Genomic DNA, 124,178 nt, shown 5'->3' on the forward strand with positions numbered 1-124,178 from the left:
ACCGAGCATTATAAAACCTGCTTCATACATTTTCATATTGATCAATCTGCTCTGGTGTGTTCCTGCTGCTTTGCATCAATGTGCACTAAACCGGTGAATACTCATTTGACTTTTAATGGTTAATGTGGGTCCAACTCATCACAAAATTGCTATTCAATTAAATTAGCTTTTATGAAAAGTAGGAGATGTTTTGTCATTTGTGGCAGGCATGCCAGGATTTTTATGCAAATGCAACAATCTGATGGTTACCCAACCCTTGTACTGTCTCATTACCTGACAGTTTTGAATCTTTTACATTCCCACGTAGGCTCAAATCCCAGAATCTCCATGTGTGGCCTTATCACAGCTGAGCAGCTGCTGTGCAGAAGGAACCTCCAAATCCCATACTGTATGAATATGTCATAAATCTGAGGCTGGACTTTCCAAAAAGTTTCAGTGTGCTTGGTAGGTGATAGAGATAAACTGCAGGAGGGAGCTAGAGTTTCAGTGTTAATTAGTCAGATGGGAACAGAACAAGTGCTTGTTAAGTGTGCATCTAGGGAGTAAAAAAGAAATAATGGGAATCGCATACAGACAAGTGCTTATCATGTATGGATTCCTTTAAATATTTTCCTATGGAAAATAAGAGTTGTATTTTGTTTCCCACAAAAGTCCAGGTGAAAATGTTCGCTAGTCTCTAATTTGGTCTGCGTAATAATGATCTTCACATCCCTCCTTTGTTCCTCTTCACTCCCTCTGTCTCTTTCCTACAGACTTCGGTCTTCAGTATAATCTGTCTAAATGTACTCACTTCTCACAGTGCAGCTCTAATATGCATGTATCTGAATGCTTTCTCTCATGTCTCATCTCACAAAAAGAATGCTCTAAAGAGGATATACTATAAAGTATATGACAGCTGGAAAAGCTGGGGGTGCCATCTACTTTGAAATAACAAGGCACTACAAACCCTCTAATCACGTGGCATCTTAAACGTGGGTGGTGGAGAGTCAAGAACAAAATAGTGACAAGCAGCACTTCTAAAGTTCAAGTTACATATAAGGATTTTAAAGACTCAAGGCTGTCATGTTTGTAAGAACACTGAGGAACTTTTCAAATATTCATGTTTGAAAGAAAAGATTCATAGAAAGAGCATTCAGTAGGATTATGGCAGCTATATAATTTGCCTCATGATGGCAATAGTATGAATTGTTATATATTTACAGTGCTGATGCGCTGTTCTTTGTGATGAACTTGTGTAAGTTCCTGAAAAGCACACCATGTATCTCAGATATTGTGCAAATTTATGCGCAAACGTCTGACGGACTTATATTTGATTAACGGCATACCATGCTTTTTATTTGACTGGTACAGTTGCCAAAGCCATTGCTAATCTCTCTCCACAAACGCTAAATTCCACATGAAAAAATATTCTGCAGAAACACTGAAAATGGCAGAGAACTGATCACATCAAAAAGCCCATTTCCCATGCAGGAGGAGAGCAGTGGGCTTTTCTCTCATGACTTAGACTTGACAGATGTTCCAACTTGCTGTACAAATTTTCCCCCGGGACCACCACGGTCTAGCAGGATAGATTTTCTCCAGTCTTAAGAAACAATTTGCAGCGTTTTTTTGTCCCTGGAAGCCAAATGTATTTCACATTCCCATGTTACTGCTTATGGTTATATTTCAGATTTTATTTTTTTTTGCATTCTTTACTGATCTACACTGACAAGGACAGGATCTTTCTTTCTCCAGCCCAGTGGGCACTGAGAGGCTCTTTTTCTTGCTTGAGGGAAGGTCAGTGTGTTTTTAGAGCCCCACATTCAAGTGCTTATTCACAACAAGATAAACAGTAAGATGAATAATGAATGGATGAGTGCATATATGAATATGAACTAAACAACCATTTCGCCTCTATCACCTTATTCACACTTAAGCTAGCTGCAAGAGGTGTGGAGTTGGAGCAAATGAGGAGGAACATTTGAGACTATTACCGAGCCAACAACAAGCATACAAATGACAGTATACCTTTATGTAATGACTAAAGCCCAAGGACTTGTGAACGTTTATCTCATCAGCATTTTGGCCATGATTATAATGACTGTCTCTTTGGATTCTTATGGTTATGATTCTTATAGTCAAAATAACCATAATAGTACCAAATTTTACAATATTATATACATGCAGTATGCACTATCCAGAACGTGCTCCAAATGAAAAATACTGTGAAATTACTTTTCAGGCTCTATCGATTTTTGTTGTGCTTAAAATTGTCTCAGAGTTCAAAAATAACTATGATGTGCAAAATCGTCTGAAAGTTGCTCGATACATATAAATTAGCTTTTTTTGGCTTTATTGACAGTAACCAGGAGATATTTGGAGAGAGAGAGAGAGAGAGAGAGAGAGAGAGAGAGAGAGAGAGAGAGAGAGAGAGAGAGAGAGAGAGGCATGTAACAATGGTCTACGAAGTCCTTGTATGCAGGGTGATGTAAAAATTAATAATTACAATGATTACAATTAGTGACTGCTAGTGCATTAAATATCTGCATTAATGTGTAAACAATTAATTTGTTACAAATGATCAGTCATAAGATTTTTTTTGTTGTAAATTCTTAAAATTATTGATTAGTTTTGCAACTCTCGTAAATTAAATCTGTCTTTATCCTAAAAGCAGTTGCCTAACAAACGTGGTGGAGTTATTAAACGTTTTCTTCCTGACATGAAAACTACTGACAATCTCTGTTGCCTTCTGGGTTAGAATTTTGACATTTCTCCCAGTTTCATCAGTTTGTCTTTATATCCGCACAGATGACAAGATTATATGATCTGTGTCATGTAGCCTACACATGAGCAATACTCAAATAAGCTATTTTTCTTCAGGGAAATATTACCTTTATCAAATCTTGCAAAGAACGGTCCTGACTGGTGAAACTCAGTGATTGCACTGTATGTAATCTCTCGCGTCTGTGTAATTCAGTTCATGTTCCAGTCTCCGCCTCCCTGTGAATGTCAGCTGTACTGCCCACTGGCAATAAGGGTGAGGTAACAAGCCCTCAAAATCCTCCAATATGTGCAGAGTTGGGCGGTAGCACTCTTACGCAGGCTATCAAGTGTCTGAAGTTAAAACTCCTGCGCGCTTTTCTCTCTGAGCATGTCTGGGGACCGAACGGACAGATGCATGGGAATCACAGTCGAGGCATTCAGCTGACTCCCAACACTTAAGGGATTTTTACGTTTAGTTGAAACGACCGAAACATTTTTCAACATCACCTTGGCAGAGTGACTGTTTTCGGATGGTTTGGATCACATCCGTTGCCAAGATGTTCCACAGACTTCTCCTGTGTTTATCAGTAACAGGTATTGTTTTCGCGCAGCCTGACAGCTCTGGATTATTTTACGCACTGAGATCTGAACTGTCAGAAGATGCAATCTTGGTGGCCAACAACGGAATACGTGTGCCTTTCGGGAGATCCGTCTTCATCGATCCCATCAATGATTTGGTGATTCAGACGCAGCCGGGGGACCGGTGCAGCATCACCGTCTTGGATAATGATCCGCTCTCACAAAGACCGGGTCATCTCTCTCCCAAAAAGTTTCCGTGTGATTTCGGTCCCAATGACGTGACATATTCCCACTACGGGTCCAGGAGTCCAGCTAAAGACAGAGTAAGGCTGCAGCTCAGGTATGACGCGCAAACCGAAACCGTTATTATCCCGTTTATGATGGAGGTTGAGGTAGTTTTTACGCAGCTAGAGTTACTCACCAAAAACATGCCTCTCACTGTTGATAATCTCAAAGGGATCAGTAACCCCATCGATAAGAAGATTTTAGAGTTCACATATGACAGAGACTCTTATAAATGCGAGGTCACATCCTTATCGAGCGGCAGCGCGCTGCCTAGATATGGAAGACTCATTGACGGGGGTAAACTTTCCAAAATGATGGACTGCGATGAATTCACACAAGCTGACATCCGCTATGAGCACACGTTTGAGCGCAAGTCACCCAACAGGGATTATGTTCCCATGGTTGTGGAGCTGCATGATAGGGAAGGCAACCTAGTGAAACAGGAGTATTTCCATCTCATGATTCGCATCAAAGAGGGAGAAGAGAATACTCCCCCTAAGCCCAGTTTTGTGTCCATGATGATGATGGAAGTCAGTCAGTTTGTCATGACTGCCCTCACCCCTGATATGCTCGCTGCTGAGGATGCAGAGTCAAACCCAGATGAACTTATTTTCAATATCACCTCTCCCTTATCTTATGAGGAAGGCTATATAGTCAGCACTGATGATAGAAATCTCCCCATCACATCCTTCTACCAGAGAGATTTGCGTGATCTGAAAATAGCTTATAAGCCCCCCTCCCTGGACTCAGACACTGAGAGGATTTTCCAGCTTGAGTTTGAGGTGGTAGACACAGACGGGGCCATCTCTGACCCCTTTGCTTTCATGATTGTTGTGAAACCGATGAACTCTTTGGCCCCAGTTGTGACACGTAACACTGGTCAGCTGCTGTACGAGGGTCAGTCCAGACCTCTCTTTAGCGCTCACAACTTGGAGATCAGCGATGAAGACAACCTGGACATTGTCACCTTAACAGTGGTGGACGGCCTGCGCCACGGAGACCTCATGGTGCTGGGTTCTCACAGGAAATTCTTCACACCTGCTGACCTTGCAACAGGGGTAGTTGTGTATCAGCATGATGGGAGTGAAACATACAGCGACAACATTGTCTTCAAGATGACGGATGGGATAAACGAAGTAGAATTCCTCTTTCCCATTACGATCGTTCCCACTGATGACGAGCCACCGATTATAAATGCCAACACTGGCCTTGTGCTATTTAAAAACCAGATGATGCCTATATCTCCCCTCATGCTCAGCGCTGCTGATATAGACTCTGAGGACTCAACTATTAAATTCACCATCGTCCCCCCCTTTTCCACAATTGGCACTGTGCTTCTAAGGCAGTCAGACGCCCCAGAGGACCCCTCCTCTTGGAAGTTCAATGCTGAGGATGAAGTGTATGAGAAGGAGGTGACAGAGTGGCTGCAGAAAGATATCACTGACGGGAAGTTGTTTTACAAGCATATAGGCCCCCACAACACAGACACTGTCATGGATCAGTTTGTGTTCACAGTTCAGGATGACAATGATCCCCCTAATGAGTCAGGAGAGAGTGTGTTTATAATTCGGGTTTTACCTATAGATGATGTACCCCCTGAGCTGTTCCCCGGCACCACCCTGCAAATGACTGTTCAGGAGTACAAGCTCACACACTTTAGCAAAGAATTTCTGCGCTACACTGACTTGGACTCTGAGGACCGTGACCTCAAATACACAGTTATTCAGCCTCCGACAGATACTGATGAAAATAACCCAGTTGTGTTTGGTTCTTTGGTTCTGACAGACAGCCCCGACACTGAAGTCACTGAGTTCACACAAGCTCAAATTAATCATCACAAGATCTCCTACGGCCCCCCAGACGTTGAGCTTGGAATCACAGCCCATGTTGTACAGTTTCGTTATACTGTTGAAGACACAGCTGGGAACAGCGTAGAGGGGGCTTTCACTATCTACCTCCAACCCGTCAACAACAAACCCCCACAGATTACTAACACAGGCTTCACAGTGTTTGAACGTGGCATGCACATCATCACTATCGCTGAGCTTGATGCCACAGACCCCGACACAATGAGTAAACAGATTACCTTTACTCTTAGCCAGCCTCCTAAACATGGCCAGATACAGGCAGCATTCACTGACCTAGAGAAAAAAGGGGTTTTCAGACTTGAGGATATCTCAGAGGGGAAGATATCATATATTCATGGAGGGGAGGAGACGATGAGCGATGAATTTCAGCTGGATGTCAGTGATGGGATTCATGTTGTAACCGTGACGGTCAAAGTCAATGTAAAGCCTGTCGATGATGAAACTCCAACTGTCAGTCTGCCTGCGGGAACGATTGGGTCTTATATAGATGTGCTGGAAAATGGAGCCACAGAAATCACAACTAATGTAATTCAAGGCCATGATGATGACACTGATGACCTCCAGCTGACCTTTATTGTAGAAGATCCTCCAGTTATGGGTGAAATCTTGGTTAAAGGAGTGCCTGCCACTAGGTTTACACAGGCTGATATCATTAACGGTGTGGTTGTGTATGCACACACAGGTGGTGAGATAGGTCTCAATTCTCTGCAGGACGGTTTCAATTTGACTCTGACAGACATGTCTGATGATTGGACAGTAGGTGGCAATAAGGTCAACGGAGTCCACGTTCAAGTCACTATCCTCCCTGTTGACAGCCAGGCCCCAGAGGTCGGAGTTGGGATTCAATTCAGTGTCATTGAAGGGGAGAAATACGCCATCGGCCCTCAGCACTTGAATGCTGACGATAATGACACTCCAACAGATGATATCCTTTGCACCATCATTGTCCAACCCTCCGCCGGCTATGTGGAAAATATATCACCTGCCCCAGGCTCAGAAAAGTCCAGGTCAGGGACAGCAATCAGTGCTTTTACAATCAGAGACATCAGGGAGGGAAATATCTACTATGTGCAGAGTATTCACAAAGGGGTAGAGCCAGTGGAGGACAGGTTCACATTTAGGTGCTCTGATGGCATAAATTTCTCAGAGAACCATTTTTTTCCAATTGTTATCATCCCTACAAACGATGAAAAGCCGGAGATTTATTTGAGGGAGATAGTCGTGATGGAGGGGATGAACATTGTCATTGACACTCCGATTCTGAACGGGGCTGATGCCGATATCCCACCTGAGGAGCTGATGTTCATAATTTCCAAACCTCCTAAACACGGTGCCATTTTAAACCAGCTATCTACAGGATCTGTTTTGGTGACTAATTTCACTTTAGAACAGATTAGGGAGGCATCAAGTATTATTTATGAGCATGATGACTCAGAGACAACAGAGGACAGCTTTGATGTCACTCTGACGGATGGAAAGTACTCAGTGCAGAAAACAGCCGTGGTTATGATCATTGCTGTTGATGACGAGACCCCCAGAATGCTAATCAATGATGGCCTGGAGGTAGAAATCGGAGAGACCAAAGACATCAACAACAAAATACTAAAAGCAACAGATTTAGATTCAGATGATAGTACGCTCACATATATTATCCGGTTTGGGCCCGGTCAGGGTCTCCTGCAGAGGAAAACCCCACCCGGGTCTCTAGAGAACATCACAGTAGGCATGAATTTCACACAAGCTGAAATTGATGCAGGGCTTATACAATACACACACAACGGACAAGAGGGCATCCGGGACTTGGTCAAATTTGATGTCACGGATGGACTTAATCCACTAATTGATCGTTACTTCTACATCACTGTGGGCAGTATTGACATGGTCTTCCCTGATGTAGTCAGTAAAGGCGTGTCTCTGAAAGAAGGTGGCCGTGTGACTTTGACCACAGATCTTCTCAGCACCACTGACCTCAACAGCCCTGATGAGAACTTGGTCTTCACCATCACAAGGGCACCTGTTAGGGGCCACTTGGAGTGTACAGATACTCCTGGCATGCCCATTGTGTCGTTTACTCAACTCCAACTCGCCGGCAGTAAGATCTACTACATCCACACCTCGGATGATGAGTTGAAAATGGACAGTTTTGAGTTTGAAGTTACTGACGGTTACAATCCTATTTTCAGAACATTCAGAATCTCTATTGTGGATGTTGACAATAAGAAACCTGTTGTGACTGTAAATGGTCTAATTGTCACAGAAGGTCACAATAAGCTGATTACACCATTCGAACTCACTGCTGAGGACCAAGACACAGCCGAGAAGCTGCTGAAATTCACCGTCACCCAGCTGCCTGTTCATGGTAAACTCCTCTACAACCAGTCCAGGCCCGTCACCAGCTTCACCAAACAAGACCTCAATGAAAACCTCATCAGCTACAAACACGACGGAACTGAATCATCAGAGGACTCCTTTTCCTTTACGGTCACTGATGGCACACACACTGACTTTTATGTTTTCCCTGACACTGTTTTTGAGACTCGGCACCCTCAAACCATGAAGATCACCATTGTGGCAATTGACAACGGTGTCCCCCAGATTTTGGTGAATAAAGGTGCCCCCACTTTGAAGATTTTGGCCACAGGTCACCTGGGATTCCCCATCAGCTCCAAAGTGCTGAGAGCAGAAGACAGAGACAGCAGCCCGGCCTCCCTGGTGTTCCACATCACTACCCAGCCCAAACATGGCTACATCGTTAACCTTGGACAAGGAAACAACTCCATCAACACATTTAGTCAAGGTAAGCCCTGAACAAAACTCGCACCAGTATTATAATGCATTATCTTTGCATGAATATTGCATGTGGATGGCATAATCAACTGACAATGATTTTGTCAAGCACTGTTCAGTGGCAGAGTGATGGTGGACTCCAGAAAAAAAACCCCAAAAAACAGTTATGATTTTAAAATGTAGTCTGGCTTAATCACTAAATCAATTACCTCAAAGGTTATTCCACTCCATAATATAACATAATTTTCATTATTAGTTTGCAAAATGACAGGAGTGTCAATCTGACAGTAAAAAAAATCCTTCTCCCCACTCAGACATCTTTTAAAATTTTAAAAACAGTGTCATCAAGTCATCATTTTTTGTAATCAAATAATTATCAGCCCTTAATGTTCAATGTGATACTCTTTAACTTCAGAAAATCAGAAAGTTAGAGAATGTTTAAGTTAAAAATCCTTGCAAATCTGTAAGTTTTGATTCATTTTTCACACGGCCTACAAAAGATTTTAATTTATGGGGTAATAATTATTCATGTGTGACCAGTACTGGCTTGGGAATTTCAATAGTTAATTTATGGGCCTGATTTAGATGTGCCTTGCTCATCAAATCATAATTAGCTGACCAAAGTAGAGGCTGATGTTTCACGCAAATGGCTTGTAGACGGTTAGAGATGAATAACTTATTATTTCTGCATCTCCGGGGAAACGTTCACATCTGATGTTCTCTACAATGGCTTGTTAAATGAAGCAGGACAGAAGTAGACGATCATGTAAAAAGGTCAGTGCAGACCTTTTAGTGACAGAATGGCATTTGAGCTGCAGCTCATTCTGATGTTTGACCAGGTCAGTTCGATTGCAGAGAATTTATTGCAGCTTGTGCGTCTTAAAAAATTAAACTCCCAACAAAATACATTTATTATAAACCACCAACATACGTAGCGAGTTATACAACCTGAACTATAAATATGTAAACATGTATGCCATGTCTGCATGCCTGTTTGTTGATATTGCAGACAGAATCAGGACAACAATGCCACTGATTGAGGTCCAAAGTGATGCAATCAATGCAGTATTTCATATCATGCTGAGGCAATTATACAAATACATAAGAAAATTCACCCGCTCATGCCACAGCTTAGCACAAGCACAGACAGGGTCTAAGAGAGAGTGAAAAAGAGCTCTTCACTCTGCAGGCGATGGGCACTTTTGACAACTACTGTGCGGCTGCAGTCTTTAAAAGAAAAAAGGGCACAGATCAGACATGAGTGCAGTGAGAAAGAGAAGCAAAGGGGCAGAAGAGGGGACAGAGAGAGCAAGTAAAGTGGAAGAGAGTGCAAAGGAGGCAGGGGAAACGGATGGAATGACGAAGTTGTAGGTTGCATGAGAGAAATAAGGAATGAGGGAAGGGGTGTGAGAGAGAAAGAGAGAGAGAGAGAGAGTGTGTAACCAGCCTTGTCAGAAGAATCAGTCAGGTGAAAGAGACAATCCCTCGCTCTTTATTTACTCATCCTATTTCCAGGGCACATCCCAGGAGACATTCTCTTTAAATATTTGATGAACAGTGTGCCCCTGGTTCACCGTGTTGACTTTATATTTGCAAGGTCCTCAAGTTCAAGGCCGCACAGCAATACTTGCGTCGTCCTCCTCTTGCTTTGTCTACACGATCAGACCACTACTCGCTAAAAATGAACTAATTCAAAAGCAGAACAATGCTCTTACAAAAATCTTAAAATATATATTTGTTTAATGGAAAATGGTAATACATTTTTGTCCAAGCCTCCATGTGTGAAAGGAAGAAGGAGAGGGAGCATTGACAGGAAGCCACCTAAGAGGTTTAAGACGCGTCCCAGTCAGGAGTCAGGGGTTTATACTTTTATGAACCTCCTTCCTCTGACATCTATTATTGAGGGAGGTAGTTTGCAGGGGCCAAGCCCTTTCACAGTCTTGATGATTTTGCCGCACTGTAACAGACGTTTCTGGAGAATTGTGGAAAAAATGCAGACCGAGCCCTGTAATTCAGAGATGTTAGCAAAACAGCTGTGGAAGCGTAGGTGCCCCGCCGCAATCCTGTTTTTAACATTCTTAGCCTCGTCTGTCATTAAAAAGATCCATTGTCACCTGGTTTTCAGAGGTGTTGACACAGAGAGCTGGCAGGTTTAGAATTTAAACATTTTCTGTTGGTTTAGTCTGAGCTGTCTCGAATTTTAGGTTGTGGCCTTATCGTCCTGGATTACGGATGCATGACTTTCAGAATGCTTTCTCTGGTAGAAAATTGTTCATGCTGAGTGCTGATAAGGAACTGAATCAGTGTGATACAAGAGACCTGCTGTTACTGTAGCTGATATGGTGCTGAAGCGGGACAGATTCCATCTTTGAACAATTATTTGACAGAGAGAGTGTTTGAACAAGCCATAAAGCCATATTACAACTTCAAAGTGCATTTGAGGCTATTTCTGTTGCCAGCGTGAAACTTCACATGAAGTTTTTTTTTTAATCTTAAAATGCAAATTGTCTCATAAATATATTTTTTTAATCTTGACAAGGGCAAATCTCTTCAATATACAGTTTATAATTTAGCTATCACCTTGCTTTAAGTGAAATTTTCATCACGCATCATTTCACATTGACATGACAGTGTAATCCTTCACTTTTAAATAGAGAGGGCACTGGAAATCATTTGCTCTCTGCAAAACATATCAAAACATTTATTGCCATTTCCTTGTCATCTTGATTTTGTGGTTGTTTTCCTTTGTTGGCTTGAGGTGTTTTTTTCACTTTTTTCACTTCCATATTTTTGACTTTTTTTACACTAAACTAAAGTTACTCTCCTGTTACAGCTGATATTGATGACCTGAACATCTGTTATGTGTTGTCGAATGAAGAAAATGCTACATCTGATCTCTTCCACTTCTCTGTTGAGGATAACGGTAAGATAGCACCTTTCTATCTTTATATTTACATTTAGATTTTAGGTTTTGTTTTTTTTTTCCTTTGTGCACAGAGACTTTACACTGATTGAGCAGAAAGGGTCCTGAATGTGTTGCCAAATGACATTTTAACAAAATGTTGATAGATGCAAGTGAAGATCAAACTTGCCACTTTTTGGCTGGACCGGCCACAGACCAGCCCTATAACCATGGTTGTCTGTGAGTGAGTGAGTGAGTGAGTGAGTGAGTGAGTGAGTGAGTGAGTGAGTGAGTGAGTGATGAAGTTACACCATTGGTCGGCCAGCTGAGTGTTAGAGTTTTATTGGCTGTTGCTCTTTCAAAACGAATTGGCACGAGATGATGGAAGCGGAGACCTGCAGCACAACGCAGAGCGACTGTGTTTCCTGCTCTGAGCTCTGACGCTCTCAGCTCTGGTGTTAAATGCAGCTGAACTGCTGTTTAAACAGACGCATACCAGCATCTCTACCGTCTCCTCCTCTACCATCCAGTGGGTTCGATTCTCCAGCTGGCAGCAGCTGGCAGAAGAGACGCTCTGTGGTGCGTTTGCGATTTTATAATTGACTAACACCAGGACGCAAACTTTTTATTTCTCTGATGTTTTCACATCACAAACGATGAACAACAGTATTAAAACACGAGACTTGCAGGTAAAACATGCAACTCATGTAGGCTGTTATATCAGTTTAGTGTGGGGAGGCTGCTCTGCCGGTGCACTTGATTTGGCTGTAACTGCGGTAACTGGGCAGAGATAAGGCTGCTGAATTTGCACCCAAAATATTGTCGAAACTTTCATTTATAATTTTCACTGCAGCCTCCATAATTCTCAACCAGGAAAGGGTTAGGGACATGAGGCAGAGTGCACAGTTCAAGTACCCCAAATAACCATCACTCTGACAAAACACACAATGCAGTGTGAAAAACGAGACATATGCAGAGTGAAACAGATGAAAGAGCAGGGTGAGTTCACAGATAATTAGAATAGTTAGAATTAGAGTGAAAATAAGTTCTCTTTCAAATAAAACATCCCAAGATATGAGTATAAAGTATTGTTCTTCCAACTGCATTCATAACCTTTTTTCTGACTCAAACAAAGCTTAGCCATGTCATTTGATGTTCTCCTTCAGTAAACTTTACCAGCAAATATTACTGGGACCACTACAGAAAATTGCAGATGAACATTTAATATCCAGGAATTCACATTATAGACACTACCACTGACTGTCCCTGTAACAAATTGGCCACAATTTCACACATTGACCAAACACATCCAGCCATATACTAGTAAGTTGGTTATTGTATGGTTTCTCTAACCTTTAGACCCACCAGTTTATCATCACTCTGGGTGAACACAGACTGTCTCCTCCTCTCTCTGGGTTTCCAGGTACATAGTTGTCAGGGTTCATAGAATAACTCATTGTTCATGACTCACAACTCATAATTGTGATTGAAACCACTCAAATCAAGCATTGTATTCCAGCTGATAGCACTGAATTCGAGCTGAATTTTGTAAATTGTTCCTGGCAGATTTAACAAACAGTTCGGTGAAGCGTATTTTTGTTGAATCTGTTGTTTTCATTCTGTATCAGTGGGCTAAATGGGAGCCATCCCTTTGTCAGCTTCAGATGCATGAGGTGACTGGTGCTTGTGCTGACTTCATTTGTGACTTCAAGTGATCTGCTATTCAGAGCTGCTGCAACTGTGGGTCAATTTCTGAAAAATGTACATATGCCATGGTCTTCTGTCTATAACTGTACACTACAAATTATGCTACATCCTATTAGCTTACTAGTGAACTGACAAGGCTTCCAGGTTTATCAAAGATAGAAAACTGCTTTTGTGGTGCCAAGATTAACAAATGTCATTTTCACAGTTCAATGATTTAATGAGACAGACTGCTTGTATAATTTGTGAATATGGCTGTAGGATATGTCATACAGTATTACTGCATACTATTCTGATTTTGCAGGCTTTCCGTTGGCATAGAGAAAGAAATTTGATCAATATGTATTAGAAATACAAGCTACATAATACAAAATAAATAAACCTTGAGATGATCAGCCTGAAATGTACTTATTTAAGTGTTTCAACTGTTTGCCTCTAGAGGGTTAGAAGGGTAACTCTCATATATAGAGCAGTAAGCGCTTTCGGTTTATAAATAAAAACCTGCTTTCATTTTTATGTATAAAATCAGAATAAATATTCCTCTGTTTTGTTGTGACCAGCTAGAGATGCATAATAACTCATTCACAGCCTGATTTATGCAAATGCACATTCAATGCGGTACATTATGCTCTATATGTGTGCTTGAAACATGTGTGTAAAATTAGCATCCATTTAGTAAGGCAGCAGCTAATTAAGCAATCAGGTACTGGGAGTCTCATATAGGACATTTTGTGAGAGTGAAGGAGAGCTTTAGAGGTAGTTGCATCTATCCAAGTTCAACAAGCTCAGGGAAGAAATCTAAAATTAGTAATACTGAACCCAAATGATCACTATTGAAGTAACAACATTTACTAAGGCTGCAATCAAATTCAGACTGACAAAATTGTTTGGGTATTTATATTGATGGGCCCTAAGAACAAAATATTATACAGTAAAAGCTCTATCATAAGGGGAAATGTACTCCAAATGAAGAAATGCTATAAATACCTAAACATACACAAAAAAATTATATTGTTTCTTACTGGGTCTTGTTTCCTTAAGTGATATGTCCTTAGGGCCACTGTAACCCCCAAAAGTATTGATTATGATGAGTATTTATAGAAAGATTTGTAAAAGTTTCAAGTTTAAGTGTAATGACCACAAAGGCACAACTCCAGGTCCACACTTGACATGTTGTAAAACTGTTGGATAATGAGTTTAGCTGTTATTGGCTTCTGCTCTTTTTCTCTCTAGTCAATATAACTAATTGATCAGTGCCTACCCTTTTTTCTGCTGTCACCGAGATACAAAATACAGGTTAATTAAAATTTCTCAACTCCAACGCAGCCTTATTATACATGTGCAAATGTGTACCCACACATTTGTAAATTGTGTGAAAATGACTAACTCCTTAAATTACTCCTCCTTTCATCCTTAAATGTACAGTAAAGGAGGTGCACTTGGTTTATAACAGCACACGTGTTTAGGTGCAGAAGGTGCAACAGACCGTCTGTTCATTTTCCTCCTGTATGTTTAGATTTGATGGTGCTGCATTAAAAACCAAACAGAACAATTTGTGTAGAGCCTTGTAATCTTCCCATTATCAGGGTATCTGAATTTGATGAAGTTGTTGAGAAATTCTCATATTCACATTCAGAAATGTCAAGTGTCGATTTAAAAGACAGTGTCAAGATTATGAGCCACTGGCTGAGTGTATTTGGATATATCAGAATGGGATATAACATTCGTGTTTAGATGACGATTTTTCTCCTCCAGTTTCACACTACTATTTGTCCTCACCGCCAACATCCAAATTTAAATGTTCTTTCCACAATACACAAGAAGCAAACCATTCTACTGCGCACTTTTCATCTAAAAACATGAACTAATGGTTTTGTGAATTAGCCCTAGATCCATTTTTCAGAGGTGTTTTTAATCATGTAGTACTTATGCACTTAGAAGAAAGTGCTAATGCGAAAGTGCTAATGCACAGAAGAATAACACTTCCTTTATGCACATGAAAGGAGAAACATTGACTAATTGATCGTCCATGCTCCTGTAAAGTTCTTAGATTTTTTTTCTTTTTCTCTGCTCTTGGCAACAGTCTGGCTTAAATAAAAAAGACTCAAGGCTTTTCAAAGGAGCTCTCTACTTCAAGTACAGGAGTATTATCAATCCTTAAGTTTACTGGATCCATTTGGGCTTCCTTCCCTCTCGGGAGAGTAGGTGTTTCTGCAAACTGATTCCAGACCTAAAATGTGTAAAGCAACGGGAATAAATATTTAAAAACAGTTAGTTAACATTGTTGTTGCACTACAGTGAATTTCAGCAGCAGGTACAACAAAGTGCAGAACATCCCTCTCAGTAGTTCCTCCCCAAAAGTCACTAAAATCAACTCAAGTCTCTATTTTTTAGGAAGTGAGCATTATCTTCTCATAACACATGAATGTACATGTATTTGGATCCACCTATATACAATGATGTGTGAAAACAATAATTTACATGTGCCACGGTATACACTCACAGAAACAATCCCACACATGCATGCACAGCAGAGCGCAGAGGGGTAGCCGTAGGGCTACGGGGCGGTCGGGCCTCCAGCACAAAGAGGTGTTTGATATTTAAGAGCCCAGGCAGCATTGTGGGTAATGAGAGCCCTGGGCGTCTGAGTTGGGCAGAGCTCCGAGGCAGCCACTGGTAATTACATGGCCCTATTACAGGCTCATCTACAGGGGAATAGTGGCAGGAAACACCTTCTGTCACAGGTTAAGACCAGCTGGGATCACTATAGTTAAATGTAATTGGCTGGAACACGGCTTGTTTCCCAGGCTTCTCTTTGGCTGTGAGAAGTTCAGATAGTTTTGGTGGAACAGCAGAAAACAACACAAATTTCAGTGGAGCAAATTTGAAGATCATAATTCTTGAACATCATTTTTGAAAAACTGAGCTGCAACTAATAATTATTTTCATTACTGATCGACCTGCTGATAATTTTCACGATTACTCTACTAATTATTAGGTCTATAAAATGTCATAAAATAGGGGAAAATGACCATTAGTTTCCTGAATTCCAAGGTGGCGTCTTCAAATGTCTTATTTTGTCCAACCAAAAGTCGAAAACCCAAAGATAATCAGTTTATCATCACACAAACACGCAAAACAAACAAAGAACAGCATTAATTGACCAATTGTTTCATTGTTACTAATAAGATGGTTTCTCACTTAACTCTAGTGACATGTAGCTATATACTTTGGATATTATTTGTCGAGGTTTTGAGATATCTGTGAGAATTCTGCCACCAACATAATACAATGGAGATGAATGGAATATAATTTCCGGTACTCACAACACTGAAATTAATTTTGTCTATCCATACTGTTAGCAATACCCTTGCTGTTGATAATTTTCATTAGAATAAATTTCTACCAAAGAAACAGCCCCATGAAATGTTGCTGTTGAATTTTTTTGATGTTTTTTTTTTGTTTGTTTTTGCTGTTCCATTAACTTCCATTGTATTTGGGTAGCACCTCTAAAAAGTATATGTCAAAACCTGAATTTTCATGTTGCATTTGAGGTGTAGTTACAAAGTAGCACATGTTTCATACATTCTCACACTTTTCTGAGCATGCTTAACTTTATACCTGCTGAATAAGACCAGTGTGTCCTCTTAACTTCTCTCCTCATCCCCTCTTTCCTCTGAATGTTGCTCCCTCCACTGCAAACGGGATTGATCGTTACAATAGAATCCTTTCATCCTATCCTCACCCCTCCCTCACCCACGAGCAGCCCCTACATACCACTCCTTTATCTAGAGTTTCAACGATATATCCCTTTAAAACACCCCCTGCAGCCTCTATATCCCCGTTTCATCCACGTTTCACTGCACACAGTACACATTACATGCTTGTCTTGGTCTTCACAAATGTCTTTAATATAAAAAAATACTTTGTGTACCACTTTTCCCTTGTTACCGTTAGAAGACTAATTATAACCACTGACTACTGCAAGGGCAGTAGTTCTTTATCTTCAGCTTTGTTTGTGTATGTGTGATTGGGTGTAGATCTGTGGTGCCACTGTGACTTTTTTCTCCTCTTTTCAAAAGGCCCTTTTTTCATAAAAGCAGTCACACAACACTTCAGATGAAATGACCTCGTCTGATTGTCCTCTTCTCTATCAAATGACAAGTGTCGCAAATTATTTATGTACATACAGAGATTCTTTCTAATGGATGAAAGAAATCAGTTTCTGAAAAAGAAATAAAGGAGCCAATTTAAAATGCTACTTTAATGACTTTTAAAGTCTTTAACATATGAAAACTTAATAGTAGAATGATGTTCTGATTATCAGAACGTCTGATTATTTCTTGGCTCAGAAATATGAAGTCATCCATGAATATACTGAATGTAAATGGGATCTTTTGTTTCAGATTTCTGGATTTCTTTGAATTTCTGGAAGTGAAATAGCTGTATTGAACTCAATTCCAAAGTTGAAACACGTTAGTTGTATTGTTGTTTTTGTTAGTCCACTTTCAGTATACCTCACCTGCTTTGGAGACTGAGTTTAAACTTGACAGAACCTATAAAGCAAACAATGTCAGGCTTAAAATGGCTGTAACCGTGGCCACAAATTGAGCAGGTTAATCCATTAAACTTTTGTTAACCTGTCCAGCTACGTTTACTGATGGGGGAAGAATTGTAAGGTAATACATTAGCATGTAGCTCAGACTGACACACGCTCACATCCCCTGGCTTTAGACGAGGATTCTCTTCATCTGTCTGCATTCAGGAATTTACTGTCACTCACTTCTCCCAGGGCCCAACTCTCTTATCTTTATCCTCTTCATCTCTCCCCTCTCACAGTCAGTCTTGGATCTTGCTGGATGTGTTTTATTCATTGTCCTTTTTTTTTTTACTCCACTCAACATATGCGTTCATTATATATTTCGCTCTTTAGTATTATTTTTGTCTGCCTCTCAGTCAGTCAATGTCCTCTTTTCTCGTCGAGGTGCAGTTGTAATATTTTGCCCCCTCTGTCTGGCAGAGTTTAATCTCAAAGTATGTTGTGGTCTATTGTGTGACTGTCTTAGGTGTCAGGATTTGGTGTTACTGGCACACTCTTGCTGTCTTTTCCCGCTGTCTGTCTCCGCCTGCGGTGTTTGTCTGTCAGCGCTGGTGCTGATGGATCTCTGTTGCAGGATTACAGCACATTCGCTCACAATGATCTGCATCTCATTACAGCATTGAAATGTGAGCATGAGACTTGTTGAGAGATGTGAAGGGATTTTTCATCATGACAATCATCATTGATTCTGCATTTCTCTTTGCTTGACAGCCAGTGCGCCACATGTAAACACACAAGTATGACCAAACATCCTCTAATCTCAAGAATAAACAAAAAAACTGAATCTTTTTCAACATTTATTTTGCCACTTGTGACTTTTGACAGTTTTGACTATCTGAATACATGGTTCCCAGTTATCAGCGTAGGATATCTTTTGCTTTCCTGTTACCTTTTGTTCACACCATTACCTCACTCTTTTTTATTTAGCAGCTTTTTCTCCATCTAATTTTCACCCCATCCTTCTTCCTTTTTAGATGGCATGCAGTGCATAACTACTTTATATCCACATCTCTTCATATTACAGAAATCTTCTTTGGAGTATGATTTTCTCTATATAAAATAAAACTGTAGGAAATCTTAATTCTCATTCTTTGTTTTACCGTGTTTACATGTGCTGTCCCTACCGTCTCTGTTTACTGCTATTTCATTTTTTAATGGATCTTTAATTTATGTTTAAATCATATAAACATTACAACATAGAGTGATACTTCATTTGCATTCTCTGTCAACATTGCAATATGAAAGCACACAGCACTGGGGAAACGTTATGAACTGTTAACTCGCTTTATTATTCATATTTTCAAACCCTCTAATAAAAACCACACATCTAAAAAAAAGTAAACATTGGGAAAGCGGCCGAGGTAAAAATGAAAGTTTTTCTGGCAAAATAAAATTTAGTTTTACGGAGGCGGAGGAGATACGGGAGGGAAATTAGAGCAGAGAAAAAGTGGGAAGGAGGAACCAGAGATTTCAGTAGCTGGTTTATCAGACAGAGTTTGCTCTCAGGAGTGCCAGGAACCATCCTGAGATACATTAGACCCATCCCTCTGTTAAATATTATATTGGTGGCATGGGGAGACTTGCGCTTAAGCTGGAGTGATAGGCGTGCTGGAGTTCTGCCTCTGTGATGAGCACAAAGAAATCCTGCAGGAGAACAAATGCTTTTAGGTGTCATCATTCATCCGACACTCACATAGTCACACACGCGCTTAAACACAGATACAGACATATTATGTACACACACATGCACTGCTGTACAGCTATTCAGACACACAAGTACACCTAAAGGAAGCCACAATTTCTTTGTCCCCGAGCCTTCTCATTTTAAGCTTTAAGCGATGCCCAGGGTCGTATATGGCTGTCTTTGCAGACATCAGTGAAAAAGCTCACGGTTATTAAGTGTATCACAAGAACTTCAAAGGAGTGAAGATTCTTTGCCCCTGATGTCAGTTTCTTAAGGTTTCATGTGCAAGGTCGCTTAAGGTGTTTCTGCACCACAGTCATGCCTGATGGCAATTCAATATCGGAAGGAAACAATGTGTTCTTCTGTCGCACGCAACTTTTACCTCTTTATTGTCGGTGGGGGGGATAATGTATGTGCACTTCACTTCCTCTGTTGCCCACAGGCACACTTTGGCGCACACATCACGTACACTGTATATAATACTGCGAGTTATAAACAGCATCACCAGGTTTGTCCTTGCATTTGGTTTGAAGTCCTGTGAAGTGATTGATCAAGCGCTGTGACTACTGGACATAATTACCTACACACGTGCAAAGCAGCAGTCCAGACAGTCAAAATGTACTTGATCCCGGTAAATTAACAACATAGAAACCTCACACACTTTGGCTTTAATTTGCCTTTGGGTCTAGCAGTATTTTAAGTACTTGTGTATGCCCAGGGCCATGAATTCCTGGTCAGCCAGCCTATATCTCACCACACCTCAGGAGATATCCACTATCATGCTGATTGCCTCGGGCGAAGAATAGATGTAGTGGGACGTACACACACACACACACACACACGCACACACAACACAAACACACATACACGCTGGATTATGGTGCTGCTAAAAGACCTGTAAAATGACCTGCTTTCAGTCTGATATATGCATGTCCAAACACACCTAGTACAAGCAGTGGATTGCAGAACCCAGCATGATCTTCTTGATCCTTTTTACCACTAGCTGCACACAAGCCAAACCTCTCTCTCAACTTAAGCACAGTGGCTGCCACACATCTCTCAGGGAACACAATTGCTTCCATCCACCTCTTAAAGTGAACTACAAGGTATTAAAACATCCAGAGGGGATGTGAGGTGTCTGTATTTTGTCAGCCATCAAAATGTATATAGAGTGACACTCCTGTCAGAGTGATGGTTCGTGGGCTTCTATTACTACTGCAATATTACTGGTGGCCTATTTTAGCAGAAAGAGTGTTACAGAGCTTCATATGCTACATTCTTTGTGAAAAGGAACACATTGCCAACTGGAAGAAATAGCAGATTTTGCGTTAACGTCCAAGTTCCATGTTTCTGGAAAGTTTTCCATGGTGAGAGAGATCATTGTTTGTTGGTTGCATATAGCTGTTTGGTTGCCAGTTGCACTGGGAGTTGGGGACTTATACACAAAAGAGTACAGAAGGCAGATGGAGACGTAACAGTGAGGGAAGGGCCACACAGCCAGCAGCAGAATAGATGTACTGAGCAACAGACGGCATTGTCTTGCTGTGAAAAATTTCCTTTGATTTTGGGTGTGAAGTCTCAGATATGCACGCTTAGTCTCAATTTTTTTAAATTAGAAAATAAAGTAAGTAAATGTCTACATTTATGTATGTGGTAACAATGATTCTTATCTAAATGCCATTTTAATGTGCTGTGTTGGATGTTAAGATGTTACAGTGAATGATCCAGCAGTCTTGGTTATCAAAAGCACAAATGGTCCAGCACAAGAGAGCTGATCGCATAGTCCACACTTCCCTCCCCCCACATTCACACATCCTTCACACATCCCCAAAACCTGTGAATGATAGTTCCTCCTTTATGTGTGTGTGTGTTATTGTACATATTAATGTGAGTTATGTTTATTGGATGAGCATGAAGTCTGTGTTAGAAAAGAGGTTCCTTTGAAAAAGCATTTGAATGTGTTTCTGAAGATTTAATGTTGCAGGTTGCAGGATGAGCAGTAAATCCATATTTGCTATGTCTAGTGGTTGGCATTGACAGACTAAGAGAGTAAAGTGGACACTGTTCACTTAGTGACATTTAGTAACCTATAATCATACTGTAGCAGAGTGTCAAATGCCATTAAAGTGGTTGTAATGGTGATTTGGTGTTAAGAAAAGCCTGAGGTGTCATATGAATGAACAGAAGAAATACTAATAGCGTCTAACATTATTCAATTCAATTCAATTCAGTTTTATTTATATAGCACCAAATCACAGCAAAAAGTCATCTCAGGGCACTTTTCACACAGAGCAGGTCTAGACCATGCTCTTTTATTTACAGAGAGAGAGACCCAACAATTCCCCCATGAGCAAGCACTTGGCGACAGCAGTAAGGAAAAGCTCCCCTTTAACGGGAAGAAACCTCAAGCAGAACCCAGCTCTAGGAGGGTGGCCATCTGCTTTGACCGGTTGGGTTATGACAGCTACAATTTGTTTTGATGTCAATCTGTGTTTCATTAGTTGTGATGCCCAACACTGCAGATGTTTAGAGATCTTTCTTGCTGTCTTACCCCGTTATTCAACATTTCTTTTTCTCTAAACTCATTTCAGATCAATCAATCAGATCAAGAATTCAATGAAAATGAATGAATGAAAAATTACTCACAGCTCCACTCTGACTTAAAAACTAATGTCTCTTGACTTCACATAGCCTCAAGTTTTATGACTTGAAAGACTCAATCCTCTTCATAAGCTCAAAGTGTGAGAATCTTGGCTGATGCCAGCGGCATATTCAGAAACAGAGCAGATACTTAGGCCTAGATGAAGGTCAGTAGCACTTGTTTTGATGTGCTATTGAATGAATGATTGTAGCTTTATGGGGTGCTACTTTTAGAGGTCAAGGACCTGTCTTTGGAGAGAGAAGGTTTGAGAGAAAAGAAAGGCATGGCTTACTGTGGGATGAGAGTTTTTGCACTGATACCCTTTGTATGAAAAGACATTATTTAATAGGAAATAAAAGCCGCACTAACTCAGCCTTCATCTTACATGATCTGTAATTTCACTGCTGCATTCAATTTTAATTGTACACCTAGTATTAGTTGTGCCTGTATGTCTCTGTGAAGCCTACCCAAGAATAAGTTTGGAAAAGTTATAAACAAACAATTTCAAGTATTAGTGCTGTATAATCATTTTTTTGTCAATTTAAGGCAGAGGAGCTCTGAAACAAGCTGAAAGACATTATTGCCTAATAAAGTTTTTATGGCTAACATCTTAGCAAACAATTTCCTATCTACATCCAACAGACAAATTTAGCATTCATTTAGAGTCATGAATTCATTTGTGGCTCACAACAATGAGCCTAAAAAGTTGAGAGTACAATTCTCATTGATTCATCACTGCAAGCAACCCTTTCACATTACATGTAGCCATTTGCTTTAATAATATCAAACAAAAAGCTCTCATGATGTATGTGTATTTGATAACATAACTATTAATCTTGCTATTAACATTTTGAAACAGCATTAAAGTGGTGAAGAAATATTATTTAAAAATCTAAACTCAAGATAAACTTAAGATAATAGTAACTAATAATAATGATAAAGATATTTAAATGCCAAAACTATTCTTACTCAAAAAAGTCTTCATCATCTTTTTTCACACCAATGTGATCAGTAAATGTAATTTATGACTGAGGACCTACCAATCATGTTATTTAAAGTTTGACCATGTAGTTGAGACTATTGGCTATCTGGGTCAGGTTGTGATGATGTGCTGCACGCTGATCACTAACTGAACATATCAGGTACATCTGAAGGGAAAGGCAAAAACCAGCAGCTGTAACCAACTCAGCGTCACAATTCACACACTTAGTAAGAGCATTGTATAGAGCTAGGATAGTAACAGAAACATTCTTACTGTGCATTAAGGTTACGTGCCTTTTGATTTCAAGCCTTTGTGATTATGAAATTATCTGGTCTGACCGGACAGCTGTCAGTGATTATTCTTTCATAGATCAGTAGAACAGAAGCATCAAAGTTTTTCTCTGCAGATTTCTCAGTGATCCTTTACATTTGCTATACAGAAACTATAATCCCTAATTGGTTCAAAAACCCCTTGTGGTGAGTTTTTGTTGGGAAAGCCTTTGAAAGAGGGTGTAAAGTGAATTTAGTTCTATTGAGGATGATTTCAAAGCTGCTTTTTTGTATAGTCAGCACATGTGAGAGGTCTTTTATCCTTCCAAAAGGCTGGAGGAATGAGACAGTCTGAAGCCCACTGACTCAGATCCCTATTGTCTGTGCACAGCTCCTCACCTCCAGTGGGAGGTCACACAGAAGGACTGCACACACACAAACATGCAGACACACATATGCACACACTAAGATTTCAGGCAGCTTATGATGCATTTACTATCGGGAAGCTGGGATGAAAGTCAAGGTTGCAGCAAAGTAGAATTGTAGAGTTGTGTGTGTTTGCATGGGTGTATGTGTGCGATTTTGTATTTACACCTACTAAGTGAGGCCTGAACTTGGCCTACAGGCTTTCGGAGGGATACGTGAGCTCTGATTATATTAGCTGTCTCCTCACCCCAGCATGTTGTAGCTATGTCTGCCAAGTCGGAAAGTGCTGAACTTTTCACCTCTGCTGAGTTTTAGCACCATGTTGACATTTCATGTCAGAGCTTTATTCGAAAAGGGTACTCCACTGATTTAGGATTGCACTCCTGGAACGCTGCGGGACTCATGATGGACAGTTTAAAAAAAAAATCGATGCAGCAGAAGCAAAGATGTTGTATTTTTTATTCCACACCTTCTTCCTCCTCCAAAACCTGGCCTATATTACCCACAATGCAACAAACATTAGTTTGGTCAAAGATTCAGGTGTGTTAAATGCTAGTAGCTGCTGTAGCCTCAAGCTGCTATAGCCTCAAGCAGAATTGAGGCGCAGGCTACAAGGGTCTAGTAACCTCACTTCTTTCCAACTCCACACCCACAGATTTTTTCAAACTTGTAGTCTTCAACCCCAACTGACAGCTGTGCAAAACCAGCAGCTGTCTCTGGAGCCACAGAATGCTTTATACAACTTTTTCCAAATACGCAGTAGCACTCACTAAGATCTGTAAACCTGACTTTTATGTTTAAAATCTGTGTACTTCCCATAAACAGAATGCTAGCTGATCTGTACAGTATGTGTACTAGTTGTGGAGGTGGAGAGCAGCATCTCCACAATTTATGATGCTATTTACAATACTTTATTGATTGAGATGGAAAGGAAAATGCTTTCATTTCATCTTTTATCAGAGTCAGAATGCAGGATTACTCACCTATTTTTTACATGAGGATGTTTGAACTACTATACGGCCCCGCTGCCATTTAAGACCTCCATGATGGTGGAGGTGAAGTGCTATGCTGTATGTGTTTTGAACAGCCTTACAGCTTCAGCCTTTAAGAGGCATGACTGACTTGAAAGAACAAACAGCTTTGAAACTGTCTTCAGTACAACTAAATGAGATATCCTTTCTGACAGCCTACACTTAACGTTTGCACAAACAATCCTTCACCTCTGCCAGCTCAAACACACACACAGACATTTAGTTTAGTGTTCACAGGAATTCCGCGCATAGTTAGGTATTGTTCATCACCACAAAAGCAGAAGAAAAAACCTTTCTCCACTCCATTTATTTCACTTTTACAGTGTTTTCTCATTATTTCCATTCATCATTGCAGAACTGGATCCTTTTCCCCTGCAGTAGGTGGGTAAATTAGCCACACAAGGCAGCATCCTTCCTGTCCGCTTGTTGAAGTGACATCTATTAAATTGCTCTATTATTCTAACACTAGCACAACTACTCTGCAAACCCTTCCTTAATTATGTTGATTGGCTGGCATGTTCAAATCCTCAGGATGATGTGCTATTTTTGTACAAGTGAGTAGAAAAGAAAAAACAATCAATGAAGGAAAATTAGAATTTGATTATAAAGCGAGTGTACATGAAAAGATTGACTGTTAGTTATGGAAAGGTATGAAATTGTGTGATTTCTTTTTTTTATGAATCTGTAACTAGTCTGCAGCAGATGTGTTGTGAATATTTGGACTGCACATTGAAAATAATTAAAACATTGAATTATTTTTCTTCATTTCAGTTTTGCAGTAATTGCCCACTTGGGTCACAGAAAGAAAGAAAAAATGTAGACACACACCCACCGCAGTAACATATTTCCACAGATATCCTAGATAATAAACAGTATGTCTACACTAATAGGGTTTTAAAAAAGAGCAACACATTCAGTCAATTCATGTCGATGAATACTAAACTACTGGTGACTGTTTTTTTTAATTAAACAATATTAACAACAAAAACAGGCTGAAAAAACACATTTGGTGTAAATATTAACAAAACACCTTGATGTTCTTGTATATTTTGTCCAGGTGGGAACAAGCTGAAGGGACAGCAGTTCCGTCTAGACTGGTCCTGGATCTCTTTGGAGAAAGAGTACTACGTGGTGGATGAGGAGGACAAGTTCCTGGAGGTGGTCCTCAGACGGAGAGGCTACCTGGGAGAGACGTCTTTCATTGGTTAGTCTGCTTGCCTGTCTACTTTTCTCTCTACCTTTGTGTTTCATGACATGTTTTGTGTTTTTAGCCACTCTAGCGGTGTAGCAAGGCTCTGGGGATGGTAATGTGTGTTTGTTGGTGTGTTAATTCAGTTTCAATTGAATGAAAATTGTTTGCCTGGTGCATAAGCCAAAAAGGTTTCTTGCTTCCATGTTATGCGGCCCACTGAATATGTGCAGTAGTGTTTCTCTTGCTGGCCCTGCCTGCAAGTTCCTGCTCAGACCATTGAGTTTTGATTGGGATGACTCACAGATTTTAAAATTGCTTTTCTAGGCTCAAGGAAAGATTTACAAATATAAAACTTTCATGGATTAAAAATGAATTATATAAAGAGTAATAATTGACCTTATTTGCAGTTCGGGCTGTCCTGTCAACAGTTTTACTGACGTCTCTTTTATAATGGTGGTCTATGGAGAAAATGCTTTTTGGGAATGCTTGCAATACCACCAGTGGCCACAAGGAAACACTGGCAGCAAGACTGAGCAGCAGCACTGTATCCAGTACTCTTAAAGGGGACCTATTATGCTTTTCCTTATTTTCAGTCATATATATAATATTACATTGTCAGATGTTCATATTAAATGTGGCCAAAGTGTCAAATAATGAAGTAAATATATGTAGAAGTTATCCCTGTGAGCAAAAAGTTCAGGTGTCAGACTGCTCTGAATGCTCGGTTTCCAACATTTTTTCTACTTTCAGCCCGAGCTGATATCAGCTTGTGACGGATATCTTTATATAGTCATCTGCTCCATTCACAGTTCGTGAGTACACTGCTCCATTCCGCTAACAGCCAGGACTCGAGTCAAGCTGTGAGTGTTTTTCCATCAAACAGCACAACAAAGTAAAATAAGTGGGAGGTGTGAAGGTTGGGCTATTTCTGGTTGTACTATTCCTCCCTGCATTATTTCTAACTGATCCACTGAACAAAGAGCTCAAAATATCTCCATATGTGACCGGTTTTTAGCGCCGCTAACAAAGCTCTGCTAATTAGATGAGGAACATGTTTAATTTCCTGTACATTCTTCACAATAAAAGTCTCCCATTATTTAGTCATTTAAAAGCTTTTAAATTGAAGCAGGAAATATTGGGTTTTCATTAGCAGTAACTCAACACGACCCCTTGGCAGGCTTCCAGAAAGCTGGCCAATTAGAACAGAGTGGGCTCATGGGCAGGGGGGCTAAAGAGACAGGAGCTAAAACTGCCTGTCAAGTGACAAAAAGCTGAACTGAGGGGCTGCATAAAGGGCCATTATAAGACAAATAAGGGTTTTTTGAACTGTGCATCATGCAAAGCTACTCTAGTGGAGTCCCAAAATAAAAATATAGAGCTGGAAATGAGCATAATAGGCCCCCTTTAATACATCCATGGTTTAGGCGCACCCTCACAGAGACTTGCTGTCAGACTGACAATGTCTCACCATCTCCTTTTATGTAGCATTGCTTTAGATACTTTCATTACTTTACATTATTGTTGATAAAAAATTTTCATCATTCTATGTTGCTTATTTCTGTGTGTAACAAGCATAAAAGAAAAGGTGCACAGAAAATGCTATTGAATTCAAGACATGATGCAGCCCAAACCATATTTTTTCAATTTTTTTGCCATGGTTGTTAGCACAATTTTGTCATTTGCTTCACTGCAGAGCTTTATGTACCTCACCTGGAGTGCTGCTCACGAATACACATACGGACCAAAGATAATCTCAGACAGTCAAAGCCAAAAAGTAATTGCAACAATTCCTTTCTACACACACCATAACCAGATTTATCCCCTAAGCCAAGGTAATTTTGTTTGGCCTTGAGCCATTTTAGAGTTTGCAAAAATACATTTTTTGTTATGTGTTTGAGGAGGCTAGATGATATAGCTACCATTGTGGTGCCCTGGTGCACAGACGTAACTCTTTATTTACCAGCACAAATAGGAAAACAATGTGAAGAAAAGTATTTTTGCTGCAACGTTGCTTGTGAAGCAGTATGACATTTCCAAGTGTTTGTTAGCACATGTGGTTTAATTCTCAGAATTTTATATCCAGTGAGGACATAAATTAGACATGTAGTAGGCTTACTTGTAAAAAAAAAAAATCATTGCATTGGCCAGGTGGATATTACAAAGTTAAAATCAACTAAGAAAACACTGAGTTTGTAGTTTAGTAGTTTGCAGGGTTGCAGTGTGTAGATGCAAAGGGAGATGAAGCATCGATTTTTGTCAAGTTGGTTTTTGAAAGTGGTTTTGGTGTGTTAGGGCCCTAACGTGGAGGGAAAAAGAAAGAGTAGGGAAGAGATTGAGATGACATTAAGATTAGAGACAATACAAAGTTGCACTTGTTCTTGGTAAAACTAACAGAGAAAAAAAATATGAACATCCAAAAAACTCTTCAACAAGTGCTGGATGGATCCTCTTCAGATCTGAACAAACAAAACGACATGTTGCACAGCAAAAATAAAATAAATTATGTGAATAAATGACACTGTGGGAGCAGAAAACAGCAGTTTCTACTGTTTCCCATTGGAAAAGTGGCCAATTTTCTGAGAAGAAGAAATTGCCATTGCCATTACCTTTTGTTCCAAATTAAACCTATTTTGCTCTTAAAATTTACCTCATTGTCAACACAGGGTAGGTGTTCGCCTACCTTAGGTTGCAAATGAATGGCTACTCTTCGCCTATTAGCCATAATAGGTTGTAAAATGTCTCATCACAGCAGTTAACAATGACACCAGGAACATTTCGCCCCTGTCAAGAAGACTGACAATAAGTGAATCATCAGCAAATTTGAAGATCCCCTCTCGTACTGCACATAAAAATGATGCTTTGACAAATTTGTGTCTGACATTGTTTTTCCACAAAAAAGTTCAATTACCTAGTTAAAATGATTCCCTCTCCCTCATTGAAAAACCCACACAGAATCTCTGAATATGCAAATACTTCGAGTTTCTACATCACACTCGTGTAAGTTACATACTGCACCATGATTGGACTCCCAAACTAGCTGTGATGTGACAGATGATGATGCCTTAATCTCAGATTTGAGGTGAACACAGAGAAACTTTCCCTCTACAACAGATGAATGTGAAAACAGCCTTCTAGTGTCAAACTCTGCACTTAGATCATTCTGCACAGTCACAACAATAAGAAAAAAGCTGCAACACAAGAAATTAGCCAGCTACACAAGAATCAATGCCAGAGTTTTTAATAAGCTGTTTGACCTGTCAGATGGAGGTGATATGAAGTTGCAAACTACAGTCCAGCATGTTTTTGTGCGTATGTCTGAGTGTTCGTGCAGGTTCTGAGGTTAAAAGGATGATGATGATGATGTCCCCGAACACTCTCTTAGCCCTGACTTAGCCATGCCCTGTCATGCTTCACTTCGTTCACGCTGAGAGAAGCAGCAGCTGTAAGCAGCTTTTACTCTCTCCCGCCTCTCATCATCATACTGATCCCTGTTAATCGTCAGGTCAGGTTTTAGCATCACAGTGTAGCAGTTTATGTAAGCTTCAAGACTTATCTACCTGTGTGTGTAAGGGTGTGTGTGTGCGAGCGTACGGGTGTATGTGCAATTTCTCACGGGAAGGTTTTGAATGTATCTCTTGGGCACACATGAAAGCTTGCATTCTGACTCATCTCTTTGCACAGTTGGTGTGTGAGCACCTGGTTCTCTCTGACCACATACACAACACATGCACACACACTCACTTTTAAGCCCTCTTTTTGAATGAACGCCTAATGCTGTATGTTGATGTGGTTTTTGGTCATTTTTATGCATGGTTTGAAGGAAGATTAAAGAGAAGCAATATTTACTTGTAACCTTATGGGGAAAGAAGTACAAACCTGAGTCGCTCTGACAACACTATTTTTCTCTCATTACCCAAATCCACAATATATAATGTGCATCTATATATTTCTATATAGGTATATGTCTGTTTATATGCCCAGCACAGACCTGTTCAGGCTATGATAATGAAACATGGTCCAATTTAGGGCAACACAGGGTGAAAAACAGAAATGGATCAAAGTCTAATAACTTTCATAGATTTCAATTTGCTGGGCAGGTGAACAGAAAAATTGAGCGAAAGAACCAATAAACACAGTGGCGATATACGAGGAGCGCCATACAATATAATGCAATACAATACAATACCGCCACAGTAATTGTGCCTTTGATTTATGTTTGGCATCAATTGAGTCATTTTAAGGCTGTAGTTTGTGTCACTGTTAAGCAATTATGCCCTTGATAGTTCTCTCCTTGCCACAGCACATAATCTGCACTGTGTTTGGAGGATGCAATCATCTGGTCTCTTCACTTCATAAATTGCTTCATTTTGATTTTGTATTGGAGACTGTCAGACACAATATTACAGATAATATTCAAGTAATTTGATTAGTCAATCAACAAAAAATGTATTTGTTTAAGCAATTTCAATTTTTTTTGAGCTAAAATTTAAAAAAATTCACTGGTTCAAATGTCCCAAATGTGAATATTTTTTCTTGGGGCTTTGGACTATGGTCAGAAAACATTTTGAAGAGTAACTATTTGCTCTGGGAATTTAGGGTGGACATTTTTCACTATTTTCTGATATTTTACAGACCAAATGAATAATCGATTCTTGTTCTTCTTCGTCCAGTTGCTCTCATTAGGGGTCACCGCAATGGATCATCCGTTTCCATCTCTTCCTGTCCTCTGCATCTTCCTCTGTCGCACCACCAGACAACTGCATGTCCTCCCTCATCTTATCCATAAAGCTCCTATTTGTCCTTCCTCTTTTTCTCTTGCCTGGCAGCTCCATATTCAGCATCCTTCTCCCAATATAACCAGCATCTGTCCTCTGCACATGTCCAAACCAACTCAATCTCACCTCTCTCGCTTTGTCTCCAAACCGTCCAACCTGAGCTGTCCCTCTAATGTACTCATTCCTAATCCTGACCATCCTCGTCACTCCCAATGGAAATCCTAGTGTCTTCAACTCATCTGGTCTCACTACCCTCTTGTAAATCTTCCCTTTCACTCTTGCTGGTGCCCTTCTGTCTCAGATCACTCCTGACACTCTTCTCCACCCACCCCGTCCTGCCTGCACTGTCTTCCACACTCCCTGTTACTTTGAACAGTCGGCCTCAAGTATTTAAACTCATCTACCTTCGCCACCTCTACTCCTTGCATTCTCACCATTCACCTATACTCCCTCCCTCACACATGTATTCTGTCTTGCTCTTTCTGACTTTCATTCCTCTTCTCCAGGCTCTCCTCAACCTGCTCCCTACTATCACTACAGATCACAATGTCATCCGCGAACATTATAGTCCACAGAGACTCCCGCCTGATCTGGTCTGTCAACCTGTACATCACCATTGCAAACAAGAAGGGGCTCAGAGCTGATCCTTGGTGTAATCCCACATCCACCTTGAACCCATCCATCACTCCAACCGCACACCTTACCGCTGTTACACTGCCTTCATACATGTCCTGCATCACTCAAACATACTTCTCTGCCACTCTCGACTTCTTCATGCAATACTACACCTCCTCTCTCGGCACTCTGTTGTATGCTTTCTATAGATCCACAATGCAACTCCCTCTGACCTTTTCTATACTTCTCCATCAACATTCTCAAAGCAAACATTGCATCGGTAGTGCTTTTTCCTGGCATGAAACCATACTGCTGTTATAATCATCATAACAATCATTAACTAATCATCACCTTTCTTAACCTAGCTTCTGCTACTCTTTCCCATAACTTAATGCTGTGACTGATCAACTTTATACCTCTGTAGTTAATACAGCTCTGCACATCACCCTTATTCTCGAAAATCGGTACCATTACACTCATTCTCCACTCCTCCACATCCTCTCACTTTCCAAGATTGTGTCAAACAATCCAACCTCTCATACCACTTGCCATATGCCTTTTCCTTAGACTTCACCACCTCAATCTTCACCTTACGCCACATCTCCTTGTACTCCTATCTACTTTCTTCATCTCTCTGGCTATCACACTTCCTTCACCAACCTCTTCCTCCGTATACTTTCCTGTATTTCCTCATTCCACCACCAAGTCTCCTTGTCTTCCTTCCTCCGTCCAGATGACACACCAAGTACCTTCCTAGCTGTCTCCCTCACCACTTCTGCAGTAGTTGCCCAGCCATTCCAGCAACTCTTCATTACCACCCAGCTCCTGTCTTAACTCTTCCCTGAACTCCACACAACAGTCTTCCTTCTTCAACTTCTGCCTTTTGATCCTTGGCTCTGCCTTTACTCTCTTCCTCTTCTTGATCTCCATAGTCATCCTACAGACCACCATCTGATACTGCCTAGCTACAATCTCTCCTGCCACCACCTTACAGTCTCCAGTCTCTTTCAGAATCTACCTCCTGCATAAGACATAGTCCACCTATGTGCACCTTTCTCCACTCTTATACGTCACCCTGTGCTCCTCCCTCTTCTCGAAATACATATTCAGCACAGCCATTTCCATCTTTTTCGCAGAATCCACCACCATCTGTCCTTCCACATTCATCCCCTTGACACCATACCTACCCATCACCTCCTCATCACCTGTATTCCCTTCACCAACATACCCATTGAAGTCTGCTCCAATCACCATTCTCTCCTCCTTGGGTTCACTATCCACAACTACATCCTACTCACTCCAGAATTTTTCTTTCACTTCCTTCTCACATCCAACTTGCGGGGCATGAATAATCGATTAAATGAGAAAATAATCAATAGATTAAGTAATTTAACTTTGAAGAAACAGAATGAAAGCTACAAAGGCAACTTCCAAACTCACAAAAAAAAAATTAAAAAATCATGCGCCAATCTTTGATTAACACCTGAAGCAAAAAACAGTGACAACAATGATGTTGTTGATTAGTGCAGTCAGAAAGTATTATGTCAGGGACACCTTTTTAGTTGTGTGCACCCTGTACTCCATCACATAACTATAAGTGTCAACAATAAGTGTCAGCTTTATTTGAGTGTTTTTACACCCACATGAGATACTCAGTGCAGGGACTGCAACCCTTTACTACCTCCATATTTTGGGTAACAGAAAATAGTTGTCAAAGTCATCACATACTGTACAATATTTGGTTGCAAATCCTTTTGCAGTCAGTGACACGGATATCAGCAGACACTTGGCATCTTCCTTGGTGATGCTCTTCCAGCCCTATAGTGCAGCCAGATTTTCTGTCGTCAGTCTGGTCCTCAGCAGTGGAGCACAGCATCAGCTGGAATGAGGTCAGGTGAATGATTTGGCCAGGTGAAAACATTCCACTGTTTGGCCATGAAACCTCTTTGGTTGCCTTGTTTATTGGCTTTTTTATGTCCTGCTGCATTGTCCTAAAATTGGCTGACTATGTATGAAAAAGGCTACAAGTCCTACACTGTTCAGTCAATATTGATATGAAACACCATCAAAGCCCAAAGTCAACCTAACCTCATAATCATTGTTTAATTTCAAATTGAATATGCTGAAGTTGAACCAAAACGATTAAAAACATCAGTTTCCTAATACCTTCTGACTCTACTGTATGTGCATAGTGTTTGTGTGTGTGTGTGTGTCACAACAAAAACTGAGCTGCAGATGAGAAGATAAATAATGATAGAAAAGAAAAATCTAGTAACTATAAAAAGAAAAGAAAAACCGGTAAAGGAAAGGAAAAACATAGACAGACAGAGCGATAATGTTAGTAGCTTGCTGCAGTGCAAGGGGTTAGCTGATTAAAGTCGATGTGGTGCCAGGAGAAGGTGGACGACAGCTGTTACACAAACTCCATCACAACAGGAAGTACAGGTAGAGAGGATCTGTGAAGGAGGAATGCAGAGATCGAGGATCAAGGTTCAAAGATGCCCCTGCAAAGCACAGCTCAGGCAGAATGGGGATGGACCAGAGCACAGGGATCAGATAGGTTCCCTACCGTTTTCAAACCTCACTTTCTCACTTCTCATGAAAGAACAAATCTCCTCAACAACAAGCCTTAAGATATCAACCTTCAACTTAATTCTTCATGGGCATGCACCCTCTTCCTCACCTGCTGCGTCTACTTCTAATTGAGTTCTATCACTTTGTCCTGTCCCCCAGTGGTACCGTCCCACTGACTTGTCAACCCACTTAACCTGTCTCACCTTCTTTCCTTTTTTCATCCATAATCCTGTCTCACTTCAGCTCACTGTGAAGAGCATTTGGTCCTTTTTGCTCCTAACCTGCTTTTCCTCATCAAAGACACCACCTCTCTTCTTCCTGCTCCTTCACTGCTTTATTGCCCTGGGTGGGTGCCACAGGCTGTCTTTCCTCCTCCCACTCTCCATTTGTGTATCTCCCTTCTCCTCTCCTTTCTGTTTCACTTCAGCGCGGCACTCACTCGCTGTTTGTTGTCACTCTGTCTTTATTTTCTCACTTCTTGGTGTGCACCTTGTATACATTGCGGTGTGTCTCTGCTGGTTTCTCTCCATCTTTGTTTTTGTTTTGTCACATCTTCTTGCTCTGTTCACTTCACGAAACCCGCCACTCTCAAGTCCTGATCCTCTCCACGCCTCTCCTTTTCTTTCCTCCTCTTCCTGTCTTCTTTGCTGTGTGAGTAATATAGGAACCCTATGGGGAAACAAGATGGCATTGAATTCTCATTTTTCTTTTCTACTCCTTCCATAAATCAAAGCTCATTCCTTTAAGACTTCTTTCTTTGTGCACCATCCTTCTCAGCTGCGTCCATACTCTGAGAGATAAATGGAGGATTGTTAACAAGATGCGCTTTTGCCAGGTTAATGTCATCTCCTGTGGGCTGTAGTCTAGCCTCTTTATTGTTGCCATTGCAGAGTGAATAGAGAGAGTTGATTTTTTTTCACCAGGAGATATTAGAAAGTGTTGCCCCCTGAATGTCTTCTCTAAAGATCCCCACTTCAGCTGCCTTGATGTGAAATGACCTTTATAGTATAATGAGCATGAAGGCACTTGCACTCATAAATTCTATGATGAATTGTATATTTTACACTCATCCAAACTCAGCTTACTGCAGTGTTTGCTTTCAACAGTGAAATAAACTACAATACTAAACAGAAAGAAGAAAAGATTCCAGCTATAAACAGAATATGTGTGTGTTTGTGTGCAGCCCTTTGTATGTGTGTGTGTTTGTGTGTGTGTTGTGGAGACACAAACACAAGGGACTGTAGCTTTGAGGAAAATAAAGATCAAAAGCCCTCGGGTGGGTATATAGCCACCTGCTGAGAAGAAACCCCAGAGCGACCCGAGGCAAGGCGTGTCTCTTCTCTCCAGGGAGTCCAATAAGGGTGGCACAATGAGGCTCCACCCATTTAAGATCAACACTTCTTCTCTCCTCTAGGCAGGTGTGTGTGTATGTGGGTTTTTATTTGATGTGAATCAACTGATCATCAGGGTAGACAGATGAGACAGAAATCAGTGGTTATAAGACACTTTCCTTGTCTTTTGGTCATGCTTTATGTTACTGGTCTTTTCATTTTTAGGACATTTTACAGAATGGTGGTGCAATTTGTTAGAAATTATAAGAAAAAACAGAAAAAAAGTGTTAGGTTGGCATAGTTGGTAAGTACTCAGTCAGTATATTTGACTTAATAGTTGTTAATTTGCAAAAAAATCTTAATAAATCAGACTCTTAACAGTTCTTTGAATGACAGAAAATATTTAGTTTTCAGTGTGTAGTTTTGTATGTCAACCTACATATTAGCATATTAGATACCTCCTTAAAAACTCTGTAATGAGAGCATTTCTCATGTACTACCAAATAACATAACCATTTCAAAGAAAATGTCCTAAGAATAAACAGTAAAAGCTACTTTCAGGTAATTATTGAAAAAATGTCCTGGAAATTAGTAGGAAAGTAAAGGATCAGTAAAATTAGGTGTTACTGACATTGTTGATAGATGCTTAGTCATTATTTTTTAAGAAACAGTCGGATATGCTAATTCATTGTTTGACACTGGAAGGAGATTAGTTTCTGTCTAGTAAACAATTGTTAAAAGTGTTATTTATTAAGGATTTTTGCAAATGAACAGCTACACATGAACCCAAATATGAGTGGACACTCACCAACTAAACACTTTTTTATATTTTTCTCATAATGTGTAACAAATTGCACCCCCTTCCTGTAAAATATCCTAAAATTTGACCATTAAATACCTGCAAATTACTCAGACAATTTCCAGGAAATTAGTATAGAATGAAGGGACCTGTAAATTAAAGCATTACCAAGATTTTCATTATATTAACCCCATTTTTTTCAACAATAGCCATTCAAAGTATTTGCATTCTGTAATTGCCACTATATATAGTAGTCTTCGGAGTCTGCCTTTCTCACACTAGATTCAATACCCATGCACAAAGGATTCACAGGAAATGATTCATGCACATACTGGACATGGATCATTTCCTTAGCAAAAGACCAAACCGAGTGCATGCACACATTTCATGTAATGCAGAAGACAACCAATCATGACTTCAGTATCACTGTGTCAGACAACATCTAAAGAGATACATGTGTTGCATTCCTGACAGAGTAGCTGCTCTTGATACACATCATATTGAATGAAAGTTTGGGATCTGTATTATCAAAATGTACTTTATATGCCGCTGTGGCCAGTAACTATAGGTGTCACCCAATCAACCAGGATCAAAATCATCAGGATGATATTTAGTTGTCATAAAGCTGTGATTAGGGCTGCAACTAACAATTGTTTTCATTATGGATTAATTTGTTGATTATTTTCCTAATTAATCAATTAGTTGTTCAGCAGGAAAATGGTGAAAAATGTCAATCGCTGTTTCCCAGAGCCCAAGCTGACGCCCTCAAATGTCTTGTTTTGTCCCATCCAACAGTCCACAAACCAAAGATATTCAGTTTACTCTCATAGAAGACTAAAGAAACCAGAAAATATTCACATTTAAGAAGCTGGAATCAGAGAATTTAGACTTTTTTCCTAAAAAATGACTCCAAAAAATGAATCAATTATTAAAATATTTGGTGATTACTTTTATAATTGGCAACTAATCGATCAATCAACTAATCGTTGCAGCTTTAGCTGCAACTCACTGTTTATAGGTTGAGAGTTAAGATAATTACATTATTACTCATGACTGGACTATAAATATCAACAGCATACCTGTATTTATATATAAGTCTCCCTCAGAGGTTTTTGTCCTGCTTACAGCACAGCCAAAAGATGGCAATATTTCTTGGTTAGTGTGTCTTTCCAACCAAAACAAAACTTATATCCACAGCAAGATATCCAAACAATTTCTGCACAAATTGCCATGAAACTTGCTCTTGATAGTCATGGTGCTGAACAAATGTTTTGGTGACCCTGCTGGTCTATCTGCCACCACCACAATCAAACAGAAATGTTCTTCTCTGAGAACTATCACAATTGAATGGCAGATTGCCATTGGTACATTTATGCTTCCCAGAGGATGAATTGTTTTCATCTTAACTGATGAAGGTCCTTGGACTGTGACAAAACCTCTTTAACCCTATTTCATGTGATAAGCATGATGTGGATTTAAGCTTACAAATGCACAGTATTGGTGGCATTTTCATTACACCCTCAGATGCTCTTCTACTCTAATACAATCAGTTTTGATGAACAGTGCTGATATTTTATGATGAAGTATTGTGATTTACATTTCGGATGTACCCACAGCTTTGTACAACCCTTACCTAAGTCGTCACAAGAAAACCTGACCCAGGTTTGGCTGATATGGTCTCACAGCAGTGAACAAGCAAACCAAGAGCTGTCCTGACTGAACTTCCATTAGTCATGTCTCGGATTTCTCAGAAAAACTTCCACTGCCTCCAGAGAAGTACATTTTTCATGTTGTGTTTATGCAGCGGCAGTGAGCAACAGCGGCAGCATTAGTTTTTCCTGCTGTTAAAAAGCAGAGAAACAGTGGAGGCTGAGAAATAATAATACCTTGGTGTTACGTGCAGGGTGGTTGACAAAAATATATTGAAAGAGGTTGCTATATTTTATTTGCAGCTGATCTTTTGATCCAGCCAAATGCAAGATAAGGCAGCATTGCATTAGAGTAAAATTTGGTTTCTTTGGACTTCTAACTGTGCTGTTGTTGAATATTGGTCAACTAGGAAGATGTTTTTGCTGTGGTCAAAGCCAGACAGTGAATTGGACCAGTCAGTCCGGCATCACCAACATAGCAATTAAAGGAACCCAGAAATGCAAAGCATAACACCAAAAACTAATTTGATTATGAATTTCCACTCTAGTCTGGGTGTTGTGAATGAATACAGTCACTGAAGGTCCTTACAGCTACAGTTACATGCATGAGTGTGACTGTGTTTGTATTCCTGCATGAGTGTGATTATTTTCAGCTTAAATTTTGCACATATTACTCACCTCTCAGATCTTACTGCGTGTATGATCTAATGTATCCAGTCTCATCTGCATGTGCTTGTCACTTGTTTTTTTCTCAGTTTGTTTGTGCAGTTTTTTGAGGGTCTGGACAAAAAAAAGGAAACAAATCCTTTGTATTTTCAGGCACATGCATCAGCCCAGCATTACTCTGCTTGTCTTGTTCTTATGAGGCATTGTGAGTTTAGACAAAGGAACATGAATAGCCTATTTCCATATGTAATACATTATATGGCTTATGCCACCTGGGCGTCCTTGATGTGTGTTTGATGTGAAACCCAGTGGTACAAGTAAGCTCTCCTGCTTTGAAGGTGTATCGATGAGCATGAATGTTAGATGGATCGTGAAGTGGATTCACATGAAAGACCTATTATGAATGGAATAGGAGATATTTGAAGAGAAAAGGATGTGACACACACGCACACACACACAGACACATAACCCTTGGGAAACAGCCATGGTAGGTAATCCATCTCAGTAAGGTGGAATATGCTTATTTAAACGCCTCAGTTACAAATTCATTTTCACACATTCCTGAGGCTCTGTAAGTGATCAGTGAAGAAAAATAGACGCAACACTCTTTTTCTCACCACTCTCTGAACAACATTAAAGGGTGTGAATATCTAATCTGTTTTTTATCTGTTTCTCTCTCTTGCCTGTCACCCTTTCATGTTCGCTTTCTTTGTTTCGTCTCCACTTCTACCTGTCTGTCTGTTTTTTTTTTTTTAATTCATCTGGCCTGTCCTGTTTTTCTTTTTCTACACTTTTATCGCTGTTTGTATATCTCAGGCATTGGAACCCAGGATGGCAGTGCAAAGAAGGATGAGGATTTCAAGGGTAAGTCCCAGAGGCAGGTCCAGTTCAACCCGGGACAGACAAGCGCCATATGGAGGGTTCGGATCCTGACTGACGGGAAGTACGAGCAGGCGGAGACCTTCCAGATTTTGCTATCGGAGCCGGTGATGGGAGTGCTGGAGTTCCCTGCCGCAGCAACAGTTGAGATCCTGGATCCCAATGATGGTCAGTACTGATCATGCATACATTGTAGTGTGCGCTCAGCATGCACATGGATATTTTTAGGATTAATATTCTTGATATTCATGTGGTGACAATATGATATTTCTATCCACAGCTACATCACAACAGACTATAAAAGCTGTAATTTATTTTATTTTTTGCACATTTAGTCTGAATATTTTCATCTTGGAGGTAACACAGAATACTAAAATGACTCTCAAGATACTGAATACACATACCGTATAAAGATGCAAATTAAGTCAAACAAATATATTCAATATTTTCTTTATTACTGTACAAATTTAAATCAAAATCAGACCCCACAGACAGACGGTATGGAGGATTGATTTGAGTTGATAAGAGAAGTGTTTGCTTCTCCCACCTGAACAGACAAATATGATTGCAGAACCAGTGAAGTTTCCACCACACAAAATCCCATATTCCTCTTACAACTCAATGAGAAATACACAACCCTTTGCCGTGTATCACATTTGCTGTGTGAAGACATAACACACACAGAATGAAGAATCGTCAATATAAACATTGTCTGCTGTAGATACAGAGCCATGTCAAATCTGCCCTCAGGCAAGGAGGAGAAATATAGTTTTGACATGATAGCTAGTAGAGATTTGTTATAGCCATGAAGTTTGTTTTTTCCATTGCTGTTGTGTTTTTATACTCACTGGTGGTACAGAGTGCAGTTACATACTTTCTAAAATCCAACAATAGAAAAAACAGTATAATTATAGTTCATTTTTTGTCCATTTTCATCGGGCTGAATCAGAGGTCCTCCTAAAGTACTGATATTGCTGTTTACCAGTGAACATTGATTGAACTCTAATGGCTATGTTCGGAAAGTGCCTCACTTATACTCACAAAACTTCAGTCCTTCTCTCTTAAATAGTTTTTGATCTGTCACCCTCCTAGTTCTTTGTGTCTATGTCTGTAAATTGAATAATGAAATATTGAGTAGTGCAACAAAGTGCCTGCTCCGTGCCATCAAGGCTAGATTACTCTTCTGCAACTTTCACATTTTTTATGTATTGCTCCTTCCCTCAGTACAACTTTTAAGTAATTATAGATGTGCAACAAAGATGGAAACACTGAAACTTCCATTATGGCGACACACAATAGCTGCTCCCATCACACTATCTCCCTCATTTTGTCTTCTCATTCTCTGTCTTTCACTATCTCTTGTCTTGACCCCCCCCCCCCCCCACCACCCTTCACATTCTCCCTCCTCAGTCTATCCTCCCCTGTGGGTTAATTATGCTGTGTGTGGAGGGCAGGGGTTGGTTTGTTTTCTGTTATCTCCGGGGATAGTCTAATGTGACAGAGATGTGCCACTCTGTACTCTAATGGGCCAGTGAAGCTTTAGCTATGCCTGTGGCGTTAGCTGTACTCCAGCTTCTTTCTCTAATGATGAAAACTGGCTTTGTCTGGTCTTCTGGTTAGCCTGGAGATTCGCTCCCTAGAGGATATGTCAGCTTGGCTAATATCAGCTTTAGAGGAGGAGAGAGGATCACTAAGCTTTACCCAAAAGTGTTTCAAAATTAAGGAAAGCATAACAAGCTGAATTTGTTCTCATAGCATAGGCAGTCTCTGTTTGTCTGTGCAAATGCCTAGAGCTATTCAATATTGTTTTCTTTCTCTTATAGCTGTAAGAATGCATACTCTCTCTATAAGCTTGTCGCTACTTTGATTAATAATGAGGAGTGGGTTTGTCCTATAGCGTGTTTGCATCCAGTCTCAAGGCTTCAGCAGATACAGACCCTAGCTTTCCTCCTGCAAAACTTTAGGACTTTCTTTCATATATAATCCATGCACAGTGCTGACTAAAGATGAAGGTGGCAGCCTGCTGTTTGACTGTGTGCTGCAAGCAGTGTCAGAATCTAGCCATAGTCAGGAATATCTTTCTTGCTTCCTCTACAGAAAGGACACTATGTATCAGTGGGGCTGTTATCATTGTTTGCACATAATAAATAAACATCTTCACACACTCAAACAGTAACTCTTCAATTTTGGAGCAGTTACCGAGGTCATTCAACTAAATTATAAAGTTTTCCTCCCTTGTAATTTTTTTGTCTGGAACCGTAAGGCCAGTTGTAGTCAAGCACACTCTTGTGTAATTATACAAGCTTTGTCTCAGTTAGGATATAAAATCTCTGAGTAATGTAAGGCAAATTAAATGAGGACCTCCTGTTTCTGAGGTTGCTGTTGCTTTGAACTGTGATTAGAGAAACAGGTTAAAAGGTGCCATTAACTGTAAGTCTGTAGAGGCTGTTTTGTTTTACATTTACAGCTACATTTTAGAAATACTGTATATCTGATGGGAATAACCAGCAATACGAACTGGTGCTGTGTAAATTGCGTAACTACTACAACAACAACCAGATAGTAGAAACAAAGAAAATATCCTTGCATCCATAGAATATTCATGATAATATCAATAATGGAGACGTTCTAGGCTTAGAAACAAAAGCCAGAGTTTTTTGTGTGTTTTGTTTTCTTTTGGAAAGACAATAGATAGATCAGCTTGCAGTAGACACTATTTTAACACCCTCTGTAAAAGCATGTTTTTTTTTCTCCCCATGAATGTTTTAAAATGACCATCTGGGATACCGAGACAAATCCACCGCATTGGTGGGCCGGTGGACCGTCAAAAAAATACATTAAGTTTTTACCAGCCTTGTCTGTCTCTTTACCGGCCCTCTCTTAGTGCCTGTCATTTGGGGTGTGCATGAGGCCATTTCCGACCAAGTTATATACTGTACATATGTAATCAACCCTCACTGACCCGAGCACCCCTCCACCCCCACCCACAGAGGCTGGTCCAGAGGATAAGTCCAGGACTGAATTTCTTTCCCAGCACACCCCTGGTGAAGTGTGAGGTGAAATGTTAAAGAACTGTGAGGAGATGAGGTGTGCAGTATATGTGTGGAGAGAGAGAAGAAAATCAAGGTACAGTGAGCGGTGTGTGTGTCCGTGTGTGTGTGTGAGTGTAATAGGTAAGCGGTGGACCCTAATCCCCTGCTATGAATTCCTGTACCCCCCTGGGGAGTGACAGATTGTGGACAGCGACAGAGAGGAGAAATGGAGGAGAGGGGAGAAGATTGAGAGGAGAGGGAACGATTTAGTGAGAGTTACTGTAGGAGAAGAGAGATGTTTGATCCCCTGCTGTGCGCAAGATTGTTTTATGTTGATGACTCCATCCCAAGGAGTCATCTCAGGTGTTGATCTCTTTTTGTAGGCTGGGTGTTGAATCAAACTTCCAAATCTCTTTTGCACACTCCAGTTCTTGCCATTTTAATGCAACTTTTTTGTAGCACAAGCGAGCCACGGGTGTCTTGCAGTTCCCATCATTCACTCACTCATTCATCCACTCACTCAAAGAGAGAGGGGGAGGGTGAACAAAGTCACAGGGAGATCTGGGACGAGCTGAAACTCAGTCCGCTCTGTTAGTATTTTTATTGGTCCCTGTGCGTCTGTGGAAAATAGCTCCAACATTTATTGTTTCTATAATGTCAGTAAGTTCTTCGTTTTGATAGATGATGCTTTCACTGGCTCTGAGTCTCTCTCTCAATCACAAATTCCTCTCATAGACGGAGAGAGGAGTAGAGAAAAAAAATAAGAGAAATGGTTCGTCTGACCCCTCTGTGTATAGAGGAGTCGATGTTCGAAACTCCCAACTGATACATTCTGTTGGATGAACTGAGAGGCTTGCATATGTAATTGTCTGCAACACACCGGGCAGTAAGAAAAACTTCCAGAGGGGTCTCTTTGAAGAGCACCTCTGGTTGCATCAAACCGAAAACTGTGATGGAAAGTTATTTTTGAATATGAATAAGCACACCGCAGGACCACCACTTCAATAGATCTGAATAAAAATATTAAAAAAGTCAGCTGCACCTCACTAATGCTGAGCCAGAACAAAAGCCTGTTTCAGTCCTTGATGCCCTAATGTACTGTGGGTTTTTGCAGATTGTTATACATATCATTACCCTTTTCTTTTTTCCTCTGACTCCCTCCGCTCTTCTCTCTTCTCCTCCAAACAGAGTCGACTGTGTTCTTCCCTGAGCAGATCCACTCAGTGGAGGAGGATGTTGGGGAGCTTTTCATTCCAGTGCACCGCAGTGGAGACATCAGCCAGGAACTCATGGTGGTCTGCTACACTCAGCAGGGTATGCACTAGCCTTTTTTCACCTCATCTAACCCATTTACCCTCAGTGTATGCTGTCTGCCTGTCTGCCTGCCTGCTGGCTTTGCTTGTCAAACTGATCATATCAGATGGTGGGTGTTGTCGCTTAAGGACTCAGTGGATAATTTTTGACAACTTAAATTCACTTACATAATTTAAAAAATGAGGTACAAATGACAACAGTAACTCTGATTTAATTTTCGTTTAGGGATTCTGCATTTATTAAAAGAACTGCCAATCGATTTGAGAATGAAAAGGTTTCAGTCTGATTTTTGGTAGAGCCTAGCCTTTTGTTTACATTTGGATCACAGATTGTGCATTTAAAGCTGGTATCTATATTGTTTTAATGGAATGTTAATGTCTTCATGTGTATGGTAGAGTTTGAGGTGCACCTGTCGCACCTATCCTGCTAGACAGTGCCAGTGAAGTCTGTTGGCACACAGGAAGAGATGCAATTCGCACCGCATTTGCATTTTCACAGATCTCATCTGGCAGCATAACCTCAGTAGTATCACACTTGGCTGTTAGCCTGGTTCCAAGTTTTGCGGTAGTTAATTCAAATCAAAGAAATGCTTCCAAACAACCTTGACTCTATTTGTGATCGTTCTTTCAATGACTTACTTCCAGCTGGTGATGTGTGAAAAGTTACATATTTCAGCTTGTACCTTCTCCCCACGCAGTTAAATTCATGAATGGATAATGCACACACTGATTAGCCTAATGAAGGCACTATTGTTGAATGTCAAAATGCTGTAGTGGCCACACCACAGCTTTTCATTTTAACAAAACCTTAGGGGTTGGTCTATTTCCCATTGTGCTCTTTCATTAAAAACTAATACACTGACCTGATGGGCTTGCTATAATGGAAGATCAAACTTTCACAAGTTATAATGGCTACATTAACAGTCTGAATTTCATTCAACTGAAAGAAAAAAAATGCGTCTTATTACTGATTGTCACAAAAGTTTGTTAACTTGATGTGCTCACCCCCTTATGAATTTTCTTCACACCCCTTTTCACATCAAATTCAGCTTAATATGAATATGTATATATGAAAATTACTACTTCAAATGCAGTAGATCTATTATAGGAAAAGCTCAAGTCTTCTGATGTCTTTCACAAATACAATGTTTTAAATATGTACTTTCAATCATTTAGATCTCGTCATTTTTCCCCAAACTCCTGCCACTGTCTTCACCTTTCCTTTGCTGGTTTCTCTAAAGGCTCTGCCTCAGGGACGATTCCCACCACCGTGCTGTCTTACTCTGACTACATCTCACGCCCAGAGGAGCACAGCAGCATCCTTCGTTTCGACAAGGGTGAGAGGGAGAAGCAGTGTCGCGTGGTTATCATCGATGACTCTCTGTACGAGGGAGAAGAGAATTTCAACGTCACTCTGTCACTGCCTGTCGGGGGGCGTCTGGGAATGCACTACCCCACTGCGAAAGTCAACATCTTGGAAGATATGGATGATGGTAAGACATGATGATGCTGCACTGATATAGTATGTACAGTATATGTCTGTCTGTCAGTGAGTTGGTCATTAGACTAGTTCATTTCTGTACTTACTTACTTCCCCTGTATTTCTATTTCCAGTGGTCTTACTGTGAAAGTTTTAATAACTTTATAGAGAAAAGTTTTAAATTAAATGAAGCTTTGGTTAAACACTTTTCCCCTTGAATGTGATGTATCCAAATCACACGGATGAAAGGTCTTAGTGAACTTTGCAAAAGGCTTTTTGTCACCAAAGAGAAGCAGAGAAAATGCAATTTATTTCAGGTTTTTGTAGAACTTTAAGGTTAAACAACACTTGCATGTACACACATGTAACCGCAAAGTGTGAATTAACAGTGCAAGAAGTTGTGGTGTTTGTGAATTGTCATTGGAGTCTCAACATTGCAAAAGTTCCCTTAATTAAGCTTGTTTAAAAACATACTGGGTGTTGAGTCATGCAGGAAAAGCAGTGCTGGGAACACCCTGACATAGACCCTGTGTATCCACAGCAGACAGATGGAATCAAACTCCTCTCTTGCTATCATTCAGACAGTTTTTAATTACAGTTGAGACTCGCACAGGAGTCCAGTGGGACTTCATTATCACACATGTCCCTGGTCTGCTTTAATCGTGTTACAGCATCATATGGACAGAGGAGATTGCATTTTCTGAAAGGTAGGGAAATATGTAGAGGATTTATCTTGAGACATAAAAGCCTGCTGGGAAATACCTATTCCAGTCTACAGGCATTCTCCATCATCTCACTATATTGCATTGATTCACTTTAGAGAGACTGAATATCAGTTCTACTCTGCTCAAGATTTTTTTTTTTTGTGAAATGCCATGCTATAGATTGTTACAGTAAAAGTCATGTTTTTTTCTTAGACATGAAGGAGCAGTTGTGTAACAGATTTGGGTCAAATACCAGCAGTGTTTGAGTTTACATCATAGAGATTATGTACTTTAAATAGTGTCAAGGAAGTTATGAGTCATAGAATATCTTCTTCCCTATCCTTATGTACACCGTGGCTCTCATTGTACATGCTTGTATATATCAAACCCACCCACCCATCTTGCATTAAGTAGACAAGCGCACCCCATGCACCACGTTGCCCTGGTTTATTGCTAGTAAAATACTAGTATGACTTGAAGCACCGCAGTGCTAGCCAACATTTTAAAATGTGCTCTGAGGAAGATGTATCAACAAATAAATAAGATTGAAAGTCTAATTGAGCTACATCCAGTACAGCTCAGTGTAAATAATTTGCATTCACTGGCCACAATGCTCCAGATGTATAAACATGGCCATGGCTGTTCTCTGAATTTATGTTTTGGTCCTTTTCGTTCTAGTGTTTTCTTATCTTGTTATGTAAATTTATCTCATTAGTTTGCAATATTCTGTGGTAGAAAAAGAGCATCTACATTTACTGTATCTGCCATCCAGAATAACTCTTGAGGATCTGATTGTCATCAGTAGTACAATACAATACAATATTTTGTAGCATGTGGGGCCACAATTATCTTGCAGAGCCTAATGGAAATGTCAGGGTGTGTGTCCATCATCAGATTAAGATGAAATCTTAGAAGAATGTAGTCTTATTTCACAGACATTTGACATTTTCTTGTCAATACTCACAGTCTAGCTATTTGATGGCACTTTCATTTAGTCATTTTTAAAATAGTTTCTGTCAGAAAGAATAGTGTCAGCGAAGACGTGAAGTCATTCTATTGCCAGACTACAGGCAAGGATATATAAAACAATGACGAGAACTCAATTAGGGATACAAATAATTGTGCCAAATTAAATATATGTATATATATGTGTGTGGAGGCATCTGGGGGCAGGAACATGACACCCTCCCTGATTGTTACTAAATTGTCAGAAGACTTCAGTTGTGGCGCTGAGTTCAAAGTAATGGAAATGTGTTTGTGAAAGCCTGACTCCGGTGAGAGATGATGTGTCATTTTTAGCCTCCCAGAGGATAAAACACCGTCTGACAGTGCTCTAATACCTGCGCCCAGGCAGTCAAGCTGCAGCCTCCTTCACTTACGTACAACTTCAACTCACCAAGGAAAATAGCAAAACAAGAGTCGTGACGTTCTGTGTTTATTTGCGTGCGTGGCTACCTGCGTCTACTGTGCATGCGTGAATATGTGTCTACGTGTCCGCGCGCACCGAGTTAGACCTCAAATTGTGCATCAAAGGTAAGTGGTGAGAAATGCACTTGAAAAACTCTAAGTGTGACTGCTAGTGCTCTCTAGCCCCATTTTTCCTTCCCCCAGGTCAAAGTCAAGTTCAGTCTGCTGTTCTCCTTCCATATTTTTCTCCACTACCACCACTCTCTCTCCCCATCTCATGCACGCACACACACACACACACACACACACACACACACACACACACACACACACACACACACACACACTCTTTCTGTCTCTTTTGCTGAAAAAAAGGCCCAGGGGTGCCTGCTAGATTTAGTACTTTATCAGATTAAACTCTACAGTACCTGTCTCCCTGAGCGTCGCGCTCTGCATGGCTGCACACTCTGACTCAAAGTGAGTGTTGTCATTTCCTTGTACCCTGCCAAGGAGAGAGGACATTCAGGCACTCGCGGTCGGGTGCATATGGCCACAGCTGAGTTTGTAGAATTGTAGATTAGCTCAGAGTATTTCTTGGAAACCTATCCCCTCATTTCAATATTAAGACAGAATTTACTTTTGGTTACACTCTGGAAGCAGCAGAATTGCTCACTTGTTCGTACATTATGCACTCGCTGTAGATAAAAAGTGGTGTTATTATCCACTGCGGGAGTGAGATTGACTAAGAACAAGAGGGATTTTGTTTCAGCTGTTGTCATTATAGGGCAACACACAACCATCTTTAGTCACCACTCTTAAACAGAATATTTGTATTGTTAAATTTTCTGTCATATATGTATCCCATCTTCCGCATATCCTTAATTAGCATGCAAGCAGGACATTTTGGCAAATCCCATATCTCCCATTTTCTTCATTTTCTTCCTTAATTTTGCCTCCTGCCACATACAGTATACAAATGCATTTAAAAACGAAAAGGAAAGAAATGGTGAAATTGTCAACAGCTTGCACATTAGCATCTAGTGAAACTAAAACAAGAAACAAATTAATCAAAAAAAGAGGCAAAAATGATATCATCACATCTTAGATAAGAGGTTCCTAACTTTCCTGTCCTGTGACTGTATAAAGTGTCTTGAACCACTGTCTTAGATGATGGTTAAGTTGTGTCCACATTTCTCTTCCCATATAGTGTGCTGCACCACTTCTACATGTCTTTGTTTTTTCCCCCCCAAATCTTAGCAATAAGTAGCATTGCTTGTAATATACACATCAAAAAACATATACTCTTTAGCTTGTCTACTGTCAAATGAAGATATAGGGGTATAAGTGAATGAGAAGCACCTTAAGTCCCAGGCAAACATATAAAGACAAAATTTCTACAAGATGTCACGACAACAGTCACCAACTTCCGAAGCAAGGGGCCCTTCTAAACAGCTGAGAATGCTCTATAAACTGTACTTAAAGGTGCAGTGACACACAAATGGCTATGGACACACCACACATAGTAATTATCACAATTTGGCTTTACACCTTCCCCAGTCCTCACACACACTTCAGAGTGCTAAACCACGGGCGTAGCCCCAGAGGGGAGAGAGGATGCAGTTCTCACTCATCAGTCATCACTCAACTCCCTCTCAACGTGTTGAGAATTTGTCGTCCCCGGGCGCAGTCGGGAAGTGTGAATGCAGACATGTATATTAACAGCGGTTTCCTCTCTGATCATAGAAGGAATGTGTGCCAGATTGCTTACATACTGCTTACAGATGTGCTACAGTGCGTTTCCGCCACTATTGTTGAGGCATGTATTATTCTAACAATAATAATCATCCAAAAAAAAATCTTTACAGCCCCTGCATTGTTTACCAGCATATTTGGTCCGATGTTTTTTCACGTTTTTCCCACCTACACAATCTGTAATTTTCCTTGTACTCTGCCATTGTGCAAATACAGAAATTCTATTAGCATTACAAACCAGCGCTACATCTGTTCAGTGAAGACGAGTGTGTAGGAGGGAAAGGTATGAGAGAAAGACAGAGGCAATTAGTAAACGAGTCTTTAGACGCAGAGAGAGAGAGGGCGCAGGCTGCACTTGATGTGTGATACTCACTGGATGTTGTTGCCCTGGGCTGTCACTTAGTCTGTCGAGTTGAGAGTCAAAATGTAACTGCAGTAAAGTTCCTCAGTCCCTTAGTTAAATATGCTGTGCTTAGCTTCTGTCATCTGGCCCAGTTAAAATATATAAATAAAATATGAAAGTTCATATATCAGTTAAGTAATATTCAGGAAAAAAAAAAGTGTTTGATCATGACAAAAAAAGAAAATATGCATGCTATTTTTGGATTATATGGCAGAATATAAGAAAGGAGTCGAGTGAGAGAGAATAGCAAACAGAGGAACTTTTATTCCTGTCAGTTTTTTTTGACTTGACAGGGGGGTTTGTGAAAGATGAAGCTGTCAAACACATTGGACTGTCTTGCCTTTGCTGCCTGAGGAAACAATGCCAGTTCAAACAAGCCTTTGAGCTGTCTAGGGGGCCGCTTTCTCTCTGTGTCTCACCATCTCACTATACAACATTCAGAGAAAGACACACACATACACACACACACACGCACACACACACAGAGGCCTTGTTTTTCAGTGCTAACTGCATCTTTTTTTTGTTGGAAGTACTTAGTGGTTTCTGTCAGAAGAATGGTAACAATGAGGTGGGATGAAAGGCCAGGAGAGGTTGAAAGGTCATGCTTCCCTGCAGTTTAACTTCAGACTAATGGGCTGTCGCTGTTTGACCCCAGCTGCTGACATGTCTAATGTTACCTCAGGTGCATGCATAAGGAGAAAAGACAAGTAGCATTAAGACTTAAGAATAAGTAAAGTAACAAGGTCGCAAATACAAACTCTGCTACGAAGGCGGTCACTATATGATGTTGAATGCCATTAAATTTGTCAGCTACAGGCATCAATTAGCACTTTGATATGAGGTTTATTGAGATAACTAGAGCACTAAAAAGACAAAATCATCTGCACCAAATGCGCACTGATCAAAAGAGTCTGGAAATTCATGGCAGGATGTCAAACACAGTAAAACTGCATCAGTGAAGACAGACAGGGATCACAACAGGGAATTATGAACCTGTAACGTAGAATACACAAGATTGACTCTTGATTACTGTCTCTTTCGTTTTTTATTTTCTTTGCTCTCTAGCTCCAGTGTTTTACTTTGGAGAGGTGGAGTATCACGTGGATGAGAGTGATGGATATGTGGAGGTCAAAGTGTGGAGGACAGGAACTGATCTTTCTAAAACTGGCACTGTCACCGTTCGCTCTCGCAAGGCCGAGCCTGTCTCTGCAGAAGGTAAGCTCCCTGTCATAGAGTCAAGTGTTGCTTGCGACTGAATTTACCAATAAGATCATTTGTCTGCTTCCTGTATGTTAACTCCATTGTCATTTCTTCCAACCCATCATCTCACTCTGTTCTTCCTCCAGCCGGTATTGACTATGTGGGCATCAGTCGTAACCTGGACTTTGCTCCGGGCGTCAGCATGCAGACGTTTAGGGTCACTATTCTGGATGATCTGGGACAGCCGGAGCTGGAGGGGACTGAGAGCTTTGACCTGGTCCTACGCATGGCAGTGAATGGTATCCTGGGAGAACCTGGGAAGGCTACAGTCTTCATCAATGACTCTGTGTCTGACTGTAAGTGATTTGTTTTACTGTATGTATATTTTTTCTCACCTACAGTATTTATTTTTTTCTTTACTGTTAATGTGAAGCATATTTAATTGCATATTTTTCTATGAAATGTGCTGTGTGTATATGTTTTATTGTTATTAGTGAGTAGAATTGCACCAATTCAAACCTTTATAACCAATGTTCAGTCAGAAAAGAGCTTGTCATGACAGCTATGTTATTTGATTTGATGTTTAAAATCAGTTTAATCTATTGATTTCAGCCCAGACAGAATGAGAAACATGATTACTGCCTTTGTCATAAATGATGTTTGAACTCGGTGGTTGTCTGACAGTGCCTAAGGTCCAGTTCCGTGAGCCAGTGTACTTTGGAGAGGAGCATGACGGTCGCATCACAGCCACAGTGTACCGCAGTGGTGACATCAGACACAAATCCACTGTTCGCTGTTACACCCGTCAGGGAGCTGCACAGGTTGTCTCAGACTTTGACGAGCGACCTAATACAGATGCATCCATCATCACTTTCTTACCAGGTACTTCAGTAATCACACAAATACATCACACTTATTTTCTCTCTTTTTTTTAATCAACTTGTATCTTGATAGCTGACACCCTTTTAATTAAATAAACAGCTCCCCCAGGTGTTTTCAGGTTTTTTTGTCGCCTTTTTTTTTTCCAAAATCAACAGTACTTTGCAAGTTTAACTATGCCTAACACATTACCCACTGCGCTGTAATTTTTAGTATTATTTTTTATAAAATATGTACACACAGCTTCCAAAACCTCTGAAGGAACAGAATAAAGGGGAGAACAGTTATATAAATAAGGTGTTACATGCTGCAAAAAGAATTATTGTAGATGTCATTCTATCCTTTCTTCTACCTCAAAAATTTTTTGACATGTCCCGTCATCACCATCTCACTGTACACTCTAGGCGAGGCGGAGAAGCCTTGTATTCTGTCACTGGTTGATGACACGCTGTATGAGGAAGGAGAAGAGCTGCGGTTGGTCTTAGGGAACCCGAAAAGCGACTCACAGTTTGGTGCATCAGTGGGAGCTCTGAATGAGACCCTGGTGAAAATCAAGGACACAGCTGACAGTAAGTGAGATGAAGAGGGCTGACACAGAAGTGGAGATAAATCAGGAATGCAGCTGATGGTTATATAAAAATCAGTTAATCCAGTTTTATTTATCTGAATTATTGTAAAGATTAGAGTTATGAATCTGAAACATAAATGCCTAGTATAAATGAATGTTTTTAATATATAATTGTTGTTTAATTGATAATTCAAGGTTTATTTCCATAATCAAACAATGGGCCAGCATTTGATTATATTTTCCTCCCTTTTGGTGCTCCGTAGAGCCCATCATCCGCTTTTTGGAAACCAAGTTCAGTGTTAGTGAACCCAAGGAGTCCGGCGCCGTGGCAACTGTAAAGATCCCCGTAGTTCGAGTGGGTGACACATCAAAGGTGTCTGTTGTTCGCGTTCACACCAAAGACGGCTCAGCAGTTTCAGGAGAGGACTACTACCCTGTGTCTCAAGGTAATCCTTACACACATCCTTTTATGGCTATGATAGTAAAAGCAGTATTGTGGTGTTTTAATAGTAAACAAACTTGATTTTCTTTACAGCAATATTTCTCACCAAAATGGGCAGCAGAGACTTTTCAGATCAAGCTATAATTAAACAGCAAACCCACGCACCTCTAACATGCCTTTAACAAAAAATGATGCACACTTCATGTTCACAAGAGTTAAGTAACTGATTTAGATCATCCAAAAATCTAAAACACACCGGCACGGTTAGCAAAAGTAAATGTAATTTGTACTAAATAGGCTAAAACATTAAAAACCACTATTACAGCAGTTTATGGCCTAACATGCATCTCCTCCCCCATAAAACAGCTCCTATGCCTTTTATTGTGTGTCAACACCTTCATTGTTTTCATTGGCTTGCGACCTTCATCTATTTTTATCATGCTGTTACAACATCTGATGCAAATACAGGCACCCACCCATCAAGACATTACTCTACAGCACCAGTAGTGGTCAAAAACTTCCCAGGATACAAAATACTATTTTCATTGGCCTGCAGATATGTTTCGAAAAGATTTTTTTTATGAATTTCCTGCACCTAATAAGACAATTTTTGACAAGTGTGAAACAAGGCTCCCTATAGGAATGTTGAATTAATAAATTTGGGCATAGGGATTTATTTGGGCAAGGGTCATTGATTTCTAATTTCATCCCAAATGGCGGAAAGGTAATTTCAGCAAAAGTCCAGTGGAGGGTCATGTAATTCTTAATTGAATTTCAACAGTCTTCATGCTTTGTCAGCAGGGTGAAACCTTCCTTCCTATCCACTCAGCATTGAGAACAGTGAATGTGTCCTAATCAAGGCTTGAAATATTTATGAATACATTCAGTCTATTCAAATCATACCTGCCTACCCACTGTTCAAATAGTGCAAGTATCCCCAGCAGTTTTTGAATCACGCAGTGTTGAATTTCCCATTTTGCACAATATTTCCTCAGCACAGCACATTTCTAATGCAAAGCTGTTACTTACTGTACCTCAAAAGGAGATGGACTACCTTTGGCACTATGCAAATAGAAACCTTCGATGCTTTTTAGCTAAGTGTATATTCCTCTGAAGCAATAAAACATGAACTAGGCTAACCTGTGAGGCTTTCATTTTTATGGAAAACTAAATTCAGAAAACTTGGCCTTGATGTCTCTTGACTATTTTTATCTCCACAGAAAAATCAACAACAAAAGTTACTCACGTTGCCTGTGCTATTGAAGTTTGTGCTGTATTGTGTGAATTGTTTACAATAAATCAGCTACATTTTAAACTGATTTTCCTGATATGTGTGTATTTGTATCCGTGTGTGTGTTTGTGTGTGCCCAGACATCGAGTTCAAACAGGGGGACAAGGAACATGTGGTGGAGGTGGAGGTGCTATATGATGGGGTCAGAGAGATGAGAGAAGCCTTTACTCTCCACCTGAAGCCTGATGAAAACATGGTGGCTGAAACTCAGGTCAGGAATGTTTTCATACCCAGCCATCACACACCACTCAAACAAAATCGAGACTGACAGTTATGGAATTTCAGCTTGATGAAAAAGTAAAGAGATGAAAAACTTTTTATCTTTTCTGATTTGACCCACATTTATCCAGGTCAGTCCCGCTGAGATCAGGGATTTCTTTGACAAGGGTGTCCTGGTCCAGACAACAGCACCACTTTACTGTAGTTGCAGCTGGAAAAGCAGTGAAAACATTTTACAATAAATAATAGATTATCCTAGAAAAAAAAGAAAAGAAGCAGAGAAAGAGAAATGAGAGAAGGGTAAAAAGAAAAACCCTGAATCAGCCATGGCTGTGAGATCATCATCTTCCTGTACATCCAGTTCTGTGATGAGTTTCATTATAACATTGATAGTAATTCATGATGTCTTGATTGACAAACAGCACTGTGTCTGCAGTTGTCATTCACCTCTGACTTCTTTTTCTGAAACAGGTAACTAAAGTGATAGTTTACATCGAGGAGACCAACAGCATGGCTGACGTCACCTTCCCCTCTCTGCCTCATGTGGTGTCGCTGCTTTATTACGATGATGTTACCAGGACACCAGATAATCTCCACCCACCAGCCGGCTACCCCGTCATCTGTGTCACAGTGAGTCAAGCTGAAATCAACTGAAATATAGGATAGAATAGAAATTAGCCTAATTGCTCGAATTGCACAGAAACAGTACACTCTAGCAACAGACTACTTGACAGACGACCATTAAATTTATAGGCTTTTTCTGTAATGAGGTAGCGGGACCTAATCAGGACCCACATCCTGTGGGAGTGGAGGGCAAATTGTTATCCCTCAGGAGCAATACTTTTCTTCAGCCAAAGTTAAACTGTCCTTCCGGAGTTCCCTAGCCTGTCCTCAAAAGACATTTTACACCATTTAGTAGGCCACAGTCCTCGTGCTTTCATCCACAGGAGAATCACTTCCACTCTTGAATACAGGCTGAGTGAGACACTTAAATGGATTTTTGTGATGTGTTAAGCCACTTGCTTCTCAGGTGACTGCTGTGGGTGCATAGGGCTCTCCGTGTGAGTATGTGTGTTTCTCTGCATTGTGGTCAGCTACGTAGGAAGTTCCCCAGGGAGATAAAATGAAGTAGTCTTGTCAAAAACTGTTGAGTGCTGTACCAGGAGATGCAGTGTCAACGGATTTAAAATGATATCCACACAAAGGCTTCAAAGCTTACCTCTCTTTCTAACTATAAAAAAGCTATTTTAAGAACACAAATATGAAAACACACTGAAACATCTGGATTTCCTTGGCAACAATTACTTACTCATTTGTATTCTGTTCCTCTCTCTCCTTTTGTCCTCCGGCATCTGCTGTATCTTTTCCCATCTCTCTGCTGTCCCTAACCACCCGCCTACTCCTGCTACATTTCTTATCCATCCTTTAGGCTTGCGACACAAAATATCCAGACTATGACAAGACAGGCTCTATCTGTGTCAGCGAGCACATCAACAACACCTTGACCCGATACCGCTGGCTCATCAGTGCCCCAGCTGGCCCTGATGGCGTCACCAGTCCCATGAGGGAGGTGGACTTTGACACCTTCTTTACATCCTCCAAGATGATAACATTGGACTCAGTCTACTTCCAGGCAGGGTCCAGGGTTCAGTGTGCCGCTAGGGCCGTTAATTCTAACGGGGATGAGGGTTTAGAGCTCAGCAGCCCCATCGTCACTGTCAGCCAGCAGGAAGGTAAGGACAGAACAATGAGCATCCATCTCCATGTCTTATGTTGCCACTCTTTTAAAGGGGGGATTAAACAGAGATTTGGCCCCATGTTGCTAAGAGATTAAAAAGGGTTTTGTTTACCAAGCATTATGAATATATAGGAATAGAGCTTTTGAATGAACAGTCCTTAACAGATGCTACTGCAACTGCATAAAAGAAAAAACCCCCACCAAAATCACTTGAAAACAAGTATTGACAATACAGCTTTTCTGATCCCATTTTCATTTTGTTGTTGAGTTGTGATTTTTTTCAGCTATTTAAGAACTCCAATGATTAATTAAAGATTAAAGAAATGTAATGTCAGGCCCTCAGACGGAAATACAAAGAAACCTTTGGAGACCATTTTGCAAATAATAAAATGAAAAATTCATTGTAGAGACGTTTTTGCTGCTTATAACAGCCACAATAAACTAGAATCCATTGTTAAAAGCTAATGCTTTGAGTCAGAGGGTCGGAGCTCTCACTCTTTTCTCAGATGATAAAAAAAATACAACCTCTCTCTTTTGCTATTGCTATCATTTATGCTGTACTCACTCCACCCACACATCCTGAATATAATGCAAGTTCATGCATACTCTCTCCAGGTGGTTGCAAGGTATTCTTCACAATTTGGAAATCATTACCTGATGCTGTAATAGATCAGGCAGATTATGAGAAATATGTCTATCACAGCACATTACAGTAGCTATTTTAACAGTGTTTTTTTTCACAGAAGTAATCACCTGTAGACACAATCATAGCAATTCAGTTTGTCCTTGTCCTCAGACCCTCTCTTGTCTTCTCTACTTCTCCTCTGTCACATAAAGGTATGTGTCAACCACGTAAGATGGGGACCGTTGGCGCTGAGCCTTTCTCTGCCAAGCTACGCTACACTGGAGCAGATGACCCGAAACACCCGAACCTCATCAAAGTGACTGTCACCATGCCTCACATAGATGGTAGGTAGTAGCTGGAGGCAGGACCCGTACCACAGATGAAGTGAAGTGTAATGTAGTGTGTGTAATATTCACGTCTGGGGATCCTCAGGAGCGTGACAGCCAGAATATAGATCTTGCCGGGTTGTATCGAACCCTGCTGTACAAACCCTCCAGCACACCCGCTACTTAACATTCCCCTCTTGATTTTTAATCAGTTTCCTTCTGCCTCGTCTCCTCTAGGTTTCCTTCTTCCTTTTTTTCTGTTGCTCTCCTGCTTTCCTTCTCCTCACTTTTCCCCTCTTCTCTCCACAGTGTCTTTCGTCTAAGTTTCTGAAATAATCACCTCTCTCAGTACGTATATCAAAGGTAGTAGCACACAGTCAGAATCACACTGTCTCTCTATACCTTGCAGGCATGCTTCCAGTAATCTCCACTCGCCCTCTCATGAACTTTGAGCTGACTCTCAGTCCCGATGGTACCCGGGTTGGAAACCACCGCTGCTCAAACCTGCTTGACTACAATGAGGTCACCACAGGTCACAGCTTCATCACCGCTTCCACTCGCAACACTGAAAGCATGGGAGAAGCAGCGCCCTATCAGTTCAGCAGCTCTCTGCGGGGGACCAGCACTTTGCGCTTCTACAGGAATCTCAACCTGGAGGCCTGTCTCTGGGAGTTCACCAGCTACTATCACATGTCTGAGCTGCTCACTGACTGTGGAGGCACCATAGGGACTGATGGACAGGTGTGTGTATCTGTGTTTTTGTGTGTTTCTGTGTACATTTGTCCACACCGTAAAAATTCCTATCTAGGGTTTGTATGTACATCTGTTTGACTGTTAGCCTTTGCGTGTGTGTGTCCACCTGTGTGTGTTTATATCTGTATGTTCAGTCTATTTACAGCTTTCTGAATGAGAGGGTCGCACAGACAGAACGGCACCATATCTGTTTGCCTGCATTTATGTCTCATTCAGTGCATGTTTGTGTGTGTGTGTGTGTGTGTGTGTGTGCGTGTTTGCCAGCTTTGTATCCCAGAATGTGATTGACAACTTTTAATGTGCGTTCACACAAACATACACATTCACACACAGTATGGCCAACCTGTCAGCCACCCTCTGTAATGCTCACCACCTCCAACATGGAGCATTGCAGCTTAGATTCACAGAAAATCTGTGAAATCATGTAAGAAATTATAGTTATTTTGGAGTTTTATGTCTTGAGTGCACCAATATCATGCAAAGCTCAAGAGCAGAAATCTTAATTACCTATCAGCCGGCTTTAATCAGTTTTTATTTTACTGGCTGGCTGGTGTGAAGAGATTTCAGCTCACCAGAGAAGTCCGACTTTACTGTTACATTTCGGCATTATGTTCAGCTGTCAGTTAGATACTTACAAATTTCCAGTAGCAAATTGCTGTTGTTGCATCATTGTAGCAGATGTTGCAATTGTTGCTTGTGTTGTATACTGTACAGAGCATTCTCCTGGTTCTTATTGTTATTGTGGATTCGGAGACAGACCCTTGCTCCCTTGCTCCTTTGCTCATGTCCTGCTGCTCTTTTGTGTTCCTCCAGCCTTTGATCTGTGAGTTTCTTGTGGCTGATCAGACTGCTGTGTGTGTGTGTGTGTGTGTGTGTGTGTGTGTGTGTGTGTGTGTTTGAGAAGGAGATGGAGAAGAAGTATGATAGATAGAGAGAAATTAATTTACTTGTCCCCATTTACAGCAAGAACCACTTGCACACATAGTTAGACATGACACCCGTCATCCACAAGACTTTTAAGTCCACTTCGTTAAGGGAGATCACTGTCACTAGGGTTATGTGTTTTTGTCCAAGGAGTGCTAAAGGAAATAGAAACTTTCTCAGCCTTGCAGCTCCATCAGGGTGCAAGAAGCAAAGAGCACAGAAAGAATGGAATAATTCACCTACCTTTAAAGAACAAAAGACAAAATTGACATTGAAAGAATATTTGATTTGGGCTGTAATCACCTTGATCAGTGGTTTATTCTATTGTGGCCAAAGGCTCTTAGGTCTTCGAGAAAGCTTTGTAATTTTGTTCTACAAAACTGCTGTATAGTACATGTGCTTCTAAAATTAAAGTCAAACTCCCAAGGAAAAAAAAGACCATGACATTTCAAGGCAGTAGGAGATAATATAATTTATAATAAACTATTATCATTGCTATCTTTATTCTGTTTCAGTTAGTTATAATCTATTTTAGGAGGTTTTGTAATAAAATTAGGGTCGAGCTGGCTTGTCTCTTAGTTAGCTGTCCTTTAATTTGTAATTTGGATCCTGATTCAGTGATTCACAATTTATCCTTCAAAGACACTGTGGTGGATTGGATAAATTTCAGCTATGTTTATTGTGTCTTTGATGGAGATTCTGTTGGCAGAAATATTATACAAGACACTTAGTGTAGTGGTACTTTGTGTTCAAATGTTTTTTAGATGGCCTCATGTTACAGTATATTTGCCAAGAGATGAAGAAATGGTTTATCAGAGAAGGGAAAGCAATGAAAGGATTAGGAATTACAGTCTTTTACTTTTTTACTGAAAACATCTTCTGCCAAATTGCTTTCCTCAGTTTCTCTTGCCAGTTAATCTCCTGCCCAGTGTTCGGTTTGGTAATTGACTATGCAAATTGACACATTTTCACTTCACATCAAACAACATTTCTAAGGGAGACTCTAGCTTTGTCAAATGTGTGTGGGCATATAGGTAAGTGAAGTCGCACATAATTTTAGAAATAATGTTGGTGAGCAGAGACACCTAGTGGCTGGTTTTAGTTCATATGGATTTCAAGTTATATTGTATATTATCCTGACAAACGGTGTTGAGTAGAACTGTGGCAGTTCTTTTTCACTTTACAAAAGCAAATTAAATGTGTTCAGATTATTTCCCAAAGTGTATGTTATTACAAATCAATATTTTAGAGATCACACATGGACTTCATTAATGGTCAAATCAATTATCATGTTTTAAATGCTTGGAAAACCTTATAAAAATAAAACCAAAATAGAAAAGAACAATACAAGCCCACATCACTGCCCACTGTGGTTCCTTTTGCACAACACAGGAAGACTTTTGTGCATCTTTGTGAACCTTGAGTAGGAGTGAAAGTAGTTCAAGCACCTTGTGGAGGAGAACTACGTGTGCATCTGTTACATCTTTTCAGTACTTATTATAGCTTATCGACCCACAATCACCCTTTAACCTAAAAGGAAGATACAGTTTTTTAAGACACACTGAAGATTTTTTGCTTTATAACATCAACCACAACTATAAAGTAAATAAGTAGTGATCCTTGTAAATAATGAGCTTCAAATTTGAACTGTTTTTATTTAGGATAATGAAGCAAAAGGCATGTTCAAGTATGGATGGATTTAAATGATTTTGTTTTCTAAGACATATCAAAAGCCTCACTTTACTCATCACTGAAAACATCCTTACAGGTGCTGAACCTTGTCCAGTCATACGTGACCCTGCGGGTGCCTCTTTACGTTTCATATGTGTTTCACTCCCCTGTGGGCACCGGTGGCTGGCAGCACTTTGACCTACAGTCAGAGCTGCGCCTCACTTTTGTATACGATACAGCCATTCTCTGGAAGGATGGAATCGGCAGCCCCCCGCAGGCTGAGCTACAAGGTAAGTTCCCAAGATAGTGCGTCTAGACCAGATATCATCCACATAAAAGCAGTTTTGTAGAATTAAGTGTGTGTGTGTATCTATTTTCCCAGGTGCTTTGTATCCCACAAGTATGCGCATCAATGACCAGGGACGTTTGGTGGTAAACTTCCGCACCAAGGCTCGTTTCAGGGGTCTATTTGTGGAGTCTCACTCTGGAGGCAGAATAAAAAGAGCTGGTGAGACTGACAGATTGTTGTCATCATATCAGACTTACTATTCCTCAATAATAACCAGTGCTGAAGATGCAGTATGAACTTCTCCCCCTCTTAATATCCTTTACTTAGCAACATCCATGTCATCCATGGTGATGAGTGTGGACCACCCCGGCCTGACCTTTAACCTCACCTTAGTGAGGAGTGAGCCTACTTACAACCAGCCAGTCCAGCAGTGGACCTTCACCTCTGACTTTGCTGTAAGTATGACAGCATGAATTTTGTTTGTGCCCTGGTACAGGAGCTAAAACATCCACTGTGTAAATAACAGATACAAACTGACACCTAAGTATCGGTTCCTTCTGCTCTGTACAGGTGAGAGACTACTCAGGGACCTACACAGTGAAGCTTATCCCCTGTACAACTGCCCAGAATATGGAATACACTGTTCCACCTGTCTGCAGCCCCAGAGAACCAGTCACCTTCGACCTAGACATCAGATTCCAGCAAGTAAGGAAGTCTTTGTTTGGAATTACTTATTATAAGATCCAAAAGAGTCATATTTCTTTGTCGTAGGGAGATCTTTTTTCTCTCTCTCTGTATTTTTTGTCACTGGCTCTCTCTCTTTCTTCACTAAGTATCTGCATCTTTTTCCAGGTGAGTGACCCAGTTGCAGTGGAGTTCAGTCTGAACACTCAGATGTTCTTGTTGTCCAAGAGGAGCCTATGGCTCTCTGATGGCTCCATGGGTTTCGGTCAGGAGAGCGATGTAGCCTTTTCTGAGGGTAAGTCCTGTTACAAGGTCAAAGAACTTTTATCATTTGTGTAGTGAAGGTTTAAAGGACTATACTAGTGGTTGTAGATGTTTTTAGGTCATTAACTACAGGTGGAATTAGCTTTAAATAATGTTTGTCAACTTTTCGATGGGTGATTTTCTACTTTTCAGGAAGCTATTGGTTTGAGTTTATGCCAGTACAGTACAAAATTAAAATTGCAAAGATTTAGGCCTTGCTTGACATACTGTAGCTAATCAATCACATTGATTAACTACAGTGAACATTACATCAGCTTTATATTTTGTTAAAGTTATGTTTTTAAAGGAACCAACATCTGAGATTTGAGAACCTGGAAGACAACCAATAAACAAACTCAAATTCAGCATAACAATGCACTCTGGCTACTTTAGATGAACTGAAACCTCTTGGAAGGTTGAAAATTAATCCTAAAACAGTGGTATGTGTTGTGGATTTTCGGAGCTGATGCACTGGCAGTTGTCAGTTTGAAGAAGAGAAGACCAAACCAAACTTCGTATGATGATTCTGGGAAAACTTTAATGAAGAACCTTGCAAGGGAGAGCGACTCAAGGGACACCTCCTGTTCGTACGGTGTCCCCAAACTCGTCTGACCCACACAGTCCAAAACCAGCCTTTAAGCCAATCATAGAAACTAGTTCGTCAGTTCCGAATCATAAACCTATGACCTAAATCTGTATCTTTGGTTTGTCTTGTTGCGTCTGATGATGACCTGCATTCTGGCCTTGGTTCGCCTGTGAGGCTCCTGGTTTATTAAACAACATGTGTTATCTTCTGTTTGAGAGAACAGAGGAGTACAGCTTGACATTCTGTTGTCCTGGTCAGTTATGGAATATCCATAACAGTATGTTGTGGACATTTGTTGGTATATCTGTTGGTAAGTATATGGATTTGTAGTTCATCAGCTAAAACATGCAAAACCAGCAGTATAGCCCTTTAAATTAATTTAAATTTGTGTATTAAATATTCTGTCCTCCTTGGACTTTTAAGTATGGTTCATGTTCACAGCTTGGAGTAGGCTTTAGGATTCATGTCTTCTTCCCTTATTTCAGGTGATACGATCTACGGTCGTGTCATGGTGGACCCTGTTCAGAACCTGGGAGACTCTTTCTTCTGTAGCATAGAGAAAGTGTTCCTCTGCACTGGTGCTGATGGATATGTACCAAAGTATAACCCAACCAAATTTGAATTTGGCTGCCTGGCTGACTCTCCGTCATTGCTCTATAGATTCAAAATTCTTGTAAGTACATGTCACAATTTTAGTAAGCAAAGGGATGCAAAACAGAATTTTACAATCAATACAAACATAATTCCCTTTCTACCTTTTTTACTCTATCTCTTCTCAATCTAACACACCTCACCAGGACAAGGCTCAGCCAGAGACTCAGGCACGTGTGTTTGGTGATGTCAGTTTTAATGCTGTGCTGGCAGTGGATGATCCATCAGCCATGTCCCTCGTCAGACAGCCTGGGTCTGATGGCTTTAGAGTGGACTCTACAGCTATGTTCCAGGTATGCTTCATTGTATTCAAGCCTCATAGCCAATGACTGAGTTTTATTGTCAACCAGTAGCTAGTATGCTATTTTGTCATTCAATGTATAAAATGTCAAAGCTTTGAATATAGGCTTTGTCGCTCCACTAATATATGTACTGTATGTTTTGCCTCAACTGATGTTATGGTTTTCTGTTGTATTGTGTGGTTATTGGAGGACCACAGTGAAAGTAACCAATTACACTGTCTTGTGATTTAATATTTGATGACTGTCAATCAATCAATCCAGCTGTATCACAGCTTGAATGGTAAAGTGTACTTTTGCCATATATCCAAGGTCTAATAATGAGTCCATTTAGCACTAGCAGGTCCCATGTTATCAAAAATGAGACATTTCTCTCTTTTTGCAAGATGCCTTTTTGTATTTTGTGTCATTTTAAACTGAATATAATTCGAAGATATGCATAATTATGTGTTTTCCTCAGGTTGCTGCAGGTCGTGAGTGGTACATACACACCATTTACACAGTTCGTTCCAAAGAGAATGCCAACAGAGGCATTGGAAAGCGCAGCCTGGAGTACCATTCCTTTGTTTCCACAAGCAACAATCTCGCCTTGACCTCAACAAGCAGCAGAGGTCATCGCTCCAGGAGGTCGGTTGGTGATGAAGTCCCAGAGGTTGCTGAGGATATCGGCGCAGACAACAGCCGAGGCACCAATATCATGCACATCACCTTGGACCGCACCAAGCGACGTGCGGGGGGGTTGAATGAGCTTCTCACCGATGGGCTGGAACCTAGTGAGCTGAATGCAAAGGAGGAAGAGGAGGGTCTGGTGACTGTGGTGGGGGCACTTGTAGGGTTGCTGTTGACTATCCTGATCATTGTGACCCTTGTGCTTGTGCTGCGATCCAGGCAGAAGGATGGGAAGGAAGGATGGAGAGAGGGGGTGCAGGAGGTGGTGAAAGGGTCTGTTAGCACAGAACCCATGTTGGTGGTGAGGATGCAAGACTGCCACAACAGCTCAGAGGTCTGAGCAATGGATGTGTGGATGGACAGATGGACAAAGGGACAAAGAGTATGTGGGGCTTTTATAAAATTTTGGATTTTCTTTTTTTTATCTGGTATTAAATTACATAACACCAAAAATCTGAGATTGATCATATGCATTATTGGGTGTGTGTGCCTGTTGGGGGGGGGGGGGGGGGGGGGTTACAGTATTGGATCCATTACAGTTACCTGATCACTGTAACAGAAAACAACATGACAGTCCCATACACTGTCCTCACTTTACATTCCAACTCGCGCCGCTGGTAGCATGACATTTCCTTTCTCTCTTACTGGCTTTATGGTGTTAAAGTGCCTGAAGCAGCTAAATCCCTTCAGGACAGTTCAGTCACCAAGAGCACTTTTCTCATAAAGATAGTGTCACGCAGGCCAAGTCAGAGATTTAGTGCTGCGGGTGTACCTCGGGTAAAAGGGGACTAGATGACACTGAGAGGAATAATTCACCTATAAAAGAACACTCAAATGTTATCGACTCAACCCTGTGTCAGTCAAAACTTCACTGAAGTGTGTGAGCCCTGGTAGTTCCATGTGTCTCCCCAAATATGAATGGTAACAAGATCATCTTTTCTATAGCTTGCAAAGGATAAAAGACATTTTTGAAAACATATGTTGCAGAACATTCAAGGCTTTCACCACCTTAACAATTGCATTATGGTCCCAAAAGTCCAATATTTACATTATTATCTCAAATATTTCCTCAGAATGGTTATAAAGTTCATGCATGGCCAGAGGATAATACTATTTAGTAAAATATTGTAGATGTTAAGGTAAATATTGGACTTATTATAAATATTTAACCCATAGTGCAAATGTTTGGCAACAAAACGTGCTGCATGAGTACATTAATTTTCATTCTGGGGTGAACTGTGCCTTCAGGCCTACTATTTTGTCCCAAAATACTTGCTGGGACAGTCATTCTGGATTACACAATGTGTAACGAAAAACATGAACACAAGATGCCAACACTTGTTTCTTATCTCTGAACTAAACTGGCACAACTCTCTTATCAGACAGGAGATTAATACCACTGCTGTCAGAATTTATGTTTATTAACCAGCTAATCATTTTATTCAGTCATGTATACTTGTTCTGTATTTTGTTTATCATGTGCTGAGAAAGGTTTTTCTAGCTATATTGAGCATATCTGCTGCTGTAGAGTTGGGTTCACACTGTTTTTTCTCATCTCTTTTTTTTTTTTGCATTTTTTTTAAACTCAATTATTTACTATGTCATGTGTTTACAGTTCAACACTGCTTCTGTTAGCACAATGTTTACAGCTATCCATCCTTGCAATATCGTTGCCTCACTGTGTGTTCCTGTGATCATATTTATTCAAAATACATTGTCTAAACACTGCTTATGTTACGTATATATAAAAACACTCATCTCAGGAGTTATTTCATTTACAGAGAATGGACTGTGTGTTGTAACACAATTTACTACTGTTGACTGAAGAGAAACTCTGCGGAGCCACTTTCCACTTCTTTGTTACACTGCTAATAAGTGTGGTGCTGTGAACATGCAAATACTGTATCCATATCCAATTATTTGACCTCTATTCTTCTCACATTGTGTTCCTGTAAACTTTGTCACTGGTGCTGTCTGGGATTTCAGTGTTCTGACTCATGTTTTTGAACAAAGGATGCAAACAAAGTAGCTGCTCACCGATCAGTATGTCACCATGAAAAATATTACGTTTGAGATGTTTCATATTATCTGCTGTCTCATTATTTTGTTGATGCCACTAGTGAAATTTCTTGTTTACATGTGTTGTTAAACCTGTGTCTTATTCTGCTGTGACAATTCAACATGCTGAAATCAGTGTTCCTAAATATTTGTCTTATTATGGTGTTGTCAGTCATCATGCTATAATTATTTCCAATATGTATCAGGGTTAGCCAATGTGATGTACATGAGCCGGAAATCAGCCAAGATGTGAATTAGCGAGGGATGTGAGGATTTTTACTGCTAATAGTCTGCCGGCTGTGATGTGTTGACCCTGACAAATTGGGAAATAACACCATATCTGACATCAAATGCACTTTTTGAGTCACATCCCTCACATGCCAATCCAAGCTATGCAATGTAATGTATACCCCACAGCCAGTTATCCCCATGTATATGACGGTTTTAGCACAAAATATCAAACTTGATATTCACTTTGTGTCTTTTTATGAATGGGTTTTTATGTATATGTATTTAAGAATAAACATTGTTGCTTACTGGTAGGTTGTTGTCGATTTAATCACTATATATAGAGCTATAGAGCTGAGACTTGAGACATGAACTTGAGTCAGACTCAGAAATGAGCACTTGAAACTTATTGGAATTGTTTGTTTTGAGACTTGACATACTTGAGCCTTTAAGACTTGCCTTGAGACTTCAACATTCAAATTTCATATTTTGTCTTGTAAAAGACTGAACCAGTAAAAAATAACGATGGACACGCAGGCGACAAGCAAAACATCCTGAATACTTAATTAAGGACTTGGTCCAAGCAATGTAAAAAAAGGTATCAGCATTTTATAAAGTTCAGCATTTAGAGACCTGAAAGACTTGCAAATGACTTCCAATTTGCTTGTGGACTTGACCTAGACCTGTCTCAACAGACTTGTATATGACTTGTATACCTCACATAAGCATACACGTTTAAATTACATTCACAGACAAATCATAATCATCAGTTGCTATGATTATTAGGAGAGCATGAAAGAAAGAGACTCTAATGTGTCAATGATATAGCCTACATTACATACACCAAGACAATGGTTTAAAATTATTGTAATCTGTAAATGTCACAAACAAAAAGTGTGATTATGTATAGACTACAATAACTTTACTTCCTTCATCAGAAATTGGCCTCATGATCGAAACTTTTCCTTTTTTTAACTGATTAATTAGCTGTACCAACAGAGAGGGGGGAGGAATCTGATTGGCTTGGATGGAAAATGACGCACCACAAATATGCCCGCTCTCTTCCTCCTCTTCCTTCCGGTTTTCACTTCCTGCTGCGGCAGTTTGTGTTGTGCTGCTGTTGGCTTGTAAACATGGCCACGGCAGGAGCAGCTGGGGACGACCTGAGGAAAGAGCTCACATGTGCAATTTGTTTGGACTTCTTCAAAGACCCTGTCATACTGAAATGCGGGCATAATTTCTGCCGGTTTTGCATTTGTATGCACTGGGATGAAAATGGCGGAGACTACGGGTATCAGTGCCCTCAATGCCGAACGGTAACGTTTAATTAACACACATTACCGTTACCTGTGTATGCTCCCGTGTTTTTCTTTTGTTTCTTTTCTTTTTTTAACAAATTATGTTTGGTACAGTTGTGACATTATTAGCGTGACTTCCAGGTGTTCCAGGTGTCAGCGAATTCAGAGTTGTTGGTTGATGGTTGGTCTTTTAAAATTAACGTTAGGTAAACTACGCATTGCGTAACTGGCCACCGTTGCTATGATAGCTGGCTAGCTTGCTATAGCTAACGGTAGCTTAATCTAGATCAATTGCCCGAGAGCAGGTGAATTAACTAACAACAGGGAACTTTGTGTTTTAACTATTAAGTAGACAATGTCGAACAAATACACACAGTAAACAAAGTTAATACTGACTTTGGGCTTCATTACATTATTTGTGCTTTTCTTATTCCCCTCTTAGGTTTTCAACAAGAGGAGCTTCACTAAAAACTACCTGGTACAGAATCTGGTCGCCAAACTGGACGATCTTGAGTGTCTGGGATCTTGTCCAGCACCCTCTAAACCCATTAAAGTTGATGGGAAGTGTGAACAACATGGAGAAGAGCTGAAACTATACTGCCAGACTGACAAGAGGCCTATCTGTGTAGTCTGCAGGGAATCCAGAGCACACAGGTTGGCTCACTTTAATATAGATAAATTATAACCTACATATATTCTCTTTTGGTTTATTAGCCATTTGTTTATGATGGAGAATTCCTCTTCTGTTACAAAAAATAATGTTAACTGTCACAACTGTCCTAGACATGGATTAGTTAGTTGTAACCCGAAACACAGTTTGTTTATCAGATTAAACTAGTGGCCTAATGAACACTGGTACTTTACCATTGGCAAGCCTCTGTCTTTAAGTCTTCAGTCTTTAATTGTGTGCATTTACATGACAAAGACACAGCACAGGGAAAGTATCGCTTTGGCAGTAGTTTTGCAAGGGTAATAGGAAGGAGTTATCTGATTACTGACCAACTGCATTTATATTGTTTTTGTTTTGAGTATTTTTTTGTTTATTTGTTATACACATTTAGATGCTATAGTGAGACAACTCAAAGTTTAAGCACTTCTGTACTCTCATCTCCCCTCATGATGCTGACCAAGAGACTACAAAGTTTACTGGCAGTGTACTAGAAATTGCCTGGGCCCAGACCTTTGAATTCACCCACTCCAGAAAGAATGTTATAAGTAACATTGTTAACACTGTGCTAGATGACAGAGAAATACAAAACCGTAATAACAAGCCTTTGAAAATATATATTTTACAAGCACATGCATAAAGCAAACTGCCTGTTAACAACAACAAAGAGACTGAGATACTTTTTTCAGCCCCGTGGGTCAGTTCCCAGCTGTTATCACAGCAGAACGAGTCACTTACTGAGTGATGAAGTTACGCCGTCAGTGGCGTAACTTCATTGGTCGCCTCGACTGGGTGTTGCCACTTCATGTATCCATCATTTCCTCTAGCGTTTCTTACACTTTCCAGCCATATACAAAATTTTGACATAATTTTGACAAGCTGTAGCTCCCAAATGGAGTTTGGGTTTTTTTTTTTCCTTGGACCAGCCGACCAATAAAAACTTGGTCAACTAAGACTCTTCTCATAGACTAAAGGTGGACTATACTAGAACCTATTTGAATTTGTACTGCACTGTATCAACTCTTTTTTTTTTTTGCTTTTTGTCACTATGTGTAAGAAACGTGTCCTTGACTGCATTCCATTCCAATCACAGCAGCCATTGTGGCTGTCTGCGAGAAAGTGGTTAAGATAAAGACAGATCAAAACAGTGGTGATATCTTCCAAAGCTCAAGACATCTGATTTCAATGGTCAAGTGGAATATAAACCATACTAAATGTCATGATTGGTGAAATTTTGTCAAGAGTGAATTAATTGCCAAGCAATGGGTCTCATACACAGTTTGCAGTGTTCAGGTGTTTTGTTATATTGTTCTTAAACCACTGACTGCTCATATGTTGTTCATTGTTATTTCAGACACCATGAGGTGGCACCAGTACCAGAAGTTGTGAATGACATGAAGGTAAGCCTACATGTATGCATTTGTTAAGATGCATGGTCTTCTGTGTACTAGTCTCCTATATTTGGTCAAGAGACACATGGCCTTTGTGATCTCTGATATTATATATCATCTTATTCACTAAATCTAGAATAATAGCAGTTTTTTTCCAGTCTGTGATATCATGATTCATGATGTCCTGTTTTCCTGTCTGCTTATGTCTTGCTGTACATTTCTTACAGATGGAGTTGAAACTGAGGCTAATGGAGCTCAACTGGCAGAAGTCTCAATGTGTAAAAGTTATAACGGCTGACGAGCGCACCAAAAGTGAAGTGAGGGTATGTAATTGTCATGGAAATTTCTCTAGTAGAGATGGATCTCACAAAGAGGGATTGTCTTTCAGAGCTTTATTCCAGTATCATACACATATGCATGCCGGACTGTGTCTGGATTAGACAGAGAGACAAAAAGCGAAGTTAAACACTCAGATTTATAGTCGTTGCGACACCCACCACTGAATGCTACAGAGCACTCCGTGACCCTTTAGAACATACAACCTTGGCAGTTAATTGATACAGCAGTTGGCCCTTTGTTCGTCACTTATCAGTGTTTCTTCCTGGAGGAGTTCTGTCTCCGCATCCATCTGGGAACTGGAAGTTGAAGGTCGAATCACACAGCCTCATTTCTGATAACATTTCTGCACTTTCTCACACAAGGGTAATACAAGTAATAAAAGTTTTACACACATACACATAATCATAAAATATTATAACATAAGAGTATTAAATTTCATTACATTAATAAGATTTTAAGCATATTTATTGCTGGTCAAATTTATGTTTGCAGGCCAAGCATATTTAAAAGTTAAGTACATGTATTATTTAATCTGTAAGAGAGAATCTTTGAACTGAACTGACTTTACTGAATCATCATTATTACTAATCACCATTACTTAGAGGCGAGGGCATACATCCAAACTGGCTGGGGGAAAAATTACTTTCAGCAAACATTTCATATTCTGTCACCCACCCTGGTGCTCCACTAACAGGAAGCCAAAACACTTCCACGATGTCCACTGACCAGTCCCACCACTTTTGATGTCCTCGGGGTCCTAGCACCAGTCTTCTTGGTTCCCCATGCTTCCGTTCCATTGTCATGAGGAGCCAGGACCCTCTAACAAGCATGTAAATTCTCTCACTACAGATAGTTCTATCTACAATCAGTCAATTTTACACACCATTCCTGTTATTTATAAATCTGGCTGCTTAGCTAGGCATAGAAGTCGACCTAAGTGTGTCTCCTTCGAAAATCTAATTTATCCTCCTGTGTCTATTGTGCCCTCTCAGCTGCCCTTTGCTACATCTAAAGCATGTTACACTTGAATCATCTCAAGACTGTAAAATATGCCACAGACTTGGACTGTTGCATTTAAACATCAGAAGCCTGCTCCCAAAAATTGACTATATCCATGTTTTGATAAGCCATGTGTCAGTTCTGACTGAATCATGGCTTTCCCCTAAGATCCCAAATAATAACATTACTATAGGTGGATACAGCGTTTTTAGATGTGATCAAAGAAGTAAAGTTGGTGGAGTTGTGATCTATGTAAAAGACTGCCTCGCTGCCCACGAAATCATCTCGTGCTCAGAGCTCAAGAAATATGAATATATTCTGTTGGACCTCTGTTTTTGGAAGGGACAGGCACATGACCATTGTTGGTATGTATGACCCCCACCCCCACCCCTCCTCAGCACATTTTGAAGCTTTGGAGGACATAGCAAAGCTCTGGTCTGTATTCGTCCTCGGAATTAATAAGAATGGGTGATCTTAACCTGGACTAACAAATTAAAAGAACAGTGCCTGGGACTTAATCTTTTTCAGCTCATAAACAAACCCACCGGAACAAATTTCAAAAATCCTCTTTAACTCCACATTAATTGATATCATCCTTACTGACAGACCACACAAATACCCTGCTTCTGGAGTTTTTGCCCTTGATATTAGTGATCACTGTCCCGGCGCCTGTGTCAGAGACATTAAACTTCATAAATCTCAATCATAAATTATCACAAGAAATTATACGCATTTTAATCTTCAGGATTTTTTAAAATGATATGTCCATCTCTGACATTGATAATACCTTCTCTATCACTGATCCTGCCATAGCACAGGAAAACTTTTCACAATCTTTTAATGTTATTGCTGACAGACATGTCCCTTCCATAAAAAATCAAACTAACACATAATTACAAACAGATACAGTCCTTGGCTCTCCCCACAACTCTCCAGTGCCATCCACAACACAGACAAAGCCTGGTCCAAGGCTAGATCCAGTGGCCTGTGATAGTTCAACTAAATACATTCCTTAAAAGGAGCTACACTACCAAGAGTTTCCTAGGCAACGCCACAGAGGTTAACTCACGTTTCAGAACAGCACTGCACAGAGGCTCCCAAACACTATTGATTTCCGAATGAATGGATATTTGGCGTTATTATTGGCATTGGAGGAAAAAACTTTTTGGCCTGGTGGCCCACCAATTATAGGGGAAACACTGCTAGTCATATCTCTGATAGATCATCCATAGTTGAAGCCTTTAATCACCATTTCCTCTCCTCTGGTCTTTTATTTAATAATATGTCTCTGGATTTAACTGTAGACAATTGCATATCTGTCCAACAGTGGGTGTCCCAAATGCCTCAGCTTCTCCTGACTGCAAATTTTCTTTTAGTTTGGTAAGCACTGCAGATGTTTACAAAGCTCTGCTTAGGTTAAAAGCATGCAAAAACACTGATGCAAATCACCTTGACCCATATCTTCTTCATCTAAGTGCCCCCTCAATCTGTTCACGTTTAAGCACATTTTTAACCAAACCTTTTTAACAGGCAGCTTTGTGGAAAAGCGCCAGAAAAACTACAGTCTATAGGTTTAGATGAAGCCATGCTTAATTGGTTCCACTCTTACCTTACAGAGAGAACTCAGACTTTTGTTGCTGATGGCGCTCAGTCAAGCCATCTTACCATCTGAAATGGGTTGCCACAGGGGTCACTGCTTTTTACATTATACATAAATAACATTGTTCCTCCTGATCAATACTTCAATGCCCATTTTTTTGCAGATGATACAATTTTATATGCCCCAGGCTCCACCCCAGCCCAGGCCCTGACTCGTCTTCAGTCTGCCTTTGATGTTTTCCAGTCATCATTCCTTAATCACAGACTAGTTTTAAATGCAGAAAAGACCAAGTACATGGGATTCTCCTCCACCACCAGTGACTCTGACTATCCTGCCATTAAAACTTTAAATGGCACCCATAATACTCTCGCTGAGTCATACACATACTAAGGAATTTTGCCTGACAGCAGACTATCATTCAAGATTCATGTTCAACATTTTACTCAAATTAAAAGTCAAACTAGGCTTCTTGGATAGAATCAAAGGACGTCTGTCTCCCTCCAACCGTAAAACTATTGTTCAGTCAACCTTCATGTCTGTCCTCGACTATGGAGATATTCTGTATTGTTGTGTTGCCCCATCAACACTTCAGAAGTGAAATCCTGTGTATCATAATGCTTAACGCTTTATCACAAATGGCACATTTCGTACTCATTGTTCTCTGTATCAGAAGGTTGGTTGGACTTCCTTACAGTCAAGGAAAAAAAAACCATGTTCATCTATAAAGTTCTACTGTTGCAGCTTCCAAACTACCTCACACTTCTCCTCTCATTTAAATCTAGTAACTACAGTTAACGATCCAGTAACTACTTAATCTTAGAGGTCCCTCATGTTCATACTAATGTTGGCAGAACTGGTTTCAGGTACTATTCACCTTTTTAAATGAATGAACTGCAAACTGTTCTCAAACTTGAGTCTTACATTCTTCTTGGAGACTTTAAAGCATTATTATTTGTTGGATTTTTTTATGATTCTTGTAACTGTTTTTATTAATTCCTTTTTTGTGTAGTTGTCTCTGTCTGCTGTTGTTTCTTGTCTTATGAATGTTTTTTGTTCTCAGGTCTTTAAAAGATATCTTAATCTCAATGAGACTGCCTGATAAAGTAAAAAATATATAATTGTCATTGACCTGAATCAGAGAAACATGTCTAGATTTGTACTGAACAGCTTGAACTAACAACAAACTGAACTGAATAGAATCGTGATGTGTTCACTCACTGATATACGTACTGAAGTCAGTTTTTTGCATATGGAAGTGCATTTTAACAGTTCACTTGTTGAATGCACTGAAGTGTATTGAACAGTGATGTGATCGTTTAGCTTAGAAAAAGATGAAAGAACTACGTAGTCAAGGACTTTGTCTCTTTTTAACTGAACAAAACAATTTTAAATCAGCAAAGTGATTTGTAATTACCATCTCAACAATCTTAAAGTGTATGTTTGGTTCAAGTGGAGCCCTATTAGCTTATTACCCATGATGCACTAGATGTACAAACATTATGGTACACACTACACTGAAACATAGTAAACATCAATGTGAATATGCTGAACAAGCACACCATTGGTTCTTCTCATGACACTGGCAAATATTAGGCTCCCATCAAACCACCCATAGGCTGCTTGGTTTTACTTTCGGCAGGAACAACTTTCAGTTCACTAATTTAATGTGTAAACAAATTAAGGTGATGGAATAAATGCAAATGTAGTTATTACAAGACCTCTACCTCTGTTATTCTAAATTAGACACCTATCCATTTTGACATTTGACATCAAATCTTTCTGTCCTCCAGCTGAAGAAACAGAGACTCAAGGAGAAGATTGAGGCGGATGTCGGGGCTTTGGTCCAGTTCCTTCTAGACGAAAGAGACTCCCTGCTTGACAGCCTGGATGCTGAGGAAGTGGCCACCATGGCAGTCATAGACGACAACATGAAGATCGTGGAGACTGAGGCAGCAGCTGTGGACAAGGCTATAGCTGATATCCACAGCCACATCAGTGGGAAAACTAGCTTTGAGGTCAGTATAACAAATCAGCTGTCCGATTCACAGAAGTGATTCAACTCTGAAATCACCATGCTGCTGCCACAGCTTGACAGTTTCTGGTCTGGACTAGGTACCAAAAATACTGCACTGAATTTACTTAACCTTTTTAAATACTTCCCTGAAATTGTAGATAGGAACATGTGCATTTCTTTCTCAGAATTCATCTGATGTGGACCAAAATGTCAGAAACATGTCATGAAACTTGTCAGTGTTTGTATTTACACGTTAAAAGCACCACTGATTTTATGTAAACACATTTCTCTTTGACTGTAATAAGTTGACAGTTCATGTTAAAATTAGCATTTTTCTTCCCCCAACAGAGCCTTGCTGATACGTTCAACGAGTAAGTAGCTTTTAGTTATAATGTGATTCTGTAAAATTCTCACAAATTACAGAAGAAAATTACAATTTTTTTTTTTTCCTTCTTCCACAGAGTCATCCATTGCAAGCCTTTCACATCTCTCGAGCCGGTTAATTGTCAGACAGAATTTACCGACTTCTCAGGGCCCTTCCAGCTCATCATGTGGAAGAAAATGATGCACGTGCTGCATACCAGTAAGTTTACTCCACAAAGAGAAGCATGCACTGAACACATGACTCTTTCTTGCGTCAGAAAATTAAAAACCCCAATGCAGCAAGCCGTATAATATTTTTATCATCGCTAAAAACAAGAGTTCCTTCTGTATATTGAAAAGTCATGCCTGCTGGGAATTAATAATCTTATCATACATATCGTACATTCTTCATACTTAATAATAATCACAGTTACATGTTTTTAGTATATACTTTGAGCACACTAAAAATTTGGATATAGGTATGGGTTATACTAGTGAATGAAATCTGCCAATTTTCCAAGAAAAAAAAGCAAAAAATGGGATTTTCTCTTTATTTAAATATACTGCCAGCTTCAGCTCGATTTATGAGCATAGTGAATTAATCTCGCTTTCTCTTTCTGTGTAGTGCCTCAGAACCTCACCTTAGACCCAGACACTGCTCACCCAAACCTGCTGATCTCAGATTTCGACACCAAAGTGGAGGAGGGTCGTGTTCGTAACCAGGAGCCAGACCTGCCGGCTCGCTTCACCCGCTTCTGTGGTGTCCTTGCTACAGCCCAGTACGCCAGCGGCCAGCACTACTGGGAGGTGGATGTTAAAGACAAAGGCGTGTGGTACCTGGGAGTCACCACTGAGTGCAGCAACAGGAAGGGCTTCGTCAGCCTCACTCCCTCCGCCGGATACTGGAGCCTGTGTCTGCAGGACCGGCTGTACGCTAACGGGGAGGATGGGCGCATCCCTGTCGCCGACTACTGGAACTCTCCTCGGGTTGGTGTTTACCTGGACTATGACAACGGTCGTCTTAGTTTCTATGACGCCGTCACAATGAAGAGACTCTACATGTTTGACACCTGCTTTGAAGAGCCCGTCTACCCTTTCTTCAGCCCAGGGAAGAACGATCCTGGCAGCAGGCTGCAGATTTGCCACTATTACTGAGATATGGGATGAGTGTTTTTAAATAATTTGGTCATCAAACAGTAAACTCGTGTCTGCCGGTGTTCAGATTTGCTGTTAGCAAAGTTTTACCACATAGACCAGGCTGAAGTGACGGGGAGATATTGACCCTTGGAGCCATGTACTGTATGCATTTGAGCTGTTACTCGTTGGTCTTAGTGGTCTTAGAAAATACTCTGAATAAGAATTATCAGGTGTCACGGCACACTCTGGTGGTAATGAAGAGCTTCATCTCTCTCTCACCTTTTTTTGAGCTTGAAAATTGAGAATTTGGTATTTTCAACCTAGACACACACTGTAGGCTTATTCCCCTGACAACTGTGGCTGGGGTTCGGAGAGGTGCTCTGTTGTTTATATCACTGTTTCTGCTGGGATGCAGATGCCTCAGATGCTCTTGTTGGTTAGAGCTCATATCCTAATAGCAACCACAATGCCATACTAGCACTGTACATTAGCTCATATTGGCTAAGTTTTGCCAGGCAGTGCCACTGCTGTTGCCTTGTTGGGCAGAACTTGAAGGATATATGACGGTTATCACATTGATAGTTGCTGACAGTCAAGGATTTCTAAAAGTTAAGATTCCCTTATTAATTCCAGACTGAAAACAGCTTGTCAATCATTTGACTCAAATTTGACAGCTGGTACTGGGATTTCAGCTCTCAGACAATGATCAGACTTGCAGTAACTAAAGGCTGGGCTTTTTGTTTTGTGGACATTACTGTTACTACCAATTCTTTTTTTTTTGTTTTGTTTTTTTTGTTCTGTACATTCTTGACACTTTTGGACTGTTGCAGTTTCTTATGTATATTGCTCTGAGTCACATTTTGCAGCTTATTCTTGTGAACAGTTATACAAATGCACATACTTGCTATTTCTGAAAAACAGAAAATCAGCCTCCCTGAAAATGAGCAGGTATGAGGAAAAAACAAATGATTTTCAAAAATTGTTACAGCAGATTATAAAGCTGTGAGCCATGTCCCTAGATATGTTGCCTCGTAATGGGTGAACCTATAGACGTGATTTATTTTTTAGACATTCCATCAACAGCAGTCAGACTTCACAGTTCACAGCTTGGTGGACTTAAGTGTAAACCTGGGATGATGAATGGGAGTTTTATTACAGGTTACATTTTTGTTTTCTTTTTACAAATTACTCACAGTATTTTATTATATTTTAAATAATCCTGCTTTATTATTAACTGCTGGCTGTTGTGTTGGTCGTGACATTTTTATGTCTGTTCAACTGTTTTGTTTTTTTTTGTTTTGTTTTTTTCCATGATTTTCAATTTAAGATTTTGAACGTAAAACATGTGTCTGGACAATTATACATTTGCCTTCATAAACTTTTAATTTAATTTTTTTTCTTAAATGGTTATCTTTATGGATTTTTAATTTCTTTTTTCGCTCTTGTAGTTTGTCAAAGTGCAGTTATGGACCTGCAGATGAGAGGTTTTCTCTTACACGGTTGTACAGCGACACATTTTTTTCAGATATTCTTATTTAGGAGCACAGCAGAAACATTTTCACAGCATGATCGGTGATAATATTTGAAAATGTTCTTGGTCAGTATTAAGATGCTCCTCTTTTGGTTTTCTCACCATATTCAGACGTCAAAGGTATTCATGTGTTAGGACTGCAAAACTCTGCTCTTTAACTTTTGAGTATTTGCTGATAAATGTTTTGTCCAAGATGGTGTACCTCATCTAATACAGTTTTTGAACTGTGTCTTGATTAGTGTTGCATAAAAAAACTTGGTAGTCCCTGTTCTTGGTCCTTTCACTGTTTTAAATGTGCTTACTGTTTCTCAGACTTTACAATGAGATTAAAAGCGGAAAAAGTCGTGTTTCATTTCCCTTGAAGCGTAACTTTCTTCTTCTTGTCATGAGACAGCCGGTCTTTATGTGTGACCTAAACTCTTAGCAAAACAACAGTTATCTTTAGGAAAGACGTTGCTGTGGTTTTTGCCACTTTGCTACATAATAAACAAACTTTTTCCACCATTTTCTTCTCAAACCCAATTTGGTAGTTACCTGGTTTGATTTTTTGCACCCAACTAATGAAATTCTTGGACTTTGATATGTGCACATACACGCTACAAACCTATTAGGAATACCAAAGCAACTGAGTCTTGGTAGTGACCAGGCTGTTGCCTTGGTAGAGGTTTCTCAAGAGGGCTGTTGCTCCCTGTCGATGTCTCAACCTCATTTTCTTCCCTATTCTGGTACAACAGCCTAATATAACCTTCTCTGACAGTTTGTTGCTGCTGATTCAGTTTCATACTGCCAGAACATTTAAGGAGGAGGTGAGAAATCAGAGTTCTCTCCCATCTCCTCCTCCTGCTTTGTAAATGACTCAGTTGTGACTTTTTTTCCTGTCTCTTGATAGGGACATGCTTTTAATAAAGGGCCATACAATTTGATACACATTCAAATGATTATGAACCAGAGACGGTACTCTGACGCTGGACAGAAGAGCATTGCTGATGAACTTTTCTGACAGCTGTGATGATTCTGTGAGGAACAGTATTCAAGTCACCTGGATTTTTGAGTAATTTGATAATGTAGAAGCGTAAGTTGATTAAAACTAGTTACAGACAAGATACATTCATTCACTTTTTGTCGCCATTTTCCCAACTGTTTTCCTTTACAAAGCTGTTGCCTTTCCAGTCTCAGATTTGTTCTATAAACTTTATCAGGAAGCACACTTGAAAGAAAATTATATTTCTCCTCATTAGGCTGATAAACATTTTAATAAGCAGCATCACTGGGTGCCTGGTGCTATGCAATGTAGGGAACAACTCAGTATCCATGGCAACACCTGGCATCTTTCTCATCAGAGGAAACAAAACAGTATTATCATAAGCACAAATTGTAAAGGCTGCTTAGTTGAACTTAAGCAACAGATTCTGAATGTCAGTCTATCATGACTCATTTGGTTTATAGATAGAGGTCTCTAAAGATAGATACTGATCTCCAAGATGCCAATATCAGATTTTTGCAGTAATGTTCAACATGTTTAAAATGAAATTAGGGTTGATTACGCAAAACTGTAAACAGATCATGTTATAGGAGGAACTTCTTTTATACTAAAACATTGATTTATTAACAAAATGAGCAAAGAAAATGATACAAACACACAATAAAAAATGCTGTATGGCTGAAAAATAATGTTACTACTAAAGATATATGTTAAGATTATCCACTCAACCTTGATTGAGTTTTTGGAGTAACTCATTTGTAAAAAATAATATCTGATAATACTATAATTCATGTTTTCAGCCAGTTTTGAGAGTTTTTCAATTAGCCACTAGAGTGCAGGGAACTGTAACAAAAGAGCTGAGTATTCCTCAGCAAGGATATACACAAACACACTCATTTCTTACAGTATATGCCAAAAAAAGGCATAAAAAAGAATGGATGTATTAATGATGAAGTGATTAAGTCTTGTTATACAAAACAGACCATTTGCACAACAGTTCATAGTGTCATTCTTTAATATTTACAATCATACCTTTGCCATGATTACATAAATGTAGTGAACACTTGTTGTAAGACTGGCCTCTGGTGGGATACAGCAGGCTACACAAGATGGTCGATGTACTGTTTCATTTCTATGTGCTTGCTCTATTTCACACAGACAGGAGCAGGAATCAGTAGGAGTCAGTATAAGTTTCAGGTGACAGACAGACTGACATAAAAATAAAATCATAGTAACATAGGAATCAAATTAATGGAGGAGGGAAAGCAGAGAGAGTCAGAATGAATTATCAGGGCCAGACGGTTTATTCATAAAACACAGGTGAAAAACTTTCTGTGTCACTGCATGTTAGCTGGTGTTGTGTTCCTGAACTACCAAGCAAATGAATACAAATACTGGAAAATCCATGATAAAGGTGCTTGTCAGCTACAACAAGAATATGATTGTAATATACAGAACACTTTTCTGATTATGTTAAATGATAACTATACACAAAGGCATATATTACTCTTGCAAACTATATAACTCTTATAATATTTGTATTTTGTGCAATGCTCAACAACAACTTACAACAATACATTTTGGCAGAAGGGAAAAGTTACTGTTTAACTGGATTGTGAGCTCATTGGGAAGAGGCAAAAAGAGAAAACAGTTTTCAGTGCTACAAGTTACAAGGCCTATGTACAACGACGTTTGGCAAAGAGGAAACAGTTCAAATGCACCAATTAGAAAAATAATTTGCAGAACAAATTATGTAGAAAAGAAAAGAAAAAAAAATAAATTAAGTCCTTTGAAAAAATAAAAATACAGCAAATAATGTGTATACAACTTTGTTACATTGATGTTTGCAAGTCATTCAGCTGGCTACTACGTGGCATAACCTTCTACTGTATTAGTATATGCTCCAGTGTTGAAATCAGTTTCAGTTGAAGTGCTGGAATAAGTAGGCTATATAGTGAAATAACATGGACACCAAATCCATATATACACTTAAATATGCATATGTACAACTACATTAGGTTGTAGATATGAATACACAAAAGTGCAAAGTACTAGTGGGGTCAGATACAAGATTTTGGTTAATAGAAGTGAAAGACTAACTAGAAGGGGTTCAGACTTAATGTTGAGCTGGTTCAGATGTTGTGTTTCAGATGGGACTGTTGTTCTATTTGTGCTTCTTGATGCTCGTCTTTGGATACCAAGACAAAAACCTTGGGTCAGCTCATCTTATGACCGAAAAAAAAAAAACAGGATGAGAATAAAAAAACAGCACATTCCTGTCTGCATGTGCTCTGTTACTGATGAGGATTCGTAAGGCAGTGACGACAGGGTAATTTTTTGGAGCACACTGACATGCAACAGCGTTCAAGGAAAGGCCTGAGCATTGTTATGTCAATCACAAAGCATCATCTTCTCAAAATGGGTAGTAGATTTCTATTTCTATTTCTTGCTTTGTTTGATGATTGCAGGGAGTGTTGCCCCCTCGTCTGCATTGCCCAAAAAATTGCAGTGTATCACCAACTACAGACTGGCAGGCTATCTACTGGTGAAGTCACACTTGTGAGAAATAGAGCTGAAACGCCTGGTTCCAGAAGCTAATTTCCAGTTAATTATTCCCTCGGGGGATTTGGTTAATAGCACTAAAGTTTGGACAGTGTAAGGTAAACACATCATGAGAGATCAGATCTACTTACAGTATGCTCCTAAATATTTTATTCCTGAGTTGCCTGTGACATTGTGTTTCTTTGTTACCCTTTATTTTACCAGGATAGACTCTTGAGATTAGGGTGTCACCAAAACTTGGACCAATATCTTTCAAATTTTCTTTCTTTTTCTCTCTAAGAGGGAGAATTAATGTCACCTAAAGCAATGATGTTTGGGATAACTAGCTTATTTTCGGTTGTTTTTTGGATTGGGTTGCTTTTAATTTCTTCTCAGATTTTTTTTTATAGGCTCTATAAAAGGAAATTAATTTCTGGAACCCGTGGCACGTTGCAGCTCTATGTCCACAAGTAATATGTGACGTTAACCTATCTAAGAAGAAGCTGTATCGGAGGTGTCATCTCTCAGTCTACTGCAGATATCTGTAAACCTTGAAGCAGTGGTTGCCAGAGTCAGCCACAGCAACATGTCCATCTGAGGTGAGGGCAAGACCCTGCGGGCCATACAGCGGGTCTGCTGACGTGTTAATGTAAGATAAGAAGGAGCCTGTGCTGTCAAACACCTGAAACAGAAAACGCAGGTTTCCAGTTGCTGTGACTTGGTTTACGTTGTTGCTGTGCAAAGATTTTACAGTCCTTATCATTATAAAACTTTCCATCCATCGATTAAATAATGGGAAACCTTTCATAACTTAATGTAACTTTTTGTTTCTAACTATAATTTGCTGAAAAACAAAGTTAATTCGTTATAGTGAGCTATTTAAGTTTCAAGTCTTAAAATTGTGTGTTGTAGCAGACTAAATACAGTCTGTCTCACCTGTATTCTGCTGTTACCCCAGTCAGCTACGATGATGTTTCCGTTGGCGTCCACAGCCACACCAGTGGGAGCATTGAACTGGCCATTGCCTTCACCATGAGAGCCAAATTTGAACAAGAACTCTCCATCTGCGCTGTACACCTGGGACAGGAAGTCACACATTTTGTCTACATCTCCATGTGCACTTTGATGCATACATGTATAATACCTACAAACTATATAGAAAATGTACATGTATCTATTTGAATGAATACTGTGAGTATCATAATGTTTGTCTTACCTTCACTGAGTGATTGTGGAAATCGGTCACAATAATTTCATTCTTGTTGTTAACGGCAACAAAGTGTGGACCTGCGTGAAGAGAGAGGTGCATTATTGTGGAATTTGCTGTAGTTGGAACAGGGACTGATTCCCTTTACTGTTAGTAGGTTGCTTGAACACATGTTTTAACTAGTTGTGTCTTAAGCTGCAATTTCAAACCCCTGTTTAAGCAGGTGGTTAGCTGTTCTGATTTGCTTGAAGTCGTTTGTTTGGGTACAAATTATGGAATTCTTTTCATGCATTAGATGCTTGAAATTGAGTTAAACATTTGTTTTTTTCTGGGGTTAATTTTCAGAATATCAAAATAGTATTAGTGTTTAGACTAAATGGTAAGGTTCAGGGTACTAAGAGTCATTCCCCTCCCCATTCTAAAAGCTACATAGAGCTTCTAATCACAGAATATTGTGTTGTCTCTGCTATAAGTGGCTGTACTGGTGGCTTACTAAAATTGCATCATGGGTAGCTAATTATGTGAAATGATAATTACCCATTAAACACATAAAAATCATTTTGAGCTCTGTACTGTAGCTCTTAACACTGATTGTCTTATAGCAAACAGGGAACATCAGGTTAGTTTAGAGCAGTGAAAATCATTCACACTGATCTTTTTGTAGCCATTTTACACAAAAAAAAAACAAAACCACAATGCACATGACAAAATGTTGATAATTGTAATAGTGAGTGATTATTACAATGGCATGTACTTGTATGTCTAATCATTATCGTACAGGCACAGCTTGATCCTTGATGTGTCAACAATCTGAGTTGTCAGGAGATCAGACACATAATCAGGGAGTCGGGTTAGACAGAGGGCACTGCACTGTGGGATTAAGGTTTCAGCAAGGCCACACTTAGTACTTACTGAAAACTGAGCCAGATTTATTTAAGTTTGGGCCAAGTTTTTCTGAATTGGAAAACAGGAGGAAGAACAGAAAGAAAGAAAAAATAGGTAGTCAGAGATAAAGGATAAGTAAAGAAGAAAATAGAGTAGGGCGGTCAGCACAGGTGCAGTTTGTGGGGGAAGCAGGGAGTCAATAGGGCTTTGCTTACAATAATATACAGGCTTACACTTTTAAACAGAATGTAATATGCAATTTAATGCATTGATCTGTATTCAGAAATACAATGAAAATGCATAAGAATATTATTTTTCTCAAACTGGAAGTAAAAGTAGAAAAATCCCTAATGGAGAATTCATGTACATATATATCATTATGATGGATTTACTTCATAAACTGGTAGACACCGCTGCCTCACTGCGTCATTGAAAGAGAGGGCATTGTTTGTGAGCTCCCTGTCAGTATTACAAAGAGATCTATTGTTACATGTTCAGGCTTTCTATTCACCTGCAAACTGTCTGTCAGACGTCCCCCTGCCTCCAAACTTAGTCACAAGCTTCCCATTGGATTGAAAGATGAAGACACAGCAGGCCTTGTTGTCCACAGTGATGATGTGTCCATTCTTATCCACAGCCACACCCTTAGGACCCATGAGTCGGCCTGCACCGATTTTATTCTGCGCAGGAGGAGGACAAAGAGGTTTTTGAAGCATTGGAAGAAAGATGAGAAATGACGAAATGGTTTTATAAACCATTGTTATGTTTTTTTAAAAAATCTCTTATATTTGGGCAGCAAGAAATTGTTCAAGCAGGATTTTCTTTTACTTTTTGAATGCAGAAAAAGCCATTAAACAGCAATTCCCCTTCAGAAAACATATTTTTCAGTGGAGAAAGACGTCATAAATGGTTAAACCTTAAATTATACATCTTTATTACGGTTTAGACACCACAAAGCTCTCAGATCTCACCTTAAACTTTCCATCAGAGGAGAAGATGCTAACCCATCGATTGTCATAGTCGGCCACCACAATGTCACCGTTCATGTCCACAGTGACGCCTGTTGGTCTCTGCAGTTGCCCCGGAGACCGACCTCTGACCCCAAAGCGCATCTTGAACTGGCCGTCATTGGAGAATATCTGCAATTGGAGTATGAAGTTTATACTGATCAGCAGTACTACAGCAACGTTTTCCTTTTCTACATGACTACAAATGCATATATGGTGGCACTTACACGCATTTCTCTCTCTGTGTTTGTCTCACCTGTATGCACTGGTTGTTGCTGTCTGCCACCACCACTCTGCCGTTACTAGAGGCTGAGATTCCCTGCAGATTGGTGAACTCCCCTTTCTCTCTGCCCCGAGTACCTGACAAATAAATAATTACACACTCAGTAAACGTGCCATTTGATATTTTTCATCTTAGTTTCAGTGTGTAATGTTTTTCCTTAAAAGCTAATACCAAGTTTTTGGATTGATTTCTTACCTTCTGGGCAAACGAATGTTTCAGTTCATGTCACAGCAGTTCAAAATGAGATTGCTACCTGCTTGAGATAGGCGATCTATCATAGTGACAATGTTTGTGGTTACATTATATATTCTATGACAGGGACACTAACATCCAAAACCAGAGAGGCAACATGTTATTGCATCTAAGCAACCACCAAATTCTCATTATCTTTTTCACAACATCCATGTTTGCTTGTTATCTTCTATCAGGTCTCAGCACGCTGATCTTACTGTAATTGTGTAGTCTACTGGAATGAACTGAAAACAGAAGCTGCCTGGAAGGCAGAATGTCAATCTGAAAACTTCCTGATTTGTAGTTAATGGGATAAAATATGCAAAACAATCCCTTGACTCTTTACAGAGGACATTTTGTGCTTTTCCTGCTATAACTTAATCTACATGGTCTTTGGTTTGACAGGTATTATAGCACTCTCTCCTGGATGGGTTGTCTGTCTTACCAACTCTGTAGATGAGCTCATCCTCAATGGGGTTCTCCTTTTTCTTGGTGGTGCTGTACATGCTGGAGGGCCGTCGGACTGCTTTCTGCCGTATGTGGCCCCCTGTCCCGCTAGGAGACTTCACCCTCCTCTTGACGTCATCTGGAGATTGTGGCACATCTGACGGCTTGACCGCCCGCAGGCGGAACGGGCTGCCACGTATCGGCTGACCATACAGCAACAGAGCAAAAGAGTACTCTCCCTCAGAGCGTAACGTGTAGCCCACCTCATATGTCCCGTTCTTATTGTCTGCTATCTCTGTCTCTGCAGCCCGGCTCCCGTCAGCAGATGTTATCTCTGCTTTTAAAACAGCGTTTCCTGTCCGCACCAATTCCCCATCCTGCAGAGAGATGTCATTGATTCAATTTCAGCTTAATGAATGAAAAAAAGACACCAAAAACAAGTATGAAAAGAATACAATGCAACAAACAGACAAGTGGTGGGTGTTAGGAAAATGAAAAATAACTGACTTGCAAGAGAACAACAGATTAAAACAAAAGAAAAATATAAAGCTGCTAGCTTTATCTAGAGCTAATTGTACACTTGTTCCCTTGCAGCAAACAGCAGAGACGCTAAATAATTTCAAGACAGTACTTTGTCTTTTGTTGTCACAGTAATGGTGTGGTGCTGTCCGGTTGCTGCATGGCGGAGGCCCTCTCCTGTGGCAACGGAGGTGTGAGCCACAGCTGCTGTGGTGAGGAGGACACCCAGATTCTGGATGGAGCGTCGCAGGCCTTCAGTCTCCACCTGGAGCAGACAGCACAACAAGATAATTCCACTGCAGAGTCCCTTATTGCTTTCTAGTTTCATTTCATGATTCCATGTAATGTATGTTGAACGCCAGATAACCATGTAATAACCCAAAAAATGCAAAAAGTGTATGTTACCTGTCCCTGATTTTTCTCAGGGTGGAGTTGGTGGAGAACAAAGTGGAGTCAAAACAAGAGTGAATATTGGACTTACAGTTGTCAGATGGCCATAAATACAACAGCAATAAGATGCTCACACTGCTCTGTTGGATGCAGGTAACTCATAACAACCAACAAGCCAATGGTACATCAAGACTGTGTTTGTGAGTTTATTCTGGAACATAACAGCCTATTGCTGTGTTACAAAGTACATTTTTTTTCTTCTGGCGATTGAAAGGGTTTAATACATCACATTTTTATAAAAAATATGAAAAACTGTACAACTTAAGATAAAGACACTCTCAAGACCTCATTAGAAAAAATGGTACAAACCGGCTCCTGTTAACCTGTGGATTGAGGCACAACTTAAAAAGGTGTAACATTGTGACCATGTAATAGTCAGACTGCCATAACAAAAATTTAGAGCAGAGAAATACTAGCAGTCAATACCTGACAGACCAGGTGTGCATTCTGATGTGGTCTCTCTGGGAAGTCATGTCTTGCCAGCGCTGTTACCCGCTCACTCATCTGCTTCTGAACTAACAGCACCTGTTGTTGCCAGAGACACATACTGTATCCTGAGTTGTGTGGGTTTTTTAAAATCATTTTGTAATAGCTGACATCCTGCTACACAGTTGCACCACACTTGATTGCTGATTCCCATATGAGTTGTAACCTGTTTGTTAGCTTGTTTATACAAATTACAATCTGCCAACCCACCTCAGTAGCACTCCCGTGGCTGAGAGCCTGCTCTGTAAAGCTGCAACTGCTCTGGATGTGATCCTTCCCCTGCAGGAGAGATGAAAGCTGGGCCTGTAGCACCTGGTCTCAGGTAAGTGGAAGAAAATGGGGAGAAAAAGCAAGAAGATGAGGAGAACAGGTTAGAGTTTAGTATGAGAGGCAGAAGGAGGAAGAGTGGAAAAGTGGTCAACCAAAAAGTTTCTCATTAAGTCAGCAGGCTGAAGTATGTTGACAGGAATGTGACACATATGGCAGGTCATTTCCAGGCACTGTGTGTTTGTGTGTGACTAGCTGTTTCTAAAATCAATGTATGTGTTTGTGCGTCTGACCATGAGCATGCAAAGATGTAAGTTCACTAAAAGATGCAAGTGCACGTGTGTGAGTGCATGTACTCTATGTGTAATAGATACTAACCTTCTGCTTGGCGCTGCAGATGTTCTCCAGGTCTGTGATGAGGGCTGACTTGCGCTGATGCAGCGCCCGTTCCAGTTCTTCAAATGTACTGGTTATCTCTGCGACTGCTTCAGTCTTTCTTTCATTCAGCTGGCGAGAGATCTCACTCACCAGTTCGATGGCTGCTGTCAGCTGAGGGAGCCTGCGATATAAGAGAATGTGAAATTTTGTGTTTTAATAAAGTAAAACCTTTGAAAAAACTAGCTATAAAGCTATAAAAATATTATCCTTAAGTGAAAATAGGCCTGTGCCACTATATTCAGCACCATGTTTTGACATGCAGGGCACAGCAGAAGAGATCTTTGCCAATGCGGAGATGGCAGATGCCAAATCTGGGCCAAATGCTCAGGCTTCCAAACCCCCTGATGTGAAGGAAATATTCTGAAAGCTTTATCAGGTATCAAGCCCCCACCTGCTGTGTATGGCATCCAGCTGTGTCTTCAGTGCAGCCTTGTGTTGTTCCACAACATCCCGCAGAGGAACAGTCACATGGTCCCGGTGCTCGCCCTCTGTACAGTCCAGACACATGGCCGTCTCACACGACTCGCAGTAGAACTCCATCACCTGCAGAGGGAGACAAATTAAGTGAGAAGCTCAGTCACTCTTGCTGGGCATTGCAGGTAAGTAAGAAAAGTGAGATTCAGCTTCCTTTACACTAATTAAAAGACAAAGGAGATAAGGAAATTTTGGTGAGGTAATGACAGAGCACCATGAAAGGGCTTCCCACCTTGCCCTCATGGTTCGGGCAGCAGAGGGGTTTCCCTGCAGCGGCGGCACTGACTGACTCCAGGACGCTGCATGCTTCTGGTCGTGAGCACTCCGGGTCACGCTGAAGGACCTGGTCCAAAACATTTCAAATGTCATCGTGTGCTGTTTTTCAGTGAACAAGTCTCAAAAGACATGTAAGATGATTATCTGTTCTGTTTGGCATGTTATTAGATTGCTTTCTCTTTTATAAGTATTTTTTGAAGATTTTTGCCTTATCCTAATGTTAAACTTAATCATCACCATTGCATGCCTGATGTTATGCAACGTTATAATCTTATATAATTAAAAAAAACCAGTCCTAATCCTGAAAAAGCCCCTCAAAGAAGTGAAGACTGTCCAGAATGACCTCAGCCTGCAAAAATGTCTTCCCTTTTTTTAACAGTGGTTCTCACAAAAAAACAACAGTACAGGAACACACACAAACACTCAGAGTATTGGCTGTACTTGTTTTTAATATCATTTGCTTTGTTTAACTCATAATTGGTTTCATTTGTGTTTTTGTGCTTCGTTCCATGTAATATGCTTGAAAATCAGGTTCATAAAGGACTTGAATCTGACCTAAGTTTAAGGAAAAGGGGGGATTAAAAGTCAGACCTCCATGAGATTAGTGATGAAGAAGTTGTTCTGTAGAGCACAAACTCCTTTCTCTGGCAGGATGGACGTCTGGCGACACACTGGACACGAGAGCGTCAGAGACTCTGGGGGAATGTAGTTCTGGAGACAACTAGAGGGAGGGAGTCAGAGAAAGAGTTAGAGAACAAAACCTACCTGAGCCACTGTTTTGCAAATGCTCCGTGCATAATTATTAGTCACGTTCAATTTACCAATACGGCAGAGAGAGAAGGAGAGGAAGACACTAGAGAGAGCTGTCACCTTATGACCGTAATTGAGAGACGGTGTCTAAATAGTGCTCTCCTGTCACAACAAATTGGGTGAAAGTGTGAATCCGAGTCAATAAACAGAAGCCACAGCCTCAGGAGAAAACTCACACACGTTCTCTTCAAATAAGAGTCTCTGGCAAATCGATCTGCCAAGCAGAGATGCAAAGATGATTTTGGAAGAGTAAATGTGAATATATTGTATGTATGATTATGATTCTGCATGTTTGTGAGTGCATGTAAAGACGTTTTGGATTATGAGGATGTTGTACAGGTGTTTGCGCTTAGGAGGCAATCTATTTGACATTAGACACCTTCAAGCCAAAACCAACCCAACAGTAAGTAAAAGTCGGCTGCAGATTGCATCGCACTCCTGGCTTACACACTGGCTACCATCCAGAATGTGATGTATGACTTTATTTCTTTGGCATCTTTGGCTATGATTACTAAATCTGTGGTTAATGCTGCAAGAAACCTTGGGGTGGTGTCAAGGTTAAGTTTCTGTTGTTGCACACCGGGATGTCTGGCAGCTTCTTGGGCTGAATGCTAACACCATCATGTTTAATGACACCACAAAGGCTTGTATCAACCCAGCTTCCTCTGCCGGCGGTAAACTGCAGCCGTGAGCTTTTGAGAACAACAGAGAGCTTTAACAAAAATCTCCATCTACCCACCGCTCTGTCAACACTGTTGTAACAACTGCTGTTGCTCTGTCGGGCACGCAGCTGTCAGGCTCAAGCAGGTATGAGGTGAAAAGGCCTGTGATAAGGCTAATGATTATTCTCATTGTCAATTAATCTGTAGATTTGCTATTACTCGGATGGTTGATTTATAAAATGTCAGAAAGTAGTGAAAGAATAATACTACATGTATATACTAATCCTACAAAAAGCCCAATGTACTTCATTAGCAATAATATCAGCAGCAATTATAAAGCAACAAGTCATCCCTTTTGAGAAGCTGGAGGCGGCAAATTACTTTGACGGTTAATTAATTAACAACAATTGCCTAATTAATTCATTGACTCATTGTTTGTAGTAGTACCACACTCATCCTTGTTAAGTAAAATCCTACAATCATGAGGACGAGTACAAGTATATGCCACTATTTAAAGTGGAAATAGACAACTTTTCAATTGGATTCAGAGGTTGGCGTCTGGGTTACAAGAAAACATTAGTAGAAAAAGTGTTTGAGTTTGTTCATTCATTTAGTCTATAATGGAGACATGAAAGCAGACGGAAATTCTTTAGTGTGTGTTGAGAAAAGTGAACTGAGTTGGTAGCATGTTTACGTTTTTACAAAATGAAAGAAACTGCGCAACGGAGACAGTGATAACATATTCTCTGTCAATTGGTTTTCATATGAAGTAGATCAGCCAACCTGACTGGATACTGTAGGGCTGGTAGCTTAGCCGATTTCTGGAGGGCTTTCTCCCTGTTAGCTACGGTAGCTAACAGGGAGAAAGCCCTCTAGAAATCAAAAGACAAGTTTATTCAGGTAGTATAATCAATGCAACTAAAACGTTGGGTGTCATCAGATTTGCCTGTTCAATATTCCACATTTATCATATAGCAATAAGACAATAGAAAGAGGTTGGCCACCTAAAGCACTAGCCTCTTCCTCTTTTGGTTGCACAATGGTTGACACACTTCCTTTGAGCCGTAAATTTATTTTCCCGGGAGCCAGTGGTGTAGCCATTACACTGTGCAATCAACATTTACTTCATAATGACAAGTTAAAGCAAAAAGTTTTCTATTTCCATTTTAAGAAAGATGTCATTATATTGTCATCATTTGAAACAATAGCATGGCCCATGGCAAACTTATGATCCTGATCTCTGAATAGTGAGTGTGCAATTATAATATTAAGAAGCACTCTTAGTTTACAGATAATCACAGGAAAAGGAAAAAGGGAGCAAAATTAAAAGAGATACAACACTATACAAAACTGAGTAGGCCCAGCAGGGGTTTCCTAATTTCTGTTTTCCAGCTCAGCCCTAAGACTCATAAAACTACATCAACCCATCCAGTGTTAAAACATCTGTCTGGCAACTTCATGTATGGCTCCAGACAAAAATCTGTTCACCTCAGCAGGGCTCCAGATCACATGCTACCCAGTTAAACCTGGGATTAAACTTGCCCTCTGGTGGGGAAATGCCCCTCACAGTGCATGGAAAAAGGATTTATCTGATTGTACTCAAACCTACTCCATAAATATTTGTTTGATTATAAGTTTAGAAGTAAACCAGCTTGAAACACAATCCTGATTATCCTCTGTAGCCTACCTAACAACATACTCGCCTCTTCATTCTCCCACCCTGAACCGCAAGCTTTCCAAAATCCTCATATGCTCGGGCTTGGTACAAAAAAGGCCACAGTAAGTATTGCCTGAGGGCTTGTCTTCTGTCTGAGGAACTGTAGGTTGAGGCGTTGTGATTGTGTCTCCCAACAATGAGCCCTTTCTCAGACTGCGGTCACTGATGGTCCCTGATGCTGAGGAATGCACTTATCCCAGTGGAGTTGGTGAGGAGAAGTGCTCTGTGCTGTTTAATTGAGGGTAGGGATTTGCAAAAGATGAGGTTTCTCTATTAAGGGACATGTAAATATACAAGAATCCTTCACTAATAGGTTGTGAGTGGCACAGAAATAGCTTCCACCTTCTTTGCATGGTTATTTATGGCCAGAAAAAGCTACACGTAGCAGACGGTGCAAGCAGGTGTGAGAGCAAAGACTTGGGTTTGTGTCAGGTTTAGCTTGGGGGAAGTGTAGGTAATTAGGGATTTTGCCAGTTGTCATTGGAACAGAAAGCACAAATGTTAGTTACCTTTCACAGAAGGTGTGAAGACAGGGCAGCACCTTGGGATTGCGGTAGTGATCCAGACAGATGCTGCAGACCAGAAACTGCTTGTCTATCTGACGCACCACAGGGCTGGTGCTCCCAGCCTCACGCTTTGCCATGGCAGAGGACATTCAAAGCCACGGACTACGACAGCAGTTAACCTGAAAAGAGACAGCAAATGAATACATTAATATGCAGTATGTCTTTTCAAACTTTCACTTCCAGACTCAGCTTTTCTACTGAGTGTCAGTTTCAGGGCCACAAATGCTAAGCAAACTTCCCACAAGAGGTACCAGGAACTGAAGTTAACAAAACTGTTTAATTCCACGATTAGCACAAAAACGTGTCCATTGTTATAGCGCTATATCTAGGTTAATACCAGACAAATGCCAGCTGAAAGAGAACTGTGTAGAAATACTGTAGAGGTATGCATCAGTCCTGAGGGTACAGACAGCAGCAGATGTAGACAAACCAGTACGACCATGTGCCTGACCTTTGGATAACAGCTCAGTTAACACCAAAGCAGGGAAATAAAAAGAACAAAAGGCTTTGTGACTAAACAATAAGTATGGTCACAAATCCACAATAATGCTTTGAAACAAGCTGGCCACACAGGTACGTAAAAACATGCTAAAAATACACACTGCTGATTCACATCACCTGTTGTGACAGTTACACCCACACATGAACCGCTTGAACCTGACATGTGCTTAACAAGGGATCATAACTGAAAATATTGGCCTGATGTAATAGCTGTATTTAGGTGTCGTGTAGCATAAATCTATGTGTTAGAAGAGCTGTTAGTCAGTTTGTTTGATAGGTGGTTACAATCTCTTTTGCTTCATTTGGATGACAAATCATGTTGCCTTTAACACAGATTTCAGGCAGTGTATGATATAGTTTTACATGTATATTTAATGTTACAAATTATAGAATGCATACATACATTTAAATGACATATTATAATACATATATAATTCAATAATGCATACATGTCAGTGACAGTTTGGAGAGGAAGCCTTACATAATCTCATCTATAATAGAAATACAGCTGTAAGGTATGGATATTCTGCCTAGCAACACAAACCAGTTCTGCCTCCAACATGGCCCACTTTCAGATTCATCAGTGCAAGCCCTAACGCATGTGGCAAAATAATTACAGTGGTATGTTAAAGATGCTACTGCAGCATGTTCTAATTGCTGTGCTCTTAGTGTGTATAAGGAGTGGTAGGATCGGGTGTTAGCAATGGAAAAAACGACTGACGATACATGCAATGTGCAATAATGAACTTTCTGTTGCGACCAAGATTATAGGAGATAATGTGTTTTTTTTGTTAGAAAACACTTTCACCTGACCTGACTTTGGCATTTGGCACCTTTGATATACACTGTGCATGTGCCACTTTTTTTATCTCTGTGTCGCTATCTGGATCAAGCAATGTAGTCCTGCCACATTTTCACAGTTGGCCAACACATGTATTATTCATGTTTCAGACACAGACATGCACTCATATGCTCATACAAACGCATGGATGAGCGAACAGCAGCACGTCTTTAAGACAAACCCGTCTGTCCTCAAGATATAGTTTTACACACTCAATGACAAGGACACATATACTCACGCATGCACAAAGATACACATGAACACGCTGATAATCATCATCCCCCCACCAGACTCGCCCCCCTGTCTGCACATCTGTCACTGCTGGATCTAATAGAAAACTCAATCCCCTATGTCCCATCTCTGCTCATGTCCTATTGTCAGTTGTTGCCCACTGCGTACCGCACACACACACGCACACACACACACAGACACACTCAGATTGGGTAAGAGCCAGGCAGTATCTTTCCAGTCTTGCAAAGAGGATCCAATGACACACAGTCTCTAGACTGGGAGGGTAAAGGTCACTTCTTAGGCTGTCAACCATGAGAAAGACATGCCACATCCACACTCTGTTTAGGGACAAGCAGGGTGGCTGACGGAAATTATTAGCGATAAGTAGCTTATGTTTTGTACTAATCTAAATATGCATTGTTCACTGTAAATCCTGGGCTTGAAATTGGCACTTCAAGAGTATCCAGTTGTCTCTATTGGATCCTGATGGAGAGAAGCTTGAACTCTCAAAAAAAAATTTAGAATTAAGGATAAAGGATAAAGGATTAACTACAGGATGTTCTGTATACTTCAGTGCTGTGTACAGTTCTCACACGTCCCTGTCATTCTCTTTGTGAACTAGCACACACTGATACTAATATCGTCATTCTGTAATGATGTGTGTCTAAATTTAGACACACGTATTAGCGGGTAGATGAGGAAGCAATGACAGTGAAGCTAAAATAAGAGCAGGGGTCTTAGGACTGTGGCTGGTGTCGATTTGTTTATTCATTTTTTTTTACATTTTAAGACATGTTTTTCTTGGGTGCATGGCAGTAGAAGAAGACTTTGAAGCATGCTAAATCCCAATGAAGAATCTGTTCTCAAAACATTGGGATGAAAAAAAAGAGAGAAGCACAAATGCAAAATCCTTTTGCTTGGTGTCAGTCACAGAGAATACAAATACCCAAACTTCTTTTAGATGATGCATGTATGTTGTGTGCTTCAGCTTTACTATCAAATTGATAGAAAAATGCATAAATGGTCCAACAACAGGCACATGTGACAGTCATGCATAGTTATATGAATTCAACAGACAGTGTTTGGTCATGGTTCCAACTTCATTCATGCCCACTTAAACCCCTAAGTAGGCCACCATGCTTAGTTTTGATACTCTAAAGTAACCATGACCGGTTATCTGACAGGCTTGGCCACAAGTTGAGTGAAAAGTGAGTTAAGACGTGCAGATTCTGAATTTGGGCTCTGACTGTAGTTAGAGGCAGCAGGGTGGGATAAAGCCAAGCCTAGACAGGAGTGCAGTAAGCTTTAAAAAACATGATGTATGAGACGATACGTCCCAAAGAGAGCTGTCAACTAATACCATTAAAATGAAATGTGTTATATTTCTCCTGGCCATTATACGCACAGAAATAACAGCAGTAATTTTCCTGGTGGCCTTGGTTAATTCTCCAAACTCTCAGGATTACAGTATTTGCAAGTGTAACTCATTGTGTGCGTGTAGGCAGCATGTTTGTGTGTGACAAAAAAGCTAACACTCTTGGAGTTAATGCACAAAGCGTCTATTCATTACTGGCTTCAGCGAATAAAAGAGTAACAGTTTTCTTTTTCTCACTCAGCGCTGAATCCTCTGCTGTCGCTTTACTGTACAATGTGATCCTCACAGCTCATGTGTATCTCTGATAACACACACGTGGAAATGAAGTGGGAAAAAAAGGGGCCCTACTGAAGGCAAGAGAGGAAATTAAATGTCTTCTTCCCAGTTCAGCAGGAGGACAGGAAAACAGGAAAAGGGGCAGAGTTAACTAGGAAAGAGAATGAATATAGCAAAAGTACATCACCAACAAATATGTGTTGACAGCTTGGACAAACAAACACACTCACACGCTCCTCTCTGGTGACAGCTGAACTGATACTGTTAAGTCATACTTGCACACATGCATGTTCATGTGGACAAACACACACACAAACACACACACACACACACACACACACACACACACACAGAAAGTTTACATAAAGACTACCTACTGTCAGTAGTGTGGAGTAGACCAGTCTAGAAGGCTTCATGGCAGCTCTGTGTTAAAGTCAGTGTAACACTGAAGAACCAGCACACGCCCTGACTCACACGTTCACGCCCACTTCCCCTCTCGTTTCTCCCCTCGCCACTACAAACCACTCTTCCTTTTCCCTTTTCCTCGTCTTGCTTTTCCTCTTTTCCAACACACACACTGGGAAAGTCTGAACAGGGATAACAACAGAGGGTGGGACTGTAAATTGAAAGTCCCTCCTACTGTCAGTGCTGTTTACAAGCATGAGCTGACTGGATTCCCTCCTACTGCTGCGCTCTGATTGGCTCTGAAACTTAAACTAGCAGGGAAGAGGGATTGCGTCATAGACCAACAATTCGTGCTGGCCAGAGGGAGCTGGAAGTAGAGATTGAAACAGACAAGAAGAAGAAGAAAAGTATAACTCAAGCAACAACAAGCAACATACTCCACATAAACTGTTAATCTGCTGCCTAATTATGTAATTTGTGAAATGTGATGCATGCTTAAAACTACAAAGATAAGAAGCAGGTTTGTTTCTTGAATGCAGCATGCTCCTAATAAGTGTCAGAAACAGCAGCAGAAGGGTGATGATCGTCTAAACAGTTGGATCATCTGGCCCCCAGTAATACTTATGAAGAAATACGTCATTACTTATCCAGCCAAGTACACACATGCTCACTCATACACACACATGCAGGGCAGCCAAACCAAACATATTATATAATTCGTGATGTCACCTTTAAAAAAAGACTTAAAATGAAAATTTGGAACATATGCCTCTCCTTCAAGCATTATAGTGTCAAATTACACATACGTGGGGATTAAGAAAGACCCATTTAATACCGAAAAGGGGATTACCATTTGGAATTTCAAGTAAAATATCTTGTCACAGGATCATTTTGCACCCAATCCTTTTTAATGTCATGTTCTCATGAAGTGGGCGAGAGTTTAATCTGGAGCAAAGAGGTGACAATTCCCTGACAAAAAACATCAGTCTACAGTTAATCTGCGGGGATTGAGTCCAGTCGTCTCTCCTCCCTCGCTTCGGGCTCTGCATCCTCCATGCCCACGCGCACCTTTCAAAAATCACATCATCCCATAACTCACAGATCCAGACTGCTGTGGTGGGTGTAACAGGAAGTGCAGGATAAAAGGATGAAAATACCACTCAGAGAATAATACACCACTAGCTGTCCCCAGAGAATTTTATTGTTGATTCATCCATGTGTGGTCATGAAAACAAGTCAATCGCTTGCCGGACTGTGGTTGCAAAATCTGATGCTTGTTGTTTTCAAGCAAAATCAACTCCCACAAATGTTTTGCCGCTGGATAAAACAATATAATAAGATGTCCTGTTTTCATGCTCCATGCGCAGTAAGTCATTATAAAGACATGAGCAATCCACCAAATGCTCCACTCCAGCGTGGGCAGCCTTTTGTAAACGACTGTTGTCATCCCCGCAGTGAGTGCTCGACAGCATTATTGGTTTACTGCTGCGCTTTCTGCTGAAACAACAGTTTTATAGATTTACATATATATGTGAATATACAACTCCTGTTATACCCCGGGAGGAAGATGAACCACCAGCTGTATCCACAATGAGTGGATACTACAGTAACTACAGTAGTACACCTAATGTAATGGAGTATGCACACAAAGAATTAAGATAATCAGGAAATTAAAAATAAATGTAATGAGTGTCGCATTTTTCTTAGAATTTGCCATTTTCTTCTAAATAAAATGATAAAAAGGCTCCAACTTAGTATGGTTAATATGATTAATATGATTATCTAAGCAGAAAGTTCATATAATACTTGACAATGAGCAGAACTTTAGTGTGTGCTAAATGTTAGTAAGTGCGAAATTACTGTTGAAAACAAACCCACATCAAGCTGCTCTTTCTGTGCCTGGTGCAATATCAACAGCCAAAAGAAACCGTTCTGCCCCGGGGTCAGAGTAAGAGGTGGAACAATAACAGTAATGATTGTAATAATAGTGATGTTCTCCAGGGAATCCAGCAAGAGAATCCACTCCCACTTCAGGTAGCAGAACATTATATTTACATGTTGATTTTTAGTGTAGACTAGTGTAGAAATCACACATAGTGACAAATAATGTGACTAGAAAGGTTCTGTGACGGTAAGAGAGAGTAACGAGGGTTGAGGGTGCTTCTGCCAATTGCTTGCAGCCAATAATGTGACAATTCTTGGTGCGGCACACCTGATGCCTTGTTATTTTTTGTTTGATCTTGTGTTTTATGAGCTTTCTCCACAGGATGGAGTATCATCCTACCCTCTGCCTCCTGTGCTCTGAAACCTCGTGACTAGTGTGTTGAGAGAGAGTAAACTCCGAAAGATGCAGAAGAGGAGAAATAAAAGGAGAAAGGATGCAAGAACAAGATGAGAAAGAAAAGTGGTGAGGACTGTATATACAGTACACACACACACACACACACACACACACACACACACACACACACACACACACACACACACTGTTCTTGTGTAATAGAGCACTATCTCAAGATCCTGAGGCTACTGTAATGATGTCCATATCTCTCTCTCTCTCCCTCTCTCTCTCTCTCTCTCTCACACACACACACACACACACACACACACACACACACACACACTTGCAAGCACACAGTCAGCTGTTTTAGTCTGAGTCATACTATAGCCCACCTCCCCCTTTCGTCCTTAGCTGCTCAAGTTATACCAATAGCATACACACACACACACACACACAGACACACACACACACACACACACACAGACACACACACACACACACATACACACACACCTCACTCTGAGGGTTTTGAACCTTAAATTGGTTTTCATATATACAAAGTATAACAATGCACATCCACAGCTAATAGATGGCGTGTATGGACCAGTGTGTGTAACCCTCATTAGTATGCTCAGCAAGCCTCCATTCTCCTGCACGGTCCAGTCTTAAGCCTCCACGTACATATACTTCTATATATAGAGCTATCAGTTCCCATCCCCTTCACACCACTGGCAGGCACGTGATCTGAGCTGCACACACACTGTAAAAAAACTGCAGGGATCCTCAGATGACCACCATGTAATGACTCAGTAATGCTGGAGAAAGGTCCACATGCTGAACAATTGTAAATGCATGAGCCTCTCCAACATATGAAAAACACACATTGCAGCTATAAGATTTATTTGTGCACGCTCTGATTCATTCATGTATGCTCACTGTAGCATTGCCATCACATCCATAATCATCACGTAGAGCATCCTCCGTGGTACTGTGGTTGTTAATGGTTGCCAGTATGTGTGATTACATGCAAAGTTAATGACACAGGCATAACTATCAATTAAGTATGTGTTAAGGATATATAGTAATTATCAGCACATGTCCTAGATCCATTATAGTACTTCTGCTAGTCTATATAAATATGCAAACACATCATCAATGTACCATGCAGACACATACTAGGACTATATGCTAGAGAAAGAAAGGGGCTTGTTTTTGACAGCTCATAGTAAACACGCAGGTTCCTCTGTACACGCATTTCACCGATTGATTGATAGGTTGAAAGGAAAATACTGACGCTTCCTTTCAAACGCTGTGGCAGCTGCCCAGCTGTCTTTACACCGCAGGTAGCCTCAGGGAAAGCAGGTGTGTGAGCGTAAATTGTGTGTGGGGTGCTCCACTTCACACAAATATCTTTTGCTTTACATCTATACACAACAGACCAGTGGAGGGAAAAGCACTCACATCCTTTGATAATTTTACAGTATCACTATTGTGCAAAAAACTCAATTTCATATAAGTGCATAATTTTCCAAAGTCCCCAAACTTATGTCACTTATTTTACATTTGTTTTATTGTTATATGTCTGCATCTTGTAGAAGAAAATTACATCTTGCACAACATGATCATAGCCTGAATCTAAAAGAAGTTTTACTCCAGATACTGTAGTGCTACTGAGTTTAAACTTAAACAACACCAGTGTAAAAATGTACAAACATCCCCCAGCAATGCTTTAGAGTAAAGGTGTGTCACAAAATGGAAATAAATGAGTCAAGTACTTAGATTTCAATTCTTTACACGTCTGAAATAAACCACAAACAAAATTTGTTTGTGTGACTGCCACAGTCATAAAACCGTTTCTCATTTTATCATTTTATCTTTCCTTAAATTCACACACTTCATTAAGACATTCTTGAAATGAGTAATATCAAGGCAGACCAGCAGCTCAACTCCAATGAGCCTTGTGAAATAGATACATGAGCAGCTCAGATAGGGATATACAGGCTCCTTCACATCTCCCAGAGGACACGATGCAGAGCCAGTTTGTACACAATCTCACACTGTTGAACTCCTGTATCAGTTGAACTCTGGAAAGAAGGCCATCTCTTTCCATTATAAACTGAATTACAGATATATTGAACAAACCCACTTGACACTGACATTCATTATCCTTCCATTGATTTTGCACTCAACAGAACTTGCATGGCCAGTTAAAGCCTGTAAAACAACAGTATAAGAAATAGACAGATCATAATCCACATTTATAAGTACATATTCCATTGTTTTTGAAGTTATACAAAGGGAATATTACATGACGCACGGCTTCTTCATCCTCTTTCTTATTCTACACAACCCTCTGTGCCTCTCCCAGCAGAAAGAATTACTTCAGTGAAAGAGGAGCATGTGCCACAGGGTAGAGAAGCTGATCCTGAAATAATTTGTTTCTTTAAATAACTGAGGGAATAGACGCTCTGAGCTAAACATATATTAACATAAACAGCAAATTCCATGACACACGGCGTAACCGAACCAGACCACAGCAGCGCTTCAAAGAGGCTGAAGACCTTCCATGTCATTGTGTGAGTGTTTATCTATCCATGCACATAGGAAGTTTAGATGTTCGTCATCATCTCAGCCCTTTTAGAAAAAGGTCAAACATTTGTTTTATGTAAGAGCCAAATATCCAGAAAACAAGCCCACCAATCACAATAAAAGAATCACATTTAGCCGTAGCAACTGTGCAACACACACACACACACACACACACACCCCAACATCAAACAGGATAGAGGATGTCAGAGATCAAATACATTCATTATGTAATATGACATGGTGTTTTTGTTTTCCTCTCTTCTCTTACTCCCTTTGTCTCTGCTTATAAGGAGCATAACCGCTCGCCTCGGTGTGTGCGTGCTCATTTTAAACGGAAGTAATGAAAAAATCCCATCAATGAATCGTAAATGTGCATTACGACTCGGGTTCCTAACAGGGTGGAAATTCATTTACTTATGGGGATTAGAAATTCCATCATTTGTTTGTCATGCTGATAGGTCGGCGGATTTATGACTTGCGCGTCTGTCAACATCTGCACATGAACCAGCACTGTGGCCTACACCATACACTAGCATACAGCGAGTGGACAAAATACTGTAACAGACAACCCTTAAAATATAATGCAATGACCATATAGAGTCGTATCGACACCTTTCCGACACATTCTCCACACAAACTAAACATTACAGGCTTCACAAAGGTGGTGTCTTTGCAGGACTGTACTGTCTAAAATCATACACTGACCACACATTTGTGATGCCAAATTCAGTCTGCTTGTAACACCAGATGGCAGAAAAACAGGGAAGCCTGTCTGCTGACTGACACGTAACAACACACACGTTTATCACTTATGAGCTTCTGGCAAGGATGATGTAGTGGATGACAAATGTCGAGGAGTGGTACTTTCTCTTCACTGTCCGCACACGGCGGGACTGACTGACATAAGCACAGCTAAATTTATCAGCCTGCCTGATCTGAGCCAAGCTGGGCAGGAATGTGTCACAGGAACCGCCTGTGTCAACATATTAACACACGGCTCACACTCCAGCACGCAAGCACACATGAACACGCACAGACACACAGGTGTATACGACTCTGATAACACATCAGAACCACAGAAGCATGCCAATGGGGGAAAAAAAAAGAATAGACAAACAACAAATCAGGATTCCCCCCCACATACACACACTGATTTAGTTAGAGGGCTTCAAATATCAAACCTGCTGATTGTCTCTCTTGCCTAAATGCACTTACAGCATTGTGACAGGATGTATTTTTGTTTTTTATTTACAGATATTTGATAAAAGCTGATTACAAGTGGTTTTAGCTTGAATTTGATCCCAGAGTGCCGTTCAGTCTTTCAGTCACTAAATGCTGTCATACATCATCACTAATCCATAGAAAATGGCTAAGTTGTATCTTTACACCTAGGGTCAGGATAACCTTATTTGCTCTGTATGTTTCTAAATACATTGCATTCATGTTGTGCTGTAGCCTTTAACACACTACTACATTAGGTTTGCGTGTAAACAACATATCAAGCATGCAGATGGACAGTGGAGAAGTGGATTATGTGGTAGGTTGACAAGTTTTTATGGACACTTTTTGACGCTATCATCACAGTCTTGAATTTCTGTACAATAAGATGTTATATAGTTGGAGGAATTCTGTTAAATGGTTATTATTTTTTCATACTAACAGACTCATCTATTCTCCTGTTGTACGTATCAGAATAATAACTTTACTTCTCCACTGCCACAGACAGTGAAATGCCAGTGCAATACAATATCATTTGGCATGCTGAATATCTTCCTCTGTGGACCTTTAGATCATAGCCTAAAATAAACTAAAGCATCAATACATGAATCTCTGTATTACCATACTGTAAAGGTCAGAAAGTTGGAAGGAAAACAGACTGTTGTCTCCCTGATCGAGGGATATGCAAACTGCTCATCATTTGAATTTGAATTTCTCTGAAATATATAACACTAATGTGAAAAATGACATGAAAAGAGCTCAATGGCTCAAGTTAAAATAAGGAAGAATATGCCCTATACCGTACAATAACCTGAGCTCACAAGGTTGCATATGAAATAATGTTGTATCTAACAATAAACCTGTAGTGCTTTACTGAGATTTATAGCTTTTGTAACCATAGAATCTGTCTGCAAAATAATCTCTCTCATGGGACGATAAAGTGTTTAACTGTATTTAGAAATGGACTACACTAAGTAAAACAAGAGTGTTTAATATACATGTTTAATGCTCTTTTTATTTGCTAAAGGGGTTGATAATGTCATATGAAATGCTCAAGAAATGGCACAATATGGTCAGTGCTATTACTGAGCCTCCCTGAGGGATCTGTCTAAATATATCCAACATGACATGACTGCATCTCTCGGCTCAGTCACTAAGCTTTCACCACATGGTCCCCCCTCACACACAATACAAAGTAAATATGGTTGAATATGCTTTGGAAAACTTGAAAGCCAACAGCCGAAGCACAGATATGCACTCACATATTTAGTCCGCACATAAATACTGTAGACACATGCTCATCTAAGCACTATACATACACACATACGCATTCACTTCATAACCAAACTAGGGTTAAGACTCCATGAGCGATATTGCTGTCAGACAGCAACTGTGCCTGCAGAATCTGTTATAATCAGCCAGTCAGTGGAGTTTAAATCTTCAACTTTGACGTCACATTGCTAAAGAAAGCAATTCTTTGTGCACCTAAGTAAAGCATAAGATGCACATAGAACATTTTAAAAAACATAAAAGGTATATGTACTACAGCTTGTGATATAAAATACAATGCTCATCATTGCCAATGCCCATCACTTTTTAGCAGTGTGGCTCTACGTGTGACAATGTCTTTGATCCAGACAACTATTGGATGGATCGCCATGCAATTTTGTACAGATGTCCAGAATCCTACTGACTTTGTTGATGGTCTGACCTTTCATCTAGTGCTACCAGCAGGTCAAAGTTTACGTCTATCTAATGGAATATGTCAGCATCGAGATGGATTGCCAGAAAATTTGTACAGACATTCATTGTTCTCAGACAATGAAGCCTACAGCCTTCTGTGATCCCCTGACATTTAATATACTGTTGCACCACCAACGGTTTTAGTCAGATGTCTCAACAACTATTGCCATGAAAATGTTTAGAGACATTTCCCATCACGACTGTAATAACTTTGGTGATCTCCTGGCTTTTCCTCTAGTGCATCATCAAGTGAAAAATTTCTATTTGTCCAATGCTTTGGTTTATGACCAATACCTGCAAAACTAATGAGTCAAAAAGTCAGCATATTAATATGCTAAACTAAGATGATGACATGGTAAAGATTACACCTGCTAAATATCAGCATGTTAGCATTGTCATTATGAGCATGCTGACGTTAGCATTTAGCTCAAAGCAGCGCTGTGCCTAAGTAGAGCCTCACAGAGCTGCTAGAATGGCTGCTGGGTTGTTATATGGAGAATTCATCATCAGCTGGCACAACAGTTTGATAAAATAAATGAGATTCTCACTTCATTAAACTTTGCCCTTGGTTCCCTCAGTCTTCATTCAGAGAGGATAAACTCAAACTCTCCATACAGTACAGAGGATGGGGAGGGCACTTTAGAATGGTTCAAGTCAGACAGTTAAACACAACAATCTTATTGGCCACTTTATTTTAGGCATCTACAAATTTCCAGACCAAGTAATATCTTGTAATATTCATTACAGGAGATTCCTTTGACACTCAGCATTGCATTCTGTATGGCAAAGTTGGTTGGTCCTAGCTGGCACAGAGGCATGATAAACACTTGTATCTTTTCATCAATAAATCCCTTATTGGACATTCACCACCCTAAATATCATCTGTGCTGGACTGGACCACAGGACCCTACCAAACCTGCTCTACTAACTGTCTTCTGCTTTAAGTCCCACAGGTTTATTCTGAACTTTGAAAATGTGCCTTTAGTTTTTGTGCACCAAACACATGGAGTTATCTTCCACACATCCTCAAGATCGACACTCTCACTACCCCTGGACAATTCAAGACAATGATCTCAGACTATTTCACTTCAGTGTGCAACTGTTTTCACTGAGTATCTTTGACTTGTTCAACTCTGCAGTATCTCCACATCATTGCAAATGAGGGAAACCTCATTGATTTTCAAGGCTTAAATAAAGGTTTTGAATTGAATATAAAAGTCATTAAAGCTATATTATATGAACCATCACAGCTTTTACTGCAGAGGGTAACAACAATTAACCTGACCAGACTCTTGGAGAATTCCCAGCTGAACCTGTTACATCTTTCAAAGGGACTGAAAGGGGCTTTTGCACATCACTTAAAGACTATCTCCTCTTCAGAATTCATGAAGTCAAAACTTAGAATCAATGACTTTGAGCTGTATTTATTTGATACTGTGTAGTGTACAAAGTACAAGTTGTCATGAAGGCCTTCACCTCACTGATGGGTTCATATCAAAGCAGCATAAAAACGTTTAGACTGGCACAAACATTTGCCTGATTGTGCAGAGAGGAGAAAACTTGTTGCGGTTACCCATAGCAACACGATTATCTTAGAGCTGATCAAGTCTGCAAGGATGATGTTGAATACAGCACATCTTCACATAGAGACACTCACTAACACACACACACGCACACACACACACATACACACACACACACACACACACACACAGGTAACAACTGTCATAAAGGATAACCAGTGCTGATATAATGTCATTTATCATGGTGCTGCTAGATGCCACTATTTTAAAGGCCAAATAAAGTAAATTCATTCATTCAATACACAGTATAAGTGCGTATCAAATGTCATAAAAATGTTGGCATGTTTGGAAACCCTTGTCACACTGTTAGTGGATACCTGCTTCAGCATGTGCATCAGGTGAACCCTGATAATTCAAGCATAGCAACAGCTCCCTGACAATGACAACACTAACCTATTCACAGAAACAAATTCAGTGTTTTTGAGAGTTATGACACAAATGGGGCAGAAAAGCCAGAAGTTACAGTATTGGCAACCATTCAGTGAATCATTCCGCATGTTTTCACCGTTAGGTTTACATCACTCCTCCCCTGACTCTCACCCCTCCCGTGCAGCTCCGGTGACATTCCTCCCATGCCAGCTGGACATTCCAGTCTCCACTTCCCCCACAGCGACCAGAGGTGCCCCTGGATCACTATTTCAACCTTTTTAAAAATGTCCCTTGTACAAAATCCCAGCCTTTCTGCACTTGACCAGGCAAAACACATATATGTACAAGAGCACACACCTCTACTGTATTTGTCCACTGATTCTCTCAATGTCTTGTGGAGTTCTGTTCAAAGCATATGCTTGAGGACAAAGTAAGGAACTGCTCACAACATCATTAACTGTCTCTTGGTAGATTATAGCATAAGAGAGAATAACTGGTAAAAGATGGAGTGTAAACCTCCAGAAACCAATTTGTAGTGACGATGGGCAAAGATGAACTTTTCAGCAACTTAGAAAAAACAATCTTGTATTAAGCTTGATGTCAATTACTGTCTGAAGAGTTCTGAAAGGTTTTTGTGTGACTGACAACTTGTGGAAATTGTCCATTGAATATGATGTGAACTGCAGTGAATTATATCAAAATAATGGAAGCTGAGCGAAAAAAAGTGCTTTCTGAAAAAAATCTAAATTTTTGTTTCATGTTTAAATTTCTGCAATGAAATAAGCTCTGAAATTCAAAAAGAAAAGAAAATGGAATTAAGAGAACATGCTGTATCAAGCAATAAATTATCATTTGAACTGTTCCTCAGTCTGCAATATCATAATACTGTATAACAATACCACCCTTCCAGTACATAACTGCACCCCATCTCTCCACTCAGTGAAGTCAGCCTCACAGAGGGTATCTCACATGCACAAGCAGGAAATATTTTCAGGTTATGTTGCACAGTGAATAACCGTCACATGCCAGCAAATGGCCTGCAGCACTATTTTGCATACAGACAGCATAGAGTGTATGCATCTACCAGAGGGAGGGAGGAGAAACAAGAGAGGAGGATGAGGTGGAGAGATGAAGACATGAGAGGAGGAAAGGCTTGCAACCCTTTACCAAGGGGAGAAGGGTGTGGGATGGAAATAGCGGAGGATGAAGAAAGGGCTCGCAGCAGGGACGGCATGAAAGAGCAAGGATGAGGGCAAGTGTAAGAGAAAGAGATTTACTTACACCAGGTTGCTGACAGATAAGAGAGAGGTACAAGGAAGTTTCAGCGCACTCTCCTCCAGAGGGAGCGATATCCGTCCACAAAACCTGACATCGCCAAAGCAAAAAGCACCTCACACAGAGAGGGCGGCAGGCAGGAACAGGGCGTGTGTGTGTGTGTATGTGTGTGTGATCGTGATCTGGCTTTAAACGCATGTATGTGTGTGCTAGCAGGAGGGAAAGCGACTGAGAGAGAGAGAGAAAGAGAGAGAGAGAGAGAGAGAGAGAGAGAGAGGCTCATAGGAGGCAAGAGACACAGAGAGATTGTACAAGCTCACTGGCTGGTGTGAAAATGGGAGGGGGCTGGATTGGCCAATAGTGTAAGGGATGAGCAGAGTGAAGGGGAGATGGCAACAAAGAGATTTTTCAGTTCCTGCCCTTACTCTCCCTTACCTCTCCTGTCTCTCATTTTTGTGATTGCATGTGTAAGGAGAATGAGAAAGGCCCAGACTATTAAACACAAAACTGGCGTTGCTTTATATGAGAGAATCAGTCAGTGCAGATAAACAGAGAAGGCAACCAGTCATACAGAGTGTAGGTGCAGGGTAGCTGATGGGAGGAACTGGAGAGATAAATGAGTAAATCCTACTGGGAACTCTGATAAATGATGGCTGGACAGAGTGATAAATGTAGAGCTCATCTTCAAAGAGACATGCAGTGGCTGTTGCAGTGGTATAAAAAGAGAGAGACAGAGAGAAAGTGAGAGATTGACAGTAAAATGGAGTAATTGAATTGAATGTAAACAGGTGTTTAAGTAGAGTTCAGGTTCTTCCCAGTGATATTCAGTGATGTTTGTGTCTATCATTTAAAACTGGGGTCAGTTGAGAAAATACACTCGCAAAGCGGAAATACACAGTAACATGTAGTGACATATATAGATTGTGGGTTTGAAGGATGTGTGTGTGTGTGAGAGAGAGAGAGAGGGAGAGAGACAGTGTATGCGTGTGCCTGTAGATGCACAGCGGATGCATTAGCACTGTCCTCCTTGTGTGTGGAGTGCCTGTGTGCATGCGCATGGGGGTGGGGACCAAACCATCTTCCCAGGATTTTGCTGCGGGAGCACCATGTTGCCATGGAGACTGCATCCAGTGCAGCAGAACACACAGATGGCTGCTCTCGCTCTCTCTCTCTCTCTCTCTGAAACAGTCCAGTTACCTTCTCATCCCTGACCTGCAAATCATAAAAGCCTCATAAAAGTCTCTGAGCAGATTTAGAAAACCCTCCAGGTACAGACACGCTTTTGACTCAGCATGCAGACAAACCATTTTTTGACAGAGGAGAATAGGTCTATTCATCTTATGTCTTTTTAAGAAACTGCATTAGAAATACTGCAAGATGATTCATCACCAACAACATTCATCTGGTATACATTATATACATACAGTATATAATGCATCAAATGTATCAATACAGCCATTAGGTGAAAAACCTCTATTGTATTAAAGGCACATTGCACTATTGGTGGAACATGCTCCTTCATTGCATTTACATAGTGGACATTTGAATGCAGACCGTGTGGAAACTATTATAATGTGATGGCTGAAGCAGAAGGGGCAATGTAAACAAACTGTGAGCCTTTAATCAATATCTCTATACTATACCGGTGGCATTTTATCATTTTCCAAAGTATACCTCAAGTTCTCAGACTTACTGTCTAACTTCCAGGCTGCCATTACTGTCAGTTCATGCCATTATGTTATGAAGATCAATATGCAGAGATTTGAAATTTGCCAAAGATTAAGGAATCCATCACAGTGAACATTCAGCCCAGTTATTTGACAACATTTAAAACGAGGATTTGAGAATTAGCTGTCTGTCATTGCATTCATTCATCTGTTTGGCCAAAAATGTTAAATTGGAATGCAAATAGTAGCTTCTTGCATAAAGAGTTTTACTGTGAATTGACATTTAAAAATCATATAGAGTACATACTAACTGTGATGTTTTACTTGTGTCAAGGAAGTCTATAGTAGTCGATTTTCATTCTGATATGAATGTAAAACAGCGGGGATCTGGGAGGGAATGTGTATAAAAATGTCTGGAATGCTTTTGGTCAATGGTCAACAGAAATGTGAAGTATATAAAACCACTGACATGGTCCTTTAACTAGAGATGTTCCAGTCTTCATGTTCAGAAACAAAAACTCATTACTTATTATAAGTTAATTTCTGTTTTTTAAGTGTACAGTAAAAAGTTGTAATGACATGCAACCACTCAACTACAGTGGTAGTAGCAGCTTTCTGTCTTTCATTAGCTGTACTACTTTAGAACAGACCTTCAACTAACTGGAAGATCATGTTTTAGATACTAAAATCAGGCTAAACCCTTGTGATTGTGAATGTGTCAGATGGGTATTAGTTGTGGGAGAGCAGCCTGAGAATCAAGCAGTAATGGAGCTGTGGCTGCTGCAGCAGAGAGGCATGCGGGGGAGGCTGTATAAACTGGATGTAATAGATGTCTTATTCTGTTTCTAGACAACAAGGAGTAGGAATTGTGGCTCGTTTAAACATTTCAGCTTTTTTTGTGTGGCTGAGTCAAGACCAGTAACAAAACAAGTGCTAACTGACAGGCACACACATCTTCCATCTTTTGCTTCCAAGCACCTCAAACAATTGACTTAACCAAACCCACAGATAGAAGACTACAAACATTACAGTCTGACGCCTCTGAATCCATTGAGGCGTTGTCTAAGAGATGCAAAAAGGACATGCAAAAATCAAACTACACCTCTTGCTTCCTTCAATCTCTCTGGCCAGATACAATTTGCTAAATATGTGAAACAAGAGAATGGAAATCTGGCTTTGATGTGATAAAAACTGTGAAATGAAAACAGCTGGATGACATAAATATGACATAAATATTGACAGCATTGCTATCATACAGTACGTTCACCTTGCTGGCAACACTGTGACATTTACCCAGCTAATCGATGTTCCCTGCGCTGCTCTAACTCCCTGACGTTTAAGCCCATCACAGCATGTATCCTAATCAGAGCGGCTACAGCTAGAGCAGGAAGGACGTTAATATCAGCACTGAACAACCCTATTTTAAGACTGACTGACGAATGATGTTTTATGTAAACTGGACAAAACATACCCTATAACTGTAAGCAAATGATTATTGTAGCAGTTATGGAAGGCACTCAGTTTCAACTCGGTGATATTACATTTCTATATGAATATGTAAGCAAAATGTGTGCAAACCAAAGCTTTTACAGTGGAGTGTGCACTTACTCATCCATTTTGTACAAGACAGGCTGGTCACTGATGAAGGTTAGAAGGTAAGTGTCCTAGATTCTCCAGATGCTGCTCTTCTTTCCTAAACAGCTGGGACTAACAGACAAAGGAGGGCAAACCTGAAACATCAGAATTATAAACACATTTAGCACATGCATTTACAAAGTTTTTTTTCACATTATCACAGATTACATCCAGTTCCTTTTACACTAAGGGAACCATCAAGTGGACACAGAAAACATGCATTCTTCTATAAATTGCATTATTTTAGTCCAAATTGAGGAACATATAATATATTAACTGTTAGAGGAGCAGCTATCAGTTTGTGGAGGGCCTTCATAGCTTTGTGCTGTATGCAAAAGCAAGAATTAAGAAAAAACTGTATGACACATGCAAATGCTGGAGGCCAAATCACAAACGAACTAATGATGAAATTGCACCATCTAGTGACTGGCTGAGGACACACATCTGCAGCACCCTAGCATTTTACTGGATGGAAACATAGGACACGTACACAGTAATATCATGCAGATAAAATGACAATTACTCGTGAAAATAAAAAAAACTATCAGTGAAGCCGCATCTAATCGAATAACAGCCATGTGAAAAAAAGATCTAACATCTTTCTAACATATTTTAGATATCTGAGAAGTTTGTTCTTTTGTTATATAGTTCGATAAATAATGTGCGCAAAAGTGTAGGATGGAGAATACAATACATTTATACCAGTAACCAAAAAAACATAGATTGGACTTATGATTTGTCACCCTTAGCAGAAAACCTTATAAAATAGCTGACCTCGTGGCGCAACGGTAGCGCGTCTGACTCCAGATCAGAAGGTTGCGTGTTCAAATCACGTCGGGGTCAATTCTTTGATACTTTCGCGTGTTAAATTAACTGATACATACATTTGATAGTCCATCAATTGGTGGTGTACAGTTTGTCTACTTCCGTTGAAAGTTGCTGGAAAGGTACATGAGCGATTAACCATAAACATCCAAAAAATCTCTCAAAAGTCATCGTAAATCCAGCAGTGAAGCTATTTGAATATATTTGTTTTTCCCTTGTCCTCCAACCACAGACGACTCTTATTAAAAGATACATTAATACATTTTCCAAGTCTGTCTTAGTGGTCACATGGACATTGAAATATGTTTTACTTGCTGTAATCAATCGTCATGATCATACTGGACATTGAAAGATCCTCTCGTGTTTTCAAAGTGATTAGGGACGAAATCAGGAGTTCTTGTTTTGGTGCAGCTAATATGAGGCTACAGCTGTCTGAGTTAGACAAATCAAGTGGATAACTTTCCACGTCACAGTTTTTTCTTAGTATGAAATTCCCTCCAGGACAGTGTTTCCCGGGACACTGTTTCCTTGTTGAGCATCACAGGAAGTATAGTTTAAAAACAAAGAGGGGATTTCGTACTAAAAAGACAACAACTTTGAGAGATACCGACTTGACTTGACTAATTTGGACGTTTGAAGCCTCAAACTTCAGATAAAATAAATACATTTTTGCACAGAGGGAAGACTGTTGATTTTGTCCCCCTTCACTTACATTGCAAGCACATTAGGATGGGATCTTTTAACGGCCAGTATGAACAAGAGGAATGGTTACAGCAAGTAAAATCTCTCTCAGTGTTTATATGGGCACCTGACTATTGTTTTAAGACAGACTTGAAAAATTGTGAACCTATCCTTCAATTCAAGAATTTCTATATACTTAACTCTTTATTACAGGTTTCACATGACCTTTTCCTTTAATCGTCACCTCAAACAAAGGTTTGGAAACCACTGTAAATCAAAAATATTTAGTCTCTCTTTTTCCAAGGCTTATGAGGCTTGAAAAGTATCTGACACAGTCTACCACAGATCAGTCACAAGTCCACGTCTTAGAACATATATATTTCCCCTCCAAAGGTGTATCACACAGAAGTGTACACTTAAATGGATTTCAGGGTGTCAGCTCAAAACCTAAAATGTGTTTGAAGATACTGTTCCGGAAACACATCTCAGTGCATTGCGAGTGGATTCTTCATGGTCTTTCTTTCCAACCTCAAATCTAATTATAACACTTGTAAACAGCCTAATGCCCATAGCTGCTATGGTGGATTAGGTTTACAGCACATGCAACCAGCACAGTTGTGTGATCTTCTGTCACGTTACTAAAAAGCAGAGGACAGGACATTTTTGCAAGATAATTTGTTGCAGTGCTTTCAATTTATAGGTACATGGAATAAAACAGATAAGAACATGGGAATATTTTACCTAGTGTATTTCATAGCTGAAGTGTTATAATGTGTTCTTGAAACATGTTCAATATTAATGTACCTTTTCAGTCGAGCTCCCACATTAAAAATGTTCAGGATTAGTCACCAAACAGGGTTTACTGTCTTCCTTTTCCTTTCGTCCTGTTGTCCTTCGTTCTTGCTCCTGTACGTTCCCCTTTTGTGTTTTCTGTGTCATTAAGATACTGGCTTCCTCTCCTCTCACATGCTCTTCTCTGCTTAAATGCCTCCACACAATACAACTTGCAAGTCTCCCTCCCCTCTCGTTCTTGGTCCAAGTTTCCCTCTACGCCACCTCCTTTCTCTTCTCTATTCATGCCTGTTTCTCATCTTTCATTGACACACACACACACACTTCGAACACACAGTTGATTAGCAGAGCCCTGGTGAGAGTGCAGCTTGGCGAGGACAACCGGTCACCTCTAGTCCTCAGGAGCTGACTCACATGAGATGGTCCTCAGCGGCACTCAACATGAGATCACAATGGTCTGATTGTACTCTGAAGCTCTCATTTTACATCAAACAGGTCAGTCGCTGCTGACATAGTACTCTGCTCCAAGTACCAGACTGTTATCTCTGCTTGTGTACAAGGCCGTGGTTTGAGCTTTTGTTGGCCTAAAGATCTCCAACGATGAAGGAGAACTTGCATGAGAAAAGGAAGACTTAATTTTCATTGTCACAGAATAGTTCAATTCCTTAAAAACAAAAAAACCCTCTATTCTATTAATTTTGCCCCTTCATTTGAAATGCCAGGCGACTGCAAATGTCCCCATTGAGCGCTTGCCAGTGGGAGGGATGGATGTGGGAGGACAACAGAACAGTCAGAAAGGAGCCTGCATCGAGCAGTTTGTTCCAAAGAGTATTATTACACTGTGAGAGTGCTCAAAGGAAATGGCTGAAAACAAACCCTGTTGCCCAAGTAACGCAGCTGAATGTCTCTTTCTTCTCTTTCCGTCCAAAATCTCAGCTACTGTTGAGCAGAGACACCAGGGTGGCACAGTGGTACAGAAGATCATCTGGCAGCCAAGGATGAAGGGCAATAATACCCAGTGTGTATTCACCAACAGTAGTGTGTTCTGTTCAAATGTTCTTGTCACTTGTGATGACACTATAAGCTAAAACTTTGAAATTTAAATGGATTATACTGTATGGTTATATATCCCAAAGTGTTGAAGCCTAAAGTTAAAAGCCTAACTTCCTCTGCTACCAGTACAATTGCCTTCCAGCCAGACTGACAGAGAGAAGAAATAATAGATGAAGTGAAAGGCAAGTACTGGAAACTGAGCAGTCGTCACTAAGGAGACAGTCTTCTAAGGATTTCATGACAAGAGTGGAGACATTTTAACCTAAAAAGCAGCAAATAAGAGTTAAATGTTGTTAGGTACATAATCCATATACACGTAAAATTAAAAAAAAAAGGTAGAATATCACCCTTTATTGCGCACAAAAAGACAAGAAAGAAAGAAAGATGTTACGATTTTTGAACGTGGTTTGACTCCCAAAAATCAAAACTATTACAGTTCAAAGCAAATCCTCATTTGCCTTGGTTTCACTGAAGGGTTAAACCATAACAGTAAAAAAAGACAAACATTTTAACAATCTAAAACACACACACACAAACAAAAAATCACAAAGCTTTGTCTCTAAATGGATTTTTTAATCAACTATTAGATCCTTTGAAGTTTTGTTCTTCCACATCACCAGGCTTACTTCTGCCTCCAATGCGTCTGAAGAAGGATATGAATCGGGAGGTGTTCACTTGCCCCTCAATATGATTCCTTGCCTTATTGCCTCCAGGTCCTTCTTCTCTCATACTTTCTGTCCTTGAGCCAGAGGAGTATGACCTTTGAGATATGCTTCTCTGGTACAAGTCAGATGCTGGAGATTGGCTGGTTTCATCCATGGAAACAGACCTCAACATTGGACCCTGCGACACAGCTCTCTGACTGGGACATTCAGGAAGAGACACAGAACCACTAGATGGAGATGTTAGACTGTCCTGATTGGAGGAATTGGGGAGACAATTGCCTTCATCACTTTCCCAGACTCCATCATCAAGGTCATCTCCGCCAGACATCAAAGACAGTCTGTGTTGGTTTGTTGGTCTGTTTTGTAGGGGGGTATTTCTTCGGGGGCAAGTAAAAGGGCTCAGAATAGTCCACGGGGAGCCCACATTCCCATTGTTGGCAAAGAAAAAGTCACTGGTTCTAGGGCGAGGGGTACGTGGGGTAGCTATAGTGTCTTGCGTTCTCTCTGACCGGCGAGGGGTGCCTGAAACTTTGTCCCCATCAAGGCTTCTTTGGCTGTTTTGGTAGCGAAGCACTTTCCGACTTGTCTCATGCATCTTCTCAGCTTCCTCTTTGTTTTCCAGTGCTGCTACTTGCTCATCCTCTTTCTGATGTTTGGGTTGTTTCTTCTCAGTCCTCTCTTGTTTAGTACGGGCCACAGTTTTTTGTACTGATATACTGCGCTCAGAGGGAGACCCTTCAACTGTGGTCAACATGTTCTTCCTGCATCTGGCAAGACCTTCTGGAATAGTGGAGAGAAAACTGTGTAGGGCCGACTCCAAGCTGGAGGTGTCCTGCTCAGGTTCAGGCCTGGGGCCTGACATTGTCGATCGGCGTTTGGTTGTACTACGCATGCTCTCCCTCCTCTTGCGTCTCTGCTCTGCTGCCTCTCGCTCTTGGTTCTCCTTCAGTCGGGTAAAGAGAAGATATATTCAGGTAAGGTACAACACAGTGCAGACTATTGTGTGTTCAGATAGAACACAAGGCAAATTTTAGAGACCACAAAATTGCGCAAAGCAAAACTTTGCTTTATGTCAAACAAACCTTAAGGACTCAAGGGGGCAGGAGGGCAGAGCTAGTTAAAATTCAAAAAGGTAGGGCATGGTAAACTGCAGAGTAGAATGGTAGAACCTAATTAAATTTGCCACATGTCTACTTATATATACAAAAAATCTACAGCCCTCACCATGAAACTGCCCAAGGTTCCTTTGAAATTTGGTTTGTTTAATCATCATGCTTGATAGGAATACTCCTTTATATCCCTTAGTTTATTTTTTTCCCCCTATGAGGAATTTCTTCCATTTGAGTAAACTCTATTCTTACCTGCACAGCTGTGTAAAACCGCTTGCAAAATGAATGAAAAATGGAGCAGCACTCCTCCAGTTTGAAGGTAGCTGGATCTTCACAGAAGTACTCAGCGACAGCATTGCTCAGCACTTTTAGCTCCTGGAGAGAGGACTCCATGTCAGCAAGCTTGGCATCAGCCCTCTGAGAAGTGAAAACATAAAAATAAAAAAAAGGTAGAAAGGAGAGGGATCCAAACTGCACAAAGTTTTTACAAGTTCAGTTTGTGCATTTGCTATCTTGGTGTTTTTGCACAAAAAAGCGTAAATCTTACCAGGAAAAATGTGTCCATCTGTTTTAAGAGGTCAGGCTGTCTGCTGGTGAACAATTTCACTTCCTTGATCTTCTTCACTTCTCTCTCAAAGTCTGTGATTACCTCCTCTTTACAAATTCTGTGGCAGCCAGAAACATTTACATAACATATTCCAAAAGATATGTTAATATTTGAAGCTACTGTTAGTGAACAAAATATGTTCAGTTAAATTACCAAATAGATTGTCAGTGAACTAATGATAGCCACCTTGATGCCATCCCAATGTTTTCAAGCTGATTGGGGAAAGTCAACAACTCAGCATCGATGTCCTCTGCTTGCTGTAGGTGGAAGATAAAGGATGGAAAGCAACAGTGAGTAAAGAGATGGAATGGGAGAACAAATCAGTGACATAACTATTTAGAGACTTAGCATGACAGCATGGTTTTTCATGATTTCACAGATATTTTCTTCAGTGAGCATCTGTTCATCCCAGGGATCTTCCTCACCTTGGCAACGTAGTGCATGAGGTTCATGCCAGGCTTGTTGGCCTTGGTGTCTGCCAAGTTGAGCAGAGAGGTCATCCTGAAGCCAATGGCATTGGCACTGTAGCCACCCTGAATAATAAATTATTTGAATGTTCCATTCATTGGTATAATAAATGCAGAGTTAAAAAAAAAACCTTGAAGAATAAGGGGCTTAAATGCTTCAGATATTACATTATTGTGTGGTTAAGAAAAGTGCAATTCTGAATGAAAAATACCAACAGCGTTCATGTAATTTCCAGCTTTTAATACCAGCCGAATGACTGAGTGGAGGTCATCGCAGTCCAACAGCTCTAAGGGGGGAGAAGACAAAGAGATGTAGACAAATAAACTTAATATAAACTTCACCTGAGACCTGGATGGACTAAAACAGATAGAAGATGGGACTGTGAGCAGTTTTGGTGGATGTGTGTGAAATGTTACCATTAGCTGCTTTGGTCATAACAGCAACAGAGTTCTTCACATCCTCCATAAGAGGAAAGAATTCCTCCCTTAGCACCATAGTCTTGAGGCGTTCCTCGTAGCTAAAGGCAACACACATACAGTAGTTTCACACCAGGACTATGTAAGTCTAAGAGAAATCTAAGAAAAGGCAAATTTTTCAAATGGTACAACACATCAGTACAAAAAGTAATTGTACAGTTTTGCTCAATGAACTGTACATGTTTTGACATGTTACTGTATATATGTATGTAGTCTGTGGTGCAAAAATGGTAGAATCATAATAATTGCATACATTTGTAGTAAAGTTAGTTGGCTGGAGATTAACAAGAACATTTATTTTACTAATATGCAAGCCAATATTCCATAACAAACAAACAAAAAAATCCCAACCCATAACCAGAACCAGTGTTATATGATTTTGGAAAACTCACCATGGCACTTTGACTAGCTGCACCATGAACTGGTCTGCTTCAGGTAACGAGGAGAGGTTCCCACTGAATGATAATAGCTGCTTCACCTGTACATTAACACAAGTTTAATTCAATGGCTTTTGTGATCATTCCCTTGATAACACAAGTTTAAAATGTAAAGAGAGTATCAGGCTGTTATCAGGTCAGGTAGCATGACCAATATGAAGCATTTGAACTTCAGGTCAGTATTTTTTCTAACTATAATCAGGTTGATAATGGTACACTTCTTATGCCAAGACACTCAAATGTTCATTAGTCTTATTTTACACAACCAAAGCTGTATGATGAGAACAGAAGCTGTGGAGCTGCTGTTACCTCACTTTCTTCTGGCAGCAGTTTACAAAGCTCTTTCAGTTTGCCTGATCCAAATCTGAGCCAGTTCCCGTGACATATGTCTTGCACAATTTCTTTCACTGGCCTGTAGAGGGAGACAATACAGCAATGATAAAAAGGCAGATTATGTTGCCATAATCAACATGATTTATCACATTATTAGTCCTTCTAAGTAATACCAGTTGTTTCTCTACATTCAAGGCTGACTGCTTTACATCCACTTCAAAAAATAACAAATTCAAGAAATTTGCTTGAGGCAGGTTCTCCATCACGGTGAGCATCATGTTCAGTTTTTCTTTTTTGTTTGAGTTTTTTTCTGTTTGCTGTTTTTGCTGCTACAGTGCACTTAAGAGTAGAGAGGTGGCTGCTAAATAGCATGGCATTCACAACGTTAAATCCTGAAGACAAACAATTACCGAATGCACGTCATGAAAATAATGATATGAATTTAGTAGCTTCTGTTCGTCATCAGCTGACTCTCAGATATTGGATGTTGGAGCCTCCCACGTTGACCTCTACTGCAGGTTAATGTGTAACCAATTTCAATGGAACAATTTAAAGTTTTTACATTATGTCCAGGAAATAACTAAATGACTTCAAGTAGCATTATCAAGTGCACTTTCATCACTACCACACAGACGCTGATGTGGTTTGAATTTGACTAGGATGCCGAAGCAGACATAATTACAGTACATAGCTGATGACACATTTGGTATTCAAAGTTTGTGAGCTGCATGAACCTTGAACTGAAAGTGACATCATCTTGATAACGTCCGGGCACAGAAACTGACTGCAGTGCTGAAAAGCCAATTTACAGTTCAGTATTGTATGTAATACTAAAAATATCACAACTACCTAAAATGTTTAGGGAATCAAATGCAACTATACTCTGTAGTATTACAATTTGGATGTTCAAAGGGTAACTAAGTGGAAATCACTCTAACTAACAGATGTTTTACTGCTTTAGGTGTAGGACACTTCCAAGCTCTGTGTTAAATTCTAGCATCCAATAGCAGCACCTTGCATTAAACAAATACTGCAAGATATATACATTCATGCTCTCTACATCCCAAATAATTTGCAACTACTATCAGTATTCAGTAAACTGAACACCTCACCCTCTAACTTTTAAGGGCTTGTGCATAATTTGAAAGACAAAACAGTGGTGGCAAAATGGAAAAAGCACTTGTCCATCAAGGTTTCGGCAAGCACAATTAGCCGTGTTACTAGGTAGGTAGCAACTCAAAAAGTGATTGTGCCTGTATTGATCCTTTAGCAATAACTAAAATAGTTAAATAAGCAGTTGTGGAAGATGAAGTATTTTGAGTAAAGTGACAATTCAACGTGGCTACAAACTTGCTGGGTTTATCCCTCATTTCCATTCTCTCTGCTCAGCCTCATCTACTAGGTCAGCACCATGTTTTCCTATTATAAAAGTATTAATAAAGTGAGTTACAATTGTTAAAACAAAGTGTTTTGTTTCCAACATTGCTACTAAACGCTCTCACATGATATTTAAAAAGGCATTTCCATGTATTAGAATATGGTCAGCTCAGATAAAGAGCCTGCTGGCTGGGTAATGATTAGCACAGTGGAAGTGGCCGGTGTGTCAAGATCCGTATTTCTGACCACTGCATACCATAGTTCTTCCACTTAGCTATAGTTTTTGTTTTGTTTCTGTTTCTTCATATGTTGCTCTGTTTTGTTCTGTCACTCAAATCAATTCATCATTTTTTTTAGACACTCATTCTCACCAGTATTATAGCTTTTACTTCAACCATCCTTACCTCTTGAAATGTCTCAGGAAGATCCCAATGTTCATACTCTTTTTGGAGTCAAGAATTGTGACCTAAAGACAAAAAAACCCAACACAAGCATTAATACCAATTACAAAAAAAGGTTTCAACTTTGTGCAACCATATTCAGATGAGAGGACAAGTCCATAATCACAAATACACTTCACATAATCTTTGAGGAAGCAAAAAAGTCCCACACACTGTTTTACTTCAGCAGTTCCTCATTGATGACATGATTGGTGCAGAACTTCTTACATATGTGTTCATTACTTCCCCAGCTTGTGCTTTATGTGTCACTTTATTGTACATGCCCATAAAAACCTAGGATTGTCTGCATCAGTTACTGAAAATCAACATTTGTTAGTCACCAAATTTCAATTATGGCCTACGTCTCATCCTATCTATTTACCTGAGGCTCCTGTGGGAAAAGGTCCATCCCCTCACACTTCTTCAGACCCATGACCTTTGAACTGTGTAGTGAGGCCCGTTTGTCGACATGACTGAACAACTCCTCCATGCTTCGAAAATCCAGCACCAAGTCCCTCTGAGGCCGCTTAGACGTCCAGACATTCAATTTACCCAGGACACGCTGGCGGGGGATAGTGTCCCAGTTCAGCTTTTTCATGGAACGTCGCTGGACAGTACGAGAAGAGAAAGGAGGGGGTGGGAGAAGAGGAGGAGGGGGGGGAGGGGGAGGGGGAGGGGGAGGAGGAGGTGGTGGTGGTGGTACAGCGGTAATGCACATGGGGGGAGCAACAGGAGAAGATGCTTGGAGACCTGAATCTTCCTGAAGTGGACAAGGTGGAGCAGTGTCTTGAGAGGAACAGTTGGGAGGAGAAGCAGCTCTTAAAATCAGCACTCCCTCCATCTGTAGCTCTCAAATCCAAGGATGATGGGAAGAATTGTGTTGGTCAGTCAAATCTGAGGAGATACAGAAATATGAATCTGGTTAAACTGCATTATTTAAGACAAAAAAGATGATTCATTTGGAACATTAAATGTGTGTTTGCACTTATTGTCTCTTGTGTGTTTTAAAGCCAAAATGATTAGTCGATTAATCGATCAACAGAAAATTAATCTGCAACAATTTTGATTGATCAATCTCTAATGTTCTTTATGATTAATGTCTTTAAGTTTACTAGTTCCAGCTTCTCAAATGTTAATATTTTTTATGTTTATTGTCCTCTATTAGTAAATTTAACATCTTTGGGTTTCTGAATGTGGGTCGGGCAAAACGTAACATTTGACGGTGTCACCTTTGACTTGGGAATCCGTGATAAACATTTTATGAAAAAAAAAACAATTAATCAAGAAAATAACCATTAATAATAGTTAGTTGCAGCCCATATATGATTAGTTATTTGGGACAATCTGTTTCAAATATAATGTTTTCTCATTGTTTTATAGCTTCTGACCAATGTTTATCCATGTACAAAACCATAGAGACTATTCAGTTTCTAAATATCAACATATTTCAGCTTTCAAATATCAAAATATCATAAAGATAATGTCCCTGCAGGCTTTGCTGAAAACCTGCCAATAGCCTTAATTTCTTAGTCAGAATTCTAAGAATAGAAAAAGCCTTAATATTTAACTTTGAGGTTTCTGTTATTTTGTATGACTTGTGAAATGGCATAACCACAGGCAGACAACATTGTGCCATCATCTTTACACTCACCTCACTCACAGAAAAGGTGTTTTCCACAGTAAATGTAACTAAGTACATTTACTCAAGTACTGTACTTAAGTACAGTTTTGAGGTACTTACTTGGGTTTTTCCATTTGATGCTACTTTCTACTTCCACTCCACAACATTTCAGAGGGAAATATTGTACTTTCTACTCCACTACATTTATTTGACAGCTTTAGTTACTTTTCAGAAGAAGATTTGACACAATGGATAATATAACAAGCTTTTATAATACAACACATTGTTAAAGATGAAACCAGTGCTTTCCAAATTTTTTGGTTTTTGACGTCTTACAAAAAGCAGTTTCAGATGTCTAGGAGTTGCTAACAGCTCCATTAAATAGTGATTTTTCCCTCTAAACTTCTCTTATGGTTTCATTTCAATAAATGTTAAAATCATCCAATATTTCACCAAAAAGCAAAGATTAAAAGGTCTTCCTAAAAAGTCCAAAAACTGAAAACAAATTTGTTTCTCTTTCTTCTCCCATTAATCATCTCATGACCCCTCAGATTTATCTGGTGACCCTTTGGAGGGGCCTGACCCCTAGGTTGGGAACCACTGGACTAAACTAGATAACTATAAATAAAATAGTTCAAACTAGCTCCACCGACAGTAACATGCTGCTCACATGATGATGCTTCAGTATTAATAATGATGTATATATAATATATCAGTCAGAGGGACCAAACCACCACTTTTACTTTAATATAATACTTTTTCATGCAGGACTTTTACTTGTAATGGAGTATTGTTACATTGCTGTATTGGCACTAACTAAAGGATCTGAATACTTCTTCCACCACTGGCAATATTGTTTTGCCTTCTGCTTATCTTCCATGAACTACACAATAGCATAACATTTTCTCCACAAATATAAAGTCTACCCTTAAGTCACTTTTCTTCCGTATGACTGTATCACATGAAACGTCATTGAGATAATCTCGTCATTTTAATGTTACAGTCTTCCCAGCAAAGACAAATGCCTCACACAACATACTTTATACTTTATATTACTTATTAGAGACCAGTGGTGAATTCGGCATAGATGTCATCCATCAAGCATTAAACTGCCTTATAAACTTTTAACTTTAAAATACGATTTGCGCTGCTTTCTGTCGACATCCGCTGTTTTGTTTTCGTGGAGGAAGGCTGTATTAACAGGCGAACCAGCTGCAATTAAATGCGGTTATAGTGATGATTATACTGAAACATGGAGGACTATTCGTGAGCCGAATATATAAGTGGACAGAAACGATTCTTATACTTGCCTTGTTAAAATATGCTTGCGTGTTTTGTGATAATTTAATTTGTATTCAATTTCACATTTTTTGAGTCAGTTCTTAACATACAATGAAAAACGGCTCACATCTTTACAAAAAATGCTGGTATTTTAACATATCATCCAGCACACGCAATACAAACGTAACAGATGTTGGACTTTAAACCAAAGCACCATTACAGATTAATTTTACTTACCGAGTCCTTTAAAAACGTAGCTGTCAAATTAATCCGCACTCTGGTCAGGCCTCGTGCTCCTGCAGTGAAGGAGTCTGTCTCACCAACAGCAGTCACAGGTGCAGGGCGCGCGCCTCCACCAATCAAATTCAACCCAGTTGTTTCCAGGTACAGGGAACGCCCTTTCAGGTGAGGTATAACAGTGGTTCTCAAACTTTTTCATGTTAAGGACCCTTAAACTGGCACAAATTAGACCACGGGCCGCCATTGAATACGATTTGTCCCAGGGTCCCCCATCTGATAAGATTTTTGCTTTTAGATGTTTTATTACAGAAAGTGTATGCAACCCATGATCAAAATAGTCATACATTCTGTCACTGTGTTACTTGTAGATGGAATTATAGTGAAAATAAATGATTCCCCTTTTTGCTGGGGACTCCACAGAACCTCCTCAAGGATCCCCTGACCCCACTTTGAGAACCACTGAGGTAGAGGATAGGTAAACCTTCCCCATTTGCTAAGCAACAGGGGTTAAAAACTTCTGAAAACTTTTCTTTAAAGTACAATATCCTCATTAGGTCGGTTAATGTGACTAATAGCCTTGGCTGCCCAATTGTCATTCAAAATTTGAGTTTTCTGCTCTGTGGTTAATATTGTTATTTATTGTAGATAAAACAGGCAGAAGAAAAACCTCCAGAACCCAAAAAATAAACAGAAAAATATGACACTGACACTTTGGAAGTGCCATTTCTCACTTCAGAATTTCACTTGTGGATTGGTGAACTATGTAGAGACATGTGAGAGACTTTATGGCCTAACTGGTGCAACCTGTGTGTGAAAACGTGTGAACTGTTGCTCCTGACTGAGAAATGTATTTGTGATATGAGAAGGAGACCTTCTGTTGGGGTTCCATTGTGTCAATAGTCAAACAGGAGAATTTAATTACATGAGATTAACATGATAAATGATGGTTGATCAAGATTACTCTTTAAATTCTTGTACATGATTGTGATCACAAGATTAAGGTTTTATTGGACTGAATCCAGATGGTTACTTCTCTATGTGCAACACTCTCAGCTGCAGTGCAATACAAATGTTTCAATACAAATGAAACAAATGAGCAAACAGGAAAACGCAGCCAAGGCATTTGAAAATGTGTAGTTTTTAATTTTGCTCCCTTGGGGTGGGGTGCGAGTTTTCAGGTCTGAGTGAGGAATGAAGGCAGAGAATCACATCAATCCATGACACGACTTCATTTATCATCTTAAATACCATTATGTGCAATCATTCATACAGTACAACACACCAGCTCAGCCTAGAAAACATTGATTGTACACAAATAAAATATCTATTTATAAATCTTGGTTCTCTCTTGGCAACAATCGAAAGACTGCGAGTCAGAGTGACTTTAAATGCTTGTCACACCTTTCCAATTTACAGGAGGTTTTACGACTACAGAGCAAAAAAGAAAAATCCTATTGCCATTCATTTTGGTGTTGGGGTAAGGAATTTGAAAGGGGCAGGTTTGGAAGAGGGGTCACATTTTGTTAATATTGCTGTGTGGCGGTCAAACAGACCAGGAGCTTACCAGAGAGATTGCAATTTTAGCCACAAGTGAGGCCGAGGTCTTAACTGAGTCACTCAAATCAAATCCACTTCCTAACATAATTGCCCCTTAAGAGTGCAGCATTGAATGTAAACCCAAAGTTTGGATTCTGCTTCAGCCAGTTTCGAGATTGAAATTAACAACAGTAAGCACGGCATTATGCAAGTCCACATGAGCTGGCGCACAGAAGGCCGGGAGTAGAGCATCGGTGCATTCACACATATCTGCACCTATACTTTGGATCGCTGCCTGCCATGCAAATACAGAGGAGACAAGAAGCTGGAGAACTAACACATTTAACTGATGGAGATGTCACAGAGCTCTCCCTTGTGTTACTAGAGACTCTCATGAGTTAAATGCAACATGGTAAAACATGACAATCATTACACGAAAACACTTTCAATCGATTGACATATTTGGAGTGTATCAATTACAGATTTGGTTCGCCTGAGGCATAATTTCTTGATAGTGTGTAGTGTTGTCATCTGCAAAATGCCATTAATGCCATACTCATGAACTTGGTAACTTGCACAAACCGTTAGTTTCAGTGTACAATATGCTGATTCCAACACATAAGATGAACATAATAAATACAGTGATGCATTAAAAAAAACAAAAAAAAAACAAAAAACATTACATATGTAGTACCATGCCTATGTCTTATGATAATACCTTGTCTTAATTGTCAACAATTGGTGATTGTTTCCTATCATTACACCCAGACAATGTTTCTGTTAAAAAGGAGATTAAAAACAAATGATGAATCATTAGTGTAACTCCAAACCACACCTACTAAATTTTATGTTGAAATATAAGAATTAGTCGTGTTAGATAGCTAATCTTCAGTGTGAAGAAAGGTAAACATTCGCAAATATATTCTGCTTTAGTAGGGACTGAAATAAATGATCCTAGATGGTCTTAATGTCAAAAACATACTTCAACAATGCATCACTGTGACATCTGTCCTTCTACCAAAAAACAAGAAAAAAAAAAAGAAGATAATTTCTTTTAAATACAGTCATTAAAACAGTTAAATAATGGAATGAATCCATTCAAGTTTGTCAGATCATGACTGACTGGTATACACATCCTACATACAGTACCAGTTAAAAGTTTGGACACACTTACGTGGAGGTGTATC

The 124,178-nt window shown here is 40.0% G+C and overlaps 4 protein-coding genes and 1 non-coding gene across 12 annotated transcripts; 3 read left to right on the plus strand and 2 right to left on the minus strand.

The window, feature by feature from the left end:
- The first annotated feature begins 3,108 nt into the window (after window positions 1-3,108).
- On the plus strand, window positions 3,109-63,671 carry frem2a (FRAS1 related extracellular matrix 2a). The gene is made up of 24 exons (XM_042432224.1): window positions 3,109-8,271; window positions 11,095-11,184; window positions 25,558-25,704; window positions 38,918-39,148; window positions 43,201-43,326; window positions 44,567-44,818; window positions 50,137-50,286; window positions 50,418-50,627; window positions 50,956-51,153; window positions 51,555-51,719; window positions 51,982-52,164; window positions 53,532-53,662; window positions 54,142-54,300; window positions 55,100-55,403; window positions 56,246-56,377; window positions 56,769-57,100; window positions 59,805-59,997; window positions 60,090-60,215; window positions 60,324-60,451; window positions 60,567-60,701; window positions 60,849-60,975; window positions 62,055-62,242; window positions 62,367-62,513; window positions 62,980-63,671. The coding sequence occupies exons 1-24, from the start codon at window positions 3,273-3,275 to the stop codon at window positions 63,526-63,528; spliced, it is 9,402 nt and encodes a 3,133-aa protein (XP_042288158.1). The 5' UTR covers window positions 3,109-3,272; the 3' UTR covers window positions 63,529-63,671.
- A 2,867-nt stretch (window positions 63,672-66,538) lies between these two features.
- trim47 (tripartite motif containing 47) lies at window positions 66,539-77,165 on the plus strand. Its single transcript, XM_042431797.1, has 8 exons — window positions 66,539-66,790; window positions 67,215-67,426; window positions 68,794-68,839; window positions 69,058-69,153; window positions 73,559-73,783; window positions 74,131-74,153; window positions 74,244-74,365; window positions 74,771-77,165. Exons 1-8 carry the CDS (start codon window positions 66,608-66,610, stop codon window positions 75,298-75,300), a joined length of 1,437 nt encoding a protein of 478 aa, XP_042287731.1. The 5' UTR covers window positions 66,539-66,607; the 3' UTR covers window positions 75,301-77,165.
- Window positions 77,166-78,481: 1,316 nt separating this feature from the next.
- trim3b (tripartite motif containing 3b) lies at window positions 78,482-111,530 on the minus strand. Of its 8 annotated transcripts, XM_042431348.1 has the most exons (19): window positions 109,825-109,886; window positions 109,024-109,145; window positions 106,946-106,960; window positions 91,005-91,180; window positions 87,898-88,027; window positions 87,263-87,373; window positions 86,948-87,099; window positions 86,497-86,677; window positions 86,062-86,163; window positions 85,792-85,890; window positions 85,028-85,180; window positions 84,395-84,773; window positions 83,692-83,795; window positions 83,400-83,567; window positions 82,940-83,108; window positions 82,456-82,497; window positions 81,553-81,623; window positions 81,273-81,413; window positions 78,482-81,018 (listed from the first exon to the last, which is right to left on the minus strand). In XM_042431348.1, exons 4-19 carry the CDS (start codon window positions 91,148-91,150, stop codon window positions 80,866-80,868), a joined length of 2,301 nt encoding a protein of 766 aa, XP_042287282.1. In that variant the 5' UTR covers window positions 91,151-91,180; window positions 106,946-106,960; window positions 109,024-109,145; window positions 109,825-109,886; the 3' UTR covers window positions 78,482-80,865. The 8 variants fall into 8 exon arrangements, with proteins under 8 accessions (XP_042287282.1, XP_042287281.1, XP_042287278.1 ...); XM_042431347.1 differs by lacking the exons at window positions 106,946-106,960; window positions 109,825-109,886 and adding an exon at window positions 111,361-111,530 and having other exon boundaries at window positions 109,024-109,116; XM_042431344.1 differs by lacking the exon at window positions 106,946-106,960.
- On the plus strand, window positions 109,822-109,893 carry trnaw-cca. The gene has a single exon. It is a non-coding gene; the product is annotated as a tRNA-Trp (tRNA).
- A 1,197-nt stretch (window positions 111,531-112,727) lies between the features above and the next one.
- fhdc3 (FH2 domain containing 3) lies at window positions 112,728-121,566 on the minus strand. The gene is made up of 12 exons (XM_042431212.1): window positions 121,453-121,566; window positions 118,696-119,207; window positions 118,278-118,339; window positions 116,473-116,575; window positions 116,119-116,204; window positions 115,667-115,767; window positions 115,466-115,536; window positions 115,208-115,315; window positions 114,969-115,039; window positions 114,723-114,840; window positions 114,428-114,592; window positions 112,728-114,009 (listed from the first exon to the last, which is right to left on the minus strand). Exons 2-12 carry the CDS (start codon window positions 119,152-119,154, stop codon window positions 112,978-112,980), a joined length of 2,376 nt encoding a protein of 791 aa, XP_042287146.1. The 5' UTR covers window positions 119,155-119,207; window positions 121,453-121,566; the 3' UTR covers window positions 112,728-112,977.
- Between the last annotated feature and the right edge of the window lie 2,612 nt (window positions 121,567-124,178).

This window comes from Thunnus maccoyii, chromosome 13, assembly GCF_910596095.1.
Source record: "Thunnus maccoyii chromosome 13, fThuMac1.1, whole genome shotgun sequence".
NCBI classification, from domain to species: domain Eukaryota; kingdom Metazoa; phylum Chordata; class Actinopteri; order Scombriformes; family Scombridae; genus Thunnus; species Thunnus maccoyii.

Coding starts and splice junctions, on each gene's coding strand:
- frem2a (XM_042432224.1), top strand. CDS start 3,273: ATGGTTTGGATCACATCCGTTGCCAAGATGTTCCACAGACTTCTCCTG. Junction 25,705..38,917: donor GGGAGAGACGTCTTTCATTG/GTTAGTCTGCTT, acceptor TGTATATCTCAG/GCATTGGAACCCAGGATGGC. Junction 59,998..60,089: donor CCCGCAGGCTGAGCTACAAG/GTAAGTTCCCAA, acceptor CTATTTTCCCAG/GTGCTTTGTATCCCACAAGT.
- trim47 (XM_042431797.1), top strand. CDS start 66,608: ATGGCCACGGCAGGAGCAGCTGGGGACGACCTGAGGAAAGAGCTCACA. Junction 69,154..73,558: donor GCACCAAAAGTGAAGTGAGG/GTATGTAATTGT, acceptor TCTGTCCTCCAG/CTGAAGAAACAGAGACTCAA. Junction 73,784..74,130: donor GTGGGAAAACTAGCTTTGAG/GTCAGTATAACA, acceptor TTCCCCCAACAG/AGCCTTGCTGATACGTTCAA.
- trim3b (XM_042431347.1), bottom strand. CDS start 91,150: ATGTCCTCTGCCATGGCAAAGCGTGAGGCTGGGAGCACCAGCCCTGTG. Junction 85,181..85,791: donor ATGCACACCTGGTCTGTCAG/GTATTGACTGCT, acceptor TGTCTGCTCCAG/GTGGAGACTGAAGGCCTGCG. Junction 83,796..84,394: donor TGAGCTCATCTACAGAGTTG/GTAAGACAGACA, acceptor TTTATTTGTCAG/GTACTCGGGGCAGAGAGAAA.
- fhdc3 (XM_042431212.1), bottom strand. CDS start 119,154: ATGGAGGGAGTGCTGATTTTAAGAGCTGCTTCTCCTCCCAACTGTTCC. Junction 116,576..118,277: donor TTCCTGAGACATTTCAAGAG/GTAAGGATGGTT, acceptor CTCCCTCTACAG/GCCAGTGAAAGAAATTGTGC. Junction 114,841..114,968: donor AACATTGGGATGGCATCAAG/GTGGCTATCATT, acceptor TGGCTGCCACAG/AATTTGTAAAGAGGAGGTAA.